The sequence below is a fragment of the Myiozetetes cayanensis genome, unplaced genomic scaffold (genome assembly GCF_022539395.1).
Source record: "Myiozetetes cayanensis isolate MyiCay16 unplaced genomic scaffold, myiCay2020 scf30, whole genome shotgun sequence".
Classification (NCBI taxonomy): Eukaryota; Metazoa; Chordata; class Aves; order Passeriformes; family Tyrannidae; genus Myiozetetes; species Myiozetetes cayanensis.
The window spans coordinates 229347-349442 of record NW_026087522.1 but is presented as its reverse complement, the minus strand read 5'-3'; the positions used below and the strand labels follow the sequence as shown (position 1 = coordinate 349442).

The 120096-nt window shown below is 56.3% G+C and overlaps 9 protein-coding genes across 14 annotated transcripts in view; 2 read left to right on the top strand and 7 right to left on the bottom strand.

Moving 5' to 3' along the window:
• The first annotated feature begins 6683 nt into the window (after nt 1–6683).
• On the top strand, nt 6684–35963 carry SLC4A5 (solute carrier family 4 member 5). The gene is made up of 25 exons (XM_050325743.1): nt 6684–6711; nt 9926–10055; nt 13043–13203; nt 13418–13573; nt 16266–16361; nt 17083–17138; nt 19310–19467; nt 19564–19651; nt 19838–19992; nt 20382–20525; nt 21112–21286; nt 21580–21713; nt 22184–22455; nt 25093–25154; nt 25765–25965; nt 26778–26891; nt 27521–27682; nt 28415–28593; nt 28696–28768; nt 29226–29294; nt 30772–30945; nt 31986–32147; nt 33743–33824; nt 34531–34598; nt 35805–35963. The coding sequence occupies exons 1-24, from the start codon at nt 6684–6686 to the stop codon at nt 34563–34565; spliced, it is 3066 nt and encodes a 1021-aa protein (XP_050181700.1). The 3' UTR covers nt 34566–34598; nt 35805–35963.
• A 2881-nt stretch (nt 35964–38844) lies between these two features.
• On the bottom strand, nt 38845–43992 carry MTHFD2 (methylenetetrahydrofolate dehydrogenase (NADP+ dependent) 2, methenyltetrahydrofolate cyclohydrolase; the record flags this gene model as incomplete). The annotated part of the gene is made up of 7 exons (XM_050325742.1): nt 38845–39707; nt 40318–40443; nt 41197–41289; nt 41904–42011; nt 42442–42594; nt 43127–43249; nt 43806–43992. Coding segments are annotated over 7 exons (930 nt in total), but the record flags the coding sequence as incomplete, so codon positions are not given.
• Nucleotides 43993–44908: 916 nt separating this feature from the next.
• BOLA3 (bolA family member 3) lies at nt 44909–46748 on the bottom strand. The gene is made up of 5 exons (XM_050325593.1): nt 46622–46748; nt 45935–46058; nt 45700–45788; nt 45101–45171; nt 44909–44912 (listed from the first exon to the last, which is right to left on the bottom strand). The coding sequence occupies exons 1-5, from the start codon at nt 46646–46648 to the stop codon at nt 44909–44911; spliced, it is 315 nt and encodes a 104-aa protein (XP_050181550.1). The 5' UTR covers nt 46649–46748.
• Nucleotides 46749–51419: 4671 nt separating this feature from the next.
• Nucleotides 51420–76567, bottom strand: TET3 (tet methylcytosine dioxygenase 3). The gene is given in 13 exon segments (XM_050325721.1): nt 51420–54379; nt 54382–55110; nt 55113–55421; nt 55817–56153; nt 56683–56820; nt 56921–57010; nt 57420–57570; nt 58528–58736; nt 59064–59157; nt 59688–59778; nt 62495–63262; nt 63265–64714; nt 76229–76567. Coding segments are annotated over 13 exon segments (5079 nt in total). The 5' UTR covers nt 76247–76567; the 3' UTR covers nt 51420–53684.
• Nucleotides 76568–82709: 6142 nt separating this feature from the next.
• Nucleotides 82710–87082, bottom strand: DGUOK (deoxyguanosine kinase). 2 transcript variants are annotated; one of them, XM_050325739.1, is made up of 7 exons: nt 86989–87082; nt 86183–86283; nt 85085–85263; nt 84416–84563; nt 83750–83865; nt 83547–83646; nt 82710–83323 (listed from the first exon to the last, which is right to left on the bottom strand). In XM_050325739.1, exons 1-7 carry the CDS (start codon nt 87080–87082, stop codon nt 83261–83263), a joined length of 801 nt encoding a protein of 266 aa, XP_050181696.1. In that variant the 3' UTR covers nt 82710–83260. The 2 variants fall into 2 exon arrangements, with proteins under 2 accessions (XP_050181696.1, XP_050181697.1); XM_050325740.1 differs by lacking the exon at nt 86183–86283 and having other exon boundaries at nt 86989–87027.
• Nucleotides 87083–87915: 833 nt separating this feature from the next.
• On the bottom strand, nt 87916–94914 carry ACTG2 (actin gamma 2, smooth muscle). Its single transcript, XM_050325731.1, has 8 exons — nt 91087–94914; nt 90861–90989; nt 90662–90772; nt 90056–90140; nt 89799–89960; nt 89451–89642; nt 89056–89237; nt 87916–88179 (listed from the first exon to the last, which is right to left on the bottom strand). The coding sequence occupies exons 1-8, from the start codon at nt 91210–91212 to the stop codon at nt 88036–88038; spliced, it is 1131 nt and encodes a 376-aa protein (XP_050181688.1). The 5' UTR covers nt 91213–94914; the 3' UTR covers nt 87916–88035.
• A 179-nt stretch (nt 94915–95093) lies between these two features.
• STAMBP (STAM binding protein) lies at nt 95094–110469 on the bottom strand. Of its 2 annotated transcripts, none has more exons than XM_050325729.1 (10): nt 110427–110469; nt 108345–108555; nt 103662–103737; nt 102864–102959; nt 101922–102249; nt 101076–101200; nt 100180–100317; nt 98299–98411; nt 96619–96718; nt 95094–96242 (listed from the first exon to the last, which is right to left on the bottom strand). In XM_050325729.1, the coding sequence occupies exons 2-10, from the start codon at nt 108542–108544 to the stop codon at nt 96186–96188; spliced, it is 1233 nt and encodes a 410-aa protein (XP_050181686.1). In that variant the 5' UTR covers nt 108545–108555; nt 110427–110469; the 3' UTR covers nt 95094–96185. The 2 variants fall into 2 exon arrangements, with proteins under 2 accessions (XP_050181686.1, XP_050181687.1); XM_050325730.1 differs by having other exon boundaries at nt 101922–102246.
• Nucleotides 110470–111345: 876 nt separating this feature from the next.
• DUSP11 (dual specificity phosphatase 11) lies at nt 111346–116131 on the bottom strand. 4 transcript variants are annotated; one of them, XM_050325734.1, is made up of 9 exons: nt 116067–116131; nt 115796–115871; nt 115552–115683; nt 114976–115099; nt 114589–114649; nt 114274–114320; nt 114037–114112; nt 113394–113531; nt 111346–112032 (listed from the first exon to the last, which is right to left on the bottom strand). In XM_050325734.1, the coding sequence occupies exons 1-9, from the start codon at nt 116087–116089 to the stop codon at nt 111789–111791; spliced, it is 921 nt and encodes a 306-aa protein (XP_050181691.1). In that variant the 5' UTR covers nt 116090–116131; the 3' UTR covers nt 111346–111788. The 4 variants fall into 4 exon arrangements, with proteins under 4 accessions (XP_050181691.1, XP_050181692.1, XP_050181693.1 ...); XM_050325735.1 differs by lacking the exon at nt 111346–112032 and having other exon boundaries at nt 113394–113527; XM_050325736.1 differs by lacking the exon at nt 111346–112032 and having other exon boundaries at nt 113403–113531; nt 114015–114112.
• Nucleotides 116132–118688: 2557 nt separating this feature from the next.
• The window catches only part of PROM2 (prominin 2), a 7443-nt gene continuing 6035 nt past the window's right edge, over nt 118689–120096 (top strand). The window contains exons 1-5 of the mRNA XM_050325722.1: nt 118689–118923; nt 119219–119268; nt 119392–119594; nt 119687–119807; nt 120007–120070. Coding sequence (XP_050181679.1) covers nt 118689–118923; nt 119219–119268; nt 119392–119594; nt 119687–119807; nt 120007–120070 — 673 coding nt within the window. The remainder of the gene's footprint in view (nt 118924–119218; nt 119269–119391; nt 119595–119686; nt 119808–120006; nt 120071–120096) is intronic.

The following is a 120096-nucleotide window of genomic DNA, read 5'->3' as shown; positions in this document are numbered from 1 at the left end:
TAATTAGTATATTAATGTAACATTTGTGTGTTAATATAATATAATATAATATAATATAATATAATATAATATAATATAATATAATATAATATAATATAATATAATATAATATAATATAATATATAAACATGACTATAATAATTATAATTTATTAAAATCATAATAATTTAGCATTGATATAATAATATTTATATTATTAATATCAATATAATTGTTATTATCACCATAATCCCCCTTATTATAGTCATCATTATTGTTCTTATAATATTTAATTAGAATAATAGAATAATTAGAATAATTTTTGTTATTCTTGTGTTATCATCATAACCATCATCACTATTATTATTTTCACCATTTTTATTGTTATTATAATCATTTATTTGCAATATAAGAATGTACCATTGTTATAATAATCTATTATTGATATCCTCATTATTATCACAGTGCTCATAATCACTTTTATTATCATAATTTATTCATATAATAGTTTAGCATTATTACATTAATATAGTGCATTATCATAATCACTATAATAATAATTATTGATATTATAATTCATTAAAATAATAATAAAGGTTTTTATAATAATATAATAGTATAATAGTAATATAATATAATTATTATAATCATAATAATAACTATTATTATACTAATCGTTATAATTGTTGTTATAATAATTTATAATTTATTAGAATAATTTTTATGATTATCATAAAATAAAATTTTATAATCATTGTTATCATCATAATCATCATCACTATTATTATTATAATCATTATTATTGTTATGATTATAATGTTTTATTTGTAGTGTAAGAATTTAACACTATTATAATAATCCATTATTGCTAATAGATTAATTAATAATAATAATAATAATAATAATAATGCTATCACCAAAACTGGGGAGTTTTTGCAAGTGAAGGAGCAGCCCAGGAAAATGGGATGAGCCGGATATTTCAGGAATAACAGGACTCCTGCTCAAGGAATTTTGCTTTTCTTCCTTCTCCTCCCTCTCTCCATGAGGGGTTTAATAAAACCTTCAGAAATCCAAGCTGAGAAACTCAACTAAATTCCAGTTAATTTCCATGGAATTGGAGGGAAAAAAGGGGAATTCCCTTTATTTTCCCTTTCTTCCCAGGACAAGCAGCCCCACCACCTGGATTCCCTTTTCCTGGAGCCCAGCACGGGATGGGAGCAGCTCTTGGGTCTCATCCTGGGATTAATCCTGGGATTTGGGGGCCAGATCCAGGATTCCCATGGACAGCTGGGCTGTAAATGCCTGGGAAGTGGGAAAGGTGGATTTAAGCGAGAGCAGGAAAATGTCAATTCCCTTTGGAAAAGGTTTTCCCAACATGCCAAAGCGCTCGTTGCTCCAAATCAAGGGGATGCCAAAGACATTCCCAAATTCCTGTGAAATCTTGGAGGTGCTGCTGCCTCGGGCCAGCCCTGACCCTGCTCTAGACCTGGTCTTGTTCTAGACCTGCTCCTGCTCCACATGGAAGAGCAAATCCAACAAAACAGGAGCTGGGAAGGAAACCGGAGCAGGGATAAAGAACCAAAAAGGTTTTGCTTCGATTCTTCCAAGACTCTGGCCCGTGCCATGGAATAACCCCCCAGAGGGGAGAGAAAAGCCCCGAGTTCAGAGACGATTTCAGGCTCAAAATCTGATTTTCCCAGGCCTTTTTTCCTGCCTGACAATGAGCCCAGCTCTGCTGAGGAGGGGCCAGGAGCTGGTCGATGGAGATTTATTGACACCCCTGTTCGAAGGCCGAGCGTGGAATGGGAGCAGAGCTCGGGAAGCAGAGCTGGGAGCGCTCCCCTGGCCCCGAGTTTGCCCTTCATGGCATTGAATTTACACGTGGTCAGCAAAACATGGAATTGCAAAAGGATTCCACGTGTTAAACTCTCCCCCAAGCTGCGTTTGGTGCCCCAGAGGCCCAGCCTGCTGTTCCCAAGGGGTTTTAGGAGCACCTCAACGATGCTCCTCAGCAATTCCCCCAGGAATTCCCTCCTTAAAATCATGAAATTGCACAGAGTGAAGACACAACAGCAGTTCCCTCCCCAAATCCCTGGGAGCTGAGCCAAAATCCAGGAACAAAAAGCCCCCCAACAGCCCCAGAAAGAGACAAATCCCGCAGGCTGGGCAGGGACAGCTCGGATTTTCCACGTCCCGGGTGGTGTGACAGCCCCGTGCAGGGCAGGACCTCTGCTGGTTTGATGTCCCAGCCTCTCCCGAGGTCTCTTTGCATCCCATGATGCTCCCCTGCTCCCAAAAGTCGATCGGTGGCGCCCAAAATACATTTGGAGCCGGGAGCTGCGGGGCGTTCGCAGTCGGGCGTCGATAGGATGGTGGGAAGAGCAGCTCCATCCCAAGGCAATCTGGGCTCCCGCTGCCACCAACACCCCTGACTCTCCTCTGCCAGCCCCGTCCTCCCTCGGAACATCTTTATTTTGGGAGCTCCAGGTGAGTTTCTTGAGGGGTGGACTTGTTTTTCTGTGGGACTGGGAGCTGGGGAGGGGAGGGACTGGGTTTGACTGGGAGAGGTGACAGCGCTTTTCTTTCTCTCCCTCCTCCTCTTTCTGCTCCGCTTACAACCAGGTTTGCCAATAGTTCTATCCCATGTTGTGTTTGGATGAAGGAGTTTGGGGGTAGGGGGAAGCTTGATGTGTAAAATATCAGAGGGAAAACCCCCCAGGGTTTATTACCCTCATAAATAAACCATAATTAACCAGGAGGTTTCATTTCTCCTATCAAAGGGATTATCCAGCAGGATATTTTTGCTGCCCAGCAGAGATGTGGTAAAACTCTGACCAACCATCCCAGGCTGCAAAAAAAAGTCCTATTTCATCCCAATATTATCCCATTTTCAGGGCCCTTTAGCTCCGTCCATCATCCCCCAACCTGCCACTGATGGAACCTCTTGGGGGATGTTGTGAAACTTCCTCTCTTGGAAAGTCATTTTTGGAGCAAAAATATTTCTGCCTGAAGCTGGAGAGGGGAGGGGGATGTGTTTTGCTGCTTTTCCTGCCACCACCAGCTTCCCAAAGCCCTCAGAATTATCCCAATAATGTTATTTTCAGGAAGCCAATGCTCGTGGCTGCTGTTGGTACACCCAGATTTGGGGCACAGTTGCCCATCCAGAGGAGTTTATCCCTAAAATAAAAAAGTGTCAGGGGGGTAAAAAAAAAAAAAAAATCCCAAATCTTTTTTAGATCAAGAGGTACCTTTAAATATCAACTGGGGTTAAGCCTGGAACGTTGATTGGGACAAAGATGGTCTTTGCCTGGGGGAAAATGGGACAATAAATCAGGAAGCAAAGCAGAGCCAACCCAGGCACGCCGGGGCCCTTCCAGCTTTTTTTTTTTTTTTTGGTTCACACCCTGTTTGCTTGACGTTTTGAACCTCTTTGCCTTGAGTTGGGGTTTTTCTTCCCTAAAATAGATGGATAAGGGTGCGATTTTGCCATGGATTCCACGAGCTGGAACGGGGGACACGGCGAGGCTGGTTCTGATCACTCTCAAAGTGACTTTGGGAGGCATCGACCGGGCTGCCAGGAATAGTAACCGTTCTGCCGCCCCAGTCAAGTGTGAAAGGCAATCACTGGAGGTCAGATAATTAGGGGAGTAATTAACAGCCGGGACAAAATGTGAAGGAACTCCTTGCGGGGTTGTGTGTGTGTGTGTGGGGTGGGGAGATAAAGAGGAAAGGGATCTGGAAGCGTAGGGTGTAAAATCAGTGCTCAGGAAAGCGAAGTCTGCGTCTGCAAAACCCCTTTTAGCCGTGAAAAATCCCTTTTATCTGGGCAGGTCCCCCCCCAAAACAAAAAACCCCAAAATTAAATGGGTGTTTATTGGCAGCAAATAACCTCTGTGAGCTGAGCTCGTGTCCGTGATTGTGGCAGAAAATCTCCATAAAAATTCCCTGCGCTTCACTCTCCACACCCTGCTTTGAGCAGCAGGAATCGGAGCCCGGAGCCCAAATTTATCCCGGTTTTCTTCAGCGTGGGGAGAGTGGAAGTGGAGCACAGGCAGGGCTGAGCTCACCGAGGCAGGACATTCCAGAGGGTCCCCGCTGCTTCCATTGGGAAGGATCCTGTGATTTCCACAGAGAGGCTCTTCCCTGCCCAACATCCCTGAAAACCTCTCTCCTTTCTCCTTGCCGCGGCTCAGCTCTCCCGGAGGAGCAGCGGGAACATGCTGGAAGATGAGGATGGGATGAGCGAGAGGGGGCTCAGCAGCTCCAGGAGGAGATACGAGGATGAGGAAGGTGAGTGAAACCTTGGGAATGCTCCAAGGGCTTCCCTGCCGCCTGATCCATCGGATCTCCCGATGTTCCAGCATCCCATGGAATAAACTCCTGAGTGCCTTAAGCCAGGTGGGAAGATGGGAAACACCTCCCTGACTTTTTAAACTGGAATTTTTAACTGGAAAGTGAACTTTTTTTTTTTTGGTAACTGGAAGTGGCACATCCCAGATCTGCTTTTTAAAGCTTTTCCCCCTCTCTAGATCTCTCCAGATCATCCCATGGAATAAACTTTAAGCCTGGTGGGAAGATGGGAAATATCTCCCTGTTTTGTTTTGGTTTTTTTGTTTGGTTGTTTTTTCTTTTTTTTTTTAAACTGGAATTTTTAACTGGAAAGTGATCCTTTTTCTTTTTTTTAAAACTGGAAGTGGGAAATCCCAGGTCTGCTTTTTAAACCTTTTCCCCTCTCTAGATCCAAGCACATCCCATGGAACAAACTCCCATGTGCTTTAATCCTGGTGGGAAGATGGGAAACATTTCCCTGGGGTTTTTTTTTAACCGGAAGTTTTAACTAGAAAGTGAATTTTTCTTTTTAATGGGAAGTGAGAAATCCCATATCTGATTTTTCAACCTTGTCCCCCTCTCTCGATCCACAACATGGAACAAACCCCCGTTTGCTTTAACCCTGCTGGAAAATGGGAATCATCTCCCTGGCTTTGTAAACTAGAAGTTTTTTTAACTGGAATGTGAAATTTTCTCTTTTTTTCATAACTGGAAATGAGAAATCCCAGCTCTGGTTTTTTCCCCCTCCTCCTCTCTGAATTGGGCACATCCCATGGGATAAACTCCTGTGTGCTTTAGTCCTGATGGGAAGCTGGGAAGCATCTCCGTGGCTTTTTTTTTTTACCTGCAAGGTTTATAACTGGAAATTTTAACTGGAAAAAGAACTTTTTTTTTTTTTCTTTTTTTTTTTTTTAACTGGAGAGTGAACTTTGTGGGGGTTTTTTGGGGTTTTTTTTGTGTGTGTGTGTGTGGTTTTTTTTTAAACTGGAAGCTTTAAAAGCTTTTCCTCATCTCCTCTAGATCCAGCACATCCCATGGAATGAACTGCCCGATTGGGAAGACGGGGCTTTTTCAATCGCGAGTTTTCAAACGGGAAGCTTTAACTAGAAAGCAAATTTTCTTGTTGTCGTTTTGCTGGAAGTTACCCGTCCCAGACCTGCTTTTCAGGCTGTGCTCACTCCTGCTCCCTAGATTACCACTCCATCTACATCGGGGTGCCGGTGCCGCGGGGGTACCGGAGGAAGCGGCGCCGCCGGAGATCTCCCGGCTCCAGCCGCGACCGCAGCGAGAGCGAGCGGCACTTCGAGCGCCAGGACCACTCGGACACCGACGACGGCGGCCACGGCTGCTACGAGAGCGGCAATGACAACGCCAGCAGGACCAGTGAGTGCCTCAAAAAAACCGGGAGAGCATTTGGAGCATCACTCATTAAACCCCCACTCCCCAACCCCGCGACGCGCGGCGCTTCCCAGGTTTATTTTTCCCAGGGTGGGAGCTGGGCTCGTCCTTGGGAAGCTGCCCACGAGGAAATCGGCGCTCCGGGAGCGCAGACAAACCTCGGGCATCACACCTTGTTCCCGACAGCGGCTTTGCCCGGTCTCGTTAAATCTGCTTTCGGATTAAAGCGCAGATTAACATTTCGCGCAGCAAAGCGGCTGCAGAGCCCTTGGGGTGGGTTTTTGCCACCACCCCCCCTCGCTCCTCCTATAGAATCCTGCATTCCGGGTTTAGGTCCGGCTCAGCTCAGCTGGGCTCTGCTTTTCCCTACGGGAGGAAAAGTTTTCCAGGGTTTTTTGGGGGGCGTGGGGAGAGTTTTTTGTTTGCAGCGGGCTGCACTTGCATGGCTTTGGTGTAAGCTGGAGCTTCACATCCCCTCCTTTCCACAGGCGGTAAATGCCACTGGGATAAAACCCTGCGGGCCGGTTTGGGGCGAGAAAAGTCATTTTACGGAGAAAAATCACCTGAAAAAACTCAGAAATCCTCCTTATTTGGGCGATTCCCCCCCCCCCCCCCAAAAAAAAATTCCACTGTGAGCTCGGAGGGGATTTTCCCACCTCCTTCCCGATGGGAAAGAAAAAACCCTGCAGGAAATAACCCCGAAGCCGTGATTTCTGCCCTCCCAGCGTTTCTCCCTCCCCTTTCTCCCTCTCTCCATCCCGCTGCCTCGCAGGGATCTCACCTCTCCCACTCGCATCCCGTTTGATTTGGTAACTTCCCGTCATGGGAGCCAAAGGGAAAGGAAAGTGCTTTATATTCTCTGTAATCTGCTCCTTAAGCCTCGGGAGTTTAACAAGCCTGAGTGGATAAAGGAGGAAGTTCGGGGGTTTGGTGGTTTTTGGTACCGAGCAGCGAAGGTTTGGTTTGGCCGGGAAGAAATGGGGGAAAAAGTGGAAACAACTCCAGGTAGGATTTTTTTTTCCCGGCATTTCGTGGCAGCCGCCGTTGGGGGAGCGGGAGGGGAGGAAATGCTCCAGGGTTGAGGGGTTTAAACTTTGTTTTTCCCTCGTAAAAACAACTTTTTCCCCTGGTAAAAGCAGCCTGGGAACTCGCAAGGGAGCTCAGGGCCCAGAGCTCCAAAGCTCATCCCTAAAATTATCCGGGGGGAATTCTCGGCCCCTGTTGCTCCCCAGCGGAGGGGAAGTGGAAAAGGTGATGTTGGGAAGGGTAAAAGGTCTCTCAGATTTGCAGGTTTCCTGAAAAGGAAAAGAGCATCTAATCCCACGGGATGTGCACCCTGATCTCCTCTCTTTTTTTGGGAGATGGGGATCCTTTTGATCCACGAAAAGCCAGGGAAAGGCTGCTGTGGATCCAGAGGGGCCACGACAGCTGATGGTTAAAGTGCTGGAGCCTTAAATCAACCTTAGTCCTGCCAACCCCAAGCAGCACCACATTCCCCCATCCCCAATTTTATCCCTCTTTTTTTTAACTATTCTACCTTAAGCCAGAGTGGGAATTTCAGTTTGGAAAAGCATCTCCAGGTCAGGTTTTACTGCAGGGCTGTGAAGGGCTCTGTGGCCCTGGGACGAAAGGAGGTTTAAATCATTCCAGCAGGTCTGTCCTGTCCCATTTCCCAAGGAAACGTGGGGTCCTGTGTGTGTGTAGAATTATCCCAAATATCCCAAATATATCCTGTATAACCTAAATATTCCCAGGGTTGATGCTGAGCTGGTTCCGTGGCTTTGGGCTCCATGCCACTATCCCATATATCCTCCCAAGCAAACACCTGCTCCTTCCCAGCATTTTTAGGTGCTGGATCAAATTTCCAGGTGAAAAAAAAAAAAAAAACAAGCAGAGATTGATGACAAAATTCCCTGAATTTCAGCTGCCAAGCCCTGGTGGTGTCGGTTGATCAAGGGGCTCTTGGGGGAGCAGGGGCAGATCATGCTGGGAAGGAGTGGAAAAGTGGATTTTATTCCCTTAAAATGTGGGGAGGATAAGGGGGAAAAAAAGTTAAAAAATATATAAAAAAAAATCTAATTGTGTCAAAACTTCCCTTTATCTTTTGTGGTTCCCACTGTTCCAAGGGTGGTGTAGCCTTGACATCCCAAAAATGAGTCACTGGGAAGACCCTCTGGAAGGAGGGAGAAGGAAGGATCTGCTCTTTAGCCCCCATGGGGGGAATTTGGGAAGAGTTGGGATCAGCTACACCCAAACTGAGGGTGTGCAAAGCTCCAAGCCCTCCTGCAGGATGGAAAATCCCCCTTTTTTCCACCAGCTCATCCAGAGATTTCTCGCCTCAGGACAGAGATTTCCAGCAAACTCCCAATTTTTTGTTGTTGTGGTTCATCTCATCATTTTTGGGGTGAATTTGGGAGGGTTCTGAGGAAGTTTAGGGTTTGAGAGCAAAGGCTGAGGGAGGTGTTACCAGCACTGTTCCCATTTCATCCCTCTTCCCAGAACAGCACTTAGGCTTAAAGAGCCTGAAACCCTCCAGGCAGGGAGCCCAGCTCTAAAATTACCAGGAATATTTAATAATCATAATAATGGAGCTTATGGAAATGAAGGAGGACTTGACAACAGGGCTTTAGTCTGGGTGGTGGGGGCTTAGAGGGGCTTAAGTGGTTAAGCAGGCTCAGCCTAAAGGCACATCCTCTTCTTCCAGGGCCCACACGACTTGGGGTCGTCTCCTTTGGGGGAAAAAAAGGGCAATATTCCCATTTTTTTCCTCTACTCACACGTGAATTTAATTACCTGCTTTTTTTTTTTTGCCACATTATTACCCAACTTTCTAATTCCAAAGTTTGAAAACGGGAGGATTCTGCTAGAAAAAAATTCAAAGAATTCCATTTTCCAAGCTGGGTTAATTCCTATTGGTTTAGGATACTCGGGATTGCATGAAAATAAACCAATTTCCATGGATTTTAGGCTGATCTTAATCTCTTTGGAGCAACTGGGGACCATCCCCATCCATGGGGAGCATCCAGGTATCTGATTCATACCCAGGTGTCTGATTCCTCCCCAGGACCAAAATGGCTCAAGTTTTTTTTCCTGGAAAATGGATGGAGAGGGTTAAAAGCAAATCCAACCAGGTTGGGTGGGGTTTTTTTTTGGAAGAGGAGGAGGTGCCATCACCCTCCAGGAATTCACTGGGGATGGAAAAACCTTTTCCCACCGGTCAGGAGGTGAGGTGTTCCCATGGGGAGCAGGTGGAAAGAAGTGCCCTCCCCAGCCTGGCTGCAGGAAGTTGGATTTTTCCAGTAGGAATTTGTGTTATTCCCCTTCAAGGATTCACATTCCCTGTGGGAATCCAGTGGGAAAATGTGTGTGGAGCTCTGGTGCATCCCCACCCACACACTGTAAGGATTGGGTTGCCCAGGGCAGGAGTTTCTAAGCTGGCAAAAACAGGCTCCATGGCACGGAAAAATGTGGGATAGCCCTTGGAAACAAGGATCAAAACGCTCCTGGAAGGGAATTCTGTGGTATTTTTGACAGGGGTGGCCACATTCCTCAATTCCTTCCACTCATCCTTCCTGCCATCATCCCAGGATTCCCCTCCTGGCTTCCACTCATCCTTTCCCCATCATCCCACATCTTTGCTCATGGATTTTGGGATGGGATTACTTAAGAGTTTCCCACTCCTTAATATCTCTCACCTTAAATATTTCCCTCAAAACCTTGGTGCTTTTTACCCCAGGATCCCAAACAACCCTAAACTTCCTCCAAATTCCCCCAAATTCACCCCAAAAATGATGAGATGAAGGACAACAACAAAAAATCGTGAGTTTGCTGGAAATCTCTGCCCTGGGAGGGGGAATCTCTGGATGAACTGGTGGAAAAAAGGGGGATTTTCCATCCTGCAGGAGGGCTTGGAGCTTTGCACACCCTCAGTTTGGGTTTAGCTGATTCCAGCTCTTCCCAAATTCCCTGCTTGGGAGCTAAAGAGCAGATCCTTCCTTCTCTCCCCTTCCAGAGGGTCCTCCCAGCGAGTCATTTTTGGGATGTCCAGGCTGTGCCACTCTGGGAACCACAAAAGATAAAGGGAAGCTTTGACAAAATGAGCTTTTTTTTTTTTTTCCTTTATCCTCCCACTTTTTGAGGAGTTTTAAGGGATAAATCCACGGTTCAGCAGCATCACCTCATCCCCCAGGGATGTTAAAACCCTTTCCCACCCTCTCAGTGTCTCCGGCTGCCGAACGTCTCCGCTACATCCTGGGGGAAGATGATGAGCCTCCCAATCCCACCCTTTTCACGGAGATGGACACCCTGCAGCACGATGGGGAGGAGATGGAGTGGAAGGAATCGGCCAGGTGAGGTGGGGAAGATGTTTTGGGGTTGAAAAAATTCAGAGAGGGAGAAGAAAATCCCCTCCTTAAACACAACCCGGGGTGGAAACGGGAGCAGGGATCGAAAATCTGTTCAAAAAGATGTTCCTGGATGAGGGAAATGAGGGAATTGTGGCATTTTAAAGGTAAAAAATTGGGATTTTACACAGCCTGGAAGGAGGAGGGAGAATTCCCATCTTGGCCTGGTTCTCCTCAGGGTCTGCCCTTGGATCAACCCCAAAATTGCAGCTTTTCCTGCTCCTGGTGACCCAAGTCCTGCAGAAAGGGCTGGGAAGGGGAGATAAAAATGGGATAAGATGCTGGGAAAAGGGAGAATTAGAGCTGGGGAACGGGAATAGAGGACATAAAGAACATTTTCCCAGGTTTTCCCCACCACCAGCACCACCTTTTTCAGGTTGGGCCAAGAGTTAAACTCTTCCCACCCTCCATCAGTCATAATAAAACTCCACCTGCTCCATCTGCAATCAAATTATAAGAGGAGTTGCAAGTGGAATTTCCCTTATTGAATCAGGAGTTTACCCAAGGGAATAATCTCCAATCCAAGTGGGATTTTTCTCTTCCTGACCTCAGTTTTGAGTAAAGGCCAGTGGGGTTGAGGCTTTTTGGGGGAGCTTAGGGAAGGGAATCAGGGATGCTGATGGGATTCCAACCCTTTAGTTTCAGTAGCAAAAAAGCTTGAGAGGCAAAAAAAATCAATGTATTCATTGGGATTTTCATTAGGGAAGAGCTGAGATGGAGGTTTCCAACTTCCTGCTGGGAGAAGGGAGGTTTTTGTTTCCCTACTCCCCAAAAAAACGATGGGAAGGCAAAAAACATCAACATTTTTATCAGGGAAGGGTTGAGATGGAGGTTTCCAAGTTCCTTCTTGAAGGATGGAGGTTTCTTTATCTCCCCATCCTTCTCCACTCCCCAAAAAAATGATGGGAAGGCAAAAAAAAAAATCGATGTATTCATTGGGATTTTCATCAGGAAGGTCTGGAGATGGAGATTTCCAGATTCCTCCTTGGAGGATGGAGGTTTCTGTAGCTCCCCATCCTTCCCCACTCCCCAAAAAAGCTTGGAAGGCAAACAATCAATGGGTTTTGGGGAATTTTCATCAGGGAAGGGTTAAGATGGAAGTTTCCAAATTCCTCCTGGAAGGAGGGAGGCTTCTTTATCTCCCCATCCTTCCCCACTCCCCAAATAAAAGCTTGGAAGGCAAAAAAAAAATCAATATTTTCATTGGGATTTTCATCAGGAAGGTCTGGAGATGGAGGTTTCCAAGTTCCTCCTTGGAGGATGGAGGTTTCTTTATCTCCTCATCCTTCCCCACTCCCTGAAAAGCTTGGAAGCCAAATAATCACTGGGTTTTTTTGGATTTCCATCAAGGAGGGATTGAGGTGGAGGTTTCCAAGTTCCTCCCTCGAGGGTGGAGGTTTCTCAAATCCCGATTTCCGCTGCCTGGCGAGGAACTTCTTTAACCCCAGGAGAGCAGCTCCATGGTGGGAACAGCAGGTGGGAGCAGCTCTAAATCCACAATAAATGGGGAAAGAAAACCCCAAACCAAACCTGGCAATGCAGGCCCCGAGCCCAGCAGGGAGATGGGATTTTGCCGCAGCCTCGGCGAGAGCGTCACGGGATGTTGATCCCGGGAAAAAGGCGCCGCTGGAAATGCGCCCTGAGAGTCCTGCACTCCAACCCTGAGCTGCCACCCCTGTCTGCTCCCTAATGACCCACTTTCCTCAGGAAAATGGGGCAAAAAGAGAAAGGAAAAGTGACCTAATCGGCTTTGGGCTCCGCGGGAAGCTTGAACCGCCGCCCCGGCCGAGCAGCGTCGGTGGAAAGGGTTCCTCCAAAGGAATTGGGATGGGAAGCCCTGGAATGATGAGAATTAGGGTTAATTATTATAATTTGGGGGTTTGTCCCTGGCACAGACCGTTCCTGGCATTCCCAGGTGATATTTTGGGGGGTTTAGGAAACCCCCAAGTCTCCCAGGAGGGATTTGAGGAGGGGGAAATCCGAGGGGTTGAGTTCTCTGGTGGGGCTGGGAGGTTTTGCCTTCACAATCATGGAAGCAGCACTTTGGGTGGTGGGGTTATGGGATTTCTCCATCCCCATCCTGAACAACACTTGACATTTTGTCTTTGGAGCAGCATTTTGGTGCAGCTGATCCGACACGGAGCTCTCCCCACCCTTGTCCTGCAGCTGCTTCCCAAAACCTTTCTCCTCCCACACCCTCTCTGTCTGTGCCCTCTGGCACAGCAGGAGCCCAAATCCCAGTTGTACCAGTTCAAATTGCTCAGGTTAAGCTTGGTAAAGGCTAATCCTGGAAGTCTCCTGGAAAGGAAAAGCAGCTTTCTTCCCCAAATCGACGTCGTGCCGAGAGCTGCCCTTCCAGGAGTCTGAGCCCTGTTCCCAGGGAGCTGGGAGAAATCAGCCACCCTTCCCAAATTTTCTCTGAAGCCTTTGGTTCGTGAAATCAAGGAGCAGAGGTGGGAGGTTGATTCCCAAGGTTTGCAAAGCCATCTCCCACCGTGGGAATGAGTGGCCCGGGTTGAGGTCAGAGCATTTACCAAGGAATTAAAAAACGTTGGGAATGCTGTGGGGTTTGCTCTCCTGGGTGCATGGCTGGGCTGTGGAGCTGCAGGTCCTGGCTAAGGCAAGGTCATCTCCGTGGGAAAACCTCCCAGATCTCTCAGGAGCGATTTGAGGAGGGGGAAATCCGAGGGGTTGAGTTCACTGGTGGGGCTGAGAGGTTTTCTCCACTCTGCAGTCATGGAAGCAGCACTTTGGGTGATGATGTTACGGAACTTCCCCATTCCCATCCTGAATAAGAAGCAGAAGTGTCATGGGATGGATTAACCCGGGCTTGCAAATCCACCTGCAGAAAGGAAACTCCACAGAAAGAGCCGCTCTCTTATTCCCTTCTCACCCACCACTGCCGCTCTGCGCCCACCCCGCTCTCGTTGCAGGTGGATCAAGTTTGAAGAGAAGGTGGAGGAAGGCGGGGAGAGGTGGAGCAAACCCCACGTGTCCACGTTGTCCTTGCACAGCCTGTTCGAGCTGCGGACGTGCCTGCAGACGGGGACGGTGCTGCTGGACCTGGATGGTTACTCCTTGCCCCAAATCATAGGTAGGAGCTGGTGGATGCCCATCCCAAACCACCTTCCCCCCAAAGTGCTGGGAGTGGATTTAAATGTATTTACTGCTCCACAAACCGAGCTGTGTGGGAATAATCAAAGACAGGAGTTGAGAGACATCGATTTAGCTCCATGAATTGTTGTCCTGAGCGCTCCTGGGGAGGATGGGGGGGTTGCAGTGGGGTAACCCCCGGGCCTCCCTTGCAGATGATGTCATTGAGAAGCAGATTGAGGACGGTCTGCTCAAGCCAGAGCTGAGGGAGAAGATCAGCTACGTGCTCCTCAGAAAGCACCGCCACCAAACCAAGAAGCCGATCCACCGGTCCTTGGCCGACATCGGGAAATCCGTCTCCTCCAACACCTGTGAGTCCTTGGGGTCCAACCTGGCTGCACCCTGGGGTCTTGGGGAAGAGTGTCTGAGGAGAAGGGAAGGGGGGAACCCAACCATTTGGGACACCCAGGTGTTTGCTGCATTGAGAAGGGCCTCGAAAGTTCTGCTGCTGGTGGGTGAAAGGGTGGGGGTCACTGGGAACTGGGAGCTGAAGAGGTGCTTGATGAGATGGGCGAGGTTGTGCAAGGAGGATGTTGTCACACAACATCATTGTGTGAGGGAAATGTCACTGTGAGAGGGACAGCATCGCTGACTGAGGGACAGTGCTGTGTGAGGGGCAATGGCATGAGGGATAGCTCTGTGGGGTGAGAACAACGTCACTGTGTGAAGGGATGTCGCTGTGAGAGGGACAGCGGCGTGGTGGGAGGGACAATATCACTGTGAGATGGACAGCGTGGTTGTGTAAGGGCCAACAGGGTTACGTAAGGGACAACATCGTGGTGTGAGGGGAAACATCGTCGTCAGAGGGACACCACGATTGTGTAAGGGACAGTGGGAGAGCACAGTGTCATTGTGTGGGGGACAGCACTGTGTGGGGGACAACGTCATCGTGTGAGGGACATCACCGAGTGAGGGACATCATCATGTGGGGGACAACATCTGAGGCACAACATCACTGAATGAGGGACAACATCTGAGGGGCAACATCACTGAGTGAGGGACAACGTCATTGAGTGAGGGACAGTGGCATTGTGTGAGAGGCAATGTCATTGGTTAAGGGATAGTGTTGTTGTGTGAGGGACAACGTCTGTGTGAGGGACAATGTCACTGTGTAAGGACAATGCCATTTTGTGAGGGACAACGTCATTGTGTGAGGACAGTGCCATTGTGTGAGCGATGTCACTGCGTGAGGGAAAACGTCACTGTGAGAGGGACAATCCCACTGTGTGAGGGGCGATGTTGTTTGTGAGGACAATCCCACGACGTCACCGTGTGGGGACAATGCCGCTGTGTGAGGGACAGCGGTGCTGGCGGTCTCTTGGCCAAGGGGTTTTCTGGCACAGCGGCCCACAGACAAATCCAGTCTGCTCGGCGGCTGAACCCGCCTATTTTCCAGCCATTATAAAAGGGGATTTGTTTGTTTTCACGCCTGATTATTTTCTTAGGTTTAAATGGAGGTCATTTGGTGGAGCCCGGGATTTGCCGGGTCTCAGCTGCTCCCCGGGGAGGCTGAAACAGCAGCGCCCAAGCTGAGCATGGGAGAGGCCATCAATAATATTCCCACCCCGTGGGCATTCCCGTGGTTCAGAGCAACCATCACCCGTGTCCAGGACTGGATATCGGAGCCAGGATTTACCCAGAGCCTTCAAAGCAGAGCCTGACTCGGAAATGTTGTGGTTATTGCCTTGCTGAGGTGGTGGCACCTCTTGGGGTTTGGGAATGATGGTCGTTGGGAGGAGCAGAGGGTTCTCATGACACCGAGAACAGGTCGTGCCCAGTGGGAATCTCATCATTATTTTTGATGGGTTTAAGAATAAAAAAAATGGAGGAGGGATGATGTGGTTGCAGGTGATTCCTTGGAGAGGTGCAGAGCAGCCCAACACAGCTGGTTCTCCAAAAGGAAAGCACAGTTTTGGGGAGCTGAGGAGGTTTCCTGAGAAAATTTCTGGGCTTAGCACAGAAAATCCACGGGGGAAGGGAAAGTCCTCGTGTCAAGTAATTCAGCTCAAACATCTGAGGTTAACAAATGGGACTCATCACCAGTTTAGGGAGGAGAAACACGAGGCTGGGTGGTGGCCGATGGAAATATTTGGAAGTGTGAAGTTCAAGAGCAGGTTTCTCTGGAGAATTATCAGAATTATCAGAGTAAAAAGCCAGATAAAGTGTTGGGTCTTCCTAAGTAGCAGGAATTGCATTTCTGGACCTACTGATAGCCAGGTAAAGACTGTTGATGGGGCCTGAGGTGGTGCAGGAAGATTTGGGGTAAGACAATATTTTCCTTAACATTCCCTTATTGCCAAAGAATTCTTAAATTAAAAAGAGAAACCCATTTTTAAGTCTCTCTAATTGCTCTTCTGAACCCATTGATGGCCTCGAAAGGAGTGGTGGTTGGGTGTGAGGCAGTGCAGGAAGATTTGGGGTCGGACAGTTTATTCTGATATTTCCCTTAACATTCCCTTATTGCCAATGGGAAAATTCCTGTGAGTGGAATAAAAGGGCAGACAGGAGCAGGAGGTAAAACCAAACTTCTGGCGTTTTGGTGCTGGAAGGGTCGTGTCTGTGTTCAGCAACTGATTTTCAGCCTGGCCTCTGACCTTCAGCACCACCCAACGCTCCCCATGGCTCCTCTAACAGCTCCTTTGTCCCAGCCCGCAGCCCTGTCCAGGGAATTATTAAATTAAAAAGCCAAAGAAAGTGTCGAATTTTCCTCATTGCTGGACTCGTTGATGGCCTTAGAGGTGTGGTTGGATGTGCAGGAAGATTTGGGGAGCAGAAGGTTTGGGGGTAGGCTGGTTTATTCTGATATTTCTCTTAACATCCCCCTGCTCCCAAATTCCTCCGGGTGGGATGAAAGCACGAACAAGAGGAGGAGGAGGAGGGAGAATCGAATGGTCGGTGTTTCAGTGATGGAAAGGTGTTGATGTTCAACCTGGTCTCTGGCTGGCCTTCAGCACCACCCAAAGTTCCCTCCCTGGCTCCTCTAACACCTCCCCTCTCTCCCAGCCCGCAGCCCCGTGCGGAGCCCGGCCAGCGGAGCCGCCTTCCACCGCTCCACCGAGGACCTGCGGATGCGGCAGAGCGCGAGCTACGGCCGCCTGCGTAAGAGGGGGGGCTGGGAACCTAAAATTGGGGTGGAGGACGAAAAATAATCAAGCTGGAGTATTTGGAGATGGAGATTTCGATCAGAAGGGGGTCCCACCACAGTTGTAATGAGGTGGTTTGGATAACAGCTGATGTCGAAAGGACTCAAGAGTCGTGGAATGGTCAAGGTGGGAAAAGCCCTCTAAGATCATCATGGATTGTTCTGAGTTGGAGGGACCCACAGGGACCTCTGAGTTAGAAGCGACCCAGAAGGATCAACTTTTGGGTGAACGGCCCATGCAAGGGTTGAACCCATGATTTTAGCATTATTAGGACCAGGTTGTAACCAGTTGAGCTCTTCTTGAGGTCAAGTCTGACCATGAACTCTATCGAGTTCACCACTAAACTGACCTGGACTCAGTGATCCTTGGGGGTCCCTTCCAACTCGGAATACTTGGGGATTCTGTGAAACCCTGTCCCCAAGTGCCACATCCACAGGTTTTTTAAACACTGCCAGGGGTGGTGACTCCACACCAGTTTCTCAGCGAAGGAATTTTTCCTAATTTTGGGGAGTTCCTCTTATTGCATCTGGTTTGGAAGCCCAGCTATTACAAATAATAAATAACATAAATAATACAGTATTAACTAATGTTTAATTTCTTTGCACAAAGTCCTCCCACTGTGTTTCCTCCTCACACACGGGGTGGTTTCCTCACCTCCTCTCCCTCCTCTCCCTCAGGTCACGCGCAGAGTCGGAGCATGAACGACATCTCGGACACGCCAAGCACCGACCAGGTAACCACCCCAAAAACCCCAGGGCAGTGCCATCAGGGGCATCTGCACCACACCCGTGGTGGGAGCTGTTCCCATCCAATCATCCAACCCATGGGGCTGTTCCCATCCAACCCCATGATGGGGCTGTTCTCATCCAACCATGCAACCCTGAGATGAGGTTGTTCCCATCCAACAATCCAACCCTGGGATGGGGTTGTTCCCATCCAACAATCCAACCCCATGAGGTTCTTCCCATCCAACCCCATGAGGTTCTTCTCATCCAACCATCCATCCCCATTCCTGGGATGGGGTTGTTCCCATCCAACCATCCAACCCCACGATGGGGCTGTTCCATCCCAGCCTGAGGGAAGGCCCGTGGGGTCCCTCTCTGTATCCCCACAAATTCCTAATTTTGGAAGTCAAGGCCTGGACTGATCCCTGTGAACTTGTGGGGAAGCTGTGCCAGAAGTGACACCCGTGCTTGCAAGTTCAACAAGGAATTAGGGATGTGCGAGGACATCGACAGAGCTCGAAACCCTCAGGAGTGGAGAAAAAAAATTCCTTAAAATCTTTAGATAGGAAAGGAAAGGTGCTTGGAAGAGTGAAGGGATCCCTGAAGACCCTTTTGCTTGGTAAGGGCAGATTGCAGGGGGTAAAATCCATCCAAGCCCTTGAGTTTAAGGGCAGGCTGCAGGGGGTAAATCCCATCCAAGCACATCTTGTGCAAACACGGATTCAGCTCTGGAGAGAAGGGTCTGGAAATAGAGCCGGGCTCTGTTTTTCCCTCTATTTGCACCCTGATGGTTCCTTAATGCAAAGCTCAGCTGAGAGGACATCAAGGGCTTTTCCCTCCTGCTTTGCTTCCATGAGGGAGCTGGGAAGGAGATCCAGCTGCTCAGGCAGTTTGTGGGCAGATCCCTGCTTGGCAATGCGGGATCAGCAGGATTTTGTGCCGTTCTTTTCCTGGATGTCCTGTCCCCAACCCGGGTTCTTTATCTGGGAGCTGCTGGTGCCTTATATGGGCTTTGTTTTGTTCCTGTCTGGGCATGATTTCAGCATAAAACCAAAGGGAAAACTGGCAATTTAGGGGATGATATGGGATAACCACTTGCTTTTCCCCAGGGATGTCCTTGCTGGCCTTACCTTAGAGGTGATGCAGTTGGAAATCCATGTGTTGTTGGGAGCCACAGGACAGGGACACCACGACACCAGGGCAGCAGGAGGTTTCCAGGCCACCTTCCAAAACGAATCAAGCCAGCTGAGGCACCCCAAATGTCACCTCCAGCAACGGGGTTTGGAGGGTTAATCCCAAAATATGCAAAGCATTTAGGTTTAATCGCCCTATTAGACCCACTACAAAGGGACTTTTTAAGTGTTACATGAAGCTTAGTGGTCACCATTAACTCCTGCTCTTATTCCAAGCTGCAGTGGAGGAGTTGCTTTATTATGATGATTTTTTTTTCTTTTTTTTTTTTTCTTTCTTTTTTCCATTCGGGTTTAAAAGATTAGGAAGGGGAGAGCTCCTGCCCGGCTCACATGCCTCCCCTCATGCTGCCATATAGATTAGAATAACACCCTGCCTGGGTTGGTATTGAACCCTTTTAGACTCATAATGAAAGAGCTGCAGGGGAGAAGAGACCCCGGGGGGAATAAATCCATGAGTGAGGCTTCCTACTTCCATTATTTGTTCCTGCTCCCAGGATGAGGCTGGGGAGGAACGAGCCACAAAAAAGCCACAAAAACCTCGGTGCCCCCTGCTGAGGGGGGGGTTCTGTGTTGTGCAGGGTTTTGGGGGAGCCCTGGGCCTGCAGGGCTGAAAAGAGGCTTCAAAACCTCATTTTTGGCTTGCTCCAGGATCCCTGGGGTGTTTGGCTCAGATGTTCCACGGGGGGATTTCATGGAGTTTTCCATGCCCAGGACCCCAGAGCGGCAAAGCCCCTTTTCCCAGCTCGTTGTCCTGCGGAGCCCTGAGGGTGTGGCTTGATCCTGGTTTAGTGATGTTTCTGAGTAAAGAAGAAATCCAGCTTTATGAACTTTTCCTGGCTTATTCTTGGGTGTGGCTCTGGAATTCTGACCTCTGGGACTGCCAGAGAGGAAGAGGTTCGAGCTTTTGTGCTCGGGGTGTGGAAGAGGGCGGGAAACCCCAAATTTTTGGCAGCCACCTCTTCCCCACCTTTGTGTCTCTCCATCAGCTGAAGAACAAGTTCATCAAGAAGATCCCTAAGGATGCAGAGGCCTCCAATGTTCTGGTGGGAGAAGTGGAGTTCCTGGAGAAGCCCTTCGTGGCTTTCGTGCGGCTCCTGCAGGCGACGATGCTGGGAGGGGTGACGGAGGTGCCCGTGCCCACCAGGTGAGTGGAATTCCTCGGGGTCCAGCGCACTGAGAGGCCTCATGACAGCGAGGATGGTGGTCCAAGGTTGCCAACACAGCACCTTCCCCTTCCCAGATTCCTCTTCATCCTCCTCGGCCCCGCGGGAAAAGCCAAATCCTACAACGAGATCGGCCGAGCCATCGCGACCCTCATGGTGGACGATGTGAGTAGGTGCCACACCCGGCCCTCCTTGGGGACCCCCTTGCTCAGAACCCATGGAAAGACAAAAAAAAGCTATTTTCATCCTATCACCCCCCAAAAAATGAGCTTTAAAATCCCATAAGGACGTGAGACAGGTGGGTGCTGGGCACCACTCCCGGGCTGACATCCCTCCTGTGCCCACCCCCAGCTCTTCAGCGACGTGGCCTACAAAGCCCGGGACAGAGAAGACCTGATTGCTGGCATAGATGAGTTCCTGGACGAAGTCATCGTCCTGCCACCCGGAGAGTGGGACCCCAACATCAGGATTGAGCCGCCCAAAAAAGTGCCCTCGGCTGAGAAGAGGTGGGTGGGAGGTGTGGGGCTGGACCGCCCCTCGTGTCTTCTGCTGTGGAGATGCTGGAGGGCATCACCTTGGGATGCCTCCATTCCCAGAAATAACCTCTGCAAACGTTCCACAAATGCTGATTTTCGGCAATTTTTGTCCCCAGAGCTGTTTCCACTTAGCAGGGACAGCTTCCAGTGGGAGGTGTCTGCCCCCATGGGAGGGAACGATCTTTAAGGTCCTTTCCAACCAAACCACCCCACAATTCTAGGAAAACCTTCATTAACCACCAGGGTGGAGCAAATCCAGCTCTTGATCTTCCCCAAACTCAGCCCAAACCCAGGCTCTGGTGCAGGCAGAGCCCCCCCAGGGCCTCGGGGGTGCCACGAGCAGCGTCTCTGTCCCGCAGGAAATCGGTTTTCTCCCTCAACGAGGTGGGGCAGATGAACGGCACGGCCGGAGGCGCCGGCGCCGGGGCGGGAGGAGGAGGCAGCGAGGACGGGGAGATGCCTGAAGTTCATGAGATCGGGGAAGAGCTCGCGTGGACCGGCAGGTGAGAGGAGAACTCAGCACCCAAAAACCTCCTGAGGGTGCCAGCACCCACCAGCAGCTCCTGCTGGATCATCCCGTGGCCTCCCGGGACAGGGAGGGGTTAAATCCTTTTGGGGCACAAAGAGTGAAATTCTGGGGTGCAGAGTGGTGAAACCCTTTGGAGCACAGAGGGGTGAAATCCTTTAGGGGCACAGGGTGGGGGGAAATCCTTTTGGGCACAGAGGGGTGAATATATAAATTATGTATATATATATAAATAAATGAATAAATAAAAATTAAATACGTTTATAAATATAATATCTAATAGAATGTATATTTATAAATAAGTAAAAATACGTATTAATATATGTATATATACATTTATATCTCACAACCACCCGGAGAAGCTGTGGCTGCCCCTTCTCTGGAAGTGTCCCAGGCCAGGTTGGAAGGGGCCTGGAGCAACCTGGGCTGGTGGGAGGTGTCCCTGCCCATGGCCATGGAGTTAAATGGTCTTTAGGTTCCTTCCAACCCCACCCATTCGGTGTTTCCGTGGCTCAATCCCGGTGGAAGTCACGTGCCTCTGGTGCTCGGTGGTGTCTCCCCAGGTTTTGTGGTGGTCTCTATTTGGATATCAAGAGGAAGCTGCCCTGGTTCCCCAGCGACTTCTACGAAGGTTTCCATATCCAGTCCATCTCTGCCATCCTGTTCATCTACCTGGGCTGCATCACCAACGCCATCACCTTCGGGGGCCTGCTGGGGGACGCCACGGACAACTACCAGGTCCAGTCTGGGGACAGGGGGTCCCTTTGGCTTGGGAACACAAATCTGGGGTGGGTTGGGATTTCCCCTCCTTGTGCCTTGCCAAGCTCTAATGCCAGGGCTGGAAATTCATCCCCAAGCGGGACTGGCACTCCCGAAATACTTCCAGGATGGGAAAACCCGCCTCAGTGGGACAACCAATGGGACCCATACGGGTCCAAGCCAAGGTCCTTCATTCCCACCTCCACGTGGGGTGTCCGTGGGGATGTCCCTGGTGCAGCAGCACCGTGACCCCAGGTCTTCTCCACCCGCAGGGTGTCATGGAGAGCTTCCTGGGCACGGCCATGGCAGGCTCCATGTTCTGCCTCTTCGCTGGGCAGCCCCTCATCATCCTCAGCAGCACCGGCCCCATCCTCATCTTCGAGAAGCTGCTCTTCGACTTCAGCAAGTAGGTGATCCCAGGGGGAACTGGGTGTTATTGATCCAGTTATTAAAATTATTGGACAGAAACCTGTGGCAAACCCGGGCGAGATTTCACCATCACACACCCAACACCCTTCTCCTCCACCCGCAGAGCCCGGCTAAGGCTGGTCCTTGTGCTGAGTTTGGCTTTCTCTGTGGACACATTCTTCTTCCCTGAGCCCTGTTTTACCTCTCCTTGGACCTGAGATAATTGGCCAAACAGTCTTATCCCAAGACTCCCAGTCCAAATCCCGGTCAGGGGGCATGTTTGGGAGGATGGTTTGCTTTGGTGGTCGCAGATGGGCAGTTGGCAAAATGTCTTTCCACGATTTTGACAACGTTTTTAAGGCATTACCAACACTTCAGTGTCTCACACCATCCATGCTAGGGTGGGAGGTGTCCTCCAGCCCACAGCACGGTCTCAGGGTGTTGCTCTTTCCTTGTCCTGATTTTCAGAGGCAACGGCATCGACTACATGGAATTCCGCCTCTGGATCGGGCTGCACTCGGCCCTACAGTGCCTTATCCTGGTGGCCACCGACGCCAGCTTCATTATAAAGTACATCACACGCTTCACAGAGGAAGGCTTCTCCACCCTCATCAGCTTCATCTTCATCTACGATGCCATCAAGAAGATGATCGGGGCCTTCAAGTACTACCCCATCAACTCCGACTTCAAGCCCGACTACGTGACCATGTACAAGTGCGAGTGCATTGCTCCCGACCCAGGTGAGTACAACTCCTCCTCGGGGCCAGCCAGGGAGCAGGAACGGGGTGGGGAGGGTCCTGTCGTGGATAAATCCCACCGAGGACGTGGGAAGAGGCAGCAACCCCGTCGGTGCGCGGTGGAGAGACGCCGTCCTCCCCCCCTCCTCCTCTGAGCGGGGTTCTGAAGGTGGAAGAGGAGCCTTGTCCCTCGTGGGTGAACGTTTTGGTGCCCTCTGGGACACAGAAAATGGTGCCAAGTGGAGAGACTCGTCCTCGTTCCCCCTCCAGAGGTGATGTGGGAGATGGAAGAAGAGCCTGGTCCTCCGTGGATGAACACCTTGGTGCCTTTTGGGACACAGTGAGTGGTGCTGAGTGGGGACACCTCGTCCTCATCCTCCTCTGAGGGTGATTTTGAAGACTGAAGAAGAGCGTTTTCCCACATGGATGAACGTGTTGATGCTTTCTGGGACACAGCAAGTGGAGAGACTTCACCCTTGTCCTCAACCTCCTCCTCCTCCAAGGGTGATTTTGAAGATGGAAGAAGCACCTTGTCCCCCATGGATGGACACGTTGGTGCCTTCTGGGACACAGTGAATGGTGCTGGAGAGTCGGGATCTCAGCCTGGAGCAGCCAGACCTGGATGGATAAGAAGGAAATACGGGAACAAAAAGACATTTGAGATCATTCATTCCAACCTGCTGTTGATGGGAATTTACTGTCCAGAACACACCTGGAGTAGATGAAGGAAGCACCTGGAAAAGAGTGGAGATTTTGGGCAGGGCCCACCTGCTCTCAGAGGAGCTGAATTGATTTAAAAAGTCTAAATAATAACAATCTGAGGGGGAATGAAGGTGATGGTGAAGCTCTTCCCAGAAATTAAAGCATCCAAGACTTCCCACAGAGCGTTCTCCCAGTACCATCCCAAGGAGACATCTGACCTCCATGATGGGAATAATGATTATTTGGTTTAATTTTGCATTTTTCCTCAATTTCCGCTCATCCACCGCCCACCAAGTGACGCCATCCTTCGGGATTTGAAAGCCCAGAGGAGCACCCAGAGGGTTCCCAATGAACCTCCCCCCCACAAATCCGACCCCAGGGAGAGCGAAGGCTCAGCGCAATTCCCAGGAGCTGAAATATCCCGCTGGGAACCGTCACCATCCACCCATGCGTGCGGGGATCAGCCCTTCAGCCTCCAGGGAGGTTTCCCCCTTTTCCAAGCCCCCCATCCCAGAAAAAATCCTGAGCAACTGAGGGGCTTTTGCACCCCAAAAACCTCCAACCTCTTTGCAACCCATTCCTCGCCCTCGCTGCCATGTTGGAATCCGACGTGGAAAATCCATGTTGGATTTTCCACTCCTCTAGATAATGAGAAATCCTGTTTATTATTCCCCCCTCCATCTTTTTTTTTTTTTAATCATCCCTTTTTTTTTTTTTTAATTAGCTCTGATTTTTGATCATTATAACTGATTTGTCCCATATTTGTCTCTGCTGCACACATCAATTTGGGCTGATTTCAATCTCAAGTGAGTATCACCTTCTAAATATTAAAACTATTTTAATATTTGATACTCTTCCCCCGTGAGGGTTTTGTTGCTATATATATTTTTTTTTTTTCCATGTATTTTACTTTTCTCTCTCTGCTAAAAGGGTTTGTGTAGAGCCCTTAGGGGTCCTCTTTTAAATACCACACCAGTGCTGTGCTACCCTTTGAGTTGTAAAAAAAGCACAAATCAAGCTGGTTTCTGGAAAAACAAAAGGATGTGGAGGGAAAAAAAAATAATATTAATAATAATAATATTTTTAGCACTGGGTTTTGGCAGCGCCGGGTTTTGGCAGCTCTCGGGTCTCTGCTTCTAACCCAGCAATCGCTTCTCCTTCATTAATCCTCGGGGATGGAGTGGCAGGTCCGGGACAGCCGAAATTCCCGCTTGGCACAGGAAGAGGATGGACCAGAGGGAAGAGGGGAGGGCAGAGCAGTCCTGAACCCTTCATTGGGGCACCCACAAACAGCGTGGGCTCTTCTGAAACCACCGAGCTGCGACCCCCGAAGATCCCGGAGCCGCTTTTTGTTTTTTGGATTTTTTTGTCCTGGAGGAGAAGGCACCGGGGGCTGGAAAAGATGGATTTTTGCAGTGAGAGACACCAAACCCACCCCTAAACTAATTTTTTTTTTTTTTTTTTTTTTTAACTACTAAATCAAATTTTAAAAGGCCGATTGGGAAGCGTTGGGTGCCGCCTCTCCAAAAATAACAGGCGGCTTTTTCCAAGTCTTTACCCCCGCAGTTTTAAACCGTGGGGGTTGGGATGCTCCACACCCCCTCCCCTTCACCCTCCCTGCTGGTTGCTTCCCTGGGAAGCTCCCACAAAATTTTAGGAGTTGGGAAGCTCCTAAAACTACCCTGGCTCTCACCAGCCCAGGAGGGAGAAGCCGCCGCGGGAGAAGCCGCGTCCTCCAGAGCCGCGCGGGATTAATCAGGGAGAAGTCGCTGCGGGGTTAGAAACTGGGGGGGTTTCTCCCCAAATCCCTGCCAGGATGTGCTCCACCCACCCCACTTTGCTCCCCGTGCTGGATCCCAGCTGGTTTGAATGCCCCCCCCCCAAAAAAAACCCCTCGATTTTAGCCCAAAACCTCAATAACAAACTCCTTTCCCGCAGCCAACGCGACCTTGTTCGATGCTTCAGCTCCAGTGGCACCGAACACCACTAACGTTTCTCTGGTAAGCGGGTTTGCTCATCCCACCGGGAATTTTGGGGTGGGGGAGGGCGGATCTGAGGCGTTTTGGCATCCAGGGAGTGAGTTGTGCCGGTTTGGAGTGAGGGGGAACTCGGATTTCTGTTGATTCGGGTTCAGCAGCACCAAATCCTCGCCTTTTTTTGGCCCAAATTGTTGTCAGCTCTGGGGTTTTCCCACTGGTTTTGGGGCTCCCAGTGGCAGCAGCACTGGGAAATGCCCCTTTCCTTGCATGCTGGGATTACTCAAATTCCTAATTTTGGGAGTTTGGCCAGGAAATGCCCCTTTCCTTGCACACTTCAATCCCTTAAAGGACTAATTTTGGGGGTTTGGCCACGAATTACCCCCTTTCTTTCCATGCTGCAACTGCTAAAAATGCTAATTTTACCCTTATGGCAACTAAATGCCCCTTTCCTTGCACACTGGGATTCATTAAAATACTAATTTTGGTCATTTGGCCAGGAAATACCCCTTTCCTTGCAAGCTGCAGTTGCTAAAAACACTGATTTTTGTTGATTTGGTTGGGAAATCCCCCTCTCTCCAGGGGCTGCAGTTCCATCAGGTGTTAATGGAGCCTTTTTGGGCTTTCTCCCCAGTCCAATGCTATTAACCTCACAGCTCTGGACTGGACTCAGCTCAGCAAGAAAGAATGCCTCAAGTACGGGGGCAGCTTAGTGGGAAAATCCTGCAAATTCGTGCCCGACTTGGCCCTCATGTCCTTCATCCTCTTCTTCGGCACCTACTCCATGACCTTGACCCTGAAAAAGTTCAAGTTCAGCCGTTACTTCCCCACCAAGGTAAGGAAAGCCCTGGGTTGGTTTTTTTTTTCATCCACTTTTCCTGAAAGGAGGAAAAAACGGGAGCTGTCGGCCCAGGGAAGGCAAATCCGTCATTTTTAGGAGGTGTTGGAAGGAACTGGAATCTCCTGGAGGTTTTAGCCACTGTTTTATGGGTAAAAGCCTTTGAAACAGCGCCCCAGAACTCTTCACACTGGAGATTTTAATGGAGTTTTAGGTGGATAAGGATAAGGAATGGTCACATCCAGAGGGAAGTGTCAACAGCTCAGAGTCCCTGTGGACACCAGTGACCAGTGGCAACCAGTGTGACTTAATGACTTCATTAGTGGCGTAAATGAAGGGGCTGACACCAAGCTGAGGGTGCAGGTGCACTCCCAAAGGATGGGATACTGGGAAGGAATTCCCCTCTGTGAGGGTGATGAGGGGCTGGGATGGAATTCCCAGAGAAGCTGTGGCTTCCCCTGGATCCCTGGAAGTGTCCAAGGCCAGGTTGGATGGGGCTTGGAGCAACCTGGGCTAGTGGAAGATGTCCCTGCCCATGGTGGGGGGTGGCATTGGATGATCTTTAATATCCCATCCAATCCAAACCATTCCACAATTCTATAACTTGGCTCTCACGTGCTGAATAACCCATAACCTTGTGATGAAAGGGGAGAAAAACTTGGATTTTTGTGGGTTATTCCTGCGTGAGTGGAGTTGGAGACCCCCAGGGAAAAGACCCCAAAGCAGGATCAAACCTCTCCATCCCCTTCATTTTCCCCTCCATCCCATTAATCACCCCTTCCACCCCCGTTTCCCTGTCTTGCCTCCAGGTCAGGGCTTTCATTGCTGATTTTTCCAATGTCTTCTCCATCCTGATTTTCTGTGGAGTGGATGCCTGTTTTGGACTGGACACCCCCAAACTCCACATTCCCAGTATCATCAAGGTTTGGCCAAACTGGGGGGGACCCCTCACCTCTCCCACACTCTCTTTCCAGTTCCTCACTGATTTTTTTTTGGGGGAAAACACATCTCCTGCAGTGTCCTGGCACCTTCTTGAAAGCTACTTTGTCTTTTCTAAGGAATATTCTAATTCTGTGACTTTCTTTCCTCCCTTTTTTTTATTTTTGTTCTTGTTTTTCCTCCCTTTTTTTCTCTCTCTCTCTCTCTCTCTCCCTCCCTGCAGCTCCGTAAACTCATTAGTGATTTCTCTATCTTTATGTCCATACTAATGTTTGTGGGGCTGGATGTGCTTTTTGGACTCAACACCCCAAAGCTCCAAGTGCCTACTGATTTTAAGGTAAAAAAAAAAAAAAAAGCAAAAAAAAAAAAGCAAAAAAAAAGCAAGGAAATCCCATTCCAGAGGAATTTCTCTTCCCTGATTTCTCTTCCCCCATCCAGGGGATCCCCAAGGGCAGAACTCGGGGTGGATTGTGGATGCTGGGGGTGGTTTGGGTGCAGAGGTGGATTCAGGGAGGGGTGATGGGTTGATGTAGGGGCTCCCCAAAGTGTCAATGGTTTGTCCCCCTGGGGTTTGTCCCCCTCTGGTCCAACCCCGCTCTGTTCTCTCTCCCAGCCCACCCGTGTGGACAGAGGGTGGTTCGTGTTCCCCTTTGGGAAGAACCCCTGGTGGGTTTACCTGGCCAGCTTCCTCCCTGCCCTCCTGGTCACCATCCTCATCTTCATGGACCAGCAGATCACGGCCGTCATCGTCAACAGGAAGGAGCACAAGCTGCGGGTGAGCCGGGACTGGGACATGGCACCTGCTGAGCACCCAGTTTTGGGGGGTTTTGAGGGGTTTTGGGGGGTTTTGAGGTGTTTTGGGGGGGCTGCTGCAGGTCAGGGGAGTGAAGATGGTGCAGGGCCTTGGTTTGAAGCCGTGTGAGGACACTGAGGGCACTTGGTGTGTTCAGCTGGAGCAGAGGAGACTGAGGGGAGACCTCACTGCAGTCACAACTGCCTGGGCAGGGGCAGAGGAGGGGCAGGACTGAGCTCTGCTCTGGGGGGACCAGGGACAGCCCCCAGGGAATGGCTGGAGCTGTGTCAGGGCAGGCTCAGGGTGGATCTCAGGGAAAGGTTCTTCCCCCAGAGGGTGGTTGGCACTGAACAGGCTCCCCAGGGCAGTGGGCACAGCCCCAAGGCTGCCAGAGCTCCAGGAGGGTTTGGCTGATGTGGGGTGATGTGGGATGATGGAGGATGCCCCATGTCCATATGGGATGCTCCAGGGCAATGTGGGGTTCACCATGGCAGTGCTGGGTGCACCATAACAATGTGGGGTGCCCCAGGGTGATGTGGGGTGATGCCAGGTGTCCCCTGGCAGCGTGGGGTGCATGAGGGTGCTGTGGGTGCCCCATGGCACTGCACAACCCTTTAGGGGGAGTGCACGTGGAGGGGGGAACCCCCCACCTTGTCGAGCTCTTGGGGGATCACAGAAAGATCCCCCAACCCCCCCGGGTGTGCTGTGTTGCAGAAAGCAGCGGGTTACCACCTGGACCTGTTCTGGGTGGGCATCCTGATGGCCGTGTGCTCCTTCATGGGGCTGCCCTGGTACGTGGCTGCCACCGTGATCTCCATCGCCCACATCGACAGCCTGAAGATGGAGACGGAGACCAGCGCGCCTGGAGAGCAGCCCCAGTTCCTGGGGGTCCGGTGAGGAAGGCTCGGCCCTCCCCCTTCCTTCGGGGCGGGGAGGGGTTGGGGGAGGGATCCCAAAGGCAGCCGGGGCTTATCCCGCTCCTCCCACCCTTGCAGGGAGCAGAGGGTGACCGGGATCATCGTCTTTGTGCTCACGGGCATTTCGGTCTTCCTGGCCCCCATCCTGAAGGTAAAACATTCCTGTTCCCACATCCCTCCCTGAATTAAAAACTGGATTCTTCCCCCTCCCCATGGCCCCCCTCCTGGAGGTAAAACATTCCTGTTCCCACATCCCTCCCTGAATTAAAAACTGGATTCTTCCCCCTCCACATGGTCCCGGGGGTAGAACATTCCCATTCCCACATCCCTGCAAACATCCAGGGAAAGCTGGATTCTGGCCCCTCTCCACGACCTAGCCCTAACCATGACCCCCACCCTTTAAGCAAGATATTCCCATTCCCAAATTCCAGCTCCTCCCCGCAAATGTCCAGGAAAAGCTGGATTCTGTCCCTTCCCCATGGCCCCATCCTGGAGACAGAACATTCCCATTGCCACATCCCAGCTGTTCAAGGAAAACCTGGGGTTTTTTTCCCCTGAGTTGGTCCCAATCCCTGGGAATGAGTTCCATGTTTTTTCCATGTTCCCAGTACATTCCCATGCCGGTGCTCTACGGTGTCTTCCTGTACATGGGGGTGGCGTCACTGAACGGCATCCAGGTGAGTTCTCCCCCTGCTCCTCCTCCTCTTCCTCCTCAATGGCCCAGAACTGGGGGGGAAAGGGAGGATTTTGACCCCAAAATTTCCATGCATCCAACATTTTGACCCCCAAATTCCCGTGCTTCCAACATTTTGACTCCAAACTTTCCGTGTCTCCAATGCTTTAACTCCAAAATTTCTTTGCAGCCAATATTTTGACCCCAAATTTCTGGGCATCCAACATTCTGCCTCCAAAATTTCCGTGCACCCAAAATTTTGACTCTAAAATTTCTGTACCTCCAACATTTTGACCCCAAAATTCCCGTGCTTCCAATATTTTGACTCCACAATATCCATGCATCCAACATTTTGACTCCAAGCTTTCCATGTGTCCAATACTTTGACTCCAAAATTTCTCTGTGTCCAAAATTTTTTGAACTCCACAATATCCATGAATCCAACATTTTGACTCCAAAATTCCTGTGCTTCCAATATTTTGACTCCACAATATCCATGCATCCAACATTTTGACCCCAAAATTCCCCTGCTTCCAATATTTTGACTCCACAATATCCGTGCATCCAACATTTTGACTCCAAATCTCCATGTGTCCAATGCTTTAACTCCAAAATTTCTTTGCAGCCAATATTTTGACCCCAAATTTCTGTTCTTCCCACATTCTGCCTCCAAAATTTCTGTGCACCCAAAATTTTGACTCTAAAATTTCTGTACCTCCAACATTTTGACCCCAAAATTCCCGTGCTTCCAATATTTTGACTCCACAATATCCATGCATCCAACATTTTGACTCCAAGCTTTCCATGTGTCCAATACTTTGACTCCAAAATTTCTCTGTGTCCAAAATTTTTTGAACTCCACAATATCCATGAATCCAACATTTTGACTCCAAAATTCCTGTGCTTCCAATATTTTGACTCCACAATATCCATGCAACCAACATTTTGACTCCAAAATTCCTGTGTTTCCAATATTTTCTCTCCACAATATCCGTGCATCCAACATTTTGACTCCAAATCTCCATGTGTCCAATACTTTAACTCCAACATTTCTTTGCAGCCAATATTTTGACCCCAAGTTTCTGTGCTTCCCACATTCTGCCTCCAAAATTTCCGTGCACCCAAAACTTTGACTCTAAAATTTCTGTACCTCCAACATTTTGACCCCAAAATTCCCTTGCTTCCAATATTTTGACTCCACAATATCCATGCATCCAACATTTTGACTCCAAAATTTCCATGCTTCCAATATTTTGACCCCAGATTTCCGTGCACCCAAAACCTTGACTCCAAAATTTCCGTACCTCCAACACTTGGACCCCAAAATTTCCATCACCCCGCACTTTGCGGCAGCGAAACCCTCTGAGAAACACCCAAAAAAATTAAACAACCCACCACACAAATCGCCCGTTTTGGGGACTTAAAGAGGGTTTTCCTGGGATGGGGAGGGAGGATTAACAGGGATCCTCCTCCCCTGGCAGTTTTGGGATCGGTGCAAGCTCTTCCTCATGCCGGCCAAGCACCAGCCCGACTACGTGTTCCTGCGGCACGTCCCCCTGCGGCGCATCCACCTCTTCACCCTGGTGCAGATCATCTGCCTGGCTGTGCTCTGGATCCTCAAATCCACCGTGGCTGCCATCATCTTCCCCGTCATGGTAACGCCAGCCTGCCTTGGACCGGGTTTTTTGGGGGATTTAAGGGGTTTTGGTGACTCCCATCCCTCAGGGCTTAGGGTGAGAGGTGCCAGGAGAGAAGGGCAAAATGGGGTCCTTGTGCTCCTGTGTTTGTGTGCTCTGGCCAGTGTGGCCACCCCTGCCGTGGTGGGACATCTCACAGAGGGGAGTGTTGATCTGCTGGAGGGCAGGAGGGCTCTGCAGAGGGACCTGGACAGGCTGGATCCATGGGCTGATTCCAAGGGGATGAGGTTCAACCAAGTCCTGCCCTTTGGCCACAACAACCCCCGGCAGCCCCCCGGGCTGGGGACAGAGTGGGAGGACAGAAAGGGACCTGGGGGCACTGACTGACAGCAGCTGAACGTGAGCCAGGGGTGCCCAGGGGGGCGAGAGGCCGATGGATCCCGGCCTGGCTCAGGAACAGGGTGGCAGCAGGAGCAGGGCAGGGATTGTGCCCCTGGACTGGGCACTGGGGAGGCCACCCCTCGAGTGCCGTGCCCAGCTCTGGGCCCTCGGTTTGGGGAGGATGTTGAGGGGCTGCAGCGTGTCCAGAGAAGGGCAACGAGGCTGGGGAAGGGGCTGGAGCACAAGTGCTGGGAGGAGCAGCTGAGGGAGCTGGGGGGGCTCAGCCTGGACAGGAGGAGGCTCAGGGGGGACCTTCTCACTCTCTGCAACTCCCTGACAGGAGGGGGAGCCGGGGGGGGTCGGGCTCTGCTCCCAGGAACCAGCAGCAGGACAAGAGGGCTCAGCCTTGAGCTGCCCCAGGGGAGGTTTAGGTTGGACATGGGGAAGAAGTTCTTGCCAGAGAGAGTGATCAGACACTGGAAGGGGCTGCCCAGGGAGGGGGTGGAGTCCCCATCCCTGGAGGGGTTTGAGCAGAGCCTGGATGTGGCATCAGTGCCATGGGCTGGGTGACAAGGTGGGGTTGGGTCACAGGTTGGCCTCGATGATCCCAGAGGTCTTTTCCAACCTAACTGACTCTGTGATTCTGTGATTCCACTCCTGTCTCTCTGCCCTCACAGATTTTAGCCCTGATCCTGGTCAGGAGGCTGCTGGATTTTGTCTTCTCCCAACACGACCTGGCCTGGATCGACAACATCATCCCTGAGAAGGAGAAGAAGAAAGAGGACGACAAGAAGAAGAAGAAAAAAGGCAATAAAGGAGACAGCAGCAGTGATGAGGAGGTGGGTGAGGGGCTCCTGTGGGCAGTGGGAACATTCCAGACCAGTGGGAGGGAAAGGTCCCACTGAAACTTCCAGGTTGGTGGCTTTGGGATGGAGATCTTTGACTCCTGGAGGTGTTTCTCATTAGAGGAGCCTCCTGAGGTGCAGAAAGGACACCCAACCCTCCCCATAGAGCCCCCCCAAACCTCCCAGGACGCTCTTGCATTCCAAACTCCTTCTCCCAGAGGAGCCTGGGGGTTGGCTGGATCCAATCTTAGCCTTGGATTGTGTCAACTGCTTAAACTGAAGGAATTATATGGAAGTGTGATTGAACCACTCCTGTCCTACAGGTTTCAGTGAATGACAAATCAGAGATATTTATATAAAATGAATTATTATTATTATGACAAATGGACAGATAAAGGACCTTAATCAGAATTATTTACTATGCAGTGTAAAACCTAAAAACTACTAGTAGGGTATAATACAGCATCAAATTACATTAAAGCAATTTTATCAAAGCTGGCAAAAAGAAACAATCATTAAGCAGAGATTGATGGAACTCAAGGACAGTGGGCAGATCTCTCACAGAACCCCTGGAGAGTGACCACGAAGAGGTCCTGGGAGAAGCTCCCCACGCCCCAGGAACGTCTGTGAAGAAGAATCTGCCCTGTGAAAAGTTGGACTGGGCTTTCAGATTTATATAAAATAACTGCCTGCAGGTCAGCCAGCAGCTCATCTGCCAAATCCTGCTCCAAAAAGCAAGAGGTTGGGTTGAAGTTTGAGCCCAATTCTACACCAAAAGCAGCCTCTTGGCACCAGCCACAGCTCAGGGAACCAGCTTGGGTTGTTTGGATTCTGAGCCTGGATTCCAGGCCAAACACAGCCCCTCAAAACTGGCTCTTCAAGGAAAACCACCCAGACAAAATTTGTCAGCCTTAGGAAGCAGTAATTCCTTTTGTTATGATGCCATCAGATCTAATTTCTCCCAAAGCATGCAGGCAGAGGCCCAGAAGCCTCTTGCTTTTATTTAGTTGCCTAATTAATTCATCAATAGAATTAATAATTCAAACCTGATCCTGTTACACCCCCTTCCAAATCCACCCCTCCCTTGACACACCTCCCAAATTTGAGTTGAAGGTCCCAAAGACCCCTCCTTCCTCTTCATCCTCCTCTTCATCATCACCTTTTGTCCTTCCTGGAACAGTTTCAAGGGTCTTCTGAATAGTTTTGACCTGGTTATATCAAGCAGTGGGCCTGTTATGTCTTATTCCAAGAACATTTTCTACAGGAAAAAAAAAAAAAGTTCTTTACCTCGCTAAAAATGTTTTGCCTTGACAAGAAATATTAAACAAAAGGTACTTCAGCTGAAAGTTCCATTCCAAAAGTGCTAAAAAGCTGCCCTGAAATGGATATAATATGCATTTTAAGGCATCACCTCCCCAGGGCAGAGCCTCCTGCTGCAGATCCTGCCAGAGGATTCGGGATGAGGAAGGCAAATCCTTCTCCTCCTGCGCCCTCCTCTCCGGGTTCTGGGTGCCTGTGGGTGCTCCAAGGTGGTCTCAGAGCCCACCCAAGCACTGCTTTCACCCAATTTCCCCGTTTTTTCCCCCCAGTTCCCACCTCCCTCAGTCATTAAGATCCCCATGGAGCCCCTCCCAGCGCAGCCCCGAAACGGGGGCCCCCATTGCCTCAGCCGTAAGTAACGAGCTCAGGAGCCTCTCCCGCCTTCCCTGCTGCTTCCTAACCCCTGCCACGGCACCCACGGGGCTTCCCACGGCACTAACCCTGCTGGAAGATGCACCCTGGAGCCCTCCTGCTCCTGCTCCCCCAGGATCAGGGCTAAAAGCAAGGAGGGGGAGAGATCCCAGAGCATCTCCGACCCCAAGACCTGGGGACCACCGAGAGTTTCTTAAATCTCACCAAAAAGCCAGGGCTCTCCTGGGTTTCATCCCCCACAATGGGGGATTTTAAATATATATATATATTTAGACATTTGGGAATGTTTGCAGCAGCGCCCCCAAAAGCAGAGCTTGTGCTGGAATTCCTTGGATTCGTTCGATCTGGCTCAGCCTTCCCAAAAACCGCGCAGGATAAATTTTTGGGTGGGCTTGTTCCAGGGTGCATCTCGACTCCAGCAAGTTTTGACTGATTAATTCACTAACTGGGTCCTCCCCTTGCTCTTGGCAGGGCCTTGTCTTTAATCATCCCCCCCCCAAAAATCAGCATTTCCCAAGGAGCTTTTCTCCTGCTCCCACCGCCCGGAGGAGGCAGGACCCGGTGGTGGCAGGTTGGAGTGGGGGATGAGGGGGGATTTTTATGGGGGTTGTTTTCTTTTTTGGGAGGGTTGGGGGGGAGATTCTGCCTCACCTGAGAGAACATTTCACCTCTGTTTCCCCCTCAGGAAAGAGGGCCTCCACCTGGAGCTTTGCGTTCTGATTCCTCCCCGAATGGTTCAGACATGGATCGCAGGTAAACGGCCCCAAAAGGGCTCTCCCCACCCTCTCCCCCATCCCTGGGGGGGGACACAGGGATGTGTTATTTTTGGGATAACCCACCAGGTGATGCTCCTGGCAGGGCATCACCTTCTCCAGCCAGTTAGCACCACCCCAAACATGCAGGTTGATTCCCACCCCAATCCCTCCGGATCTGGGGTGGTTTCGTTGCCAAACAGGTTGTTGGGAGCGGGGTTGCATCAGAGGAGCCGTAAAAACACTGCTGAGAAACAGCCACAGGGATTTTTGGGATAGGAGGTGTCTCCAAATCCAGGAGTTTGGGGTTATTCCCTGCAGATAAAAGGCATAATATCAGTTTTAGTTAATTAATTTATTGGCGGTGGCGCCACGCGGGGTGTTTTCCTGAGGGTCCCCAGGGTGGTTTTGGGATGGATTTTGCCTCTGAAATTTCCATGCATCCAACATTTTGACTCCAGAATTTCTGTGAATACGCTTTTTTTTTCTCCAAAATTTCCGTGCATCCAACACTTTGACTCCAAAATTCCTGTTCATCCAACATTTTAGCTCCAAAACTTCCACGTATTCAATACTTTGACTCCAAAATCTCCATGCACCCAATACTTTGACTCCAAAATTCCTGTTTATCCAATACTTTGACTCCACAATATCCATGCATCCAACATTTTGACTCCAAAATTCCTGTTCATCCAACATTTTGACTCCAAAACTTCCACCTATCCAACATTTTTGACTCCACAATATCCATGCCTCCAATACATTGACTCCAAAATTCCTGTTCATCCAACATTTGGACTCCAAAACTTCCATGCATCCAATACTTTGACTCCAAAATTTCCATGCCTGCAATATTTTGACTCCAAAATCTCTGTGCATCCAACATTTTGACTCCAAAATTCCTGTTCATCCAATATTTTGACTCCACAGTATCTACGTATGCAATACTTTGACTCCGAAATAACTGTGCATCCAACATTTGGACTCCAAAACTTCCACGTATCCAATACTCTGACTCCAAAATCTCCGTGCATCCCACACTCTGATGGCTTTGGCTGCTGACTCCCCTCTCTCCTCCTCACATTCCACTCCCCCTCGAGATTTCCTGCCCATCACCCGGAGCGTTTCCTGAGGGTCTGGGCGTGGATTCGGGAAGCGGGAGGGGGATCAATCAACACTGATTCCCGTCTCTCCTCCTCATTCCCAGTATTACCCTCCACCTGAAGATTTCCTGCCCGTCCTCTCCTGCCTTTAACTACTCGCGGAGCCCGATCTGTGCCGTGCCCCAGGTGAAGATCGAGATGGAGTCGGATTACGAGGACACGGACACGGAGAAGGCCCCCGGGACATGGGCAGTGAGACCACGTTGTAGCCCCCCTAGCCCCGGAGGTTTTTATATATATATATATATATATATAAACATCTGCAGATCCAGATATATATATATATAAAGGAAATGGGGCTTATTTTTCGATGGCAGACTGGAGGCCCCAGGGGTTTTGCTCTGGGGGGGGGGAATTGTGTGTGTGTGTGTTTTAGTGGTGTGAGGTGTTGGGTTCCCAACCCTTCCCGCTGGGAAACGGGGCTGGAAAGGTGGAGCAGCTGGAGGGGGTTGGGATGTGGGAGCATGGAGGAAAAGGGGGTGATGTTGGTTTTTTTTTGGGGGGGGGGGGTGAGTGGCTGAGGGGGATTTGGCCCTGCTCCCAAATCCCTGGAATCACAACGTGGCTCTTGGGGAGGCTTGTTTTGGGAAGGGGAGGAGGGGGGTGTTGGCAGGAGGGTGCTGGTCCAAGGGGGTGGGGTCCTTCCCGTGGGATCCCAGGTGTGGTGGGAGCGTCCAGGGGGACCTGGATCTGCTGGGATTGGGTGGAGGAGGAGGAGGAGGAGGAAGAGGAGGCACAGCAGGATGGAGCTCCAGGGAGGGAAGGGAAGGAGGAGAAGCAGCTCAGGGTGAAGGTTGTTGCCACTTGAGGGCGACAACAACGAGGCTGTGGAGCGAGAGCAGGGCAGGGAATGGGGCCTTGGTTTCTGCAGGAAATTGGGAATGGTTTCTGTAGGAATCAGGAATGATTTCTGTAGGGAAATAGGAATGGTTTCTGTAGGGAAATAGGAATGGTTTCTGTAGGGAAATAGGAATGGTTTCTGTATGAAAGAGGACTGGTTTCTGTAGGAATCAGGAATGATTTCTGTAGGGAATCAGGAATGGTTTCTGTAGGGAATCAGGAATGGTTTCTGTAGGAATCAGGAATAGGTTCTGTAGGAATCAGGAATAGGTTCTGTAGGCTGCTGGGAATGGTTTCTGCAGGGCAATGGGAACAGTGGCTGCAGTGAAGCCCTTGGGTGACCCATCCCCATGTCCTCACCACGGCTCTCCAGGGCCACCCCCAGCCCAGGAACAGCCCCATCCCATCCTCTGGGTGGGAGTGAGACATTCCCAAGCCGTGCTCTCACTGGAGGAATTCTCCCACTGGAGGAATTCAAGGATTCTCTGCTGCCCAGCCCTGTCCAAGGGGCTTCACTCCCACTTCAGCTCCTCCATCCTGGTCATTCCCAGCGGTTTCACAGCCGGTGGCCGGAACAGGGAGGGGAGAACAAGCACCTGGAGCAGGGAGGGCAGAGCCAGGACATCCCCCCTGTGCTCCAGGCTCACAGCCAGCACCTCCCTGCTGGGTGTCCATCGGCATTTCAGCTCCACAACAGGCTCTTCCCACCCCCTGCCGCCTCTGGAGCCTCTGGGAGAGGAAGGGAAGGGAGCAGGTTTGGAGCCAGGGAGGCTCCCAGCTCCCTTTGGCTCTGCCCAGCTCCCACACCTTTTTTCCAGCAGCACCAGGGCAGTGCTGAGGCTTTCCAGAATTTTTTCCCTCCACAGACCAAGCCCAAACTCTGCTCTGAAACAACCCTCAAATCTGCTTCTTTCCCTTTTTTTTTTATTTTTCCTAGTCGAATTCTGTAATTTTATTTTCTCTCTTTCCAACCTCCCAGAGCCCCAAACCCCTTCCCCACCAGCAGGACCACCCTGCCTGAGATTTTCACCAGCACTTACTGGGGTTTCTGGACCACCAGTTTAAATATTGCAACTGGTCTGAACCTTTGTGTGGGACAGATCCCTGTAAATAGTCGAAGCCAACAGAGACTTGAAGGCAATTTCCTATTTATAGCAGGTTTTTTTTCTGGTTCAGGTGCATCTCCCGGGGACAGGGGGTGAGAGAAATAACACAGTGTTACCCTATCACCACTTCAGTGTTAATGAACAGTCAGAACCGTTTCAACTTGAAGGCACTGTGTCTGTTTTGTAGCATTTTTTGTACCAATCCTGTGCGGTAGAAGCGTCGTAGGTTTATGATTTTAATCGACCGGGTTAATTCGCTTTATCCAGCCCCTCAGCTCTATTTCCACCAGCCCTGGACAGGCTTCCTGGACTCTGGTAGCTGGTCCACAGGGCAGAGCTGAAGCCACTGTAGAACCCAGCTTGGCTTTGGCTCACTTTGTCTCTGTTTTGCACCGTGGTTTCTACTTTTTTGTAAGGAGCGAACGGAGCGTCCGAGATCCGACACCCCCAGCCCGGGCCCACTGTCACATTTTGTATTTCTTGGAGAAAACCCAATAAAAACCTGGTTTCAATGAGTCTCAGCTCTCAGTGTGTTTCTGCTGCAGAGCCCCTGAACCCCAAATTTCAGCCCCTCACCCCTCCAGGAGAGGGGGTTTGGCACCAGCCCAACCGGTACCTCCAGCCCGGTAAAGGTTGGAAAAGCCTCCAAGCTCAGGTCCAACCGATGGCATCACAACATTCCTGCCCTCAGGAAGGTGGGATCAGTCACTCCAGGGAATATGTGAAGAGGAAAAGAGTCCAAGATTCCCCTCACTGCCCATGGATGATCCTGCAAGGAGGAGGTTCTTCCACCCTGCTCGAGGCATCCCCTCAGGTAAGGTCGATGTTCCCAGGACTAATTAGAGCTTGAAAACACCCTCCATGCTGTGATGTGGATTTAGGTGAGAAATGAGACTCAGGGAGCTGAGCAGGTCCTGTTCAGGCTTGAAAGGGAGAGGTTTGCTTACTTTTAAGGCCAGTTGGTGCTGGTGGAGCAGCTGTGTCCCAGGTAAGCTCTGGGTGGGAGCCAGACCTCCCCCCTGCTCTGGGGAATAGCTCACCCCTCAAGTGCTCTGAAAACAATTAGTGCAGCTCTTCTGGAAGTGAAATAGTTGATTAGTAATAATTCCAGGGCACAAACAGGGATTTTTTTTCCTGTCTCCTCACACTTTATTTAGTTAGCCTGCATTACTCACTAATTACACACCTCACACACAGCCCAGGGAACCTCCTGCGTGCCCCCTTTGTGGGCACCAAACCCTCCCCGCTCTGTTCTTTGGTTAGAAAAAAAAGGCTTTTTTAAAAAAAATTCACCAACCAAACAGCAAAAACAAAAAAGCAAACCCCAGCTTAGGTGCACACTCAAACATGTTACAACAGCTCTGCCACTGCCCAGGGCCCTGCCCGGCCCCACAGCACAAATACGGCTCCATTTGCAATTTTTCAAGTCACTTCTTCTACAGAAGAGCTCGAACTAAACATCCCAGCATCGAGCAGGAGACCAGCACAGGCCACACACTGCAGATGTGCGAGAACAGAACCATCCAGGCTTTTTGTACCACGCAGCAAATCCCAAGCGATTGCCGAGCGAGCTCCCGGGAAAGCTGCATTCCCAGGATCCCAAATCCCTGCAGGGAGCAGGGCTGGCTCACACACAGAGCAGCTTTACAAGCAGCAGGAGCACAGGAGTGTAGATTGACACACCTCAGGACCACCAAGATGCAGCTGCTTCAGCTTCCAATAAATACCTGCGGCCTCCGGGTGGGGAAAATTCCCCATTCCGAGACAATAAATAAAAAAATATTGCATTTTCTATCGGCCTGTTCGGGAGTCAAGTTTGGAATGTTGTTTTCAGTGCTACAAGGGAGAAGGATGGCCCAGGTCAAGCAGTCAGTGCTTCCAGCTCTTTGGGTTTCAGCAGCTTCTTGGCAGCGATGATGGTGTTTTTCATCAGCATGGCCACGGTCATGGGCCCCACCCCGCCCGGCACTGGGGTGATGTAGCTGGCCTTCTTCCTCACCCCTGGGGAGGGAAGGCACAGCTCAGCAGCAAAATCAACAGCAGCAACAATCCCCAGTCTAAAAAAACCCACCCTCCAGATTCCTTCAGGATCAGCGTTCAGGAGTTTCCCCACAGGGACTTTTCCCCCGTTATCCAACCCCGCTCTCTCCGTCCCTGCTGCTCTAACCCAGCCCAACCGCTGGGGAACAGCTCAAAGCAAGGACTAAAGGGTCTAAAGGCAGGTCTAAAAGCTGGTTGCTAGCACAGAAATGTCAAATCCAAGCCTAGGTGTGGCCTCGATGTTGGTAATTCATCAATCTGGGCATTCATCCTCTTTTTCTTCCAGGAGGAAATTCCAGGGTCTTTCCCTGGGCTCATCCCAACAGCTCCTGGAGGAGCAAGGTCAGGGAATACAGGGCAGGAGGTAAGTTCTGCATGGCTTTATTTTAAAAGAAGCTTTGGAATAGAGGCAAAGTGACCCAAAAGGGTGAGTTCTCCTCTGCAGCTTTCCCATGGCACGTCCTGGGATAGCATGGAACAATATTGGATGAACCAGGAACCTGAACCAGGAGTTTCCCCCTCTTCTCAGCACCCAAGTACTCCAGAATCCACACCCAGAGCCTTTCCATACCTTCAAAATCCACGTCCCCAACCAGCCTGGACTTGGCAGTAATGGGATCCTGCACTCTGGTGATTCCCACATCAATCACTGCAGCTCCTTCTTTGATCATGTCAGCTGTGATCAGGTTGGGAATGCCTGGAAAAAACACACAACAACCCACTCAGGGGTGTTAAACAGCCCCACTCCCTGCTCCTCCTCACCCACATTCCCAGCATGTTCTGACCCACCTGGGCCTTCCTGTCCCACCAAACCAGCTGGACTCAATAATCCTCAGGATCTTATCCCATGAAATGCTGGAAAAGAGGAGGTCAGACCTCACTGGGGTCTTCGACATCCTCCTGAGGGGCAGCTCCAATCTCTGCTCTCTGTGAGCAGGGACAGGACCCTGGAACAGCTGGAGCTGTGTCAGAGCAGGCTCAGGTTGGACCTCAGGGAAAGGTTCTTCCCCCAGAGGGTGGTTGGCACTGAACAGGCTCCCCAAGGTTTGGTCACAGCCCCCCAAACCTGCCAGAGCTCAGGGGTTGTTCAGACAACACCCTCAGGCACAGGGTGGGGTTGTTGGGGTGTCTGTGCAGGGCCAGGAGCTGCACTTGATGATCCTGATGGGTCCCTTCCAACTCATTACAGTCTCTGATTCCATGCTGCTCTTTAGGGTCTGATCAGGTGCAACGGGCAGGCCAAGCCCCTCCTGCCAGGTGCCATTTCCCATTTCAAAGGCACAAACAGCTCTGCTGGGAACACCCACCCTGCTGCTCCTGCACAGGATGAACCGGCCCAGCAGCCCCTGGGAGCACCAGGCTCTCCCACGCTGCCAGAGAGGCTCCAGGACATTCCATATGCCAAGAATTCCCACCAGGAGCACCCTCAGTGCCACCAGCCAGGCCCTACCTGCTGCTGCCACCACGATGTCCGCACGGATCGTGTGCTGCTTCAGCTGCTCCTTGGGGGTGTAGCGGTGGGAGATGGTGACTGTGGCATCACCTGGGAGAGTTGATTCCATTGAGATTTAGTTCCCAAACCCAGCCAGTCCTCTCTGCATCTTCCCCTTCAAGACCACCCCTGTGTTTAGCAGGAACATCAGGGCCTGCTGACAAACCCCGGGGAGGTGGAGTCAGAGAGGAGGATTTGGGATGGAAGGGGACAAGGATTTGCTGAAGGAGGCTCCAAAATGTCTCAGGGAAGACCTTGTTGGTCTCTACAACTCCCTGACAGGAGGCTGGAGCCAGCTGGGGGTTGGGCTCTGCTCCCAGGGAACAAGGGACAGAATGAGGGGAAACAGGAAGGGGAAGTTTAGGTTGGATATTGGGGAAATTCCTTCAAGGAAAGGGTTGTTAAACACTGGAACAGGCTGCCCAGAGAAATGGTGGAGTCACCATCCCTGGAAGTGTTCAAAAAACATGTAGATGTGGCACTCGAGGACATGGTTTAGTGGTGAACATGATGCTGGTTGGACTTGACCACCCTAAAGATCTTTTCCAACCTTAACAATTTTAAGACCATGTGCAGAATTAACCCCCCCAGCCTTGGCCAGATCCCTGAGGAAGCCCTGGGATGGCTCCAGGAGCCTGAGGAGGGCAGTGGGACAGGTCTCCTACCCCCAGGCCGCTCGTGTTTGCCGTCGGTGTGGAGCAGCATCGCGATGGGCATCCCCACGTTCTTCGACCTCCCGGCCACCACCACATTCTTGCCCAGCGTTGGGATCCCTGCAGAGGGCAAGATCAGAGGATCATGGAGTATCCTGAGCTGGAAGGGACCCAGCAGCACCATGGATGCAACTCCTGGCCTTGCACAGACACCCCAACAATCCCACCCTGTCCCTGAGAGCGTTGTCCAAACCCTCCTGGAGCTCTGGCAGCCTTGGGGCTGTGCCCACTGCCCTGGGGAGCCTGTTCAGTGCCAACCACCCTCTGAGGGAAGAACCTTTCCCTGAGATCCACCCTAAGCCTGCCCTGGCACAGCTCCAGCCATTCCAGGATCCTGCCCTGGCCCAACCCACGAGCCAGTTCCTCTCCACCCCGTAACAACAATGCCCAGCTGGGAATCCTAAACCAGACACACCAGCTGGAATTCTGCTGGACAGCAGCCCCACCCTGCAGGAGCAGCAGCTCTTCCCAGCTCTCTGGATGATCTTACCAGTCCTCTTGATGATCTCCCAGACTCCCCAGGGGGTGGCAGGTAACATGGAGTCCTGGTCCAGGCACATGCGGCCCACGTTGATCACGTGGAAGCCGTCGACGTCCTTGTCGGGGCTGACGGCGTTGCAGACCCTGCGCTCGTCGATGTGTCCTGGGGGGACAGACGGGGGGGGCTCAGCCTGGAACCTGCTCTGGGCACCCAGGCACAGCCTGGGCTCCAGCTCTGAGCCCCAGCCCCGAGCCAGACTCAGCTCTGAGCCTGAGTTAGATCTGAGCCCCAGCCCTGAGCTTGAGCTCTGAGCCCACAGCACCAACCCCTTCAAAATTTGGAGGCTTTGAGGCTCCTCAGCACTTCCAGCTCAAAGCTCCCAGCAGAGAGGGACTGGCAGCACTTTGGAATCACAGCCTTGCTGGTGCTGAGGGTATTTTTAGGCAGCCTCGAGGCCACAGCTGAGTTCAAGTTGATACTGGAAGCTGATACTCCCAGCACAGGAATAGATCCTGTGACCCCCGCCCAGAAACCAAACTCCTGCAAGCAGATGGTGCTGAGGAGCTGCAGGGACATCTCAAAACTCCACCAGGGCAGGATCCCACCCCTCATGGCACAGGATTGTCCTTCCAGCACATGGAAACCCTTAAAAACTTCCTGTAGGACGGAAAGAGGTGGAAGTTCAGCTCCTCACCAGGCAGGGGGAGCTGCACCAACAGCCCATCCACGTTGGCATCGTTGTTGAGTTTGCTGATCAAATCCAGCAGCTCCTCCTCAGTGATGGAAGCTGGTCTGAGGATGGTCTCACTGCTGATCCCTGGAAATCATCCCAAACACCTCATTAGTGAGCCCAGGCTGTGCACAAGGCAGCAACGTTCCTGATCTTTGTGGATTTAAGCCCCTAAAATGTCACTGCTCTACCAAATCCCAGAAGTGCCCAGGAGGAAGGAGATGTCAGCCTAAACATCTCAGCTCCAAAAATCTCCAATCAAAAATAATTAAAAAAAATAAATCTCTCAGCAGTGCAGAACCCAAGTTAAAATAAATAACACCATTTCTTGCCCCCAACCCTGAGCAGCACCTTGGATTGCAAGCTGGGAAGGAGTCAGAGCAGTGAGGCTGAACTCTGACTCCTGAGGTGAGGAAAGGAGGCCAAAAAACGCCCTTCCTGTGCTTTTTATGGCTCTGGCAAGGCTGCAAATCCCAAGCACTGAGCTTGATGTTGTCCTGAAGGATCCCAATGCCACATGGACAGCGTTTCCCAGGTGGAGGGGGAGGTGAAAAGCCACCAAACACCTTCATCCCAAAAAGCTTCCCCTGGAGGATTCCAACCCCAAACCCCCCTTTATTTGGGCAGGGAGCCCCCACCATACCCACGTCAGCCGCTGCCTTGGTCTTGTTGAGGACGTAGGAGTGGCTGGCCGGGTTCTCCCCGACCAGCACCACGCTCAGGTGGGGCCGCTTGTTCCCCGCCGCCACCCACTGCTCCACCTCGTGCCGGGCTTCCTGCCGGATCTGCCGGGCCAGCTTCCTCCCCGAGATCACCACAGCCTCACCTCTGCAAGGGGGGAAGAGGCCACCACACCATCAGCACCCTCAGCACCGGCACCTCCCAGCTTTGGGACAGGAAAACTGGGAGCTGACTGCAGGCTCCGTTTCCCCTGAGCTCTGTACTTTGGTTTTTTGGAGGTTTGTTGGGTTTGTTTTGGGTTTTTTAATCTGCAGAAACTCCCAACTCCTGAAGTTACTTTTCAGCCTTTCCCAGCCCTCCCACATCCCTGGATCTCTGCCTGTCCTCCCTCCCCAGCACCAGCCAGGGGTCAGACCTACCCTGTGCCAGCAGAGCTCCCTGTGCTCCCCAGCTTTAACAGCTTTGTCGAGCTCCCAGTCCCATGAAAAGCACAGGAAAATCCTGTCTCCAAGGCCTCTCTCCCTGCTCAGGGACCCCAGGGAGCAGGATCCACCAGGAGTTGGGTCCATGATCCTCGTGGGTCCCTTCCAGCTCAGGATATTCCATGATTTAAGTCTTTCTGCAAGGCCTCCTAACCCTACCCTCAGATCCAGAGCAGGCACAGATGCTCCTCAGCATTCCTGGTGCCTCCCCAAATTGCCGGAACCAGCCCATTCCTGAAGCAATTCCCAGACAATCTCCATCACAACCCACTCCACTTTCCCCAGGAACTCAGAGACAGCTGAGCCACAAGCCCACCAGCACCAAGAGCACCCTCCCTGCACCTCAACATTCACCAGAAAGAGCTGAATTCCTGCAGTTTCTCCTCAAAAATCCCTCAGCTGCCTCATGGACAGATCTTCCCCTGCCAGGATCCTGCACTGAGTCCAACAGTGCTTGTTTTCTGACCTTCTCCAGGTACAATCCTGGAGCTCTGGGAGCAGCTGGAACCAGGGAAAACCACTCCCAGAACTGCTGAAACTCGAAGTTTTCCCCATTTCCTGGGAATTAAGTGTTACTTCATCCCTACCTGCAACCACCCCAGTCAAACCCATTTAACCAACCAGTCCCAGCCCACTGGGTCTCTAATTCTTGGTCCAGCTTCAGAGCTAAACCCCTGCCAAACTACCAGACGTTGATTTGGATGTCAAAGGGATTGTGACAAGTGCCTGGCAAGCCAGGGAAGGGAAAATTCCTTAAACCAGAGGCAAAACCTACCTTGGATCTTCCCTGAGATTGGGGTGCTCTGGGCTCTCAGGGAGGGGGAGAAGCGCCAGTGCCTGGGGGAGCTACGGGGGAGGACAAAGAGGGAGCTCAGAGCAGGGTGGGCTGGTCGGGGGTCTCTGTCCCCCTCACACCGCTTAAATCCAGGGGCAATGCCCGAGGGACACTCAGGAGTCTCTGTCCCTCTCGGCCCGGGGGATGCCTGGGGGTCTCTGTCCCTCTCGGTCCGGGGGATGCCTGGGGGTCTCTGCCCCTCTCGGCCCGGGGGATGCTCAGGGGGTCTCTGCCCCTCTCACACCGTTTAAATCCCGATCCTGGGGAACGGCTCAGGGGGCTGTGCCCCTGCTCGCCCCGGGGGATGCCCGGGGGGTCTCCATCCCCCGCACCCCGCGGGACACCCGTGTCCACCCGCGCACCCCCACGCAAGGCGGGCGCGGGATTTCATCAGCCTGCTGGGAAGGAGGAACTCCCCTCCCCAGTCCCAGCGTGTGTGAAGGTTCAGGTGGCCCGGAGTGCCCAGCTCTGCTGCTCACACTCACTCAGTGCCCTCCCCAGTGCCCCCTGGGGTGCCCCCCGGCCCCCAGCCCCCTCACCTGGTTGACCATCTGGTGCTGCTGCACCGTCCTCTTCTCCCTGAACTCCTCAGACTCGATGTGGATCTCGTACATGGCCCCGCAGCCCCCTGAGGGATGACACGGGCACCAAATCCTCCAGCACAGGGAGGGACAGCTGAGCCCCCACAGCCCCCGCCAGGGGTCTGGGACAGGCCCTGCTCCTCCCCGGGGTAACGGGAGAGGGGAGGAGGAGGAGGAGGACGAGGGGCTTTACCTGAGATGTCCACGACCTTGATGGAGGAGGCCCTGGGGAACCTCTCCCGCAGCACCCGCGTCAGGCGCGACTCCCCCTCGGAGCCGGAGCTGAGGCTGCGCCAGGAGCGGCAGCGCAGGAACAGCTGGGGGGGGACAGTGATGGGGGGCTCTGGGAGACCCCAAACACACACACAGGGGATGGGGAGACCCTGGAGAGATCCCAAACACACACACAGGGAATGGGGAGACCATGGAGAGACCCCAAACACACACACACGGGCTGAGGGTGGCAGTGGGTGGGGGGCTGTCTGTGCCAGGAGGGAAGGGAAGGTTTGGGAAGGCAAGGCAAGGGAAGGCTGCTGGCACAGGCTGGGTGGGAGGCACCGGGAGACGGGGAAAACTGAGGGATGGAGGAACGGCAGTGGGGGAAGGTGGGATGAAATGGGGGCTGCCTTCACTGGCATGGCGGAGAGGGGGGACTGGAGTTGGGGGGAAACCAGAGGAGGGGAACCGGGGGGAAGAGGAGGGATGGAAACGGGGCCGGCAGCGGCGGGGACACGGACAGGGACAGACACGGACACACAGGGACAGACGGACACAGGGACAGACGGACACAGGGAAAGCCAAGGAAAAGGGACGGACAGATGGACACAGGGACAGACGGACACAGGGACAGACGGACACAGGGACAGACGGACACACTCACCGGGCCCCGGCCCAGCCCCGCCGCCATCCCGGGGCGCGCGCCGGGGTCACCCCGCGCCTCAGCCCCTGCACCGCCGAGCGCCCCCTGGCGGCTCGGAGGACCCCGGAGGAGGGAACCCGATCCTTCCTCCCCCCCCCATCCCAAAAAAACCGGCCCCATCCTGCCCCCCTCCTCCCCATTCCCAAAACGTCCCATCCTGCCCCTCCCCGATAGAGGGAGCGCCAACCTGACCTCCTTGTTTCCACACCGAGCCCCAGCTCCCCACACACACACACCGGGCCCCATCCTGCTCCCCCATTCCCATAAGGAAAGTCCCGCCCTGCCCCCCTCCCAGACAGGGCCCCATCCTGCCCCCCTAACCCCTCTCCAGAACCCCATCCCAAAGAGAGCTCCATCCTGCCCTTCTATCCCACCCCCTCCAAATCCTGCCCCTCCCACTGGGCCCAATCCTGTCCCCCACTCCCACCCCAACCCTTATCCAGAGCCCCATCCCACCCCCATCCCAATATCCAGGGCCCCATCCTTTCCCCTGTTCCCAAAAAGGCTCCATCCTGCCCTTCTATCCCATCCCCTCTCCCCAAATCCTGCCCCTCTCCCTCAACTGGGCCTGATCCTTTCCCCCATTCCCATATCCAGTGCCCCATCCTGACCCTCCATCCCAAAGACCCTCACCCTGCCCCCCATTCCCATATCCAGCCCCTCATCCTGCCCCCCATTCCCACACCGCATCCCAATCCCCCCTCCCCGCCCACTCCCGCCCCATTCCATCCGGGAACACAAAACCGTGGAGGAGCCGCGTGTTGAGTGCAAAAAATAAATATAAAATTTATTAAAACACCCACAATATTTTAAAGATATCAGGAATAATACAGCCCGCGGCCCCGCGGCCGCGCCAACTCAGAATAAAATACAAATTAAAAAAAAAAAAACCAACAAAAACAACAACAGAACAAAAATTAAACAAAACAAAACAAAACAAAAAAAAAAATAAAAAAAAAATAAAAGAAAACCAAAACCACGGGGAGGGAAGGGGAGGATCCAAACTTGCAATTTTTAGGCATCCTAAAAAATAAATTTACCGAAACACTGGGGAAAAGAAAAGAGGGTTAAGGGGAAATAAAACAACACAAAGAGGGGGGGGGGGGGAAGAAAGGGGGGAAAATTATACAAAATAAAATTATCAGCATAAATTTACTGTCCTAGAAGTATCTACAGTTTAATACACATTAATCCTATTGCCTTGAGACATGGGAAAAAAAATCTACCGGTCCTCGATCCGCCCCGGAAAAAAAACTTCATTTCAAGTAACCACAGTCCCGAGCCGACCAAGAAATCTTCAAGTGTGATTTTTCGGAGCCGCCGGGACACCCCTGCGGTGTCTCCTCCCTCCGCCTGCCGCCGTCCCACCTCCCCTCCTCGATTATCCCAAAAAAAAAAGCTCAACAAAAACGCTCAAAATCAACCCCCACCCCCGCCTCCGACCGAATTCCTGAATCTGAGAAGAAATGGCGCCTGGTTTTTAATTTGGAATTCTCGCCTCTCTTTTTTTTTTTTTCCTTCGCGCCGCGGTGTGAAAAAAACCCACTGGGCAAAGAAAAAAAAAAAAAACAACAAAAAAACACCAACCAAAAAAAAAAACAACCAACAAAATACCCCAAAAACCTCCTCGCTCCCGGAATTAAAACGAGGCTGAAATTCCGGCGGTTTGTAAATCCCTGAAGGATGCGGAGAACTGAGGAAAAAACCCGGGCGGAAAGTGGAGGGAGGTGGAAGGAGGGGGGGAGGAAAGGAGGGCAAAAACAAAGAGGGGGGAAAATGAAGGAGGAGGAGGAGACACCGCTGCGAAAGGATCCCTGATTTCGGAAAGATTCACCCCGGACACGCTGGCGGGGGCTGGGGGGCTGAGGTATTTGCCGTGGGGGCGCGGGTGGGGCTGCTGCCCGTGGGGGAGGGGGAGAGGGGGAAGTAGCACCAATAAACCCCAAAAAATGGAAAATTAAAAAAAAAAAAAAAGAGAGAGGGGACAAAAGGAGGGAAAAGAAAGGAGCGGGTGGGATGGGGGAGGATGAGCAGGGGGAGCTGCGGGAGCGCGGGGGGCGTGGGGCAGGGCCGGGCGGGGCGCGGGGCTGGTGTGGGGTGTGGTGCTGGGTGCGGTGCTGGGTGCGGTGCTGGGTGCGGTGCTGGACGCGGTGCCGAGCACCAGGTGTGGGGCTGCCACGGTGCAGGATTAGTGCCCGGCCAGGTGGTGCTGGGGGGCTGTGCCACGGGGTCAGGAGTGCTGGGCACCGGCCCCAGCACCATGGGAGCGCCACGGGGCGCACGGCACCTGAGCACCACCGCTGTGCCAGGCGCTTGCTCCGTGCCCAAGTGTCTGTGCCTGGTGTGTCAGCACCGTCCCCAAGCACCACGGTCACACACCACGCCTGAGCACCATCACCGTGTCCAAGCACCGTGTCCAAGCACCACGGTCACGCACCCTGGCTCAGCACCACACCCACACACCACGGCCAAGCGCCGCGTTCAGCCCTCGTGGCTGAGCACTCTGCCCACACACCGTGCCCGTGGCACGTGGCCAAGCGCCGCTGCCCAAGCTCTGAGTCCATGCAGTGAGTCCAAGCACCAAGCAGAGCACCACGTTCTGAGCACCATGTCCATGCACCACGTCTGAGCACCATGTCGGAGCACCGTGTCCATGCACCACGTCCACACCCCCTGGCTGAGCCCCGCGCTCGAGCACCGTGTTCACACGTTGTGGCTGAGCGCCGAGTCCACGCACCAGGTCCGAGCGTGGCGGTCGAGCACCACGACCACGCACACCGCATCTGAGCACCACCATATCCGTGATGTGCGGTCAAGCACCGAGTCCAGGCACCAAGCAGAGCACCATGTCCACACAACATGTCCAAGCACTGTCCCTGAGCACCCCGTCCACGGCGCGTGGCTGATCACCGTGCCCCGAGCGCCACGTCCATGCACCGTGTCCGAGCACCGCGGTCAAGCACCGTGTCCACACATCGTGCCGGAGCACCGCGGCCGAGCACCAGGTTCACACACCGTGGTCAAGCACCGAGTCCATGCACCAAGTCCAAGCACCAAGCAAGAGCACCATGTCCACGCGCCACGTCTGAGCACCGTAACCACGCGTCACGTCCACGGTGCACGGCTGAGCACCGTGCCCGAGCACCATACCCATGCACCGTGTCCATGACGTGGTCAAGCACTGTGCCTGAGCACCGTGTCCATGCACCAAGTCCAAGCACCACAGTAGAGCACCACGTCCGTGCACCGCGTCTGAACACCAGGGTCGAGCACCATGTCCACACATCATGTCCGAGCACCGTGTCCACACATCATGTCCGAGCACCGTGTCCACACATCATGTCCGAGCACCGTGTCCGTGCACCATGTCCATGGATCATGTCCGAGCACGGTGCCTGCCCACCGTGTCCGTGGGGTGTGGACGAGCACCGTGCCCCGAGCACCGTGTCCACACGCCACGTCCAAGCACCTCGGCAGAGCACCGTGCCCGAGCACCACGTCCACGATGTGTGGCTGAGCACTGTGTCCAAGCACCCTGTCTGAGCACCAGGTCCAAGCACCACATCCAAGCACGGTGTCCACGTGCCACGCCTGAGCACCACGCCCCCAATGCATGACTGACCACCATGTCCAAGCACCACGCCCACGGTGTGTGACAAACACTGTGACCCAGCGCCACGTCCCCGGTGTGTGACACCACAACACCCGAGCACCACGTCCGTGGTGCGTGACCAAACACCACGACCGAGCACCACGTCCGCACACCACGACCGAGCACGGCCAAGCACCGAGATCGCCCCCTGACCAAGCCCTGCACGTCTGACCCAACACATCTGAGCACCTCATGCCACCACCACGCCGGCTCCGCAGGGAACGGCTCCACCACGACCCCGGGGCACCTCGGACACGGCAAAAACACCGGTTTGCATCAACCCAACCGGCTCCCGGCACACCTCGAGCTGTCGCTCCGGAAAAGTAAACTTCCTTCTCAACGACATTGCTTTATTTTTTTTTATATCTTGGTTCCTTAGTTTCGTATATACATTAGTAGCACCTCAGCGAGATGGAATCAGGCAGAAGCGTGATACAGTTTGTTAAAACACCATAGCACCGTTTGTATTACAAGATTTCATTTAATAAAAATATGCCTTATAGAGCCCACAAAGCGTACTCCAGTATTAAAAGGAAAAATCAGCAATTGAGGCACCTCAGGGATTCTGGTTTCCTTCTCCTTCCCACGCCTCATCCCGAGAGCATCGGGACGGGGGGACCCGAAACGCACCCTCTGACGGAAGGAGCCGGTCGGGGCTCCCCGTGCCGAGCTCTCCCCGGGGTTTCCACCACGGGTGTTGTTCTAGCACCATTGTGGCCACGACCTGCTGCAAAACGAGGTCCCCACATCTCATTCCGAAGCGATTAAAAACGTCCCCCCCACCCCACCCCACCCCCCGAACTCCGACGGCTCCCCGTGGCTTCGGTGCGGGCGGGACGAGCGCGGCCGCCGGGGCGGGTAAAGGGAAAGATTTTGCTTGGAAACAGCCTCTCAGCAGCAAGGGGTAAAAGAGCTGTGCATAGATTTCGAGTTTTGTGTAGAAGTCTGAAGCGTGCGAATTTTGTAATGACTGAGAGTTGAGGTAGGTTAGACGTTTATGTAGTGTAAAAACGTGAGACTGCAGCAGTTCTCGCTCCCCCCCGACCCGCGGCGCCGGCAGCTCCCGCTCCCCCCGGAGCCAACGGACCGACCCCCCCCTTCCCTGCACCAAAAACACCTCCAAGGAAGCAGGACTTAGACAGGTTACACGGACCATCGCCTTCTCCCAACGCTCCTTCCCCTCCCGACGCTCCAGGCGAAGCTCCAAGGCACCCCCGCTGCGCCAGCCAGAGACAAACCCCCGGCGATGCCGACGGGGCCGGCACCCGAATCCGGCCCTGCATCCGCCGGGTCCCCTCTCCGCCCTCCCAACCACACGGCGGGTCCACCGCTGGAACGGGCGTCCCTAAAATCCGACTTGCCGTCGACTCTTACAATCCTGATATGCTATTGGGTATTTATAAGAAAAGCGGGAATAGCTCGTTGAGTTTCCTTGTCAAATATACGCGACTTTACAGATTACGGTTAAAAAAACGAACAAAAAAAAAAAAAAAATTCATTAATGATGAAGGACGGACAAAGCATGTTAAATATTCTGCCAGTATTTACAGTTCTCCCACGATAATCTTGTTTAAAACATACTGCTTCAAGTTGGGGGGGGGAAGTGGGAGGGAAGGGGAGAGGGAAGAAGGGGAGTTGTTTGCTTTTTTTCTTTTTTTTAAGTTTCGCTTTTTAAATCTAGGTGAAAGTGCTTTTAAAAAAATTCTTTCCCTATGTACAGGTTTTTAAAATCAGACCACGTAAATGTTCAGGCTGTTTTTTTTTTTTTTACCGAGATCCTGCCGATCCGTGTCCCGTGCGCGGGGGGAAGGAGGGTGACAGTAAACACGAGGTGGTTCCCGCACGGTGACGGCGTCGCCGCTGCCTCGCTGGCTCTTCCAAAAGGCACCTCAAAGTGCAAAAGCAACAACCCCGACGCCGGGATGCGATCGGGAATGCTCCCGGGGAGCTCTCCCGCCCCTCCATCCGGGCGCGGCTCCGGCGTCGGGCGGGAAGTCTCGACAGAGATTGTTCCAAAAGCACCACGCGGTTGTCGTCGTCGTCGTCGCTGGGTTGTTGGTTGGGTTGTTGGGGTTGGGTTTGTTTTTTATTTTTGCGGGAAGAACGGTGATCCGTAGGAAGGAGGGATGGCACCCGGGGAGAGTAAAGAGCACCGAGCCCCAGCGGCACCGGGGCCGCCGCGCCCGCTCGCCGGCACCGGCAGGGAAGGTGGACCCGGCGGGGTTTGCCCCAGCCAAGTCTTCGGGATTCGCTCTTCCCGGAGCCGATCGCGCGGAGAAAGTCCCCCGGAGACGGAAAGCACCAGACTTTAGCAACAGTGATGTACAGAGAGCAACACTCGCTATTCACAGTTTGGGGTTGGTTTGTGTTTTTTTTTTTTCCTGTTTTTTTTTCGTTTCTGTTTCTTTGTCTTGTCAGCTCCTTTGGAGATGCCGCCGCCGCTCGCCCCGGGGCTGTCGGCAAAGGAGCCACAAGTCCGAGCCCAAGCGCGGCCCCCCCCGGCAGCGGTGTTCCCAGCCCGGACGTGTCCTGAGGTCTCCAGCGCCGGGAAAGACGCCGGCTCGCTCCGTCCCAGTGGAGCCAATCCCGCCGGAGGAGGAGCCGAGCGAAGACGTGCCATCCCGGGACATCCCACTTGTCTGTGGGCTCCCGTCGCTGTAAGAAAGGGCTCCTCGAGCTGCAAAATAAGTATTTTTATGTCCTTTAGGAATAAAAATAATCGGTCTGTTCAGCGTGTCCGGCTGACGGTAAAGCACATGATCCCGACAGCCTCGGAGCTGCTGCAGGAGTCACCTCTTGCCCTTAAGCTGGTTTGGTGTTCAGGTTGGTTTGGATTTGTGTTCAGGGTGGGTTTTTTTCCACGTTGGCTTCTCTTTCGAAGATCGGCTTCGTCGTTGTCATCGGAGTAAAAAATAAAATAAAATCAAATCCGACAAATAGGCTTTTCCTTGAAGTGGAATTAAAAACCTCTCCTGGCGAAAGGACGCTAGGAAATTCATCTGAGGCTAGATTAAAAAACATGGAGATATAAATAGGAGATTACCTAAAATCATCAAACAGCATCGTTCCTCCTGGGTGTTTCTTTTATTTTACCCAGTTTTGCTTGGTTTGCCAACTCCTCGCCGGGCGCAGCTCTCTGACGGCGCGCGCCCGCGCCGGCTCCACACGTCGGGTTCGCTTCCTATGGGTTGGATGTTTTTTTTGTTTTTTTGTGGTGTGGTTGTTGTGTTTTGCTTCGCTTTTGTCTCTTTATTTTTTTTTTTTATTTTTTTCTTCTCCCCCACGCCCGAGGAGAAAGCACCACGAAGCAACGCCGGGCACCGGCGCTGCCGAGGGTTGAGGTAAGATGGGGCCGCGGCGGTCGCGCCCGTCTCAGATCCAGCGGCTGTAGGGGCCCGTCACCTTGGTGTAGGCGTAGGAGGACACAGTGATGGCGGAGTTGGTGGGGATGGCCACCGCCTGCCGCGTGGGGACCGAGTCCCTCCTCTCCTTGCTGGGCGCCTCGGTCGCCAACGCGCCGCCCCACTTGCGCTTCTTGGCGAAGGCTTTGGCGTCTGGCGGCAGACCCAGGCGCGCTGCCTCCTCCTGCCGGGCCCGCGCCCGCTCCGCCAGCTGCTTCATCTTGGCCTCCCACAGCGCCAGGCCGTGGTTGGGCTGGTTCAAGTTCTTGTGTTGGTAGAAGACGAGGGAGATGCGGGTGGGGTGGCAGCGGTTGGGTTTCTTCAGCGGGGTGGTGGCGTGGAGCTCGCGGCGGGCACACTCAATGAGGATGGAGCCGTGGGCGGGCGCCACGGCCACGCCGCCGATGTTCTCGTCCAGGAAGTTGTGCTCGCTGTCCGACCACTCCTCCTCCTCTTCCTCCTCCTCCTCCTCCTCCTCTTCCTCCTCCTCCTTCACCGCCTTCTCCGGTAGATCCTCCTCCAGGCCAAAGGGGTCCCATGGCTTGTCCTGGCGGGGCCCTGCCAACCCCTTCTCGCCCAACGCCGCCTCCCACGGCTTCTCCGGCAGCCCCGGGCTGGGTGCCGGCGTCCTGCGCTCCTCCACCTTCACAGAGCCCCACGGCTCCTCGGGAAGCTGGGCAGCCCCGGCAGAGCCGAGCCAAAGCCCAGCGAGCCCAGCAGGCTGGAGGTGCCTGTGCCGGCCAGCGCCGCCTCCCCGAGCTTGCAGGGGCTCCACGGCTTCGGCAGCAATCCTCCCGACCCGCGCGCCGGCGCTGCCGCCGGTTCTCCCGCCGCCAGGACGTTGGGCCACTGCTTCTCTGGTGGCGGCAGGCGCGCGGCGGCGTCGAAGGCGCTCAGCTTCTTCCGCCCGCCTGCGCCCGGCGCCAGCGCAGCCCACGAGCCCTCGGCCGTGTTAGTCCTTTCGGGGGAAGACACGCCCTGCGGCGCCTTGAAGGGGCTCCAGCGCTGCTCCGGCGCCGCGCCGTGTGTGGGGATGGCCGGCAGCGTCAGGCCGGCACCAGGCACGGCTGCTGCGCCAGGAAGGGGCTCGATGGTGGGTGGAGGGTCCGGAGGTTCCTGCTTGATGGGGCGGTTGCCGAAACAGTTCTGTGCAAAGGACGGTGCCTCCTCCGAGCCCGGGTTAGTCCTGTGCGCCCCGGCGGCCGCCGCTTTCTGCTGGCTGGCGTAGCGGTTGGCCCGCTCGTAGGTGCGCTGGTGGTGGTTCTTGCTCCGCACGCCGTGCGGGACGGGCTCGGGGAAGGTGGTGTTCCCGTAGGTGTGGTTGAGGTTCTCCTGCAGCACCGACACGTCGGGCTTCTTCTCGTAGCCGTTGCTCACCCAGCTGCTCCCGCCCCGCTGGGCGCCCCGTAGTTGAGGAACTGCGAGGGGAACACGTGGTTGCTGGAAAAGCCGTAATACCCGAAGGAGGGAAGCGCGAACTTGGAGTGAAACCCGTTCACGGAAGGCAGATTGGGCTGTGCATAGTAGGAATGGTAAGAGTAAACACTGTTCATGCTGTAGGGGTCGGAGGGCCGGCAGCTGCCCAGCACCGAGTAGCTCTCCACCACCGCGTTGCCGTTGTACTTGAAGGCGTTGTAATGGCTCTGGGGTTCCACCTTGATGGAAGGTTTCAGCGGTTGCGGGGGGATCCCGCTTTTCAAGGCCATACCTGCGGGACAGCACACACAGCCCCTGTGACCCGCCAGCCGTGGGAGCCACCGGAGGGGAGCGATGACCCTGAAACACTCGGCCAGGCTCGGGAATCCCACGGAGCACAGAGGTTGGCATGGGATTCACACCCGCGCTGTAGAGAGAGCTCCCACCGCTCCACGGCACAGGGAAAAACCCAGGTGACGTGGAAAAGCCATCCATGCCATCCGGATAGGTAGGACAACTGGGGACTGGGTGGCTCAGAAAGGAGCATCTCAAATTGCAGGGGAGAGCACCCCAAAAACCCCACCAGGCTCCTCCTCAACACACCAGCCCATCCAACCATATCCCAATCCCCCCACACACTTCCCAGTCAGCTTGGGGGTGGCAGGACCTCACCTGTGCCCCCGTTACCTGCGTTTGGCTGGAGCGTGGGGAGCTCCAGCGCCTCCTGCTTGATCTTCTCTGGCGTCATCAGCTTCTCCTTCTGCAACTTCTTCTTCTCCGCGGCGGCTTTCCTGGCCTCCAGCTGCCTCTGCCGGCAGGACTTGGCGGGCTCGGGCAGCTTGCGGACCTCGCGGGGGAAGGACGTGAGCACCTGGATGGCCCCGCTGCCCACCTTGGCGTTTTGGTTCTCCTCACTGCCGAACTCATCCGTACTGGACATCTTGTAGAGGGGCAGGACGTGCAGCTGCTCGTCCTCGGGGATTTTGCCCACCACACGATTGTCTTCCTTGGTCAGCGTGCAGACCTGGGGGGGAGGGGCAGGTGCTGTCAGCGGGGTGCTGAGGGGTGTGGTCTGTGCTGGACAGGCCAAACCTCCTCCTTATCCCTCAATCAGCATGAATCCACACCAGCCTGGCATCCCCTCTGCTCTGGTCCCCAGCTGGCATATGGAAACCTCCCGTGGGTTGGGCAAAAGCGAACACTGGTCCCCTGTTAGCACCTGAGTCTGGTTGGGGTGGCTTCAGCACCCACTGACCTGAGGTGTCATTTGAGGTGTCACACCTCAAGGACCTGGAGCCAGGCAGGGAGGACAGAATATGCTGAGCTGGAAGCAACCCATAAGGATCATGAAGTTCAATTCAGCCCTGCACAGGGCACCCCCAAAATCCCACTATGTGCCTGAGAGCATTGTCCAAACACTCCTTGAACTCCATCAGGCTTGGCACTGTGACCACTGCCCTGGGGTAGGACAACTGGGGACCCAGTGGCTCAGAAAGGAGCACCCCAAACTGGGGTGGGAGCACCCCAAACCTCCCCCCTGGGTGCCTGCTTACCACCGTGCAGCCGTTGTAGAGGTTGTGCTGGTCCTTGTGAGCGTGGGCACAGAAGTCCATACACGCCGTCACCCCCGAGAACGGCCTCCCCTCCTTCAGGCCCAGCCGGCAGTCGATCGCTACGTCCTCGTTGGTGACCTGGCGGAAGGAGGAGAGGGCTCTGGTTAGCCAAAATCTCCCAAACACCACCAGCTGGCACCCATTCCTGCTGCCAGGGGGACAAGGGGGGTCACAGTACCTGGTTTTGGTAGGCTTGTGGCGCCAGCCTCTTGTAAAGCGGGGCAACCTCGGTGGCCAAGTCCTGAAAGCTTCTCCGGAGCAGCTCTTCCTGTGGCAGGGAAAGCAGGAGGATGTCACCCAGGAGTTTTGGGATGGACTCAGGGACAGAGCTCATAGACACCACACAGCACCCAACCTTTCCCACTACATCCAGCACAAAGCACGTGGTTTAAATTCCTGGTGAGAATCTGGCTGTTCAACCTCCAACCTCTGCACCCGTCGTGCTTTCGCTCACTCAACCCATCAGCCCTTTGGCTTCTTCCTTGGAGCTTCTACAGGGACCCCATTTGTGCCTCATTTCTTTTCCTCACATCTCCCTAATCCATCCAAAATTCTGCAAGGAACCCTGTCTTCAGGCTTCACAGGGAATCCTACTTTCAGGCTGCAAAACCTGGAGCTGAAGGAGGCCCAAACCCACCCCACACCCCGTGCCATCCCGCTCCAGCCCCCTCACCCACCTCTTTGGGATTGTCTCCCACCAGCCTGAACTTGCGGGGCGTTTTGCTCCGGGCGTATTTGCAGCCGTTGAAGTACATGCTCCACGAGCAGCCGAAGGAGAAGGAAGCACCACAGGTGTTGGGGTCTTTGCCTTGGCAGGCACAGGTCCGGCTGGGAGGGAGGGACACCACGAGGAACATCAGCCACCAGCTGGGTGACAGCAGCTCTGGGAAGAGCAGACACCCCATACCCCATTCCCACCCCATCCTCTCCTGTCCTGTCCCATTTAATTAATCATCACCCATATAAATTAATTATAAATGGTGTGTTAATCTTAAACCACTCGTAGTATTTAGCAAAGTTGTTGTGAGTTGCTTTTGTGGGAACACAGCTTAGGAAAATTGGTGATACTGATAGTTCTGATAAACTAACTCTGATGTGTTTCAATCAGCTAAAGCCACAAATATGGATTGCTGAAGCTGGACATGTGGAATGCAGAATTTAAGCACCACAAGGACATTTTGCAGAGAGCAGAAGATAAAGAAGAGACTAACAAAGGCTCAGTATGTGTGTTGGAAAGTCCCTGCCAGAGGAGAAAGATACTAAAAGGAGTAAAAATATGGACTAATTAGCACAAAAAGTAAGAAATCAATAACCAAAAGAGAAAGCTAATTAATGAAAGAGAATGATGTAATTTAGAACCAATGAACATTCATTTCATTGTTTGCTAAAAATGTATAAACAGGTGAAAAAGTTCTGAATCGGTGCCTGTGTGGAGGCCAGAGGACAAGAGGAAATGGCCTCAAGTTGTGCCAGGGGAGGGTTTAGATTGAATTCCTTCACTGAGAGGGTGGTCATGCCTTGGAATGGGTTGCCCAGGGAGGTGGTGGAGTCCCTACCCCTGGAAGTATTCAGAAAACGTGTGGATGTGGCACTTAGAGACACTTGGTCAGTGCTGAACACGGCGGTGGTGCTGGTTGATGGTTGGACTTGATGATCTTGATGATCTTTTCCAACCTTAATGATCCTGAGATTCTGAAACCTCCTGGCCAAGAACAAAGCCCTGCCTTGCTCCCTAACACTGAAGTCCCAATGATCTGGGGGGGCTCTGGCAGCAGTGGCACTTACTCGTCGTTGAGGCCGCAGCGGCGGCTCGTGGGGTTGCCATACTTGGTGAGGGTGTCGGTGAGCTCCTGGTACAGGGTGTCCCCCAGGGTCCTGGGGATGCCCTCCCAGGCCAGGATGAGGATGATGATGACGGCGTTCTGGCAGTGGTGCCCGGCCCGGTGCCGCACCAGGCACAGCAGCTTCTCCTCCTGGTTGTGTCTGCGGATCACCTGCAAAACAGGGGGGTCGATTCAGCCAACAGCGCTCCAGAAACACCTCCTGGGATGGGGGAACTCAAAAGTGGGTCCTGGATTCTTTCTCTGGGGATATGAGGGTCCCACTGTTGTGTTCCCCTCCATGGGCTTTGGGGTGGGAATCCCCATAGAGCTTTCCTGGGGGCAGACACAGCTCTTGCCTCCTCCTTGCCAGCCATGGAGTGACCATCCCACCCTGCCCACTGCACACACTGCTGGAGGGGGATCTCCTCGTGCCCAGGAAGGGGGGCAGGAGCACTGGGGGGCTCCAAGGGGGGATGGGAGTGGGGCACAGGCACTCACCCACTTGGCGATGGGGCAGCCCCGGGAGCTCTTGCCCTCCTTCCCGGTGTAGATGACCTTCTCGATGCGGATGGCCTTGCCCTTCTCACCGTACCTGCCAGGAACAGCCATCAGCCCCATTCGCCCACCCCCACACTCAGGAGACCCCCCTCCCATCACCCTCATGGGCCCCTCAGAAGCCCCCATTCACAGGACCTCACTTGCCCTCAGGAGACCTCACTTACCCTGTCAGGACCCCACAGGACCCCACTCGCCCTTGCAGGACCCTGGTCACCCTCACAAGCCCCCACCTGCCCTTGTAGGGTCCCTCACAGACCCTCACAGGACCCCTTAGGAGCCCCAGTTTTCCCTCATGGGTTCCACTCACCCTCACAAGACCCCACTCATCCTCAGGAGCCCCTTCATGGGTCTCCATTCACCCCACAAGCCCATACTCACCCTCATGGGTCCCCACTCATTCTCCCTCACAGGGTCCCACTCATGACCTCAGCCCCCTCACACTCACGGGACCCCTCACTCTCTCAAGCCTCCACTCCCACTGACAGGTCCCCACAGACCCCCACTCTCCCTCACGGCCCCCTGCCCTCTCAGCCCCCCAGGGGTGGGATGGTTAAAGGTCCTCACCGCTCCTCCATGAGCTCCCTGATGGAGGCCACGGTGGGCCCCGAGCCCAGGTGGGTGTAATACGGCCCCTCGTCCTTCTCCACGATTTGCTCTGAAGACACAGGATGGGGGAGACAGAGATTTTGGGGTTTGCACCTCCACCAGCTGCTCCAAAGGATTCCAAACCCCCAAATTCCCTCCAACCAAGCACACCAAAACTCAAGGGTTCATTCTCCCCGTCAGAGCATCAGGGAAGGGGTTCATTAAGCAGCCTGGCAGCTCTTCATCATTTTCTGCTCTGGAAGATGCTCCCAGCATTAAAATGCCACTGGAAAACTTGGAAATGGGTGATCAAACCCATCCCTGTTGGCTCCCTTTGGGGACTGAAAAACCTCCCTGAGCAGCCACAGCCCTTCCAAGCACGCCAGCAGTGACCACAACTCCATCCTGGCTCAGGGGATTCACTCCAGCCACTCCAGCTCTGGATTTGGATTCCAAATTCGATTGGACTCCAATCTGAGATTGATTCCAACCCCCTTCCTCATCCCAGCCCCTGCTCATCACCTGGAGCACCCCTCTGGTCCCACTCACAGGGACCAGCCTGGCTGCAGGCTGCCAAAACCATCACGGGATGATCTGGGGGCTGGAAACTGTTGGTTTGGGGTTGTTCATGGGGTGATTCAAGTTGACTGTGCAAGGAAGGAGCTGCAGTGCCAGGAAGAGGTGGGAGGATGCTGGGACTGTGGAGAAGGATGCTGGGACTGTGGGAGAAGGATACTGGGGCTCTGGGAGAAAGATGCTGGGGTTTTGGGAGAGGGATACCTGGGCTACATGAGGATTCTGGGGCTACAGGAGAAGGATAATGGGGCTATGGGAGAATCATAGAATCAAAAATCAACCAGGTTGGAAAAGACCTCCGAGATCACCAAGTCCAACCCTTGATCCAACACCGCCGTGGTTACTGGACCATGGCAAGAAGGGTGACCAAAATACAGGAGAAGGATGCTGGGGCTGTGGGAGGACACTGGGGCTACAGCCCTGCAATCAGCACCTCCCTCACAACAACAGCCCCCTCAGGGCTTTCAGGGCAGGAAGGTGCCATGCGGGAAGTACTGGATGCTCCAGGCAGGCACAAGGGTGGATCCACCGGGATGCTCCGACACCTCCGGGTGGGACGCATCCGGCACCACAGCAGGGTCTGATCTGTGCTTCCACCCCTCTGCTCTCACCACCCTGATTTTCATTCCCATCATGTGCAGCTGGCTGGGAGCCAGGCCGAGGAGAAAGCCGGGCTCAGCTGGGATGCAGCTGTCCAGACAGGGATCAATACGGGACGCGAGGAGAAGGCTGATTTCATTCCAGCCTCCAACAGCACCCAATAAAGCACCGAGCCCCGCTCGTCCTGAACTGCTTCTCCCACAGCTTTTCCTTGGGAAAACAGAGAGGTGGCAGCAGGGGAATCCCCCCCTCTCCCAGCCCCTTAAACCATGCTGGAAAAGGAAAATCAACTCCAATCTTTTCCTGGAAAACTCCAAGATCGGTTGGAGCGGCTCCAGAAAAGCTTTTCCTTTGCTCCGTGACTTTTGGGCTGATTCCTGCTGCCATTTACAGGCAAATAAATAAATAATCATCAGGTTCACTAATAAAGTGCAGCTTGGTCTTGGCCCGAGGCCACCTCTCCCAGCAGTAGGGGGGTCGTTTTTCCAGCTGGATGCTCCAAATCCTCACCCTGCTCCTCCCAGCTCTGGTATAAACACTGGGGAGGGAAAAATCCAGCTCTCCGCACTTGGATGAAGGTGGACTGAAAGGACCAGGTGGGAATTCTCTAGGGCTTGCTGCAAAGCATTTCTCCAGGGATAAGCACACATGAAAAGTCAAAGTTTGGGTTACTCTGAGTACCCCAAACCAGCTAATTTGGCTGAAAATACCCTAAAGAACCAGGGTTTTAGGTGGATTTTGGTACTGGGACAACCATGGACTCGTGGGATTCAACTGAGTGGCTGAAATAAAACACAAGAGCCCTTTGGTTTTGCTGCTCATCCAACCCCCTCCAGCACAGCCTGTGGTGTCGGTGCCACCCCCGTGGTGACACGGTGGATGCTCAGCATTTCCAATGAAAATAACAGGCAAGAACAGAAAGCAGCAGCAGCTCCACAGCACCAGGGTTTCACCACCTGAGTGCTGCATCTCAAGTGCTGTGCCCAGCTCTGGGCCCTCGGTTTGGGGAGGATGTTGAGGGGCTGCAGCGTGTCCAGAGAAGGGCAACGAGGCTGGGGAAGGGGCTGGAGCACAAGTGCTGGGAGGAGCAGCTGAGGGAGCTGGGGGGGCTCAGCCTGGACAGGAGGAGGCTCAGGGGGGACCTTCTCACTCTCTGCAACTCCCTGACAGGAGGGGGAGCCGGCAGGGGGGGTCGGGCTCTGCTCCCAGGAACCAGCAGCAGGACAAGAGGGCACAGCCTTGAGCTGCCCCAGGGTAGGTTTAGGTTGGACATTGGGAAGAAGTTCTTCCCAGAGAGAGTGATCAGAAACTGGAAGGGGCTGCCCAGGGAGGGGGTGGAGTCCCCGTCCCTGGAGGGGTTTGAGCAGAGCCTGGATGTGGCATCAGTGCCATGGGCTGGGTGACAAGGTGGGGTTGGGTCACAGGTTGGCCTCGATGATCCCAGAGGTCTTTTCCAACCTAACTGACTCTGTGATTCTGTGATTCCCCCCAAAAATCAAGTGCTTTACTGGTGCCATGGCATCATTCTGTTCTATATCCAGGGCAATCCTGGAAAAATAAACTCCTGGAAATGCCACCCTGGTAACCCCTTGGCACAGCCGCTCACTCACCAACGCAGTCACAGGTGGGGAATTCTGCTTGTGCCCTCTTGGCTGGGGTGTCCAGGAGGCTTTTGGTCGGCGTGTCCAGGTACTTCAGCGGAGACTCCAAAAAGCCGCTCAGGGTGGGTGTCAGCGGCACCTCGTCCTTGGTGGGCGTCCTGTCAGCGTCATCCGCGTCCGGGTTTTGGCTTTCCTCGGAGTAAAAACACGTGGTGGACACCACGGTGATAGCACCAGAAGATTCGATTTTGATCTGTTTGGGGGAGCGGGCGGCGAAGGGGGGCTCTGTCAGCAGAGCCTTCCCCGGAGACAACGCGCAGCTCTTGAGGCCGGGTTGGGGAGCGCCGCTCGGGGCCGGGGCGGCGGCGGCGCTTTGGGGGGACCCTTGCGGGGCTGGTGCTGGTCCCCCTGGCTCCTCGGCAGCCCCGGGGGCGAGCGGGGCGGGCGTCTCTGGGGGCGGCAGGTTGAAGTTCTCCCCGAATTCGGCTTCAAATTGTCGGATGAGCTCTTCCAACTTGTCATCCACCATGATGGGAGCCGAGGTGGCCGGCGCGGGGGCAGCCGGCGCTTCCTCCGAGCCCGCCGGCGCCGAGTGAATTTGGGGGCCCCCCCCGGGGGCACCCCTTTCCTGAGAGTCGGGAGCCGGGGGGACGCCGCCGGGGGGGTTGGGTGGCGGGGGGCATGCGGCGGGCTGGGGTAGTGCAAGAGGCTGGTGCGGGAAGGCCGATGGCGGCGGCGGCGGGTCCGTTTGCATCTCCTCGGCGGGGGGTTCGGCGGGGGTTCGGCGGGCGCCCGAAACCCCTCCAGGCTGATCTGCCAGAGGGGTGGGAAGAGCGGCTGCGAGTCCTTCTGCTTCGCCTTCTTGATCTGCACTTGCTTGCGGAGAGGTTTGGCCGGGGGAGGCTTCTCGGGCGGCATTTTCTTCTTCTTCTCTTTGGGCTGCTTTTCGAAGGGTTTGGGGGGCGCGGCCGGGGTGCCGGGGGCCCACCATCCTCCCGGCCGGTCCGGGGGAGCTGCCGCCGCCAGGCTTTGCTCGAGGAAGAGGCTGCGCTTGTGGTGGAGATGCTGCTGCAGGACCAGCTGCGTCTTCTTGTGCAGGTCAGGCTCCGGTGGCACCGGTGGCACCGGGGGGCCACCCGGTGCCTCCTTGCTGGCCGCTCGCTCGGGGGGCTCTGTTTTGGGGGCCGTCACTTTGCCGGGGGTCGCTTCGGGTCTCTTGAAAGCCGCCTTGATGTAGTCATCGGCGTTGCCCAGCAGCTGCTCCAGCTCTGCCATGGGGTCTCCAGCCCCCGCCGCCCCCTCGGCCTCCAGCCCCCACGGTGCTGAGAAGTTGCCCCGGGGAGGTGCCGCGCCGAAAAATGGCTCAGGTGCCGCCCCCGGCTCGGGAGGGTAGCGGGGCTCGTCCCCTCGCTGCCACGCGGCCCCCGGCGGGGCGAGGGGCCCGGGCCGAAGGGAGTGGCGGGGGCGGCGGGGGTGGCGGCGGCGGGGCTGCCCATCGCCCGCGGGCTGGGGCAGGGCGGCCGAGAGCTGAGTGAGGGCCTCGATGGCGATGGCGGTCTGCAGGCTGATGTTCTTCTCCTTGGCGATGGTCAGCGCGCTCTGGGAAAAGGGGAGGCCGTCGGGCGGGCACGGTTCGGCGGCCTCAGGCACCGGCTGGGGGTCGATAGCACCTTCCTGTGGGGTGGGAGGGGGGATGGCAGCGGCGCGGGGCCGCGGGGATGCCAGTTCTTCACCCAGAGCCGTCTTGATCTTCTGCTCCAGCCATTCCAGGTAGTCGGGGCACTCGGGGCCGTCGCAGTTGCAGTTGGGGGGCTTCACGCCGTGCTTGGCCAGCGCCAGGGCGGCCTTGAGGGCGTGCAGGTCCTCGCCCCTGGGCACGCCGTCCGCCGCGCCCAGCCCGCCCCGGCTCATCTCCGAGTCGAACTTCTCATACAGCAGTGACGGCGAGCCCGGTGGCGGGAGCCGGTAGGACGAGACGGCTTCGGCCACCGCCGAGAAGGCCACCAGGTTCCGGACGTCTTCCAGGTGGGCTTTGCCGGCGGTGGGTGGTTGGCCCGGTGACCACCCGCTGGGCTCCATCAGCACGGTGCCCCCCGGCTCCGGCCGGCCCCCATTCACCAGGCTGAGCCCGCTGCCCTCATTCAGCCGCCTTTCTTCCACATAATTAATTGGCCCTTCTTCCATTTGGCTTCTGCTGGGTCCATCAACCGCGTCACCCGCCGAACCTGTCTGCGAGGAGGGACAGAGGAGAGACGTGAATTCCCCCTCCGTGACCCACGTGCCATCACCCCCCAGCCTATTTTCTCTCTCTTTTTCCTTCAGTCTCCTGTTCCCCATCTCTTTTTCGGACCCGGGGGATGAAGAGGCAGATGAGCCACGTGAAAAACTAATCGCTGGGGGCAAAGCCACGCGGGGTTTGCCCGGCTGAGTAAGGACCAGCTCGGCTCGGAAGGCGCCCGCTTAACACCCACGTCCCCACCCCGCCACCCACTTTCGAAATTGCTCACGGGGCTGTTCGGGATTTCCATCGCCATCCTGGCTCCGGTGACACAGTTTGCACTGGTGAAGGAAGCGGCACGGGGAGGGAGAGGGGGGTTTTTTTGGCCCCGTGCCCTGTGCAAACATCCTGGCTGGGAGCAGCCGGCCTTTGCCGGGGGCTGCGGCACGGCAGGAAGCTGCCAGAGTTGGCTACGCCAGTGCCAGGGGCTGCTTTCACCTCGAATAACCCGGTGTCTGTATCAACACGGCCGGCCAGGGTCCCCCAGCAGCGCCGGCAGCACCGGCAGCACCGGCCACGTGCCACGGACAGACCAAACCCAGCCATCCACGCCGGGCACCCAGGGAGCACACCCTGGTTAAGACCTTCCCAGGGGTTCTGCCAGGGATGGGGGGTGTTTCTGTGCCCTGTGACTCCTTCCCTGCTCGGCAGAGGGGATTTCGGTGCTCCAGCAGCCGGGCGTGCCAGGCGCTGGCAGCGCGTGGAGAGCCCTTTGCCGATAACCAGGGGGAGCTTCCGGCAGGCTAAAAATACACCCCGGTCCGCTGGAAAAACCATGCCAAAGCAAGCAAGGGCTGTGGGCAGAGCTTCCTGCCGCTGGATGGGGCCAGCACCGGCTCGTGGGAAGGAGCCGCGGTTCAGATTCGGAGAGGAGACCCTGAGTTACAAGTCACAGCTCCGAGTTACAAGTTAGAGCTCCGAGTTACAAGAGTTACAACTCACAGCTCGGAGTAAGGGCTGGTGTCCAAGCCAGTTGTCCCCGTGGGGCTGTTGGTGTCGGGGCCGTGTTTAACCCCTCAACCACCGGCCCCACCGCGTCCTTCGCCTTCCCCTTCGTGGCGAGACTGTGAGTAGAGTCACGCGCAGATCCCACACCTGAGATAAGCACGCTGCTGACTCCGGCAAAACCCCAGCAAAAACCTTGGAGGAGCCACTCCCAGCACGATTCTATCCCCAAAAACCCCTCCTCCCCACGGATCAAGGGTGAAAACCCCCGGGGGGGGCGCAGCACAAACCACGGCGGCCCCGCTCTGGCACGGGGCTCACCCAGGTGCTGCCGTGGGTTTGGAGGGGCCGCGCTGCCCTCGCAGCATCCCCGGGAGCCGCGGGCGATGGGACCGGTCCGGCAGGTCTGGGGAGAAAGTGCTTCACCCCCGACCGAGCACCCGGGCAGGGTGGGGACATCACAACACGCCTCCGCTCTACTCTGCAAAGCACGGCAGAAACAACCTCGCCCGTCCTTCCTACGCCGTCATCTTCCTCCTCCTCCCGCCCAGCCAAAGGGGATTTTCCCAAGCGGCGCATTGGAAATTAACACCACGAGTCCTCTCCGAGAGCGCGGGGGGGGACGTGCCGGGGCCCCCAAGTGTCACAGCGCTGACGCCACCCCGGGGAAAAGATGACAAACCTGTTTGGCTCAGGGTGGGAGCGGCCGCCGGTCCCCCCCGAGGGTCTTCCCGGGGGGAAGAACCTGCTGGGGAAGGGCAGGGGAAGCCCCCAAAAAACAGCCGCGGGGCCAGGGAGGCGCCCTGGGCTGCTCCATCCCATAAACCAGGTTATGGATCCGGGCTGGGGATGCAGGAAAATAGTTCACCGTGTGAATCCAAGGCAGGACTGAGCATTCCCAGATGCTCCTAAAGGGTTAATCCGAAAGCCACAACCATCCACAAATCAGTGGAGGAAAAAAAAACACCATATATATAGATATATAAATATATAAAACGTAATTATTTTTTCATGGTTCTCTCATCCAGCTCCTTTTGTTCCCGGCCCCGTGGGTTGGGAGATGGAAAGACCTCGCGGCTTCCCCCCGAAAATCGATCCCCATCCCCATGCACTCCACAGAAATCCCCCCCATCACTGCCATGGGCACCTATTTGACCCCTTTTCCCTGGAAAAAGTGCTGCCTGCCCAAACCTCCTCCCATTCAGCCCGGGAAAGGCTAAAAGCTGGGGAGGGGGCTGGGGGGAATAAATTAAAATAAAGATAAAACCAAGCACTTTAGTTTGGATTAATTCAGCTGCACGACCCCTTCTATAAAAAGGGGGGAAATCCCCTTGAGGACGAAAACACTTATTTTTTTTATTTCAACCTATTTTTCCCTTTTTTTTTTTTTTTTCCATTTTCCCCCGCTTTAAATGCCTCAAACAGAGGGAAGGAAGGGAAGGAAAAAGGAAAAAAAAAAAAAAAAAACCCAACCACACAAGCAGAGCCCGGCTTGGAGGGTTTCCAGCCTGGGCTGCGCTCCCTGGGAATAGTCGGGAGCCGCGTGTAGGGGAGGCGGCGGGGGCGCGGGGCCGGTGCGGGGCCGGCGCTGCCCGGGCGGCACTTCACTTACGTGTGCGGGGCGGGAGGCGACGGCGCTGCGGGCCCGGCCGGGGAGCAAAGAGGGCCCGCAGCGGGTTTGTTGGAGCCGCAGCCGCCCCGGCCCTCCCCGCCCCCTGCCAAGGCAGCTGGAGGAGCCATTAGTGCCGGCGCGGCGCGCACGTAGGGATGGATGGAGGGATGCGGGGATGCGGCCATGGAGGGAGCGAGGGACGGACCGATGGACGGGCGGTGCGGGGCCCGCCTGCACCCGGCCCCCGGAACAGCCCCACGGGGGTGCGGGGGCACCCCGAGCCCAGAGTCGGCGGGGAGGGACCAACACGGCTCCAGCTGCTACAGCTGGGAATGGTGGCCCTATAGATCCCTCTGCCCTATAGAACCCACTACCCTACAGATCCCTCTGCCCTATAGAACCCACTGCCCTATAGATCCCTCTGCCCCATAGATCCCTCTGCCTTATAGAACCCACTGCCCTATAGAACCTGATGCCCTATAGAACCCACTACCCTATAGATCCCTCTGCCCTATAGAACCCACTGCCCTATAGAACCTGATGCCCTATAGATCCCTCTGCCCCATAGATCCCTCTGCCCTATAGATCCCACTGCCCTATAGATCCCACTGCCCTATAGATCCCTCTGCCCTATAGAACCCACTGCCCTACAGATCCCTCTGCCCTATAGATCCCTCTGCCCTATAGATCCTGCTACCCTACAGATTCCACTGCCCTACAGAACCCACTGCTCCACTGCCCCATAGATCCTGCTCCCCTATAGATCCCACTGCCCTATGGATCCTGCAGCCCTATGGATCCCACTGCCCTGTACATGCCATTGCCCTACAGGTCCTGCTCCCCTATAGATCCTGCAGCCCCACAGATCCCACTCCTCTACAGATCTGACTGTCATATAGATCCCACTGCCTATAGATCCAGTGACCCAGATATCCAGCAATCTGTATATTCAGCAGTCTTATATATCCAGTAACTATATATATATATCCAGCAACCCTATACACCAAAAACCTGTATATCCAGCAACCTTATATATCCAGCAGCCCTATATAATCAGCAATCTTGTACATCCAGCAACCTGCATATCCAGTAATCCTCTACATCCAGCCACAAATAATATTCATCAGTTTATATATTCAGCACCTTATATGCTCCACAATCCCATATATCCAGCAGACCTATAATCCAGCAACCCTAAGCACTCAGTAGCCCTAAATATCCAAGTTCTATACACCAAATCATGGGACCTATACATCCAACAACCCTATATGGCCAGCAGTCAATATATCCAGCAACTCTACACATACAGCAACCCCATCCATCCAGCAGCCCTATACATCCAGGATTCCTATATAATCACCAGTCTTATACACCAAGCAACCTGCACATCCAGTGACCCGATATATCCAGCAACTCCTTTCATCCAGCAACACATATATCCCACAGCCCCATATATCCAGCACCCCTAAACACTCAGCAACCCTGAATTCCTGAGTCCTATATATCCAGCAACCTATACAACCCACAGGCCTATATGGCCAGGAACCTGAACATCTCCCAGTTCTCTATATCCAAATCTCAAAGCAGCCTCAAATCCCGACCCAAAAACCACAGGATGAGCTGATCCCACAGGGATATCCATCCATCCATCCATCCATCCATCCATCCATCCATCCATCCATCCATCCATCCATCCATCTATCCATCCATCCTTCCAACAGCCCAAGTTGTTCCAAACCCTCTTTCCCCTCCTTATTTTTCCTTTTCCTCCCTCTTTTTCAAACTCTTCCTTTCCACCTCCCTTTCTGGGCTGTATGAAACCCAAACTAAACCCCACACAGAGTCGGGCTTAAACCCTTCACCCTCCCAAAACACGAATTCCCTCCACCAGGACCGTGAAAATTCCCCAAATTAATATGTTGGAGATTTACTAAACCCCTTGTCCAGAGCTGCAGAGGACGGATGAACTCAGCGCACACCAAGCGGCTCGGAAAACGCCGCCGGAAAAAAAAACCGCTGGATTTGATTTCATGTGCGGAATTCGGGAGCCGAGGGAAGGCGGGTGGGAATGCCAAGGTGTTCCTGGTGGCATTGGAGGGGTCACAGGGCACCGTGTGCCGGGGCTGCAGCGAGGGCACGGCCGGGAGCTCCTGAGGTCAGCAGGAGCCACTGCCAGTGCCGGCACGGGCGGCCAAGAGCTCCCTTGGCTGCCGGCCCCGCTCCGGTGGAGCCCGGCCAGCCCCGGCATCCCACTGCGGTTTCCCTCCTCTGGCAACAACCCCGGGGGATCCTCCGCCCGGATGGTGGGATGGGGGGCACCGTGGGGGAATCCCGGAGAATCCCAGAGAATCCCAGAGCATCCCGAGGCCCTACAACAACCACCACCCACCCAGCTGGTGCCACCGGAGGGATTTGACGGGAAGGGAACGCTGCCGGAATCACGCGCACGCTCCGTGCCGGGATCGACGCTCCTGGGGGGAACCGCCTCAAAATCACCAGACACCCAAGACACGGGAAACCCCTTCCCAACCCCGAACCACTGCCACAGCCTCCCAGTGCCGGTGGGAGGAGAGCAGAGAGGAGCTGAATGACCTAAATCCACGCTCAACGCCCGTGAAAACGGAAAACCAAGGAAAAGTGGGAAGCCCGAGCGTGGAGCGGGAGCGGTGATGCCCCCGGTTCCCCCCTGGCTGCCCCCGGCCGGGTACCCACCCGCGGTGCCGCTGCCTCCCGCCGCCGCGGGCAGCCACCGCTGCCTCTCCCGCCTTGTTTTCCAAGCTGTTTCCATGGCCCCGGCTGACCCCAGCGCTGGGGCTGAGCCGCTCGCTCCTGTCCTCATTTAGCCCGGAGAAAAGCCGGAATAGTGGTGATGCCGAGGGAGCTGAGCTGATTTACGCTGCGGGGAGCCCGGCTCTGCTTTGCTCCAGCCCCAGGAGCACATTCGGGGAGCCCCGTGGCCGTGATCCCTCTCTGGGTGGTGCTGGAGCAACTATTCCCACCCCCTTTTCCTTCTCACTGAGCCGGTTGAACGTGATTCAGTCCCACTCCCAGCTCCTGCACGTTCTGAGGGATGTGGGGGGTCTTTTTTCCAGGTGGAAAAAGATTTATTCCCACCTCCATCTTCCTTGTTTCCTCTAGGAAAAGTGTTTCCCCTTTTGGAAGGGATGCTTGGGAGCAGGATGCTTGGGGTTGGAATGGATGCTCAGGGTGGGAATGCTCACAGTGGGGATGCCTGGGGTTGGGATGATTGGAGTGGGAATGCTTGGGATGAGGAATGCTCAGCAAGGGGAATTTGGGGCAGGAATGCTCGGTAAGGGAAGGCTTGGGGTTGGAATGTTTGGGGCAGGGATGCTTGGGGTTGGGAATACTCAGAGAGGGGATGTTTGGGGCAGGAATGCTTGGGGTTGGAATGTTTGGAGCGGGACGCTCGGAGTGGGCACGTTCAGGTGAAGATGTCTGGGGTCAGGACACTTGGAGCAGGGATGCCTGGAGCAGGGAAGCTCCCACCAGAGCAGTTTTTGGGAAGCAGAACGCCTCAGCCAAGCCACGGCGTGTGTTCCCACCGCGGCGCGGAGCCGAGCCGGGAGCCGCCAGTTGGCGCGGGCAGGGGGAAAGGCTGGGAAGGCTTGGCACGGCTCGGAGCCGCGTCAGGCTGCCGGCTCCGGGCGGACAGGGAGGGAGCCGAGCTCTTGAAAGGGAAAAGGAGGAGGAAAAAAAAAAAAACAAAAAAACCCCACGGCGCTATTTTTGTTCCTTGGAGCGGTTTTTTCCTCAAACACAGCTGGAGCCTCTCGTGCCGGCGCTCCCGGATTGGCACCGGGGCCGGCGCGGCACGGCCAGATCGCTGTGCCTGCTCTGTCCGTGGGGAAGGGGAAGGAGGAAGGGGAAAAGAAAGGGGAAAGAGAAGAAAGGGAAGAGGAAGATAGGGAGGAAGGGGAAGAGGAAGAAGAGGAAGGGGGAAGAGGAAGAGCAGTGGAAGGGGAAGGAGATTAGGGTGAAGAGGAAGGAGATGAAGGTGAAGAAGGGGAAGGTAAAGGGAAGGGGAAGATGGAAATGGAGATGGAGAAGAAGGGGATGGAAAGAAATGGGGAGAGAAGGGAAGAAGGGAGAAAGGGCAAGAAGGAAGAGGAGAAATGGGATGGGGAAGGAGGAGAAGGGGAAGAAGATGAAGATGGGGATGGGGAGGAAGGGAAACAAGGGGAAGAATGGGAAGGGGATAGGGAGGAAAGGGGCAGGGACAGGGAGGAAGGGGTCAGGAAGGAAGAGGGGAGGGGAAGGAAGGGGCCTCTCCTCGCCTCCCACCCAGCAGCATTTCCCGTCCCACTCCAGCCACCCCTGCAGGGCTGGGCCTGATTTCCCAGCCCCAATGCCAGCATTCCATGTGGGACCAGGTTGTCCATTCCCAGCACTCTCCACAGCCCCCAGTGGGACATTCCCACCATGCCGACTGCTCTGCACTGCAAACCAGGTTCACACTCCTGTGCTGACCAAACACACCCCAATTTTCAAGCCTTTGCCCCCCGGGTTGAGCAGTGGGAAGGGTACCCTACACCCTCCTGGTCCTCCACATCAAGGACGTGCCACCCAGCACCCAAGGGTGCTCAGCTTCCCTCCAGGTCATCCTCGTCCCATCATACCTGGGGGATGCTGCGGTGCCCCCCCTTCCCCGGGACGTGGGGATCCTCACGCCGACACCGCGGTGCCACTCACCCGACCTTCGGCACAGCAGGAGGAGGAGGAGGAGGAGGAGAACCGCGTGTGCCGCCGCCCTCCCACCCGGCAAGCACGGGCAAGTCGGCGGCGCGACGGCCGGCGGGCAGGAGCCGGAAGATGAGTGGGAGCCAGGCCCTGCCCCATCTGGGAGCAGGGAAAACGCCGCCTCTGCCAAACCCCGAGCTGGTTTCACCACCATGACCCGTTCCCTGCAGGGGAAAGCACCTCGTGGCAGGTGGGAGACGCAACCCCTCCGGATGAAATCCCTCTTTGCCGAGCCAGAGGAAGGCGTGCGGGGTGGAAAACACCGGCTCGGCACCAGCAACTCTGCAGTGCGCTGGATCAGAAAAAGCCCTTTTTATACCCAAAACTTTCAAGCTCTCCCGCTATCCCGCTGCCTCCCCGGGGGTTGGAGCCGCTGAGTCAGCACCGGCACTGCTGAGTCATCGCAGCCACCTCAGCCCCAACGCCAACCGGCTCCGCGATGAGCTCAGCGTGGGGGCTTCGGCATCGCCACGCTCACCACCGCTGCTGGGAGGCTTTTGCCAGCACCTCTGCCAACGGTTTTCGGATCTCACCAGCCTCTCCCTGCTAAAATCTCACCCGTGCCCAAAACCACAGCAATTGGCATCGCCTTGAATCCAAGGAAACCCGACCGACAAAGGGTGAGGGAGCCAGGGAAGCCGGTGGCGTTTACACTCTCCCACCCTCCCACCGGTGCTGGGGTCCTCTCCGAAAACACCTCATCCAGGACCACCCACCACCCATCTCCTCCCAGAAGAGGAACGGGGAACGATGAAAGATGAGAAAAACAAAGTGTGACTGTGCCTTTTCTTTCCCCCCCTCGCTCGGGTCATCGGCACCGCAGGGAAAGCGCCGCCGCCTCCGGCTTCCCCAGCCCGGTGACGGGGCTGGTGACTCACGGCAAGGAGGGGGGGAAGCAGCGCGTGCACGGGGCCCTCGTGTTTGTAAACCTAAAAAAAGCCATGTGCAGGCAGGCAGCGTGGTCTGCAGGGCAGGGAGCCTCTTCTGGAGGGCAGGGAACGTGCTCTGGAGGGCAGGGAATGTGGTCTGGCGGATCAGGAGAGCGCTCTGGAGGGCAGGCAGCGGGATGCCGGTGTGCTCTGGGGAGAAGGCAGTGTGCTCCCAGTATGCTCCCAGTGTGCTCCAGAGGGCAGGCAGTGTGTTCTCATTGTGCTCCAGAGGGCAGGCAGTGTGACCCAGACAACAGCAGTGTGCTCCCAGTCTGGTCCACAGGGCAGGCAGTGTGATCCCAGTGTGCTCCCAGGTGTGCTCCAGAGGGCAGGCAGTGTTTTCCAGAGGGCAGGCAGCGTGCTACCAGTATGCTCCAGAGGATAGGCACCATTCTCCCAGTCTGGTCCAGAGGGCAGGCAGTGTATTCCCAGTTTGCTTCAGAGGGCGGGCAGTGTGATCCCAGTGTGCTTCCAGTGCAATCCAGACACCAGGCAGTGTGCTCCCAGTGTGCTCCATAGGACGAGTAGTGCGATCCCAGTGTGCTCCATAGGACGAGCAGTACGATCCCAGTGCACTCCCAGTGTGCTAGGACAAGCACTGCAATCCCAGTGTGCTCCCAGTGTGATCCAGAGGACAAGCAGTGCAATCCCAGTGTGCTCCCAGTGTGCCCTGGAGGGCAGGCAATGTGATGCCACTGTGATCCCAGTGTGATCCAGAGGACAAGCAGCATGATCCCAGCGTGATCCAGCACCAACCACCCCAACCAGGCAGGCTCACGGAGGCGCCCGGAGGAGCCGGCACCGCTACGAGAGCTGGTGCTGCGCTGGCGCTAATTAAGTGCCAGGGCTTTAATTGCAGCAGCGTTAATTGGCGCGGATTTAAGCGGGAGGGCTTTAACTGCAGCAGCTCCAACAAAACGGTCTGAAGTGCAGAGGCTTTGACTGCAACACCACCAGGCTCTGAGAGGCTCAGAGGGTCTTCAGAGCCCCTCGCCCTGCCGCTCCTCCTCCCCGTTCTGGACCCCAGCGCCTCCCGCTGCAGCTCCCAGGGTGCTGCTCCATCCTTTCCATGTTTTTCCAGGCTGAGAATCGGGGCTGTGATGAGCAGGGCAGTGCCACCAGCCCTGTGGTGACAAACCCCTCCATCCATCACACCCATCACACCCATCCCAGACCTGCAGTGACACCTGCAGCAATCACAACTTGCTCTGACCCATTTGGGGGTTTTTTATGGCATTTTCAGGGCTTGGGGTGGCTCTGAGGGTTTTTTTTCCCCTCATTTGGCTGCGCTGGGAACTGCAGGCTGTGGAGCTCGTGGTCCCCAGCTCCCCCCTTCGACAGCAAAATCTCATTTAATCAAAAGATGCGGCGACTGGATGTGCAGAAGCACTTGGCTCTCTCGCTTTTTTTTTTTTCCCCTTCAGAACTGCCATTTTAGCTGTAGCAAACAAACACACGGCATTGTCCCCACGACACGGTTCCCTCTGGCAACCCTTCCTGCAAACCCTGGGGATTTTGGCCCTGGGACACAGGAGCAAATTGGCACTGGCAGTGGTGTGGTGGGCAGATGTGGAGCGGGGACGGGGCTGAGAGCAGCTGTTTCACCTCCAGCCTCTTCCCGTTTCATTTCATCTCCCCTTGGATGCTGGCCCAGGGAGCGGGGGGAGGAATAAAAACAGCTCTTTCATCCTCAAAAACGGTCTGGCACCCTCTTGCACGGAGCTCCAGGAACGGGATTAACGCGCTGGCACAGCAGGGGACGGGGGGGTCTCACAGTGGGGCTGGGTTTGGGGGGCATCCCGGCCTCATCCCAATCCAGGGGGGACAGCCAGGGGATGACAGCACTGTCATTCCATTGGGAAGGCTCTCTGCCTCTCCAGAGTGAGGGACACAGAGGGAGCAGGGAATGGGGGCAGGGAAAGCTGGCACATGGAGGCAGGGGACCGAGGACCCAACGTCCAGGGACAAGGAAAAGGGACCCTGCACATGCAAGGAGGAGACTGGAAACCTTAATGGCATGGGAATGGGGACTGGGAATCCTGCACATGCATGGAGGGGCCTGGGGACCCCAATGGCACGGGCATGGGGACCCCAATGGCATGGGAATGGGGACAAGGGACCCTGCACATGCATGGAGGGAAATGGGGATCCCAGTGGCATGGGAATGGGGACAACGGATCTGCACGTGCAGGCAGAGGATTTGGGACCCCGAAGGCATGGGATTGGGGACCCCAGTGGAATGGGAACTGGGAAAAGGACCCTGCCCATGCGTGGAGGACTGGGGATCCCATGGGAATGGGGAGAGAGGACCCCTGAACATGCAGGGAAAATACTGGGGATTCCAATGGCACAGAAATGGGGACAAGGCACCTCTGAACATGCAGGGAGGAAACAGGGACACCGAGGCTGCAGAAACAAGGAGCAGGGACCCCAGTGTGCACAGGTGGAGGACAAGGGACACAGCTGCCATGGGAATGGAGACACTGGGATAAGCAGGGGTCCAAGGACCCTGGTGCAGTGGGGAGGGGGACCGGGAAACTCCGGCACATGGGAACGCCAATGCCATGGGAACAGGGACACCCACAGGGACACCCACAGGGCACACAGGGACTGAGGGCCCCGGTGCCACAGGGATGGCACCACACACAGGGAGGGACCCTGATGACAAGGGAGTGGGGACTGGGAACCCTGGCACGTGCAGGAAGGAGTCCAAATATCCCGATGGACAGGGACCAGGGACCCCAACACATGCACAGTGCCAGAGGGAGGGGAACCGGTCACCCTGGTACACGTGGGCTGGGGACCCTGGTGCCATGGGGACAAGGATTAGGGACTTCAGCACATGCAGAAAAGGGATTGAGCATCCTGATGTCATGGGAACAGATGGGGATTTCAGCACATGCAGACAGGAGACTGGGACCCCCAATGGCATGGGGACAAGGATTAGGGACCTCAGCACATGCAGATAGGGGACCAGGGACAGCTCACTCTCAGCATGCCAGCAGTGCCAGGGACACCCCAGGAAAGGCTTTTTGGGACACAGACCTGTAGCACAACCACAAATCCCAGAGCCACCACGCCACCACTTCGCCATCCCCATTCCCAGTGGGGCCAGCAAAACCGCACCAGGAAAGGCCAAAATCTTGGGGAGGGGGGCACACATTTTGCCTTCTCCCAGACCCCATCACCTCCTCCTCAGAGCCACCTCCCCCCTCGATTACCTGCCACGAAGAGTCCATGCCGGCGATCCCGAGAAACGAACCTCGAAAAACAAACCTAACGAGGTGCCAAAGGCCGCGAGCGGGGCTCGTTTATGGGGCCCCCATAACAACCTGACCCCAGAGGACTCTGCTCCCGGCCCTTCCCAGAATGATGCAACCTCGGCGACGCTCAGCGCACCCCGGCACCCACCAGCCCATCAGCCACCAGCCACCAACCACCCCGGCAGCTGCCGTGGGGCTCTAGGATTCCTCTCTTTCCCCCAAAGCGCCGGAGGCAGCTCCGGCGTTGGCGGGTGCCAGAGATGTTTCAGCATCCCTGGATCCCCGCGGAACACGTGGTGCCGGAGCCCGCTCCTCACCGCCAACTCCAAACTTCGGCCACGCGTTCTGGCGACGCGTGACCTCGGCGATGTCCCCTCGGTGGTGGCGGTGGTGGTGGCGGTGTCCCCGTCTGCCACCAAACCACCGCTGGCGGCACCGGGACGAGCCGAGGCGCAGGCTCGGCGGGTGAATGAGACCCTGCCGAGGAGGACAAGCCGGTTTTTCTGCCCACCTCCATCCCCGGCGTGACGGAAAGCGGGGGGTGCCCTGGCCGGACCCCGAGTCCTCGTCACGGCGAGGGATGTGACAGCTGCCACCAGCACGGTGACGTCAGCGTGACGTCACGCCGCGGGGAGCCTCATCGCCCTTGTTTTCGCATCATCACCTCTGAGCTCAGCACATTTCGGCGACTGGGCGGCATCGGTTAATAAATAACAATAATTAGTAAAGGCCACAAGCATGTGGGGTAATGCAAATGGGAGGGGGGGGGCACCTTAGGGCTTGTCCCCCTCCCGTCTCCATCCGGCCCCCACACAGCCCCCCCCACCCCCGCGAAGCGATGCTGCAGGGGAAGGAAAAGGGATTAAAGAAGAAAAACAGCCCCAAAGCGGGGGAAGGGCCGTGAGTGTCCCCCGGCCCTGCCGCTTTGTCCTCGCGGCCCCGCGGGGCCGCCAGCACCGGGGGAGGGGGGTGGGCTTTAACCTCACCCGCACCGCCCCGCATGCCCCGAGAGGGGGGTATTTTTCTTTGAGGGGGTGTTTTGCGGGTGCGGACAGGGGCGTTTTTTGGAGGGGAAGGGGTGCTCTTACCTCGCCGCGGCCCCCGCGCTGCCCCCGCAGCCCCCGCCGGCCCCGCTCGGCGCCGGCCCTCAGGAGGAAGCCATCTTGTCTCCCTCTCCGCCGCGCTCCCTCACCGCCGCCCCGCCGCAGCCGGGGGGGGGAATGGGCGCCGCATCCCCGCTCCCCCCCTCTCCTCCTCCTCCTTCTCCTCCTCCTCCTCCTCTTCGCTCCTTCCTCCTCCTCTTTCTTCCTCCTCCTCCTCCTCCTCCTCTTTCCCCCCCACGCGCAGCCCCCCCCCCTCCCCACGCAGTGGCACCGCCCGCCCGCTACCTCCGCTGCGCAGGAGCAGGGCCGTGGGGGGGACCACGGAGGGGACACGGGGGTGGCAGGGAATGAGGGGGACACGGACGCGGCGGGGCCGCACGACCCCCCGCAACCCCCAAAAATGGGGTAACGGGACCCCCAAACCCAGATCGTTGTCCCCGGGAAACTGAGGAATGACGGGGGGGACACAGAGGAGGACACGGCGTGACACGGGAGGGACACGGACAAAGACGTGGGCACACGACCACCACCCCCAAAAAGTGGGGTAACAAACCCCCGTCATGTGTGTGATTGTCCCCGGGAAACTGAGGCATCACGAGGGGGACACGAGGGGGACACAAGGAGGGACATGGGGAAGGACACAGTGGGGAAAAGAGGGGGGTCACGGGGGGGACATGAGAGGGGATACCTGGGGGGACATGGGAGGGACACAAATTTTCCTGCCATTAAACCCCTGGCACCGTTGTTAGTTTAGGTACACTGATTTGGTGGGGTTCATTTGGGGTCACTGGTAATTTGGGGACATCAATAATTTAAGGGCATCGTTAATTTCAGGCCCTCATTAGTTTGGGGACATCACTAATTTGGGTCCCTCATCAATTTGGGGACATTGGAGCTTTGCAACATTTAAATTCCCCCTCCAAAGGATCTTCACTTCATCCATCTGCCCCCTTCTCCCTAAAATCCAGACCCCGGTGAAGGAAAGGGGGAGTGGGGAGTTTTCCCACGGGAAAAGCGGTGGGAATGTGCTGGCGAAAGGGTTAAGGCGGGACTGGATCCTTGAAACAATCCCAGTGGGATCAGCTCCGGCTTTTCCAACCCTTGTCTGGAGCTGGCAGGTCTCGCTGCGATGCACAGGAATATTTAGTAGGGTGGGAGAAGGAAAAAGGGGAGTGGGAAAGCAAATTCCCCTAAAAAGTACCCATCCAGGTGATGCTCCAGGAATGCTTGGAGCTTTCCAAGCCTATTCCTGGCCAAATTGCTGGCAAAACTGCTACAAATTGAAAATTCCCAAGGGTTTCCCAGGAGCATCCCGGTGCAAACTGTTTTTCCAAAGGGATTTGCTGGCAGAAGGAGCAATCCCAGAGCCTGTGTAGACGGATAAACCAGATCCCAAATCCAGGTGGAAAACACAAGCACAGACCCAACATCCCCATCCCTGAGACGTTCCCTGGAGCTCATCTCTTCCTAAAAAGGCCACACGTGAGCTGAGAGCTCTTTTGCAAAGCCGGAGCCCTCCGGGATCCGACCTTTGCTCCGAGCAACACGGCTCCCACGGGAATAAATAGGATAAACCGGTGCTGGGAACTGGTTTTCCCCCAGATTTCCAGCCTGGCACGACGGCTGCAAAGCCCCTTTTTCCCGGCCCAGCTCGGCTCTGCTGTGCAACAAGTCCCTGCCAAACCCACGGCAGGGATTTCATTCCTCCCACCCTCCTCCTCCTCCTCCTCCTCCAGCCGGACCATCCATGGGACTTGCTCCCGAGGAATTTTAGCTGTTCCCATCACAACCCAGAGCTGAAATACTCCCAGCAAAGACATGAACACTCCAGATTATCCAGGAACATCCTGGGTGACGTCCTGCAGGTGACATCAGGATGCGCTGGACAGAAACAACCAAACCCCAGCTGATCCTTCATCCCACCCATCACCCCTGTGCTTTTTTTGGAGATGCCAGACACGTTTTGGGGTGATTTCAGGCTGGTGGGGAGAAAAAAAATCCCACCTCAAGCCTCCAGGGAAACCCCTCGAGATAGACAAATTTAGTAACTTTTATTAGTAATGCTTTAAATGAGATTATCCCTAATCTCCGGCGTTCGGCTCCGAGACAGCCTGCCAAACTCAGGCTGAGGAGTTCATTTCCCAGCGCCGGGAATGCACCGGGGATGAGCTGCATCCCATCCCACCACCTTCCAAAAACGGAGTTTGGGGGGTCTGGTGTGACCATTCCTGCCAGGAATAGAGTTTTCCTTGGGGTTTATTTCAGGTTTGTCCCCCCCAAAAGCTCAGGGAGATGGGTCGGAGCATCCTCCCCTCCGGCAGTCCCGGTCTTTGCCTGGCAGTTTGGGCGGACACCGAGGCTTTGCCAGGTATTCCGTGGAATTAACGAGAGGGTTCCCAAGATGTTAATTAGTTATGCAAATGGGAAAGGCATCCAGAGCCGCCTGGGAGGGCAGGAGAGGGTCCAGCAATGCCACAGGACGGGGAGCAAAGCAAAACCTTGACCTCTGGTATCTTCCCTCCTCCTCCTCTCCCAAACCCTCTGGATGGGGATGTGCGGAAAACAGACCCCAAGGGAGGCTGCAGGAGCTCGGATGCAGCGATGGAGGGACAAGGGGAGATGCCAGTTTTCCCAGGCCCAGCTGAGCCAGAGGAACTGGTGGAACTGGTGCTGGGAAGGGGCTGGCAGCCCGGCCGGCTCCGTCTGCCAAACCACCCCAGGAAAGGCGCCGGGACGTGGGAATGGTGGCACGCCCCTCACTCGGCCAGCCTGGAGCGGGCAGGGACCCACTGGCACTTTGATTCCCAGGGGGAATCCCACCACTGCGGGCCCCGGCTCCGGCAACATCCTTATAAATCACCTTGTTTAGCACATTCTGCACGGAAAAGTGTCCTGGGCAAACCCTCGCCACCGGCCGCGTTCACCGGCGCTCTGCCGAGGGCAAAGTCCTTCCCCGGCCCTGCCATGTGCCAAGTGCCAGCCGAGCCACCTGTCTCCACGTCCCCACCGGCCCATCCCACCATCCCGAGGGAAAAACCCGTCGGACTCAACTCGGAGGCGCAAGGCTCAACCCCCGCAACACCCCCCGAAGAGCCGAGCGGCGGCAGCAAATTTTGGGGTGGCAAAGCGCCAAAAAAATCAACCCCCCCTCACGCAGATGTTCCTCCCTCCCACCTCTCCAGCTGGAGACCCCACAGCTGGAGCAGCCCCCCCCCCCTTCCTTCCTCCGTGTCTCCTGCGTGGGCACGACGGGCACGGAACTGAGAGATCCCGGTTCCAACCACCCCGGCCGGTAAAACCAGAAGTGCCGATGGAAGGCGTTGGAATTTTTGGCGGAGAAAATGCCAAGACTTGTTAGCTCGGTGATGCTCCCCCACCCCGGGCACGGCTCTGCCCTCCCCTCCCTGCCACCCCCTGCTTTTTGGAGGACCCCCCCGACGGCCCCTGGATGGGTTTCACGCAACAGTTTTACTCTTTTATATCAAGACATTCCGAGAAATTCAATGTAAAGGTGGGTTTTGTCCCGCACATCCCACGGGCGGTGTTTTGGGAACGCCCCAGGGACGATCTGAGATTTTTTTTTTTTTTTGGGGAGGAGGGAGGAGGTTAAAACATCAAAGCGGCTTTTAAGGCAGCAGAAAGTCCCATTTCTCAGGGAAATACCCTTAAAAAAATAAACCCATCAACCAACCAAGAAGGGGCTTTCCCTGCCCACCCCGACGAGCCCCCTCCAAGTCACGGTGACGTCGCAAAGAGGCCACGAGTCACCCCAAAAAGGTGAAGGTGTGGGGAGGAGGGGGATGGGCGTGGGGGGCTGGAGGAGGGGAGGGGGACACACTCACCTCACGGCGAAGCCTCTCCATCTAAATTGGGGGGGTGACCGTCAGATTTGGGGGTTCCCCCCGGCCGGGGGGGACGCGGCGGCCGGCCCGGGCTGGCAGAGCCGGGTGCCCGGCGAGGAGGGACATCCCGGCGTCACCGTGTCCCCTCCCTGGGGACCCCGGGCGGGTCTGTGGGGACAGAGCCGAGCGCAGTCACCCCGACTTTTAATCCCTACGGCGATTCCACCCCGGGGGCGGCCCCTGTGACTCCCCACCCCTCCTCGCCCCCAAACCCCCACCCCACACCGAGGTGCTGCCGCCTCCCACCCCTCCGCCGTCCCCCCACCTTAATCCCACCCCTTGATTTTTTCCAACCCCATTTTTTCCTATTTCTTTCTTTCTTTTTTTTTTTTTTCCCCTCAAAACCACGCCGGCTTCTCACAACTTCACCCCGCCGCCGCACAAACTTCAGCCGCGCACCGGCAACTTTCACCAACACCCCACCACCACCTCCCCGATGAAAAAAATAAAATAATTTAAAAATTATATAGAAAGAGATTTACCGGGAAAAAAATGGGTCCAGGCCCCCTAGGAACGGGAGGGGGCCGGAGGAGCTCCCCAGGGCAAAACGCTGGCACGGCAGGGTGGGGTGGCGGGGGTGGAACGGCAGGGCTGGGGGCGGCTCTGGAGGTGCCCCCGCACCCCGAGGGTGCCGCGGAGGAGCCGCACGTTGTGGCTGCTGCTCCTGCTCTGCTGCTTCCTTTGTTCTGCAGGCGCCGCTCGGGGGGACCCGCCGGGTGGCCGGGGGGCTCCGGGGGGCTCCGGGGCAGCGCCCGCGGCCACCCCCCCCGGCAGGGCTGCGGGGCTGGGGGGCACCCAGACCCTCTGGGGTTACGGGGGAGCGACCTGGTGGTGGTGGAGGGGCTGGGGGGTTGGGGAGGGGAGTTTTCAGGTGGGGGGCAGTGGGTTGTTGTTGTAGGGTCGGTGGCTGTGGGGGTGAACAGGGTTGTTCTTTTGGGGTTGCTGGATGTAGGGGTGCACTGGGTTGTTGTTGTAGGGTCAGTGAGTGGGGGGGAGCACTGGGTTGTTGTTGTAGGGTCACTGGATGTGGGGGTGCACTGGATTGTTTTAGGGCCACTGGATGTCGGGCTGCACAGGGTTATTTTCATAGGGTTGGCAGGTGGAGGTGCACTGAGTTGTTATTTTGGGGTTGCTGGATGTAGGGGTGCACTGGGTTGTTGTTGTAGGGTCGTAGCCATGTTGTCTATACAGGGTTGTTATTGTAGGGTTGTCAGCTGTGGGTCCTTGTCAGCATCCCCGCTCTGTTATTGTAGGGTCTGTGCAGGTCCTGCTCTGTGTTATTGTAGGGTTGCTGGAGGAAACCCTGGGGGTGGCAGCCTGGCTCCTGTGGCTCCCAACCTTCCCCTCAAATCCCCTCTTCCCACCCCAAACCCTACCCCAGACCGCCCCCAATTCCTGCCCCATATCCTACCCCACAAGACACAGACAAAGCTCAACACTGATTTGCTTTTTAATTTAAGGAAAAAAAATTACCTATAAAATAATTAAATACAAGGGTTGGGGAAACTTAAACATGAGCCATGATCATTTTCCATGGGAATTTAACCAGTGCATTAAACCCACCCTGTGGAGCATCCCCAGCTGGGGATCACGAAAGATGGGGAGGGGTCACAGTCGTGACCAGATATGGGGGGAAACACGGGGTTATGGGGTCACAGCTGGTCCCCCAAGTACAGGGGCAAACACAGGATCAGGGGTCTCAACTGGCCCCCAAGTGTGGGGGGAAACACGGGGGTCACAGCTGGTCCCACAAGCACAGGGGGAGCGCGGGGAGTCCACCCTGACACCCCAAAACTCATCCCACGGCTGCACCTCTGATTTATCTGCCCTAAAACCATCCCAGCAGCGCCTCAAATCCCCCCCTCCCCCAGAACAAACAGGCTGGGGGGGCAGTTGGGGACCACGATTTGTCCCTTTGTCCTTGGTGTCGGGATCTCCAGGCGGGTGATGCCCTTTCCCAGCTCTGGAGGGTACCTGTGGGGAGCTCAGAGAGCGTCGGGATGTGACGGTGAGGCTTCGGCTCCCAGGGACGCCACAAAGGCCTCCACCTGCAAGGAGAATCCAGCTGAGAGGGGGGCACTGGGATGGTGCAGGGAATGGCACCAGGATGGCTGAGATTTAAACCAACTCGGACCCAGGGGATGGGAACAATTTTTCCCCAGGGAAATCAGAAGCAGAGGCTCTGGGGCCAGCACGGCTCCAAGCGGTGCTCCCAGCGCTCCAGGATGGCACCGGGATGGCACCAGGATGGCACTGGCTGTGCCGCCTCACCTGTGCCATGAGCACGCCCTGCACGGTCATGTCGTGCTCGAAGTCCCTCTCCACGTCCAGCACCAGGACGGGTGCGCGCTGCACGGCCCCAAAGTGGATCCTGGGGAGGGGAGGGGACACAGGAGGGGTTAAACCCCCTCAGGTAACAACCCCCAAATCAGGGGGTCACCCCTGCTGGATGAGGGGCACGGATCGGGACTCACTCCGTGGTCTTGTCCACCAGCCAGTGCTCGTGCTGGGCGTGCAGCTGCTCCAGGTATCCCAGCTGGATCCCCCCCTCCTCGCTCCGCGCCCGCCGCCGCAGCCGCGCCAGGCATGTCTGTGCCCGCCCGGGAAACAGGGACGACGAGAGACAGGGAGGATAACAGGACAGAGGGACAGAGGGGAGACATGGGAGGTTAACAGGATCCAGGAAAACAGGAGGTTAACGGGAGACATGGGAGGTTAACAGGAGAGAGAAGGGATGTGGGCATCAGGTAAAGCAGCACCATGGGAGGGACCCCTGAAGATGCTCAGCCCTCCCTTCCCAAAATCCATTCCAGAACACCGACACTGCCATGGGAGGGACCCCAGAAAACACTCAGCCCTCCCTCCCCAAAATCCAGCCTAGAAAACTCCACGTTTAAACTCCCACTGACACTCCCACAGGAGGGACCCCAGAAGATGCTGCAGTCCTCCCTCCCCAAAACCTGCTCCAGAATCCACAGCAAAACTCCCACCAACATTCCCATGGGAACAGAAGCAAGCCCTGCTCCTCCAGGGTGGCAATTTATGGCTAAACCCCAACATTTTGGGCAATTCCAGGTGCCTGCTGGGATATCCAGGCAGATCCGGACGCCTCCCACATCCCTGTTCCCACGGACACCCACCTGTGGGGTTGCCCTCAGGTACAGGAAGCCATGGAGGGTGGCACGAGGGCCCAGGTGCTGCAGCAGGAAGCAGTGCCAGTCCTGGTAAATGGCCCATTCCAGAGGATTCAGGTGCCCCACCTCAAAGAGGTTCTTGGCAAAGACGTACCTAGAAGGGACAGGGAGAGGGCACCGTTGGCAGCGGGGTCTCCGAGTCACCCCCACGCCCAGGAGGCTCCACAGGCATCCTTCCACCTTCTATCCACCAACCAGGAACTGCAGGTGACTCAGTTAAGGTGAAAATCCCTAATTTGGGGCTGGAATGTGCAGTGCCCGACACAGTTCAGCCCCACCGGGCTCGGCACCACCCACAGAGCTTCACGCTGCCACCAAACACAGGTGAGGGTGGGGTAGACGAGACACCAGACACAGATGGAGGATGGAACCCCCCCAAAAAATTATCCAGAGGATAAAGAAACCCCCACATGATCCAAGAATCACATTGCTTTCATTAAGCATCACTCTGGTGTCACCAGGGATGGGGGCTCTGCCCACCCCAGGGTGGTCCCAGGCTCCCAACCCAGCTGTTGTGGGTGCTCCACATCCCATTCAACCCCTCCATCCTTCTCCTCTCCTGTTCCTTGCGTACCTGTCACTGCCTGTCACTCTCCCCTCCCATTCTTTGGGTACCTGTCGCTGTACACGGAGCGCTCGAAGACCCTCACGGGGCTGGGGGTCCCGGGGGGCTCCTCCGGCAGCTCCAGCATCGCCTTCAGCCGGCTCATGCAGGAGAAGGTCTGGAAGGTGTAGGACCAGCGGGCCGGCTCCTGGTACATCATCTGCAGCAGGTTGGTGGAGCCCGTGGATTCCTGCAGAGGGATGAGGGTTGGGTGGCCCCTGCCAAGGGGTGGGAGTGGCTCTGGACCACCCAGGCTGTGTCAGGGCAGGGGGGGCCAGGGTAAACCACCCATTAACCCGGCCTTTGATCAGGAACTGCGGTGGAGTCGCCACCAGTGAAACTGTTTCTCTGGGCCACCTCCAGTTCCCTCTCCAAGTTAAGTTTGTGTTGAACAGAAAGGGAAGGAAAACTTGGGAGTGGTCAGCATGTCTCCTCGGAGCTCCCCCCCTAAAAGTATCCCACTGCACGTTAAAGATTTGGCAATTTACCACCAGGGAGAAAGCTGGGCTAGCAACTAGAGCCAGGGCTTTCAAAACCGCTTTGTTTTTCAGCCAGGGCAGAGGTGACACCTGCTGATGAGCAGGATCTCGGCCTTGGCTCTGGCTCCGGGCAGAACTGCCCAGGAACTGAGGGCCCCTCTGGAAATGTCCCCCTGGACTTGCTACAGGACACTCCAACACATCCACACCAGCATGTCTCTGCTCTGGGCATGAGAGCTGGAGGCAGAGAATCAACACCATGGGGGGCCCCAGGCTCAGCCCACCTCCCAAATCCTCCTGGGGGCACCCACAGTGTGGGGCTGGGATTTGGACCCACAGCTCCTGGCCCAGCTCAGGCCGAGGATTTGGGGAATTGAGGGGCTTTGGGACACCAAAAGCCCAAAAATGGGGGCGGAGAGAGAGAAAACCACAGGGAGAGGCATCTCCAAAGCACAGAATTCCAGGGATCCGGGGGAGCTGAGGCCGGGAGGAGGCGATGCACCAACCCAGGGCCCTTCCAGCGGTGCCAAATTCCCACCCCAGCTCCGGGGCATCCCCAGGGCGGAGCTCCCACACCCAGGTCCCCGGGGTGCCGGGATGGAGCCGGGGTGGAGCTGGAGCCGCTGTTACCTGGGCCGGCACCTTCTGCCACTGCGCCACGGGCTCTGTCACCAGGTGCCACCGCGGGAAGGTGGCTCCCAGCAGCTTCAGGAAGGTCGATTTGCCCACGGCTGCGGGAGGGGGGAGGACAGCGGGGTGAGCCTGGGTGTCCAGCCCTTCCTGGCTCCTGGGAATGTGGGGGGGAGTTCGGGTGTTCCTCTGTCCCAGCTCCCGGTAAGGCAGGGTGAGCCTGGGTGTTCCCCCATCCCGGCTCCTGGGAATGTGGGCTGAGCCTGGCGGGGGGGTCCCCTCACTCCAAATCCCAGGAACACGGCGTGGTCCTGGGTGTCCCCACCATTCAGGCTCCTGGGAATGCGGGGTGAGCCTGGGAGTCCCCCAGCACCGTGGGGTGAGCCTGGGTGTCCCCCCACCGCGGCTCCCAGCACCACGGGCTGAGCTTGGGTGTCCCCCCATCCTGCTCCTGGGAATGCGGGGTGAGCCTGGGTGTCCCCCAGCCCAGCTCCCGGGAAAAAACGGGATGAGCCTGGGGTGTCCCGCAGCTCCGAACCCCAGGACCTCGGGGTGAGCCGGGGGATCCCCTGTCCCTGCTCGCAGCAAACACGGGGGGTGCCTGAGCGTCTCCCCGCTCCAAATCCCAGGAACACGGGTGTCCCCCGTCCCCGCTCCCAGCAAACACAGCGTTCCCCCGCCGTCTCCCCGCAACGCGCGCAGCACTTTCCCACCCCCTTCCCCCCAGCAATTACAACTAATTACAGCCATTAACGCGCACCCCGGGACGCTCCTCCATCACACCCCAAATCCTCCCCTCCCCGTACCGATGTTCCCCTCCAGGGCCAGGCGCAGCCCGGCCCCGCACCGCCCCATCCCCGCCGCCGCTTCCGCCTCTCCCGCGTCACATGCTAATGACATGCTAATGAAATGCTAATGAGCGGCGCGCGCGACGTCACCGCGCGGGAAGTGGGCGGGGTGGGGAGGGGAGGGAAAATGGGAGGGAGGGAGAGGAAACTGCCGGGGGGGAGGATGGGAGGGGAAAGGGGAAGGAAACAGCCGCGGAAATAGGGAGAGGGAGGAAGGGGGTGTGTGTGGTATGGTAATTTATGTAAATGAGACCACGCCCGCCACAGGTACGGGCAATGGGGGAGAGGGTGGGGCACAAAAACGGGGGTGGGCGTAGCGCTATGGGGTCGGGGGCACCAACATGGGGGCAAGAGTATCATCAGGGGGTTGGGGGCACCAGCAAGGGGCCAAGGGTACTGACACAGGGTTGGAGTCACCTGCGTGGGGTTGGGGACATTTACGTGGGGCTGGGGGTCACCAACGTGGGGTTAAGGACGTCAGAGTGGAGCTGGGGTCACCAACATGGGCTTGGGGTCACCAACACGGGGTCAAGGGCATCAAGGCACTGGGTTGGAGTCACCAGGAAGGGGTTGGACTCACGTGCATGGGATCAAGGGCATCCACAGGGCGTTGGGGTCACCTCCATGAGGTCAAAGGCCTCAACGTGGTGTTGGAGGCATCAGTACAAGGCTGGGGACACCCAACATGGCACTGGGGGCACCAACATGGGGTCGAGGGCACTGACATGGGGTGGGGGCATCGAGGCAGAGTCAAGGCCATCAGCATGACCTCAGGGGCACCAACATGAGCTTGGGGGTCCCCAGCCCTCCCCTTGTTTCCCTCAGCTCCCCGTGACGCCCCTGTCACCCCGCACCCCCCAAATCTCCCAGAGAAGGGTCAGACCCTGGAGAAAAGGCTTTTTAATGCGCAGTGGGTGGGGGGGAGGAGCAGCAGGGGCTGAGGAGGAGGAGGAGTGGAGCCCCCCAGCCTGGGCAGGGGGGGCCACCACAGGGCGGGGAGGGGGCTTAGAAGCATTTTCGGTGGACGATGGAGGGTCCGGCCTCGTCGTACTCGGGTTTGCTGATCCACATCTGCTGGAAGGTGGAGAGGGACGCCAGGATGGAGCCGCCAATCCACACCGAGTACTTGCGCTCCGGGGGGGCGATGATCTGTGGGGACAGGAGACGTCAGGGTGCATCCCCAAATCCAACCCCCAAACCAGCACTGGGGGTTCATGGGATTCATGGGATCACTGAGGTTGGAAAAGACCTCTGGGATCATCAAGGCCAGACCTGTGACCCAACCCCACCTTGTCACCCAGCCCATGGCACTGATGCCACATCCAGGCTCTGCTCAAACCCCTCCAGGGATGGGGACTCCACCCCCTCCCTGGGCAGCCCCTTCCAGTGGCTGATCACTCTCTCTGGCAAGAACTCCTTCCCCATGTCCAACCTGAACCTCCCCTGGGGCAGCTCAAGGCTGTGCCCTCTTGTCCTGCTGCTGGTTCCTGGGAGCAGAGCCCGACCCCCCCGGCTCCCCCTCCTGTCAGGGAGTTGCAGAGAGTGAGAAGGTCCCCCCTGAGCCTCCTCCTGTCCAGGCTGAGCCCCCCCAGCTCCCTCAGCTGCTCCTCCCAGCACTTGTGCTCCAGCCCCTTCCCCAGCCTCGTTGCCCTTCTCTGGACACGCTGCAGCCCCTCAACATCCTCCCCAAACCGAGGGCCCAGAGCTGGGCACGGCACTTGAGGGGTGGCCTCCCCAGTGCCCAGTCCAGGGGCACAATCCCTGCCCTGCTCCTGCTGCCACCCTGTTCCTGAGCCAGGCCGGGATCCATCGGCCTCTCGCCCCCCTGGGCACCCCTGGCTCACGTTCAGCTGCTGTCAGTCAGTCCCCCAGGTCCCTTTCTGTCCCCCCACTCTGTCCCCAGCCCGTGGGGCTGCCGGGGGTTGTTGTGGCCGAAGGGGCAGGACCTGACCCTTGGCCTGGTTGAACCTCATCCCATTGTGTTGGTGGCCACCACAATTTGCCCTCCCACCCCCCAAGACCTACTTTGATCTTCATGGTGCTGGGGGCCAGCGCCGTGATCTCCTTCTGCATGCGGTCGGCGATGCCGGGGTACATGGTGGTGCCTCCCGACAGCACGTTGTTGGCGTAGAGGTCCTTGCGGATGTCGATGTCACACTTCATGATGGAGTTGTAGGTGGTCTCGTGGATCCCGGCCGACTCCATGCCTGGGCGTGGGAGGGGGCTGTGTCAGCACCCCGACCCCCCACGCCCCCAAAAGAGCCACTCGTGGGTTTGTCCCCCCAGTTGGGGCACAAAGCACCTGGGGGAGCCCCAAAACTCCTGCCACAGGAGCTGTTTGGGGTGGTGGGGATGTGGAGTGACCACCAGGAGAACTGGGAGGTGGGCTGTCCCCCAGGAGAACCGGGGGGTGGGCTCACCGATGAAGGAGGGCTGGAACAGGGTCTCGGGGCAGCGGAAGCGCTCGTTGCCGATGGTGATGACCTGCCCGTCGGGGAGCTCGTAGCTCTTCTCCAGCGAGGAGGAGGAGGCGGCCGTGGCCATCTCGTTCTCGAAGTCCAGGGCCACGTAGCAGAGCTTCTCCTTGATGTCCCTCACGATTTCCCGCTCGGCTGCAGGAGGTGACGGCCAGGGGGGCTCAACCCGGTGCTGCGGCGGCACCGCAGGGTCCCCGTGACCCCATAACTCCCTGCCCTGACCCCATAACCCCCCACCCTGACCCCATAACCCCTACCCTGACCCCATAACGCCCTGCCCTGACCCCGTACCGGTGGTGACGAAGGAGTAGCCCCTCTCAGTGAGGATCTTCATGAGGTAGTCGGTGAGGTCTCGCCCGGCCAGGTCCAGGCGCATGATGGCGTGGGGCAGCGCGTAGCCCTCGTAGATGGGCACGTTGTGGGTGACGCCGTCCCCGGAGTCCAGCACGATGCCTGGGGAGGGAAGGGAGGTGAGGGAGGGGGCTCCAAGGTGGTTTGGTGCCTTGCCCATCGTGTATAAATCCCAGGGAAAGGCGTGTCCGACTCACCGGTCGTGCGGCCGGAGGCGTAGAGGGAGAGGACGGCCTGGATGGCGACGTACATGGCGGGGACGTTGAAGGTTTCAAACATGATCTGGAGGAGAGAGAGAGGAGTTAAGGGGGAGCAGAGAGGTCCCCAGCACATCCCACTCCGACCCACGGAGGCTGTGCCTTCCCTGGGTCAGGGCCCTGCGTGGGAAAACACAGGGATGGTTGCGTTGCGTGGAAGAACAGGTGGGTGGTTGGGTTGCATGGACACGGGGGGCAGTGCATGGAACAGGACAAGTGGATCGTGGAAAACGCATGGAAAACACATGGGTGGGTGTGTGGTGGGAACATGAGTCACTGCGTTAGAGTCACATGGGGCTGTGCATGGCGTGGACAACACGTGGGGCAGCGCCTTGGGTGGCCAATCCCACGGGGCCACGCTCTGGAGACACCCCTGGGGCTACACAAGCAAGTGAACTTCCCACCGGGATATCTGCCCTCATCCCATACCACACTGCCCCCCACCCCACCTGCTCCTCCACTCCCACCAAACCCCAAACCTCCCCAGCCCTTCCTGCGGATTCCGAGGGTCCATCCCCGTCCCCCGGGGGTCCCTGAGCCCCTCACCTGCGTCATCTTCTCCCGGTTGGCCTTGGGGTTGAGGGGGGCCTCGGTGAGCAGGGTCGGGTGCTCCTCGGGGGCCACGCGCAGCTCGTTGTAGAAGGAGTGGTGCCAGATCTACGGCGGGCAAGCGACAATTGGGGCCTCCCCCGAGCTGGGGCTGGCGCCCTCTCCCCATCCCAGGGCTGGGAGGGGCGGGTCTCACCTTCTCCATGTCATCCCAGTTGGTGATGATGCCGTGCTCGATGGGGTACTTGAGCGTGAGGATGCCCCTCTTGCTCTGCGCCTCGTCGCCCACGTAGCTGTCCTTCTGCCCCATGCCCACCATGACGCCCTAACGCCAGCAGGGGAGACGAGGCCTCGGTAAGCTCATTGCAGGGCTCCAAGCAGGGTGGGGGGTGCCCCTCGATCCCCCCACCCCGGGTACCCACCTGGTGGCGGGGCCGGCCCACGATGGAGGGGAAGACGGCGCGGGGGGCGTCGTCGCCGGCAAAGCCGGCCTTGCAGAGGCCGGAGCCGTTGTCGCAGACCAGGGCGGTGGTTTCCTCCTCGCACATGGTGGGGCCGGGAGCGCTTGGTGCTCAGGGGGACCTGGGGAAAAGCTGGGGCCGGGGGGGAAGGGGAGAAACAGTGTTAAGGGAGGATGGGAGACGGGGTTATCCCATCCGGCACCGCATCCGGCTTTTGGGTTTGGAAGGGTTGGAGTCCTCGGGAAGGAAGGGCAGCCCCTCAAAGTTCTCTGTGGGGTGTGCCGAGGGCTGGGCACCCAGTCTGACCCCGCTGTGGGGTTGCTGGGAGTGGGGTCGATGCTCATTGGCCATGTGCTGCTCCACGCTGGTGCTGCTTCTCCGTCCTTCTCCAGGCGGTGCCCAAAATCCGTGCCAAAGCCCCCCTCGGGGAGCTCCAAGCCCAGCTGGTGCCCCCCAAAAGAGGGCAGAGGGGTGGCAGGTGATGCCCCCTCATCTGGTTCTGTCTCAGCAGCCTCCTGCTGCATCTGCTCCAAAAATGGGAAACAACGCAGCCCTTCCTGGGGCCTTTCCCCACCCTGCACTAGGGGATGCGCCCCCAAATCCAGAGGGAAGCAGCAAAAAAACCTCGCAGGAGCCCAGGAGGCAAAAACCCCCAAATCCCAAGGGTTTCTGGAAGAGCATAACCCGCTTCAGGCCACAGCCCAGAAAGCAAAAAAAAAAAAAATCCCAAATCCCAGGGATTTCTGGAAGAGCAGAACCCGCCTTGGCCGCAGCCCAGCCCTGGTCACCTCCAGGAAGCCCCCGGGGGGTTGGCACCCCCTCTGTGCTGTGCAAACCGAGGTAGGGCCACCCCATGAAGGCTGGGGCTCCCCAAAAACTCCCCTCCCACCCCCGGGGTGTTATTCCTTCCCCTCTCCTCCCAGGAGCTGGGAAGCAGGGCAGGGCAGGGCAGTACTCACCGCAGAGGCGAGAGCTCCTTTCCTCTGGGACCGAGCCCCGCTGCGCCCTGGGTATAAATACCAGCGAGCCCCAGGAACCTCAGAGGCGGATCCTCTCTAAACAAAGACCCTAAATAGGCTCACTGATGGTGTGTTGGCCATATGGCCATATAAGGTGTTTTATTTCATTAAATTGACCTCGGGCTGGTGGTAGGACCCGGCAGTTTAATTATTGTAGGAAAAATGTATGTGGGGATGCTTTGGGAGGCGACGGCCCCGTTGTGAGTCTGTTCCTTTTATGCTCCGCTCCGATAAACAAGTGAGACACAAGTCCTTATAAGTGACAGGCTCGGAAAAGGGAGGTGGAAGTAACTCCAGTTCCCGGGGAGAGCGTGGAGAAACCCCACCCGGGGGGGAGGTGGGTGTGGGGGCTCCGCCGTGGGGACACCCCGGAGCTGGGGTGGGAATTTGGCGCCGCTGGAAGGGCCCTGGGTCGGTGCATCGCCTCCTCCCGGCCTCAGCTCCCCCGGATCCCTGGAATTCCGTGCCTTGGAGATGCCTCTCCCTGCGGTTTTCTCTCTCTCCGCCCCCATTTTTGGGCTTTTGGTGTCCCAAAGCCCCTCAATTCCCCAAATCCTCAGCCTGAGCTGGGCCAGGAGTTGTGAGTCTGAATCCCAGCCCTGCACTGTGGGTGCCCCAGGAGGATTTGGGAGGTGGGCTGAGCCTGGATCCCCCACGGGGGCTCTGTGGGTGCCGTGCCCCGGCCCCCCTGCCCGGACACAGCCCGGGGGGGCCGCAGCCACCCCCAGCCCTTGGCAGCAGGAGCGGAGCCGCCGGGCCCTGGCCCTGGCAGAGGCCAACCAGCAGCTCCCAAACTCCTGCTGCCTTTTTAAGGGCAACGGGCCCGCACTGGGAGCTCTTTGGAGCGCCCAGGGGAGGCAGGAGAGGCGCTCAGGAACCCCCAGGAGCTCAGGGGGGCACACGGGAAAATGAGGCTCGGGATGCTCCCTGTGCTCAGGGACATCCCAGCACCGGAGCAGGGGAAGGAGCTGCAGGTCCCACCACCACCACCACGGGATCCAAAGGCCCTCCCTGCAGGGAGAACTCTGGGCTGTCACCCCGTGGGGCAGAGCAGGGACTCGGTGTCCCCCCAGAATTCCCAGCCTGTTCACACCTCCAGTGTCCCCCAGGATGGCTGTGCCCTGGAGGGAAGGAGCAGGCTCTGGGCTGTCACTCCGTGGAACACGGAGTCCCCCCAGCACTCCAGACTCTTCACACCTCTAACATTCCCCAGGGATGGCTCTGTCCTGGAAGGAGGGAGCACACCCAGGGCTGTCACTCCATGGGACACGGCGTCTCCCCTGCATTCCCGGCCTGTTCACACCTCCAGTGTCCCGCGGAGATGGCTCTGTCCTGGTTATTCCCTTTCCCCGGGAAATCTCAGGCTGGATTTGTCCCCTTGGCCATGCACTTGTTGTGCCCCCCACCCAAACCCTCAGCCCCGGGGTCCTTGTGCTGCCTCACATCCCACCCCGGATCCCTTTGGGACCTTGGCAGACACGAGGTCACCCAGGAGAAAGGCTGCCAAAAACAACCCCAAAAAACAAAACCACCTTACAAAAAATTAACCCCAACCCCAGCACTGGGGGTGGGAAAAGGGGCTGGACGGAGGCAGAGGCCGGAGGTGGGTGGGATAAACCCAAAACCTGAGAGACACCCGGAGCGTCAGCTCCCGACCCCGGTCCCACCGCTCCTCCCTGCCCGGGTTCCTGGGGACACGCAGGTGGGCTCCAGGCTGCCCATCCCGGCGGGATCCCCCCCGTGCCCGGCGGGGCTGGAGCGGGGCCGGCGGCAGCGCAAGCCCCGAGCGGGGCCCGAGGCGCAGCCTAAAAAGGCAACGTTTGGCCCCCGCAGCCAATGGAGCCGCCGGCGGGCCCGGGATGCTCTCAGGAACGCCAGGCATCCCGCGGGATGGACGAGCAGGGGGAAAAGCCTCGGCTTTGCCGCTGCGTTTCAAAACTCCCGGCGCTCGGTCCAGCCCCCGGCACCTCCCTCAGGGGAACGGGCACGCCTGGAAACTCCCGGGATGCTGCCGGGGATGGGCAAACCGGGGAGAAGAGGCACGATCAGAGGGATCCGGGTCTGTTCCCACCCTGAGGAGGAGATGAACATCACTCCCTGCCTGCGGGAACGCCCCAGACGCTCAGTTCACGTCGTTACAGACACTAAACCCTTCCTACAAAGTGTTTGGGGTCAGCCCTTGACAAATCCAACCCCGTTTTGGGTGTTTTTACGGTGGAACAGTGACATCTGGCACGGCTGGGGAGCCAGGGTGGGTTGGTGGGGCCAGGATATCGACACCCATCCCGACACACAAACTGATGGCTCAGGGACTCCAAGGGAAAAAACGTGATGGAAAAGCCAGGAGCTCAGGGAGCAGGGCTGGGAGTGGGGTGGGAGCTGAGCCCTGGCTGAATAACTGGGCCCTTCCTGCTCTGAGGAAGGTGGAATATTCCCTGTGAAGGTTTCTCTGTCACTGGGATGACACAGAAGTGCTGATGTGCCACCAGCTCCACTCTCTGGTGGGTGCTCAAGGCAGCTCAGACCCGACACCTGGAGGGAAGTGGAATTGGGATAAATTCCTTGGGATATTCCCCACCAAACTGAAGGAATTGCTGCTTGGAAAGATGGGATTTCCCACCTCGTGTCCCTGCAGTGCTCTGGGGGAGCTGCTCCGTGCTACGGGATGAACAATCCCACACCAAACAACCCCCTCCCGAGCACGGTTCAAATTAATTAGGTCTGAAAACGAGTTCCCACAGATGTCCTGAAGGGCCACCCCCCCCCCACCTCCCTGTTCCCAAAGCCGGCTTTGGAAAAGCTGGGAGCAGCCCTTTGTCACGCAGGAGCTGCTGCAAACACACCCCAGCCCCCACAAAAACAAACAGATCCCCCCCTGCCAAACCCCCCCGCCCCAACCCACCGGGGGAGCTCAAAGAAAACAAAGTGGCACGAGAGACCCAGCCCGGATAATCTGATCCACGTGTGTTCCCCGGGACACTGAGGGGTGTTGGATGCACAGGGACACAGGGACATGGATATTTTGGTGCCAGGTGGGGAGGCAGCTCCAGCCTCGCCCGTCCCTGCACTGCCATGTGCCGACCAGCCCTCCGCAGGCTGCGGGGTGTGGGTCACGCTCAGCCCCCGGGCCCAGCTGCCTCCCACCTTGGAATTCTGCTGCTTCCCACCCAGTGAGGGCGGAGGCTCAGCCTGGAGCGCAGGGGAAGGGAATTCTCTGCTTGGCACCCGACTAAAGCACCTCGGAGCAGGATCCGGCGGCACCGCACGGCAGCGACGTCACCCGGAGCTTGGGTTTGGCAAGGACGGCCTTCCAGCTGCTCTGGGAAGCTCAGAGGCAATCAGGCTGTGGGATCCTGGAGGATGGAAGTGGCCAGAGCAACTGGAATTCCATCTGGGAGCAGTGATGGCAGCTGGGACACCCAGTGCTCCTCCACGGTAACAACCACGGGCCGAGAGGATCCCAGAGCCAGGGAAGGGAACGACATCACCAGACACCCCTAAACACTGCTGGGATGGGGGGAGATTCTGCAAAGCTGTGCCCTGCCCAGGCACCTTCATCCCTGAAATGGGGATCCCAAAGGAGCTGAGTCCCCTCTCTCCCCAGGCAAAGATCCGAGTACCGGGAAGCAGGAGCGGCTCAGCTCAGCGGGGCTGAGCTCGTGAGAGGGGAGAGGGGTTGGGAGGGTTTCATCCTAAACTACAGGAAAGGTTAATCTGGGCAAGTCCCAAAAGCACTTGAAGAGGTTTCCACGCCTCGTGGTTGCAGCAAATCACGGGGAGCCTCCCCAGGAGGCCGTTCCAGCCACGGGTTAAGAGTGTTAAACAACTGCTTTAGTGTCGGCTCCTGCCTCGGGATTCCCAGCTGGCTTTTCCCCACACCTTGGACCTCAGCAGGCTCCAGGCACCCTCCACGTGCTCCCAAGGAGGTCAGGGATGTGATTCATTCAGGGGTGGGAATCATCTGCTACGGGAGGGAGCAAACCAATCCCTAAGGCTGAGAGGAAGGCGGGAGGTTCCTGTGAGCGGATAAGGCAGGAGGCTTTATCGGAGATCCATCAGCACAACGTCCCTCTCCACCACTGACACGTGACTGCAGGTCTGGGAGAGACAAAGAGAGGGGGACAGGGGGTTACTCAGATGTTCCCAGAGCTCAGGTGACACGACCTGCAGCCGGAGTCCTTCCCAGAACAGCCCTTGGAGCCGTTCCTTGGATCACACAGCGGGACACAGACACAGATCCCTCTCCCAAACACACCCCTCTGTGCTGCCTTGCCCTGTTCCTGCAGGGAGGAGCTCCCCATCACTCCTCCAACCCCTGTAAAACGCTGGGAAGCTCCTTCACCTCCACCCTGGGAATCGCAGAGCAGCCCCTGCCAGGCTGAGCCTCCTCCCCTCCACAGGGATTTAACTCCAGAGAAGGGTCCAGCACACCAAATACCCACCCCACAGACCCAGTGGCTGAGGGGGGACTCACCGTGAAGAGAGGGGGGTCTTTGGGGTGAGGGTGGAAGCCTTTCTGGCGGCAGGACGAGATCTCCTCCAGGCCATGCTCTGTCAGCCGGAAAAACCCCGTCCTGGGCAAGGGAACACACACAGGAGCACAGGGAGCTGCTGTGGCTCCCCCTCTGCAGCCCCTGCAGGGACAGCCACGTCCTCTGGGCCTCACAGAGCACCTTTTGGGGCAGCTCATCTCAGGCAGGGGCAGAGATTGAGGTCCCCCTCTGTGTGGGACACCTCCTCCCGGGAAAGACCCCCTTTCTGGGACACTTCCTGCTTCCTGGGACACTCCTCCTCCTGGAACACCCCTCTTCCCAGCCCCAGGGCTGCAGATCACCCTCCTGTCTCAGGTGGGCAACAAGTGTCCAGACACAACCCCCTGATCCTGATCCTGATCCAGCCCAGGGGAGCTGTGGAGTCCCACGTGTGGGAAGGCTGTGGTCAAACAGCCCAGGCAGCAGAGGGAAAGGCCTTCCCCACCCCACATCCCGGTGTCCATCCCCACTCCTGGTGTCCATCCCCACTCCTGGGTGTCCATCCCCACTCCTGGTGTCCATCCCCACTCCTGGTGTCCATCCCCACTCCTGGTGTCCATCCCCACTCCTGGGTGTCCATCCCCACTCCTGGTGTCCATCCCCCACTCCTGGTGTCCATCCCCCACTCCTGGTGTCCATCCCCCACTCCTGGTGTCCATCCCCACTCCTGGTGTCCATCCCCACTCCTGGTGTCCATCCCCACTCCTGGTGTCCATCCCCACTCCTGGGTGTCCACACTCACTCCTGGGTGTCCATCCCCACTCCTGGGTGTCCATCCCCACTCCTGGGTGTCCATCCCCCACTCCTGGGTGTCCATCCCCACTCCTGGTGTCCACACTCACTCCTGGTGTCCACACTCACTCCTGGTGTCCATCCCCACTCCTGGTGTCCATCCCCACTCCTGGGTGTCCACACTCACTCCTAGGTGTCCATCCCCACTCCTGGGTGTCCACACTCACTCCTGGTGTCCACACTCACTCCTGGTGTCCATCCCCACTCCTGGTGTCCATCCCCACTCCTGGTGTCCATCCCCACTCCTGGGTGTCCACACTCACTCCTGGTGTCCATCCCCCACTCCTGGGTGTCCATCCCCACTCCTGGTGTCCATCCCCACTCCTGGGTGTCCATCCCCACTCCTGGTGTCCATCCCCACTCCTGGTGTCCATCCCCACTCCTGGGTGTCCACACTCACTCCTGGGTGTCCATCCCCACTCCTGGGTGTCCACACTCACTCCTGGGTGTCCATCCCCCACTCCTGGTGTCCATCCCCACTCCTGGTGTCCATCCCCACTCCTGGGTGTCACACTCCTCCTGGTGTCCATCCCCACTCCTGGTGTCCATCCCCACTCCTGGTGTCCATCCCCCACTCCTGGGTGTCCATCCCCACTCCTGGGTGTCCATCCCCACTCCTGGTGTCCATCCCCACTCCTGGTGTCCACACTCACTCCTGGGTGTCCACACTCACTCCTGGTGTCCATCCCCACTCCTGGGTGTCCACACTCACTCCTGGTGTCCATCCCCACTCCTGGGTGTCCACACTCACTCCTGGTGTCCATCCCCACTCCTGGGTGTCCATCCCCACTCCTGGGTGTCCATCCCCACTCCTGGGTGTCCATACTCACTCCTGGTACTTGGGAGAGCAGACGATGGCGATGGACTCCGGCAGCATCATCTGGTAGGAGCAGTGGGTGTGCAGGTCCACACTGGACAGGAAGGCTGTCTGGGTGGGATGGGTCTGGAACAGGCAGCACGTGCACAGGAGTCACGGCAGGATTGGGAAAATGGTTCCAAGGGATTGTGTCTGCCAAGGGAAGGCTGTACCAGAGGAGAAACAGCCCCTGGGATGGCACAGGGGACGCACTGGGAGGGGTTGTGCAGAATCCCAGAATGGTTTGGGTTGGGAGTGACCCTGAAGGTCATTCCATTCTACCCAGGGACACCTTCCACCAGCCCAGGTTGCTCCAAGCCCCATCCAACCTGGCCTTGGACACTTCCAGGGATCCAGGGGAAGCCTCAGCTTCTCTGGGAATTCCATCCCAGCCTCTCTCCATCCTCACAGGAGAGAATTCCTTCCCAATATCCCATCCACCCCTGCCCTGTGGCAGTGGGAAGCCATTCCCCCTTGTCCCATCACATCATTCCACGCTCTTGTCAAAATTTCCTCTCCAGCTCTCTTGTAGCTCCCCCTTTTTTTGGACTGCCCTAAAACACCAGCTCCTCTTCTCCATTTGAAGTACCAAAGGAGCTCTCCATTCCTGCCACATCTCATCAAAAAGTCCCACTTTTAGGCCCAATTCCTTGCAGGGGAATTCACACCTTTCTCAAGCACAGCAGGACCAGCACACCCCATCCTGCCCTGGCACTTCAGGATATCCCATTCCAGAGGGCTGGATGATCCCTGGCAGCCACCACCTCGCCCAGCTCCTGCCCACTTTAAGCTGGGTTTCCCACCTAAACCCCGGCTGGCAGCTCCAGGTTTTTGTGTTGCCAAGGCCAGCAGAAGGGGCACAGGAATTCCAGAGGGTCCCTGGGTGTGGCAGGGCTGGCAGGGCAGAGCTCCCCCCTCAGGGATCAGCCACATTCCCCTGCCCCAGGCTGGGAGGCAGCAGCTGCTTTCGAGAGATTACTCAGCAGCTCCAAACGTTTTCCTTGGCACAGATCCGACTGCCGAGGGCTCCGTGGGGACAGCAGGGAACTGCTGCAGCCAGGGAGGAATCTGCAGCTGGCACAGCTGCCTCAAACAGCAGCACCACTCCAGGGACACAGCATGGCAGAGGTGTCCCTGCAGCAGGAGGGCTGGGGATGCCCCGGCGGGGCCTCTGGAGTTGGATTTTAGCTGGAGGAAACTTGAGTGGCGTGTCCAGGATCCCACTTGCACAGATCCAGACTGGTTTGGGCTGGAAGGGATCTTAAAGATCACACAGTTCCATCCCCTTCCACTAGATCAGGGTGCTCCAACCTGGCCTTGGACAATCCTAGGGATGGGGCAGCCACAGCTTTTCTGGGCAACCTGTGCCAGGGCCTCCCCACCCTCCCAGGGAAGAATCCCTTCCCAATATCCCATCTACCCCTGCCCTCTGGCAGTGGGAAGCCATTCCCTGTGTCCTGTCCCTCCATCCCTTGTCCCAAGTCCCTCTCCAGCTCTTGGAGCCCCTTCAGGCCCTGGAAAGGGCTCTAAGGCCATCTAACCCTGCCCTCTCTCCTTTCCAAAGGGCCTGATGCTTTGGGAAGAGACTCAAATGTGAAAACAGGCCAGGATTTCTCCAGCAGAGAAGTGAATGAGACTGTACCAGAGGGAGAAACCCCACTAGGGAGAGAAATCAAACCAGAGGGAGAAATCCAGCTGGGGTGGGGGAGAAACTCAACCCGAGGGAGAAACCAAACCAGAGGTGAGAAACCCACCCAGGGGCTGCTGCCCAGCCCACACTCCACATCTCCTCCCATAACTCCTGCTCCCCCAGCCCTTTCCCTGCAGGCTGCAGGCAGGGGCAGGAGGCACTCACGTGGATCCAGCCCAGGGTGACGAGGCCATGCTGGTCCTGGATCAGGAACAGCTCCTCCTCGCTCTCCGTGTTGCAGTAGTCGGGGCCCCCGTGCTGCTTGGGCACGATCACGTGGGTGATGGTGAACTCGTTCCTCATCTGCAGGGCAGGGGCAGCACAGGGGGATCAGAGGGAGCACAGGCACCCCCAGACAGCAGGAAACAAGGAGCAGACGGAATTCCCTAAGATTTGGGAACTTCTCCCCAACAAGCTCGTGCACCACTCCAGTCACTGACAAAGGAGCTGCGGGGTTTTCTCCCTATTTCATTTTCCCTGCTGTGCAGAGCACCCAACAACAGCTCAGAGGACACCCACTGAAGCAAACTCAAGATGATGCCTCATCCCTAAACAATCCCCAGTGTCTGGAAGCAGCTGGATGGCAGGAAGTTGCTACATCAAACAGCTCCATTTCAAAGCAAACCCCTGCGAGTGACTCAGGGCTGGAGCTGCCAACAAAACCCGCACACGCAAAGTCCTGGGGGAGAACAGTGTCCTGTTGAAATCACCAGCTGGGACACCCCAGTCCTGCTGGCACCCAAAGGACAAGTCCCTGGAGCTCCTGTCCCCAGGACTGCCCCCAGTGCTTGTGGCAGGCACACAGAGTCAGCAGCAGCAGAGAGGAAGCGGAGCGGGCGCTCTGGTTGGCACTGAGTGCCAGGGTGAGGGAAATCCTGACCTAAAAACCTGGAAAGGGAGAGGCCAGATCCTCCCTAACGCTCCCAGGGAAGCCTGAAGCTGCACTAGAGAATTCCAGGACAAAGATCAGGCTCCTGCAGCCGTCTCCAAAGCGCTGGTGCTGTGACAAACGACCCCCTGTGCCACTCCCAAAGTCTCCTGATGGATTTGTCCCCCCTTACCAGCTTCCCACAGAGGATCCCACAGGTCTCCACACCCCGCACCGTGTTGGCATCAGCCAGCTGGAGGAATTTGTGGCACAGCTCCCTGGGGACAATGACCTGGCGAAGGACATCCACTGCTGCACCTGCGGGGAACAGGAGAGCTCAGAGACACCGGCCAGGGGTGGGGAAAGGGGGGGTGGAAATGGTCCCTCAGGGCAGCCCCAAAAAGGGATGAGGCTGCAAAAAATCCACCTGGAAGGGTTGACTGCTCTGGCTCTGCCCCTGCAGTGGCACCAAGAGATAAACGTGTCGCTGGGACACGGATAAAGGACAGGCAGCCCCTCCTTCAGAACAGAGGGGAAGAATCCTTCAGCAGGGTGTCAGAAAGGAATCCTTTGTTTGTTAGTAAAAATGAAAGCACACACACTCCCAGGAGGTCATTTAAGGTAGGATGTGTCAGTGGGCAAGAACCAGTCACTGGACGTGTCTGGATGAGTATTTTGGAGCCGTGTTTGGCAGGGTTTGGTCAGGAGGAGGATTCAATCATCCCAGCCAGGAATTCAACCCAAATGTCCAAGAAGTGCTTGGATCAAGGAAAAGCAGATAGGCTGCAGAGTGTGGAACAGCAGGAAGACTGGGCTGGAAAAGCATGGAGGGTGCATTCCCAAGAGGAGACAGTTCTGACAGTTCCCCCAGGCCCTCCAAACCTTGACTGAACAACAGGGACAACATCCAGTGACTTGGAAGAGCAACCCCCCAGAAGGGATGGAGCCACGAGCAGGTAATTCCAAGAGCCTCCCAGACAAACTGGCCACGTTTGGCTCAGCCCCAGCAAGGGACAGGGATGCTCCCAGAGGTACTAACTGGTTTCTGTGCTCCCCAGAGCACTGGGCTTCAAAGATCTGTCCACAACGGGAGGTCTGGGTGGGACAGTCCCCGCTGAGGGACTTGCTGGGTGAGCTGAAGACACTGGAACCTTTGGGGTTAAATCAGTGGGTGGCTTTTCCACTCCAGGGATGAGGGGTCCATCCAGAGACTCCGGCTCTGGCTTCCCAAACTCCTGCACTATCCTCAGGCGTTCCTTCTCCAGCTCCTGCCGCCGGATCATCTCCTCGAAGGCGTGGAACTGCTCCTGCTCCGCCTGCTGCTGCTTCATCAGGGCCACACGGCTCTTCTCCTGCTCCAGCTGCTGCTGCAAAGCCAAAGGGGGTGCAAATTACTCTTCCTCCTCCTTCCCTAAGGAGAAATATCCCGAGGGATCTGATCAGAGATGGGAACACGGGGGCCTCTGTGCCGCAGACCCCCAGCAGTCCCGGGCTGCTTCAGAGGGGTCTGCAAAGAGCATTCCCTGCAGGAAGCTTCAGCTTGCAGAGATCCACACTTCCATCAGCAGAGACCAGGGCAGTAAAACCTCTGCCTTACCCCTCCCTCTTCCACAGAAACACAACTCCAGAGGGTTGTTTTCCCTCTATCCCGTCCCCCAAATCCCACTCGTCCGCAGCAAAACCCACCCCGGAGGTTTCTGCTCTGCCCACACAAGCCCCCATCCAACAAAACCTGGATTTCGTGCTGGGACAAAAGAGAATTAACCAACCAAACAGCCCCAGCTCTTCCAGCTGCACAAGGAAGAGAGACTCAGATCCACCTGCAGCGGCAGCCCTGTGCTGCAGGGGGGGATCCCCACACACACCGGCCATTCCCCAGCACCCAGGGAGCCCTGGAGAGCCCTCTCCCAAACCCTTGGTGGCTGAGGGTCTCCTGGGGGAGACCCTGGAGCAGACAGGCCTCCAGTCTGCTCTCACTCACCTCCTGCTCCTTGTACTTAGCATAGTCCTGGGCGTACCTCTTTAGCAGCTCCTCCTTGAGCTCTTCCGCTCTGGGAAAGGCTACTTCCTTCAGCTTCTGGGGGAGGAACACAGGGAGAAATCAGAGTGGCAACAAAACCGGCCCTGAGCAGCTGCAGGGAGCCCAAAACCACCCCCAAAATCACAAACCATAACTCAGAGAATCATGGAATTGTTTAGGAGGAAAATACCTCCAAGGTCATCAAGTCCAACCTTTCCCCCTGCACTGCCATGTCCATCACTAATCCATGTCCCCAGGGGCCACATCCAAGTGCTTTACACACTTCCAGGGATGCTGATTCAGCTGCTGCCTTGGGTAGGATGTGCCAGGGCTGGACAATATTTTTGGGGAAGGAATTTTCCCAATATCCAACCTAAATATTCTGTGGCACAGCCAGAGGCCATTCCCTCTCCTCCTGTCCCTGTTCCCTGGGAGTAGAGCCCAACATACCCCCATTTCCCCCTCCTGTCAGGGATTGCAGAGCCAGAAGGTCCCCCCTGAGCCTCCTTTTCTCCAGGCTGAGCCCCCCCAGCTCCCTCAGCTGCTCCTGCTGCTCCAGCCCCTTCCCTGGCCACGCTCCAGCCCCTCCATGTCCGTCTTGGAGAGGAGCCCAGAACTGAACTCCCAGGGGTCAGGACTGCCCGGCCATGCCACAGCTTCCCAGTGTTTGTGTGGATCCCTCATCCCAGAGCCATGAACACCCCAGGTCGGTGATTGCCAGGACGTTTCCCTTCAGGACCTGGCGATGTCCCCACTCACTCTGACCGTCTCCCTCTTCTCGGGAATGACGGCGGTTTTGTAGTCGCGGTGCTGCGGCAGCTTCTCGATGAAGAGCCTGGAAAAAGGGGGCACAAACTGCACTTTGGGATCGTGGCAGGAAGGGACAGACACAAAGAGAGTCGGTGGCACTTTGGGGGTGCAGATCCCTGGGTCCTGGGCTGCCCATCAGGACAGTGTTCCTGCAGGAAAACCTCCACCAGCCCTCGGAGCACACAGACCTCGTTCCGTCCCACGGGAGCACCTCACACGGGCTGTGATTCCACCTGGGCTCTGCAGATGACCCTCAGGGACAAACACCCTCGTTTTGAACAGAATCATTAACAAGCTGGCCTGAAGCACCAAGGGCACAGCAGTGATGCAGGAGGCGCTCGGGCACCTGCCAGAGCATCCCAAGATTTCAGTCCCTCGGCTGGCTCAGGGCTCACTGTCCTTCTGTCCTGGCATTCCAGCCTGGGGAGCAGTTCCTGTGCTGGCTTTGGGGAGGGAAATCACAATATCAGCCCACTCCCAGCATGGGAGCAGGGAACACTGTGGCTCCTCTACAGATGGGATAACTGTTTATGCCCTCATAGAATCCCACACTGGGTTGGGTTGGGAGGGACCTCAAAGCCCATGCAGTTCCACCCCCTGCCGTGGGCAGGGACACCTTCCACTGTCCCAGGTTGCTCCAACCTGGCCTTGGACACTTCCAGGGATGGGGCAGCCACAGCTTCTCTGGGAATTCCATCCCAGCCTCTCCCCACCCTCATAGGGAGGAATTCCTTTGCAATATCCAGCCCAAATCTTTCCTGTTCCCCCTTATCCTATGACTGTCTGCCCATGTGAAAAATCCCTCTCCCTCTTTTTCACAAGCCTCCTTTAAGTCCTGGAGGGCCACAATGAGGTCCTTCCATGGAGCTCTGCAGGAAATGAAGGTGAAGATGCAGAGGGAGTTGTGCAGGCACTAAAGCCAGGGGGGAAAGCCCACAAACACAGGGCAGCTCCCTCTGGCTCAGGTGTGGGACACTCTGAGTTACCCTGTGGCCAAGTCCCCAGGGGTGACAGGGGGCTCAGGCTGAGCTCAGGCCGGGCTTAGCTGGGCCCCTGCCTCCTGCAAGTGGAGCTGTGCTGGCTCTGGGCATCCACAAAGCTCTGGGATTAACCCCAAATCCCCCTCCTCCCTGGCTCTTTGCCACACAGCTCCAGCACCCAAAGGATACTCCAGCTCCAGAGAGCGGCCCCGTTCCCAGGCACAAGGAGTAAAGGAATGAGAGGACTGGACTGTGCCCCAGGGAGCAGCACAACCCAAGCAGAGCCAAGAGGGAAAATCTCAGCAGGGACAGAGACCCTTCACTCTGAGAAACCCCTGTGTGTGTGTGCAGCAAACAACCCCAGCTGCTCCAAACCCTCCGTCCTCGGGGAGAAGGAAAGGACTTTTTGCCACCCTGAAGGCTCCTGGTTGCCCAGGGAGAGGGTGAGGACGGCAGGATCAGCAGCCATGGAGCCCCAGGGACCCCCTGGATCCAGCCCAAAGCCCCAGCAAGGTCCCTGCTCCCAGCTGGGGGTGTGAATTAGGTCACTGTGCCGAGGAGACACAACAAGGCCCCGAGCGAGCACTGCCAGCAGCTTGTGGATTAAAATGGAAGGGATTAATTAGGGAGGATTAAGAGCAGATGCTGGGCCTGGGGAGGATGGAAAAACCAGCGGGGACAGCTGGGTTTCCACAAGTCAGGAAGTGGGGGGAAAAAAGCAGGCGGGAGGAGGAGAGGAGGGGAAAATTTGGGGGCGGGAACAGCCCACATCTCCTATCAACAGCCCCACTGAGGTCTGGCAGGACCAGAACCTGCAGCTCCCACCTGCAGGAGCTTTGGGCTTGTTCAAACCCCTGCTGCTCCCCAGCCCAGTGCAGCAGTAGCTGTTTGGCACCCAGCAGCCCCAGCCCAGGCTATTTTTAAGCCCAGCTCTGGAGCACAGGCCAAGCTGGCGGCTCCCAAATCCCTGTGACACCCTCCCTTGAGCTGATCCCAGCAGCACCAAACCAGGGAGCCCAAGCACCTCACAAAAGTTGTGGCTTGTTGCTTTTTCCTTTCATGTTTGGCTCTGCCAAAAATCAACCCGAGTGTTCCTGGCGGGGATCCAAGGAAAACAACCCCTCAGATCAGCGGAAAAGGAGCTGCTCGGGATGGCAGGCAAGGAAAGGCTTATCAGGTGATGAGATATGGGTTAAAATCCAGCCTGGTTATTCCTAGAGATAGCCATGGAATCATGGAATGGGTTGGGTTGGAAGGGACCTTAAAACTCATCCAGTTCCCACCCCCTGCCATGGGCAGGGACACCTTTCATAGACCAGGTTGCTCCAGCCTGGCCTTGGACACTTCCAGGGATCCAGGGGCTCCTCTGGGAATTCCAGCCCAGCCCCTCAACACCCTCACAGCCAACAATTCCTTCCCCATATCCCATCTAGCCCTGCCCTCTGGCAGTGGGAAGCCATTCCCTGTGTCCTGTGCCTCCATCCCTTGTCCCAAATCCCTCTCCAGCTCTCCCGGAGCCCCTTTAGGCCCTGCAAGGGGCTCTCAGGTCTCCCTGGATCCTTCCCTTCTCCAGGATAACACCCCAGCTCTCCCAGCCTGGTGCCATTCCTGGGAAAGGGAGAGCAGAGCAAGCCCACGAGAGGCTCCATTTCCCAGTGGATCAGGACATGCACAGGTTTCCCACCCTGGGCTGAAAATTCCAGGGAAAACTGCTGGAAAGAGCCACCCCAGCACCTCTCAGAGCCACAGGGAATCAGCCAAGGTGCTTTCAGTTTGTTTAGTTAAAAAGTTCCTCCTCCAGCTCCCAGCTGCGTAACCAGCCTGGAAACCTTCCCGAGGGTGTTTTACACTTCCCAGCTCCCTGTGCAGCCTCCCAGGGCCCTGCTCCCATGCCCATAAAAGCTCAGGAAGTGCAAGGCGGGAAGAAAAGCCTAATCAGGGAAAAATGTGTTGGATTTTCAAGGGGCAGGAACCTGCACAAGGGGCAGGGGAGGGGGGGAAATGCCCACGGAGGTGCCACCCGTGTTCTGGGTAAAGCAGGTGGTGTGGGCACAGCACAGACCTCACCAGGGGCACTGTGGGGAGGTGGGAAGGGCAGGATTTTTCCCCAAAAAAACTACAGGAAGAGGCCACTGTGACAGTGGGGGATTTTCTGAGGATGACAGTTTTCAGCCCTTCAAACACCAACAGGGCATTTGAGGGAGGGAATTATAATCCTTCTGAAATGTAAAAAACAGCTCTGAAATGTAAAAAGAAATCTCCAGCTGGTCCCTGCCCCTGAAGAAGGGACTCACTCAGGCTGTAGTAACTGAGAGTAGAACAGGCTTTGCAGGTGGTTTATTGGAGAAACCACCACCCAACCTCAATCCTTCCCAGGATACGGGATACTGATATCCCTGGGGATGGATCCCTGCCAATCCATATGATGTCACAACCCAGCCAGTGAAAAAACAAGGCCAATTTAGCCCCTCTGTGGTGATAAAACACCCTGAAGCTTTGACTTACAGGTGGACAGAGTGAACCACAACAAGTTCCACCTCGACAGGAGGAAGAACTTCCTTCCATGGAGGTGGCAGAGCCTGGAACAACTGCCCAGGGAGGGTGTGGAGTCTCCCTCTCTGGAGATATCTCAAACCCCTCTGGACATGTCCCTGTGTCACCTGCTCCAGGTGGGTTGGGGTTTGCACTGGGTGATCTCCAGAGGTCCCTTCCACCCCTAACAATTCTGGGATTCTGGGTTCTCTCAGCTGAGTTTGTGGGTTTTTACTTCACACTTCTATGACCCTGCCTGGCCAGTCCACCCCAAACCCCAGAGTTCCCTTCCCCCCCTAACAACTGTGGGATTCTGGGAACTTTTCCAGGTCAGCTGCATCTGTGGGTTTGTGTCTCACACCTTCAGACACACATCTCACCTCACATCTGACCCCCCAAAAGAGCCCCACCCACCCTGCCTACCCATCCCAAAACGCCTCCCTGCTCAGCCCAGAGCTCAGCCCAGAGCCCCAAAACCCAGCCCAGAGCCCCAAATCCAACCCAGAGCCCAACCCAGAGCACAGAGCCCAACCCAGAGCACAGAGCCCAACCCAGAGCCCAATCCAGCCCAGAGCCCAAAACCCAGCCCAGAGCCCCAAATCCAGCCCAGAGCCCCAAAACCCAGCCCAGAGCCCAACCCAGGGCCCAAAATCCCAGAGCCCAACCCAGGGCCCAAAATCCAGCCCAACCCAGAGCTCAGCCCAGAGCCCAATCCAGCCCAGAGCCCAGCCCAGAGCCCAAAACCCAGCTCAGAGCCCCAAACCCAGCCCAGAGCCCAGCCCAGCCCAGCCCAGAGCCCAACCCAGGGCCCAAAACCCAGCCCAGAGCCCCAAAACCCAGCCCAGATCCCAGAGCCCAGCCCAAAGCCCAAAATCCAGCCCAGAGCCCAAAACCCAGCCCAGAGCCCAAAACCCAGCCCAGCCTCAGCCCAAGCCCAGCCAGCCCAGAGCCCAACCCAGGGCCCCAAGAAACCCAAGCCCAGAGCCCCAAAGCCCATCCCAGAGCCCCAAAACCCATCCCAGAGCCCCAAAACCCAGCCCAGAGCCCCAAACCCAGCCCAGAGTCCAAAACCCATCCCAGAGCCCCCAAACCCATCCCATCCCATCCCAGCCACTCTTACGTGATGTACTTGTTGTAGAGGATGAAGGCGTGCTCGGCGTTGCCCTCCTCCGCGTACACCGCCGCCATGCGCAGCATCTCCACCCCCGAGCGGTAGTAGCGGCGCGGGGGGATGTCCTCGCTCACCTCCACGCTGCTTCCCGCCTGGATCAGCCTCCTCACGCGCTCCTCCGGCGGGAGCCCCGGCATGGTCACACACATGGAGCGCAGCCCTGCGGGGCGGGAGGGACCGGCATGGACCCGCATGGACCGGCAGGGACCGGGAGGGACCGGCAGGGACCGGGAGGGACCGGCAGGGACGGGGAGGGACCGGGAGGGACCGGGCACTGGCACCGGGGAGGGACGCGCGGGATCCACCGGACAGGACACACCCGCCCCCTGCCACGGCACAGGCACCCCGACCACCCCACGGACATCCCAACACTCCCAAAGACACCCCAACCATCCCACAGACACCCCAATAATCCCAGACACCTCGACTATTCCAGACACCCCGACTACCCCACAGACACAGCAACAATCCCACCCTGTCCCTTAGAGCATTGTCCAAATGTTCCTGGAGCTCTGGTTCAAACCCTGGGGATCCTGTTCTAGTCCCTGTCCCAGCCCCTATCCCAGTCCCTGTTCCAGTCCCTATTCCAATCCCTATTCCAGTCCCTATTCCAGTCCCTATCCCACTCCCTATCCCAGTCCTTATTCCAATCCCTATCCCAGTCCCTGTTCCACTCCCTACTCCACTCCCTATTCCAATCCCTGTCCCAGTCCCTATCCCAGCCCCTGTCCCAGTCCCTGTCCCCATCCTGAGCTGCCTCATCCAGGTTCCTCAGGATTGTCTCTCCCTGACCCAAACCACCCCCCCTCAGCAGGAAAACATTCAATCCACGAGTCAAGCCGGGTCCTGAGGGAGAAATCTGGGAAGAGCCCAGCTCTGTTTGGACACAGCACTGGGATATTCTCCTTTATGGGCTCAGAGCAGCTGCAAATCCAGCCCCTGGCATTAATTTATGTAATTTTATACACACAAAAATATAATAAATGAAAGTATGTTATATGGAATGACACAAAATTAATATAATACATAAAAATAGATAATATATTAGAATATAATAAATATTACATTAATAAAATCAATGACAAAATATATAATAATATATAAAATATATCATATTAATGTAATTAATATAATATATAGCAGTATTTTAATATACGTGAATATAAAATTAAGAGCATGTATTAGATATAAAATTACACAATATATATTGTAATATATTAATATATTAATGCATGTATAAAATACAATATATTAATGTATTAACATATTAATATACTAACATATTAATATATCAACATATTAATACATTAATAATAATTAGTGATCTAGTATATTGTAATATACGAATGTATATTATATTAATAAAAGTAATATAAGCCATAATATAACATAGAATTTATAATGCATTACATATTATTAATAATATAATAACTATTATATATATTTTATATATATGTAACTATTATAACTATATATATAACTATATATATATATAAACTATATATATATATATAAAGAAATATATATATATGTGTGTGAACAAATAGAAACCAATATAATCCTGTCAGTCCCTGGGCATGAATTCCAAGCTCTGATGGGTTTGGTGCCTCCAAATCCCACCCAAGGCAGCTCTTCCCGCTCGTTTCCCCGCAGGACAAACCCGGTGATGGTGCCCAGTTTGGGGCCAAGGAGTTTCCCAGGAGTTTTTCCAGCCCCACAGGAGTTTCCAGCCCCGCAGGCTTTTCCTTATGGGATGTGGACGGTGCCAAAGGACCCTCCCGGACCCCTCCTCATCCCAAACTCTCAATCCCTCTCTCCCGGCGCTGTGGGAGTGGCCCCTTTCCCTCTGGGGGTTCAGCTTCCCAAGGGGAAGATCCCGCAGCCAGAGCCTTCCCGAGCACCTCCCCCAGACAGAACCCCCACCCCGACCTGCCCTCCATGCCAGCCCCCACACAACCGGCGGCCTCTCCTGCCCCTCGTTCCTCTCCCCCATCCCGGGGTCCCTCCCCATCCCAGGCCCCACTCCCGGACCTGCCGCCACCTTCCCCTCGCCACTTCCGGGTTCTTCCCCGCCCGCCGCCGCCCCGCCCCTCCAGCCTCGCTCCCGCCGGCCAATCCGGAGCCGCCGCCACATCCGGGCAACGCCGCCTCCCCCCCCCCCGCGCTTCCGCCCTCACTGCCCTCAGCGCGACGTCAGCGTGGTGACGTCACACTTAAAGGGGCAGCGCAGCGCCCTCGACTCCGGCCCAGCCCAAAACTGGCCCTTCTGACCCCAAAGGGGCCTTTCTGACCCCAAAATTGACCCTTCTGACCCCAAAACCGGCCCTTCTGACCCCAAAACTGGCCCTTTTGACCCCAAAATTGGCCATTCCCACCCCAAAACCGGCCCTTCTGATCCCAAAAACCAGCCTTTCTTGCCCCAAAACTGGCACTTCTGACCCCAAAACCGGTCCTTGTTGCCCCAAAACCAGCCCTTCTGACCCCAAAACTGGCCCTTCTTGCCCCAAAACCGGCCCTTCTGTCCCCAAACTGAGCCCTTCTGTCCCCAAACTGGCCTTTCTGACCCCAAACCGGCCCTTCTGACCCCAAAACCGGCCTCTTGTTGCCCCAAAACCGGCCCTTCTGACCCCAAAACTGGTCCTTCTTGTGCCAAAACTGGCCCTTCTGACCCCAAAACTGGCTCTTCTGACCCCAAAACCGGCCCTTCTGACCCCAAAACCAGTCCTTCTCACCCCCAAACCAGCCTTTCTGACTCCAAACCAGCCCTTCTTGCCTCAAAACTGGCCCTTCTGACCCCAAAACCGGCCCTTCTTGCCTCAAAACTGGCCCTTCTCACCCCAAAACCGGCCCTTCCCACCTCAAAACTGGCCCAACAGCCCCGAGCTGAGCCTTCCAGGCTCCTCAGGGAGGAATTTCCCAGGGGGAAAATCACGGCCCCACCACACAGGTCTGACACACTTGCAGAGGTTTTTACTTCAGCAAAAACCAGTGAAAAGCAGAGAAAATAAAATAAAATAAAATCCTGTATTTTCAGGCCAAATCCTCTTTCTTGTCGTATCATGGAGGACACCAAGAAAAGCCCTTTTGGATGGAGGTTAAGGGGGTGCTCCTTTGGGATTCTCCCAGTCCTTGTTTATCCCCCACATCCCCTCTGGGAGTGGAGTTCTGGTGTAAAAGAGTAAAAAAAATTCCCTGTGAGATCCATAAAAAACATCAGGAGGGGTGGAGAGAGAGAGGAAAGAGAGGAAAATGGAAAACTGCAGAGCCCTGCTGAGCTGAGCTGGCAGTTCCAGCCCCTCATTCCCGCTGTTCCAGCCCCTCATTCCCGCTGTTCCAGCCCCATCCCGGCGCTCCCTGGGGCAGGGCTGAGTCCATGGCCGGGCTGTTGGGGTGTCAGGACGTTCCCTGCTCCGTCCCCGCGTGTTTCCTGCGCCGGTGCCGGCGTCTCCTGGCGGGTGTGGCCTCCTGGGAGCGCTGGGAATTCTGGGGGTGGGGGCAGGAGAGTCCCTTGGGTGCCCCCCAACAGTTCCTGGGGGCCAGGCTGCTCATCCTCCTCTGCTCCTCCTGCCCCAAATCCAGGGGGTTTGCCGGGGCCTTGGGGCGGGGCTGGTGCTTCCTCTTGGCCCTGCCAGCATTCCTGGAAGGAAAAGAATTAAAAAAAATCAGGAATCAGCCCAATTGAACCCCAACAAGGGAGGGTTGTGAACCCCCTGAGGGCTCAACCAGTGCCTGGTCCTGAAAGGGGGGACATCCAGGAAGAACGCCCAGCTCAAGGGAAAATGGGGTGGGAAAGGGAGAAAAGGGGGGGAAAAGAGGGTGAAAGTGGGAGAAAATGAGGCAGAAATGGGGAAAAAAATGGGAAAAATGGTGTTAAAATGGGTATAAAGTGAGTCTCTGGGGACATGGGGCCCTGCTGGGCCTGGAATGGGGGGAAAACAGGGAAAAATGGGAAAAATTTGGGGGAAAATGGGGTAAAAGGGAAAAAAATGAGGTGAAAATGGGGGGAAAATGGGAAAAAACAGGGAGGGGAAATGGGGAAAAAAGGGGGAAAAACTAGGGAAAAACAAGGGAAAGAAAGGGAAAGAAAGGGAAAGAAAGGGAAAGAAAGGGAAAGAAAGGGAAAGAAAGGGAAAGAAAGGAAAAGGAAAGAAAGGGAAAGAAAGGGAAAGAAAGGGAAAGAAAGGGAAAGAAAGGGAAAGAAAGGGAAAGAAAGGGAAAGAAAGGGAAAGAAAGGGAAAGAAAGGGAAAGAAAGGGAAAGAAAGGGAAAGAAAGGGAAAGAAAGGGAAAGAAAGGGAAAGAAAGGGAAAGAAAGGGGGAGGAAAAAGGGGAGAAAAAAGGGGAGGAAAAAAAAGGGGGGAGGAAAAAAAAGGGGGGAGGAAAAAAAAGGGGGGAGAAAAAAAAGGGGGGAGGAAAAAAAAGGGGGAGGAAAAAAGGGGGGAGGAAAAAAGAAGGAAAAAGGGGGAGGAAAAAGGGGGAGGAAAAAGGGGGAGGAAAAAAAAAGGGGAGGAAAAAGGGGGAGGAAAAAAGGGGGGAGGAAAAAAAAAAAAGGGGAGGAAAAAAAAAGGGGGAGGAAAAAAAGGGGAGGAAAAAAAGGGGAGGAAAAAAAAGGGGAGGAAAAAAGGAGGAAAAAAAAAGGGGGAGGAAAAAAAAGGGGAGGAAAAAAAAGGGGGGAGGAAAAAAAAGGGGGGAGGAAAAAAAAGGGGGGAGGAAAAAAAAGGGGGGAGGAAAAAAAGGGGAGGAGGAAAAGGGAGGGGGAAACAAGGGAAAAAAACCAGGAGGAAATGGAAAAAAAGGAAGAAATGGGCTGAAAATCAGGGGAGAAAGGGAAAAACCCTCCTGATTTCCCCCAGCAAGGGAAGTTCCCAGCAGGGAACATTTCCCACGCCCCTCAGAGCAGGGCTGGCCAAGCCCTGGCTCCACAGGTGGAGAACATTCCAGCCCCACTGGGGACCTCCCCACTGCCACAGTGACCATTCCAGGGACAAACAAACACCTACCTGGGCACTGCCAGGGGGGGCTGGGCCGATCCAGGCAGGGGGGCTTTGACAGAACACCCAAGCTGCTTTGGGGGGTGTTCTGGGGCGCTGCTTTTTTCTCTGAAGGGGCCTGAGCTCGAACTCTTCAGTCCACACTTCCTTCAAGAGAATTCTGGATGTTCCTGTGCCCACTGAGGGATCTCATCAGCTCCCCCCCCACACCCCAAACACCACCCCCTCCCTTGGGCTGGAAAGGGAAGGGCCAAGGGAAAGAAAAGGAAAGAAAAGGATCTTTAAAGCCATCCCAGAATCCCAGAATGGGTTGGGTTGGAAGGGATCTTAAAGCCCACCCAGTGCCACCCCCTTCCACCTTCCACCAGCCCAGGCTGCTCCAACCCGGCCTTGGACACTCCCAGGGATCCTGGGGCAGCCACAGCTTCTCTGGGAATCCCACCCCAACCCCTCCCCACCCTCCCAGGGAAGAATCCTTTCCCAATATCCCATCTAACCCCACCCTCTGTGAGTTTTAGACCATTCCCAATGTCCTGTTCTCCCCGCCCATTCTCCCACCTCCCTTCCTGGAGCCATCCACTTTATCCCCCTATTCCTTTCCAGCAGCATTCCCAGGGGCCCAGCACTCACTTCTGGACACACCAGGACTCACTTTTTCCCAGCTCTGTTCCTGAGATCCTGGATGTAGTTGCTTCTCTCTATGGGATGCCCTCGGGATTTGTTGAACACTGCAGAGGTGGGGACAGGACAGGTCTGAGTCACGAGTTTTGGGGCTTCACAAGGATTTTAACCCCTTCAAGCAAGCACAGCTGCCCTCCCTGCAGCCACCCCAAACCTTCAGGAGACACCCCAAATTCCCCCCCCCATCCAATCCAGAGCCCACACTCACACTCTATGGCAGCGTTGGGCTCCATGCCTTCCACATCAATCAGGTACCTGAGCAAGAAAACCCTGATTAAACCCAATTAACAAGGGAAAAACAAACAGCTCGGGGGTGATTCCAACAGCAGGAAGAGCTGGGAGGTTGGCAGAGCTTTTATTTAGGTGCCAGGCTGGGGTAGCAGCATCTGCTGTGCTGAAATTGGGGTAAAAAGTGACAGCCTGTGGAGGGCTGGGATTACACAGATCACCTGACTCTGCTTCCTTGGCATTGTTTCCTCCTGGAAATGCCCCCCCTGAACCCCCTGTGACGAGGACAACTCACCTGCACACCAGGTAGCCAGTCCTGTTCAAGCCATGGGTGCAGTGAACCCCGATGAGTTTGTCTGCAACACCCAAACAGGAGGATGTTTGAGTTCCCCTTTCCCCCCAAATCCCCCCCAGAACCAGCCCCTCTGCACTAACCCCTCCATCAGGCACCAATAAACTGCCACACTCAACATCCCATCACCATATTTACACCTAATTATGTGTAATTTATTTATTAATGTTTACTTTTACCTTCTCTTGCCGACTGTTATTTATTTATTGTGTCCAATTTTATTTATGTCAACCTCTTGCCTCGACATTCCCAAGCCCAAGGGAAGGGAAAAGAAGTCCCTGCTGCCCCCTAAAACCCCAGCACTGGGACAGCAGGGACAGCCACGCTCACCATTGTCCTTGTTGTCGTTCAGGAACTTCTTCACCACGCACTTGAACTGGAAAATGGTCTGTTTGTTGGGGATTTCGTGCCCCATGGTCAGGATCTTCGAGTAGCAGAGCGTGGCTGGGAGCTCCTGCGAGGAAGGACAGCCCATCATTTCCAGGAAAAAAAAGGTTTTAAAAAATTAATTAATGAACCAGAAGCCCAGAAAATGAGATTTTCCGATTGAGCAGCAACACAATTTTGGGTTAAAACCCCTCTGCTTCGCTCCTTTGACACAGCACCAAATTCCCACGTTATTTTTCCCGCCTCCCTTTGCTCCCTGGGGAGGGCACCCAGAGGCTGGAACGCTTTTCCAAGCCGTTTTCCACATGCCCAGAGCCGTTTCCAACCAGGAGATCCCACAAAAAAACAGCTTTAGGGCAGCCCCAAACTCGTGCTGGTTCCCCAGGGTGGTCCCTGAGCGAGGACAAAGACCCCCCGTGGGGTTCCAATGGTTCATCTCAGCCCCTGCCAGAGATCCCAGCGCCTCCCACTCTTCCAATTCCCCTCCTGGAAGCAAATCCTGCCCGTCCCCAGCCCCACCTCTGGCCCGTAGTAGCGCCGGGTGTAGGTGAGGTCGATGATCAGCCCCAGCTCCTCCTTCCTCTCCCTGATTTTCCTGAGGAGGTCGTGGGGAGAAAACCTTTCCTCTGGAGAGAGATTCCTGTCAAAACTCTGAGGGGAAACCGCGTTTCAGAGCAGGCTTTAAACTCCCTCCCTGAAACCCCATTAAGTGCCCCTTTCCCGGGGCTGTTCCCCCCCACCTTAGAGCCGGGGGGTCCCTCACCTTCTTCAGAGGCACCTTGAAGGCGATGAAGCGCGTTCCTGGGATCCTCCTGCCCAGGGGGATGTAGTCTGTCCACCTGGATCGGGGCACGGGGTGGGTTAAACTGAGGGAGAGACCCTCAGGCCTGGGACCCACGAACAGCTCCAGGCCCGGGACCCTCCAAGCCCCCGGTTTGAGGCTCTCCAACCCTTCCAGACCCAGCGGCCCGCGGGCCCCACAGCCCCCCTGTCCCTCAGGCGTGGCCGCCGGGGCCGGGCAGGGCCGCACTCACCGCTCGGGGACCCGGGACGCCATGATGGCGATGGCGCTGCGTCACTTCCGCTCTCACCCCGCCCCTCGCGCGGGCACAGCGAGGCCACGCCCATGACGAAGGCCACGCCCCGCAGCGCTGAGACCACGCCCATAAGTGTGAGGCCACGCCCATGGTGTGAGGCCACGCCCATGGATGGAAAGGATACGCCTATACGCTGTGAGGCCACGCCCCCCGCGGCGCTGCGGGGCTCTGGCGCCGCCTAGCGGTCACGGGTGGGAGTGACAGCGGTGGGACGGGACAGGGAGAGGGACAGGGATAGGGAGAGGGACAGGGACAGGAAGAAGGACAGGGACAGGGAGAGGGACTGGGACAGGGATAGGGACTGGGAGAGGGAGAGGGACAGGGAGAGGGACAGGGAGAGGGACAGGAACAGGAAGAGGGACAGGGAGAAGGACAGGGAGCTGTACAGAGACAGGGAGAGGGAGCGGAACAGGGAGTGGGACCTGGAGCAGAAGCAGCACCAGGACCTTGACTAGGACCTGGAGTAGGACCAGAACTGGGGACAGAAGTAGGACAGAAGAGCAGGACCAGAACCAGGACCAGGATAGGACTGGCACCAGGACCTCCTGCTTTTCCAGCCAAGCCTGTAATTAGTGCTCAGCCGAGGAGCAGAAGCCGGCCCTGGGAAGGAGCTGTGATTGCCTTGGATGTGGGACAGGGACTGGCTGAGCCTGGAAAACTCATCTCACACCTGGCCAGTGAGTGGGCATTGCCAGAACCAGGACCAGGACTGGGACTGGAATCAGGACCAGGACCAGCATCACCAGCCCAGAACCAGATCCACCATCAGTGCCCTGGTACCAACATCACCCTTCCAGCACCAGAACCAGCATCACTTCTCCAGAATTCGTACCTGCATCAATGTCACTGTCCAGTGTACAGTGTCACCACCCCAGAACCAGCACCAGCACCACCACTCCAGTACCAGCATCACTGCCCCAATACCAATATCACCACCCCAGTACCAGCACCACTGTCCCAGCACCAGCACCCCAGTTCACCCCAGCACCAGCATCACAACCCCAGGACTGGCATCCCCACCCTGCACCAGCACTGGTACCACCATCCCTGACTCCATCCCAGTATCCTCAGTACTGTCATCCCCACCCCTTGCTGGTCCTGGCACTCCCAGCATCAGCATTCCCTACCCCATTCTGGCACCAGCATCCCTGGAACTGGCATCTCCAGCCCATCCCCAGTACCCACAACTCCAGTACCAGCATCCCCCATCCCACCAGCAATGGGAAACCACCACGGGAATGGGAAATCATGGTGGAGACTGGAAATCATTGTGAGAATGGAAAATCATGGTGGGAATGGGAAATCGTGGCAGGAATGGGAAATCATGGGAATGGGAAATCGTCATGGGCATGGGATTCATGGTGGGAGTGGAAATCGTGTTGGGAATGGGAAATCATCACTGGCATCCCCATCCCCACCCCAGTGTGGGCAGCCGAGGCTGCTTTGCCATGCACAGACACACATATAAATGTACCATGCTGACATCCCAGGCTTTCCTGACCCTGGGAATTTTGTCCCGGCATGGGGACCCAGCCCAGCCAGGGCAGGATTTTCCAGTCCTCAGCACCCCACTCCCAAGAGGGTGGTGGGGAGCAACTCCCTGTGCCCAGCCTGGAAAAACCGTGCCGGCACCTCCAGCTGGGAGCAGAGCCCCTTTTCCAGAGGGAGGGGAAGCACGGGGATTAGCATCCACGCCGGGAAGGGCCGGTTGGACCCGCCCGGCCGAGCAGGGTCCCGGCTCCGGGGGTGCCCCGGGGCCGTCTGGGCACAGGGGGGCTGCTCCCCCCCCAACGGGAGATCAGGTTAAACCTCCTGCTTTTCCAGCCGAGCCTGTAATTAGCGCTCGGCCGAGGAGCAGGAGCCGACCCTGGGAAGGAGCTGTGGCTGCCTCGGGGTGTGGGACCGGGACTGGCTGAGCCTGGAAAACTCATCTCACACCCTGGCCGGCGAGTGGGCATTGCCAGCTGGGGCCCAACATCCCTTTCCATGTGTTCCCCCCTGTTTTCCCCTCTCTTTGCTACCCCAGGTCTCGGGATGCTTTTCCAAAAGGTGATTCTGCCACACAGGGACCCCACCCACAGATGAAGATCCCCTCACGAGGGCTTTTCCACCCCCAGAGGGATGCCCAGATCCCAAATCCCCCCTTCCAAGGTGGCTGTGACAGCGACAATCACCCTCCAGCCCGAGCACAGGGGGTTCACCACCCCCTACCCCTCTTTGCCACCAGTTTTGGGAAAGAGGGGCGGGGAGGACAGGACACAGCGGGGACCCCGCGGCGGTGACTCAGGGATGCCGGGGGGAGTGGGAGGGTTGCGAAACAGGCCCGGGATGGTTTGGGAGACGCCTCCACGCAGCCCCGCCAAGCCCAGCCGCCCCGGGGAGCCCATCGGGGGAACAAGCCACGGCAGCGTCTGGGCTGTGCGCGGCGGCCGACCCGTCAGGCAGGTTTCCCGGGGCAGGAGCCGAGCCTGGAGAGAGCCGTCCAGGAGCCGGGAATGCCCCTCCGCCCGCTCGCAGGCTGACGGAGCCCCCCGGCTGTCTCCTCTCGCCGCCGGAGCCATGCGGGCGGCCGGGCTGCCGCTGGCCCGGGTGTTGCTGGTGGCCTGGGCACTGCTGCACCCCGCGGGCACCCAGCAGTGTCACCCCGCCGGCCCTGCCACCGTCCTGCGCTTCACCGACCGCCACGCCGAGATCCGGGTGCCGGCGCTGCACCGAGTGCCCAGCCCGCTCGACCCCCTCTACGGGCTCGTCCGGCGCTGCCTGGACCTCATCCAGCAGAACCCCCTGCCCACGGGTGAGTCCTGAGCCCGGGGAGCCGGGACCCCACTGCTGAGGGTGTCGGGACCCCACTGCTGAGGGTGCAGGGATCCCATTGCTGTGGGTGCAGGGATCCCACTGCTGAGGGTGTCGGGATCCCACTGCTGTGGGTGCAGGGATCCCAGGGTTTTTCCCGTGTCCGGAGCTGCTCCAGGGGTTCTGAGCCACTCCACGGAGGAGGACGTTGCCTCCATCCCGGTGCTGCTGCCTCGGGAAGGTTGGGGGAGCATGGGGTGGGACCTGTTTCACCAGTGCCGTGATTTATTTTGCAGAGTTGCTCCGGGCAGCCCTGAACGACCCCGGATCAGTGCGGACATCGCAGGTGAGCCGGGATGTGGGACGGCAGATCCCACGGGAGCGTTATCCACCCGGGACGGGGCACGTGGGCGCACGGAGCACCCCAAACTCGGTGTCCCAGTACCGACGAGGCTCTCCCGTCACGCAGGTGGTGCAGTACGAGCTGGGCTATGTGGTCTGTGCCGCCGTGGCCCTGCTCTTCACCGTGGCCGTGCCGGTGGCCGGGATGTGCTTCTGCTACTGCCGGAGCCGCCGGCGCTGCGGGGGCCGCCTCCGAGCCCACCGGCGCTCGCTGGGCTGCCGGCGGCACTGCCTGCTGGCCTGCCTGTCCTTCACCTCCCTCGTCATCCTGTGAGTCCCCCGGAACGCCCCGCGTGTTGTGGGGAGGGAGGGGAACCGTGTCCTGCGGGGCAGCGCCCTGACCGCCCGCTCATCCCCGGCAGGATCAGCGTCACCTGCGCCTTTGTCACCAGCCAGCGGGTCAAGGGGCAGATGGAGCCGGGGCTGGGGGCTGTGCCGACCACCCTGCGCACGCTGCGGCAGCACCTGGCCAACGTCCCCCAGGTGGGTCCCCGGGCGGCCTCGCCCCCGGCACAGGGCGCTGCCCGGAGGTGGCCGCGCTTCCCTCAGGGAAAGTGGTTTGGGAGGCGAGAGGAGGTGACGCGGCTGCATTAAAAATGCTTTGTGAATGGCCAGCGCGGGGCTTCCTCCCCTCCCCGCGGCTGTTCCCCCCCCGGGCTGAGCGGCTCCTCTCTCCCGGCAGGGCGTGCAGATGGTGGTGGACAAGTTCGAGGTGCCCCGCAAGCAGATAATCTCCGATTTGGGCGGTAAGCGCCGCGCGGAGCACCGGGCA

What these genes read in the sequence shown, in the direction of transcription:
- DUSP11 (XM_050325734.1), bottom strand. Translation starts at nt 116,089, where the DNA reads ATGGCGTCCCGGGTCCCCGAGCG. An exon ending in GAACGACAACAAGGACAATG is followed by an intron (nt 114,650 to 114,975) that starts GTGAGCGTGGCT and finishes TGGGTGTTGCAG; the next exon opens with ACAAACTCATCGGGGTTCAC. An exon ending in CCCCCCCTGGCAGTGCCCAG is followed by an intron (nt 112,033 to 113,393) that starts GTAGGTGTTTGT and finishes TTTTCCTTCCAG; the next exon opens with GAATGCTGGCAGGGCCAAGA.
- ACTG2 (XM_050325731.1), bottom strand. Translation starts at nt 91,212, where the DNA reads ATGTGCGAGGAGGAAACCACCGCCCTGGTCTGCGACAACGGCTCCGGC. An exon ending in ACTGGGATGACATGGAGAAG is followed by an intron (nt 90,773 to 90,860) that starts GTGAGACCCGCC and finishes TGCCCGCCGTAG; the next exon opens with ATCTGGCACCACTCCTTCTA. An exon ending in CGCCTCCGGCCGCACGACCG is followed by an intron (nt 89,961 to 90,055) that starts GTGAGTCGGACA and finishes TTCCCTCCCCAG; the next exon opens with GCATCGTGCTGGACTCCGGG.
- BOLA3 (XM_050325593.1), bottom strand. Translation starts at nt 46,648, where the DNA reads ATGGCGGCGGGGCTGGGCCGGGGCCCG. An exon ending in CGGGGCTGGGCCGGGGCCCG is followed by an intron (nt 46,059 to 46,621) that starts GTGAGTGTGTCC and finishes GTCCCCCCCCAG; the next exon opens with CTGTTCCTGCGCTGCCGCTC. An exon ending in CAAGGTCGTGGACATCTCAG is followed by an intron (nt 45,789 to 45,934) that starts GTAAAGCCCCTC and finishes GTCATCCCTCAG; the next exon opens with GGGGCTGCGGGGCCATGTAC.
- DGUOK (XM_050325739.1), bottom strand. Translation starts at nt 87,082, where the DNA reads ATGTCATTAGCATGTGACGCGGGAGAGGCGGAAGCGGCGGCGGGGATG. An exon ending in ACCTGAGGGCAACCCCACAG is followed by an intron (nt 83,866 to 84,415) that starts GTGGGTGTCCGT and finishes GGGCGGGCACAG; the next exon opens with ACATGCCTGGCGCGGCTGCG. An exon ending in AGGGCGTGCTCATGGCACAG is followed by an intron (nt 83,324 to 83,546) that starts GTGAGGCGGCAC and finishes TTCTCCTTGCAG; the next exon opens with GTGGAGGCCTTTGTGGCGTC.
- STAMBP (XM_050325729.1), bottom strand. Translation starts at nt 108,544, where the DNA reads ATGTGTGTGACCATGCCGGGGCTCCCGCCGGAGGAGCGCGTGAGGAGG. An exon ending in TCTGGGGAGCACAGAAACCA is followed by an intron (nt 101,201 to 101,921) that starts GTTAGTACCTCT and finishes TGTTCCCCGCAG; the next exon opens with GTGCAGCAGTGGATGTCCTT. An exon ending in TGCTCTCCCAAGTACCAGGA is followed by an intron (nt 96,719 to 98,298) that starts GTGAGTATGGAC and finishes TCCCTTGCCCAG; the next exon opens with GACGGGGTTTTTCCGGCTGA.
- SLC4A5 (XM_050325743.1), top strand. Translation starts at nt 6,684, where the DNA reads ATGGGGGAAAAAGTGGAAACAACTCCAG. An exon ending in ATCCGTCTCCTCCAACACCT is followed by an intron (nt 13,574 to 16,265) that starts GTGAGTCCTTGG and finishes CCTCTCTCCCAG; the next exon opens with CCCGCAGCCCCGTGCGGAGC. An exon ending in GGAAGGAGCACAAGCTGCGG is followed by an intron (nt 27,683 to 28,414) that starts GTGAGCCGGGAC and finishes GCTGTGTTGCAG; the next exon opens with AAAGCAGCGGGTTACCACCT.